At 56.8% G+C, this 110,513-nt stretch overlaps 1 protein-coding gene across 1 annotated transcript; it reads left to right on the top strand.

Annotated features, from left to right (window-relative positions):
• Window positions 1-19,998: 19,998 nt before the first annotated feature.
• JPH3 (junctophilin 3) lies at window positions 19,999-106,754 on the top strand. The gene is made up of 5 exons (XM_081216121.1): window positions 19,999-20,778; window positions 54,628-55,405; window positions 98,423-98,547; window positions 99,691-100,541; window positions 102,189-106,754. Exons 1-5 carry the CDS (start codon window positions 20,397-20,399, stop codon window positions 102,267-102,269), a joined length of 2,217 nt encoding a protein of 738 aa, XP_081072247.1. The 5' UTR covers window positions 19,999-20,396; the 3' UTR covers window positions 102,270-106,754.
• Window positions 106,755-110,513: the final 3,759 nt, after the last annotated feature.

Raw genomic sequence — 110,513 nt, 5'->3', positions numbered from 1 at the left:
TCCTCTTTGTCCGAAAACAATGACTAGAAGCCAAAATCAAGAACCCCCCATATGCTCACCAGGATGTGGGGTAGTTAACTCAGCTGGGGTTCATTCTCACAGTGGAGTCACCTCTATCCTACCTTTAAAATGAACGAGAGCTGCGGGAATCAACAGAGATGAGCCTAAAACATTATATCTGCTGGAGGGAAAAAGAACTGCTGAAGGATTTGAACGGTGTGATAATCTTCGTGGAAATTCTGTGGGACACACGTGATGGCAGATGGTGGGAAGAACACACAGTAACTCTGCAAGAGGTCGCCTCTGGACCTCACCTCACGAGGTTGCCTCTGGGCCTCACCTCTGGGTGAGAGGGGGAGGATAGGGTAGAGCTTCCACTCTGACTTGAACCGCTTAAAAAACTCTCCAGAGCAAATATGAAGAAGATAAACATTTGTTCAGTCTGGGTGGTGGTACATGGGCGTGTGGTACAGGCTGAGCTAGTCATAATTTAAAATCTTGAGTGTGTTTTGACAGTGGAGCTGCCATGAAGATGTTCTGGGGGGAGGTGGGTTGAATGCACCCCCATAGACACTAACGTGCTGGAGACTCACAGGGTCATCACGCTCCCTGTGATGTGTACACATGTTCACGCTTGTACCCACGGGCAGGTCGCACGTGTCACTGAGTTGCGATACAGGAAGCGGTCATGTCAGCGTGTAGTAGAGTCTGACTCCATCTTGGATGTTGGGGTGCTGGCAACTTTTAAGCCTTCACCCACCTCCTCCAGGCTTAGGCCCCGCATCCAGGCAGGCTGGTAGATGGTGGGTGCTCCGTCCTTCGGAGCTGCTGGACACTCCTTTCTGAGAACAGGACCCCCCACCTGGCCCCGCCCCCAACCGCAGCAAGACCAGGCCAGTCTCCTTTCCCAGCCATTTTGGACCAACTTCGGAGGCCGCCCTGCTCTACCCAGAGAGCCTCAGCGTGAGAGCATGTGCTGTTCATCACTCCCAACTTGAGACCCCCACCTGGTGGGGGGCTGTGTCCAACCCCATCCCTCCAGCCTGGCCACAGCGCACTGACACCTGGGAGCCCTCACCTCCTGATTCAGGAAGGTCAGGGCCAGGTGAGTCCCTAATCCATGTACACGCTGACATCTTTCTTTCCCGGGATCAGACAGAGGTTGGCTTCTCCCGCTCGGAGCTCTGTCCCGCCTCCCTCTCCCCTCCCTCCCCACGGCTCTTCCCTGGGACGGACCCTCAGGGTCTTTGTGGGAGAGAAAAGGAGGGCAGCTGCCCCCGGCGTGAAGCAGACGCCAGCCCGTGGGGCCTCTTTCTTCCTCCTCGGCCATCCGTCTTCATGGGTGTGTGGCTCCAGGAAGCTGGAAAGAGAAGGTGGGGGGCACTGACCCTCCAAAGGTCCCCAAAGCACTGACAGTGGAACTCAGCTGTCGGGGATGGAGGAGCCCAGAGCACCGTACGCCTGGCGTCTTAGATTCCGTGAAATATGGTCAGTGTTGGTGGAAACGTGTGTGAAACATGATTGTGTACCTGTCTGTCAGCATCGTGCATCCTGAGAATGGGCCGGGTGTAAAAACGACCCCAAAGGTTTGCTGTGAGGTTAACATTGAACCACATGAAATTGCCCTTTTGGAGGGCAAAAATGGCCCCAAATCTGCACTTTCATGTGGTTCATACAGAAAGCAAAAACACCCGACGTAGTTTGTGCCCTCCCCCTACTTTTATCTGGAGTAGCGTTGTTGGTTTGACCCCTGAGCCCAAGAAATGCCCAGGCTTTTCAGCCCCTTGGGCTGGAGCGGGAACCCAGCAGAGCACACTGCGTCTTACGGGCAGAGCGCAAGGAGGGCTGCATGGACGCTCCCGTCCAGATGGGGTCTCCCTCTGCCCGCCGTGCGCTCCGGGCCTGCCCGCAGTGCGCCGCAGGGACCGAAGCCCGCAGGCCGGAGGCTGCAGGCAAGGCCCTCCCCTCGCAGGGCTGGACCCCAGCCGCCTGGCCTTGATGCACAGAGCTGGTCTCTCTCGGCTTCTCTGGGTGGATTGGATTTGCTGGAATTGGCTGCATAAACAGCCCAGCTGGACTGGCGGCTAATGGCAGAGATTCAGGCCTCATGGGGACACGCAGGCAGCGTGCCAGGACGGCCTTCCAGCCCCGCCACTAACACTGCCTGGGGCTGTGGTCCGCCCTGCCCCACCGAGCACCCAGCTTCCTACAAGAGGGGCTGGCAGAGAACTCGTGAGCGCCTGAGCACCCCCACCACAGGGGCAGGGAGTGGCGGGGGTGTGTGTGTGTCCTGGACCAGGGGCATCATACCACCTGCCTTAGAAATGCAGAGTCTCGGGCCCCGCCCAGTCCTGCCAAGTCAGAATCAGAGCCAGGACATTCTGTGCATGGGAGGTTGGGCAGCGCTGTAACAGCGAGGGCCACCAGGCAGCAGAAGCAGCAGCCACCGGCCCGCAGAATGCACGTGCCCTTTGGCCTGGCCGGTCTGCGTTTTGGAATTTATCCCAAGGAAGCGATCAGAGATGCACACAGGGAAATATTAGACCTGGTACCACAGCACTTACCGTGATGTCCTGCTCCAGGCACGGCGGACACACCATTCATTTCATGTCCTCGGGCGTAACGCTGGGAGGGGGCTGGCTGATAAAGAGGGGACTGAGGCTCACAAAAGTTAAGGAGCCCAGGGTCGCTCCGAGTTTGGGCCGCCCGGCAGCAATCCTGCTGCCTCCCTGGGTGAGCATGGCCATCAAGGTGTCCTTTACAAGTAAGGGAGCATCCCCCCCGCTGGGGTGGCCAAGTGGGAGGTGGTCTGTCTCTATGACCAGGCATCCTCCTCTCTGGTTTGGGGGCGTGGATACCAGCCCGTGGTAGGACCGTCACGTACACTTGAACAACACCCCTCCAAACTGGGCTGATGTCCATGCTTTCCTCCCTTCTTCCTGCTCCTGTAAAACATCCCAGAACCCCACTGGTGTGGCTTCCTGGGGGTGGGGACTCGCCTGTCCTCCCAGCCAAGGCCTGTGACCAGCTCTTGCTGCGGAGGCTGCCAGTGGCCAGTGAAGCCCTTGTCTGCGGTGACTCATGCTGGCATTGCCATGGGCAGCCTAGGCAGCCGTCATTCTAGAACATGGTGCTTAAGACCAAGGGGAGGGGGCGGGAATCAGGGCCGGAAGGGGACCCCCGCCTCCTGTCACCGCAGCTCTGGGAGTTCCACAGTAAGTGGGTTCCCAGGGTTCTCGGTGCTGGCAGATGCACACGTCCACACAGACAGGCACGGTGGCTTCCCCACCATCTGGAGACAGCGTGACGGGGGCACAGACAGCCCAGCATCAGTTACACGCTGGACCCAGAGACACCTCTCTGTCTGTCTTCCAGAGCCCGAGAGAGGAGGAAGCTTGCCCCTTCTCCCCCACCCTCCATCCCCCCACTGCTGTTCCCGTTCCATTTCTGCCCATAATGAGGGCACTTCAGAGGCAGCGTGGACTCTGGATCCAGACTGCCTAGGTTCAAATCCTGGCCCTGCCCCTTAGCAGCTGTGTGACCTTGAGCATGTGGCCGCACCTCTCTGTGCCTCAGCTTCCCCCTCTGTAAAATGGGGTCATAATAGTACACTTAGCTCATGCAGTTGTTGTGAGGATTAAATGACTTAATACTTGGAAAACGTTGAGAACATATGAGCACAGTGTAGCCATTATAAAGTTCTAAAGAGATATAAACTATATTTGCATGTAACGTTTGCTGTTACTGACAGCTATAGACAGATACTAGCAACCATTAGGTTGGGCTGTAGAAGACAATTTAATGAAATGAGAAAATATTCAGGACATGTGCTAAGTGAAAAAAAAAACAAGGAAGTACAAAAGAGCCTCTTCCTAATTTTGTAAAATATATCAGTGTTAACTGTGCACAGAAGAAAAAGGCTGGAAGCAAAGAAATCAGTTGTTAACTGTGTGACCGCTGGGTGTTAGGATGATGGTGACTTCCATTTCTTGTGTGTGCTTTCCTGTATTTTCCAAAGTGTGTACAGTAAGTGTAATTGTTATAACATGGACCAAGTACATTTAAAAAACTGCTCTCAAAGAAGAAAGCTGCAGTTCAGGGGGCCCTGACCCTTGTCATGATGGGGAGCTACCTTTCCTTTCACAAAGCTGTGGCCCTACTGCAGGGTGAAGGTATGGGGGGATGGACCGGTGAGAAGTTATGAGAATCCTGTCTCCTTCCCCAGCTCTCCAGGAAACACAGAGACACTGGGCCAATAGGCTCAGCCCCTCCCCGCTCCTGGCCTTCTGTTTCCTTTCCTGGGTGTGCCTCCCACGTGGGGTTGTTGTATGGATTCAGTGGGTAACACCGAGGCCAGGTCCTGACACACAGATCTTCATAAACAGGGGGAGCATCACCGCCTGCAGCCAGGTCAACACTGACAGTCACACGTGACCTCATTCTCTGCAGGGAGGAGGGGCTGATTCTTCTTCCCATGCGACATGGGATGACTCTGAGGCTCAGAGAGGCTGAGTGACTCGCCCAAGGCCACACAGCTAGCGAGGGGCAGATTCAGGACAGAACACACATCCCCTGAGTGCACTCCAGGCTTCTGGAAGTTCTTTATTCAGTCGGCGATTCCTGAACTGACACTATTTACCAGCCAAGCCTGGCCTCCATGTCATCAGTAACTGTAATTGCCATTTGTCAGCAGAATGCGCTGAGCTTCTACAGACAGCTGTGTGGCCACGTGGGCAAGGGCCACACCTGTCTTGTTCTCTGACATGTGGGTCTCGTGGAGGCTGTGATGGGCTGCGATCATCAGACTCAAGCACGCTCCAGGGTCTTGGCCCCCAGAGGGTGGAGCTTGACTTGTCCTCACGCTCTGTAATTGTCCCCCTCCCTGTGTCTTTCACTTCTCACTGGCCCTTCCTCCAGGAAGGCCTCCCGTGTCAGATCAGCTCTGGCCACGGTGGAGGACAGGAGTGTGTGGCTCAGAACCTGGTCTGTTTGGGCATCTGAGATGCTTTCCACGTTGCTGGGGGGCAGGTGACTCTGACATCATTGGCTCAAACGCCCCCTGCCCCATCCCTAGGGCACGAGGCTCTCTTTGGGAGGAAAGGCTGCCATGCTCTGAGGACATAACCAGGGGTAGATTGATGAGGAGTGACCAGTTGTCTCAAAGAAGTCAGGTGTGTTAGTTACGATCCTTTAGCAGTGACACCAAAAGCGTGAGTGGTAAAAGAAAAAGCAGATACAAAGGACTTCATCAAAATTAAAAACGTTTGTGCTGCAAATGATAGAACCATGAAGAAAGTGAAAAGACAACCCACAGAATGGAAGAAAATATTTGCAAGTCATCTATCTGATAAGGGATTTGTGTCCAGAATACGCAAAGCACTCCTACAACTCAATAATAGAAGTACAAATTTAGAAAAGGGCAAAGGATTTGAATACATATTTCTCCAAAAGAAGACACACGAATGGCCAATAAGCACCTGGAAAGATTCTCAGCATCACTAGTCACCAGGAAAATAGTGCAGGTGGCCTGGAAAACAGTCTGGCATCTCCTCCAAAGGTGAAACAGAGTCACCATATGACTTAGCAATTCCATTCCTAGGTTTATACCCAAGAGAAATGAAAACATATGTGCACAAAACACTTGAAAACAAATGTTCACAGCAGCATTGTTCACAGTTGCCAAAAATAGAAACAACCCAAATGTCCATCAGCTGATGAATGGATAAACCAAATGTGGTCCATCTACATAATGGAATGTCACTCAACCATAAAGAGGCATGAGGTTCTGGTGCTAAAACATGAATGAACCTTAGGACATTATGCTGAGTGAAAGAAGCCAGTCACAAAGGGACCCTATTGTATGATTCCCTCTCTATGCAATGTCCAGAACAGGCAAAGCCATGCAGACAGAAAGCAGATTAGTGCCTGCCAGGGGCTGCGCTGGCGGGGGAGGATAACGAGTGACTGCTAATAGGTATGGGGCTTCTTTTGAGGGGTGATGGAAAGGTAAAGTTACGTTGTAGCGGTACTTTATAACTTCATACTAAAAACATTGAACTATACACTTTTTTTTTTTTTTTTTTTTGTGGTACGTGGGCCTCTCACTGTTGTGGCCTCTCCCGCTGCGGAGCACAGGCTCCGGACGCGCAGGCTCAGCGGCCATGGCTCACGGGCCCAGCCGCTCCGCGGCATGTGGGATCCTCCCGGACCAGGGCACGAACCCGTGTCCCCTGCATCGGCAGGTGGACCCTCGGCCACTGCGCCACCAGGGAAGCCCTGAGTTATACACTTTTAAGTGTATTATATGGTATGTGAATTATATCTCAATAAAGATGTTTTAAAAAGGTCCTTTTGCAAATGCCAGAAAACCCAGCTCAGAGTGATGTACACAAAAAGAGATCTGTTTGCTTCTGTATCAGTAAGTGGGTAAGTTCAGACATACGTCTGCCCTGAGGTACCGCCTCATTCAGGGACTAAATCAGGTCCTCAGCACCTGAGTGAGGTCGCCCAACACATAGGCTGAGAATTGGGGAGAATCTGAGTGCTTTTGCCTGAGCAAAGGGTAGTGGATTCTTAGCAACCCTGTGTCCACTGCAGGCTCAAGCTGGCACAGGACACAGCCGCTCAAGAGGAGGAAAGGGGGGCTACATCCACGTGGAAGGCAAGGTGTGGGGCAGAGCTGGACGAGGGGAGGAGCTGTCCCCAGGCCTGGGTAGCCCTGAGTCACTCCATGGTCCTCGGCAAATACTTGCCCACCTTCTTCATTTCATCACCCCCAAAACGTACTTGTTGAGCACCTACGGTGGATGGACGCTGAGTTGGGTTAGAATAGGAACCCAGCAGCCATGGTCCCTGCTTGTAATCATCTGGCAGAGAATACAGATGAGGAGCAAGCCTGGACCCCACGGTACACCAACTGCCACGATTTGGAGGGTCCAAGGGGCTACGGCAGCACAGGCAGGGCCACCCGTCCTGGCCTTGGAAGTGGTAGGGGGTCAGGCAGACTTCCTGGAAAGAGTTACTAAGCAGAGACGGGACAGGATGCAGCAGGCGGGCGAACAGAACAGGTGAAGGCAGAACCAGCCCAGGCCCGTGCCGTGCCGGGGGACCTAGGAGCAGGAAAGGGAGTAGGAAGGGAGGAGGTGGGAGGGAGAGCCAGGCACTGGTCAGGGAGGCCTTCTAAACCGTGTTAAGAGGGCTGGGTGTAATCCCAAGGCCAGTGGGCACTGACAAGACCCATCGTTGATAGGACAGGCTTGAACTCACCTGGCCTGGCCCGCACACCTAAGGAAGCTGCTCTGCGCTGCTCAGGGCTCCCATCCACTCTCGTGACTTCCCCTCCCCCGGCCTCTGAGCCGGTCTACACTGGCTTTAATCCTTGATACACCCACCACCTATGGCAGCTCAGCCCCTGCCCACAGCCCTCACCCAGACTCCACGACTTTCATCTTCCTCTTTGATGAGCCAGCAAATTCACAAGCCTCTTCAGGCCAGACCCCCAACACACGCACACGCACACGCACACACCCGCACAGCCCTCCAGCTCACCCCTCCGGATACACAGTAAATAAGGGAAAGGCAGGAGAAAGCCACTGGCTGCCTTGTTCTAATGAGGTCTAATCACACTCATTAGCCCTGGGAGGCAGAGAAGGAGGGAATAGAGAAAAGCGATCCGGCTGGGAAGCGTTTTCCTGGATGTGTCTCTGTCTCCGACATCGCACCTGCTGAGCAGGAAGTGTGAGTGAGGCATCCTAATCCTCCCACTCCTCTGCCCAGGGACTGTGTCCCCAGTGCCACCGCCGTGACTTCAGACTGTGTCAAACAAGGTCAAACACAGATCGAAAGCAGCCCCAGCTAACAGCACCTCCGGGCTCCACCGTTCACTTACGTGACACGCTTCGGTTCAACAAATGTTTAGGGAACACCCACCGTTCATTCATTCCTTGGTTTGTTCATTCATCATTGACTCAAAATGCAACGATCGCATTCCTGATGTGTGCCAGACACTGTGCCGGGCGCAGAGGGGGATGAGAGGAATCGGATGGGATCCCACCTTGCAGTGCTCCCCCTGCCATGTGAGTGGGTGAGACCATGAATTAAAAGATAACCACATGGCAGAGTGGCATGTGCTAAAGCCAGAGGAGCACAGGTGCTGACAAAGCTCGGAGAAGAGGCACCTGCCTAACCTGGGATCCCTGGAGAGGGATGCTGATGGTGAGTCCTGTGACTGAATAAGTGTTCCTGGGACAGAGATGTGTGCACACATTCCAGAACACATAGATCAGAAAGCAAAAGTCATTGTTTTTAATAGCCCTAAACTGGAAACAACCAGCCTGAATGTCTAGTTACAGTAGAACAGCTGAGTAACATTTGATGTATTCATACAATGGAATATGATACAGTTAAGAGAATGAATGAATCCCAAAGACATACAACCACATGAATGACCCTCAGCGGAATGTTGGGCAAAAAAAAAATGCATGTAGTTTAATTCTAGTCACATAAAGTTCCAAACAGACAAAACTGAACTACAGGGTTTAGGAATACATATACACAGGTGGCAAACTATAAAGGAAAAATGATATTGATAAATTCAGAGTAATGGTTCTGTTTAGGAGAGGAGGGGTTATGATTGGGGAGGGCCACACTGTGGGTTTTGGGGTGACGTTAACGTTCACCTCCTTGGCCCGGGTGGTTATTCATGTACAACGCTGTATAACCATTCATTAACATGTCTGAATATGTGGCTTGACCACAGATAATAGCTTGTCTTCCCCAGTGAGGGGACGTTTACACACTCGAGACAGAAAAGTGTGGTAGTTGCAAGCCCATTCTTTGCTGTTGGCTGATTGGGTTCATTTCCACCTTGGGCACATGACTTGACCTGTCCGAGCCTCAGGTTTCCTCATCTGTAAAATGGGGATAATAATAGTACCAGCCTCATAAAGTTGTTGTAGGATTAAATGTGATAGCAAATGTCAAGTGCTTGGCACAGAGCCAGGCATACAGATGTGATAATTAATCATGATCACCAGCATCATCACCAACATCACCATCATCTTCCTCGTCATCACCATCATCACCATCACCATCATCATCACCATCACCACCATCATCACTTACACCACCACAGCCTCTCTTTTTCCTTCTTGCTAATCCATCCAAATCACTTCTTCCTTATCCTTCTCTTCCTTCTCTATTCCTCTGGCACTCTCTTCTTCATAATTGTCTTCATCTAGAAATTGAATGACCCGGTGACAGCGCCCTCTGGAGTCATATATAGGTCTAGATCTTGGTAAATAAGGAAGTAAAATTATACCTGCCGTTTTTCAAAGCTCTTTCATTCTCAATTTCAAATCATCTGTCCCATTGACAGAACACACATCCCAATTTATTTTATTTTTTTATTTTATTTATGTGTGGTTCATTTACAATGTCATGTTAGTTTTAGGTGTACAGCAAAGTGATTGAGATTATAAATATATATTCTTTTTCAGATTCTTTTCCCTTATAGGTTATTACAGAATATTATGTAGAGTTCCCTGTGTTATGCAGTAGGTCCTTGTTGGTTATTTTATATGTAGTGGTATGTATGTGTTAATCCCAACCTCCTCACTTATCCCTCTCCACCCCATCCACTTTGGCAACCATAAGCTTGTTTTCTTTTTTAAAAAATATTTATTTATTTAACTGTGCCAGGTCTTAGTTGCAGCATGCGGGATCTTCGTTGCCGCATGCGGGATCTTTAGTTTTGGCACACAGGATCTTTTACTTGTGGTGTGCGGGATCTAGTTCCCTGACCAGGGGTCGAACCTGGGCCTCCTGCATTGGGAGCGCAGAGTCTTAACCACTGGACCACCAGGGAGGTCCCCATAAAGCTTGTTTTCTATGTCTGTGGGTCTGGTTCTGTTTTGTAAATAAGTTCATTTGTATCTTTTTTTTTTGGTTCCATATATAAGTGGTATCATATAATATTTGTCTTTCTCTGTCTGACTTCACTTAGTATGATAATCTCAAGGTCCATCCATGTTGCTGCAAATGGCATCATTTCACTATTTTTTATGGCTGAGCAGTATTCCACTGTATATATGTACCACGTCTTCTTTATACATTCATCTGTCGATGGACATTTAGGTTGCTTCAATGTCTTGGCTATTGTAGATAGTGCTGTAATGGACATTGGGGTAGATGTATCTTTTTGAATTATAGTTCTCTCTGGATATATGCCCAGGGGTGGGAGTATGGGATCAGATGCCAACTCTGCTTTTAGTTTTTTAAGGAACCTCCATACTGTTCTCCATAGTGGCTGTACCAATTTACATTCCTGCCAACAGTGTAGGAGGGTTGCCTTTTCTCCACACCCTCTCCAGCATTTATTATTTGTAGACTTTTTTTTTGGCTGCGCCACTTGTGGGATCTTAGTTGCCCAACTAGGGATTGAACCTGGGCCACCACTGTCCTAACCTAACCACTGGACTGCCAGGGAATTCTCGTATATTTAGGCTTTTTGATGATGGCCATTCTGACAGGAGTGAGATGATTTTGATTTGTATTTTGATTTGATTTGCATTTTGATTTGCATTTCTCTAATAATTAGCGATGTTGAGCATTTTTTTCATGAACACACATCCCAGTTTTTGCCTCAGAATCTGCTTCCTCTAACTTGCACTAGAAATGCCAATCATGTCTTCTTCTTGCTGTCACGAGGCAGGACCCCACTCCCTGACCGCAGCTGATTGGGTCAGGAATGGACACCTGACTCGAGCTGACCTAAGCTGAATCTCTCCAGGGAGTCAGGATCCAGAGAGTCCAGGTTATTGACTGCCAGGGTGTTGGACTGAGAGGGGATGGGAAGAGCACACTGCAGCAGAGAAAGCTGGTCTGTGGGGAGCGGAAGCGCAGGGCAAACAGCAGGAGAGACAGTGGGGCTCAGGACAAGAGAGGGGCAGGTTCTGGTTTCTGTCCAGAGCCTGATTTTGCCTCCGTCTTTAAGATCGGAGAGATCCTCTTCTGTTCCACTAAATTGCACATTCTTATCCCTGATGGCCTGTGGTTTGCATAATATTTTTCTTTAAATAGATCTTCCCCTGACCCCCTTTGAAAAAACATGGATAGATTTATTTTCAAAGAAAACTTTACATTCGCGATCTAAACAGAAAATCGGTAGCATATGATATTCTCAGAAGGAAACTGTAAAAATAGATATAAACAATAAATAATAATAGATATAAACATCAAAAATAAAAATTAAATAGTGAATACAAGGAAAAAATAAGCCCAATTAATTTACAAAGTGTTTATCTGAGAAATGCACATTAAAATCATAATGAGATACCACTACACATTCACTAGAATGGCTAAAATTAAAAAGACTGACATTACCAAGTGTTGGTGATGCTGTGGAGCTACTGGAACTCTCACCTTCTGCTGGGGGCATGCTAACTGATTCAACCACTTTGGGAAACTAAAGACTAAAATTAAATGCATTTGACACTTGAACAACACAGGTTTGAACTGTGTGGGTCCTCTTAAAAATAGACGGATCTTTTTCGATAGTAAATACTACAGTACTAAACGATCTGTGGTAGGTTGAATCCGTGGATGCAGAGAACCTGCGGATACAGAGGCCGATTATAAGTTATATGTGAATTTTTGACCGCACGGAGGGTGGGTGCCCCTGCTCCCCTCGTTGTTCAAGGGTCAACTGTGTACTTCTCCTCTAGTCCCAGTAAGTTCACGCCTAGGTGTATACCCAAGAGAAATGAGTGCCCCCCAGAAGACACACAGGAGTGCTCATACCAGCTGTATTCAGAATAACCCCAAACTGGAAACAACACACCTGTGTATCAACAGGAGCGCAGAGAAATAAACTGTAGTACATTCATGCAATGGAACAGTAACAGCACTGAAAAGAACAAAGTGCAGTTGCACGTAACAAAACAGATGAAGCTGAGACATAACTTTGAGTGAAAGAAGCCATACACACATGTGTGATCCCATTAACATGAAGTTCCAAGGTGAAGCAAAACGAATTTGTGGTGCTACAGTTCAGAATAGCTGTTGCCTGCAGTGGGTGGAGGGGCGATGGGTGGGAGGTGCTCAGGGAAACACCCTGTATCTTGAACCACGTGGTGCATGTATCTTGTTACCGTGAGGGGTGGGTACCGGGCAGAGCAGAGCGGCAACCTCGCATCAGGGTACTATTGCTGCTGCTATTGCTGCCAGCTCCTGATGGTGTGATCCCAGCAATGAGCGGGAGAAGGTAGTTTAGGGAGAAGGATGGCGGGGATGTTGCCGGACAGCAGGGAGGAGGGGGGCCCGCGTGCTTGCTCCGAATCTAGACTCTACCACTCACGGGCAGGTTAGCTCATGTGCCCGAGACTTTCCTTATCTGTAAAGTGGCACCATTTAGGGGCTGATGTGGCTTGGGGGTTTCAGGGCACTGAGCCCAGCTTGCAGCAAGCACCCACTGGCTGTCCTAACGAGGGATGGTCAAGGATGAGGGTTCCTGACACTCCTGGCAGAGAGGATAGTTTGAATGAGTCTGGAAGCACTTGAACTTGGAGTGTCAAGCTTGGAGAACCACCTCCTACAGGATTTACTTGCCTATCTCAGGCAAATTGCTTATCTGCTCTCTGCCTCAGGGCCTTATCTGTGACCTGGGGACCAGCATTTCCTGGGACTAAGATGTGGGCCTTGCAGCCACAGGGTGAAGAGAAGAAGCACTCAGCAGGGTGTCTTAGGGTAGCGTTTCAAAGCTCAGATTAAGTTCTCAACTTTTCTCCTGAGCAGACTTTTGACCCTGGAGCTGGTCAGCAATTAATCAAAAACAAAGGATTCCTTTGTTATCATCTCCACACAGATCAACCCCTGGGGATGGGATGCTTGCCCTGAAGGCTGGGTGCCAGCATCCCAGAGCAGCCCAGGAGTGAGATGCCCCAAAGAGTTCTCCTTGCCTTTCGTTTCTTTAAAAATTATTTATTTATTTATTTATTTATTATTTTTGGCTGTGTTGGATCTTAGTTGCAGCACGCAGGATCTTCGTTGCAGCATGCGGGCTTCTCTCTAGTTGTGGTGTGCGGGTTTTCTCTCTCTAGTTGTGGCTCGCGGGCTCCAGGGCACGTGGGCTCTGTAGTTCGCAGCACACGGGCTCTCTAGTCAAGGCACACGGGCTCAGTAGTTGTGGCGCGCAGGCTTAGTTGCCCCGCGGCATGTGGGATCTTAGTTCCCTGACCAGGGATCGAACGTGGGTCCCCTGAATTGGAAGGCAGATTCTTTACCACTGGGCCACCAGGGAAGTTCCCTCCTTGCCTTTCTGGAGCTGATACTTGCTAGCCATATGTGGCCTCGGGTCACTCACTTTACCTGCTTGAGCCTCAGTTTCCCCATCTTTAAGGAGGAAGTGATGGTCACAGTCTGGACCCCAAAGGATACTGCCAGGAATTAGATGAAATCAGGTGCTCAGGGTCCTGGCAACAGAGAAATCGGCCAAGGACATCCAAGAATCCTGTCTACTCCTCACTGTGCTCCCATCCAGGGCTGACATCTTTCCCTGCCTCTGGTTTGGGGAGAATCAAGAGTCTAGGACAGTCTCAAGGTGTAGACCCTCATGGGCACTTCCAAGCAATTCTCTTCTCTGGGTCCTGAGCAGGGACAGGCGGAGAGTTACAACTGGAAGATGAGTGATAGTGGTTTGGGAGAAGGAGAGAATGGGACGGGGAGGACACGGGGGCCTCCAGCACCTCTCCACCCCCTCGGGGCAGAGGCAGCTCCCGTAACAAGATCATCCTCATTTCTGGGAAAATTATCCCTGGAAAGGGGCAGGAATAATAATAATAACAGTTATGAGTTATTGAGGACCAATGAGGCGGTGGGGACCGTACAAACACCTTACTTACCTGGGTTGAGTCATTTACTCTTTGCCCCAACCCTACAAAATAGGAACAGGTGTTGGTGCCATTTTACAGATGAAGAGAGAGAGGCACAGAGCCATCCCATGATGGCCTCCCAGCGAGGAAACAGCTGAGCTGGTTTTCACACCCCGGCAGCAAAGGGGACTACGCAGATGAGATCACGGATGCCTGTCTTAACAGCTGCTCCTGGAGCTGTAGCCAGGCAGAATTCCCGTGTTTGCATGAGTTTGTGTAGTGGGGCCAGTTTTGGGGTGGAGAGATCAAGCCCTGGAAGCTGGCCTGGGTGACCCTAAAAAGATAAGCCCTTCTGAAGAGGTTTGCTCAATGCTTGCTACAGCCACAGTCCTGATAAGTAATCCATGGCACAGCAGGGCAGGGTCACGCTGAAGTGTAGGAAGAGTAGGCGGGGACTGCTAAGGGAAGTCCTACAGCCTGAGAGCCAAGGGACCAGGGAAATCATCTTGCTCCCCACTTTATAGGTAAAGCCACTCGGCCTCAGGAAGCTCTGGGAGACTTGCCCAGTGTCACACAAGTTAGTGTCAGAACTGAGACCAGAATCCAGGTTCCCCAATACCTGATAGGGTATTTGTCCCTCTCATCACCCTACTTAATACTAACTCTTGGGTCAGCATATTCATGCAACAAAAATGTACTGTACAGTGACTGTGTTCCATCTTGGGGGGCATGAGAGTGAGCGACACAGATGTGGCTCTATCTGCATGAAGCATGCAGTCCATTCTGGTTGCTACTGCTGTGTAACAAATATCCCCCAAATTTAGTGGCATAAAACAGCCTATTATGGACTGAACATTTGTTTCCCCCCAGTTCATATATTGAAGCCCTACCCCCCAGTGTGGCTGTATTTGTAGACAGGGCCTCTAATGAAGTCACTAAAGTTAAATGAGGTCATAAGGGTGGGGCTCTGATCCCTTAGGATTAGTGTTCTTATAAGAAAAGACACCAGAGAGCTCTCTCTCTTTCTCCTTCTTTTTTTTTTTTTTGCGGTACGCGGGCCTCTCACTGTTGCGGCCTCTCCCGTTGCGGAGCACAGGCTCCGGACGCGCAGGCTCAGCGGCCATGGCTCACGGGCCCAGCCGCTCCGCGGCATGTAGGATCTTCCCAGACCGAAGCACGAACCCGTGTCCCCTGCATCGGCAGGCGGACTCTCAACCACTGCGCCACCAGGGAAGCCCCTCTCCTTCTTGCTCTCTCTCTCTCTGCCATGTGAGGACCCATGAGAAGGCAGCCATCTGCAAGTCAGGAAGGGGCCCTCTCTAGAACCTGACCATGCTGGCACCATGGTCTAGGACTTCCAGCCCCCAGAAAATAAATTTTCGTTGTGTAAGCCACTCAGTCTCTGTTATTCTGTAATGGCAGCCTCAACAGACTAATACACAGGGCTTGGCAAACTTTTTCTGTAAAGTGCAAGATGGTAAATATTTTAGGCTTTACGGCCATGTGGTTTCTGTCCAAATTATTCAACTCTACCATTGAGTGTAAAAGCAGCTGTAGCCATGTGTAATAAATGGGCATGGTGTGTTCCAATCAAACTTTGTTTATAAAAACAGGCAGTGGCCCCTGAGCTGTAGTTGACATGACCTCTGCCTGGCTTCACAAAGCAATAATCATCTATTTTGTTCAGAAATTGAAATTATGATGGAAACAACCTAAGTGTCCGTTGCTGGACGAGTGAATAAAGAAAATGAGACAGATATAGAAATAATGGAGTAACATTCAGCCATAAAAATGAATGAAATCCTGCCATTTGCAACAACCTCGATGGATCTTGAGGGCATTATGCTAAGTGAAATAAGTCAGACAGAGAAAGACACATATAATTTCATCTCCCTTACTTGTGGAATCTAAAAAAAAAAAGCCCACAGATACAGAGAACAGATTGGACTGGAGGTTGCAGGGGATGGGGGTAGGCAAAATGGGTGAAGGGGGTCAAAAGGTACAAACTTCCACTTATAAAGTAAATAAGTCACAGGATGTAATGCACAGCGTGGTGACTTTAGTTAACAGAACTGTGTTGCAGATTTCAAAGCTGCTAAGAGAGCAGATCTTTTTTTAAAAAAATAAATTTATTTTATTTTTAGCTGTATTGGGTCTTCGTTGCTGCACACGGGCTTTCTCTAGTTGCGGCGAGTGGGGGCTACTCTTGGTTGCGGTGAGCGGGCTTCTCATTGTGGTGATTTCTCTTGTTGTGGAGCACGGGCTCTAGGCGCGCAGGCTTCAGTAGTTGTGGCACGCGGACTCAGTAGTTGTGGCTCGCGGGCTCGAGGCACTCAGGTTCAGTAGTTGTGGCACGTGGGCTCAGTAGCTGTGGCTCGCAGGCTCTAGAGCGCAGGCTCAGCAGTTGTGGTGCACGGGGTTAGCTGCTCCGTGGCACGTGGGATCTTCCCGGACCAGGGCTTGAACCCATGTCCCCTGCATTGGCAGGTGGCTTCTTAACCACTGTGCCACCAGGGAAGCCCTAAGAGAGTAAATCTTAAATGTTCTCATCACAAGAAAAAAATAATTCTGTAACTCTGTATGGTGATGGCTGTTAATTAGACTTACTGTGGTGATCATCTTGCAATATATACAAATATCAAATCATTGTTGTACATCTGAAACTAGTATAATGTTGTGTGTCAGTTACACCTTAAAAAGGAAAAAGAAAAATTGGAATTATGACAAGGCATGGTGGGGAAAGCCCCGTGGGTGGGGTCTCTGATCCATGTGGCATTTGCTGGGGTGGCCGGACAGGAGCTGGTGCACTGACTTTCAAAATGGTGTGCTTACAGAGCTGTCAACTGGGGCTGGCTGTTGGCTGGGAGTCCAGCTGGGGTTGAGGGCTGGAGGGCCCATTTCCCTCTTGGTGAAGCTCTTCACGGGCTGCTTGGGCTTCCTGACAGCATGGTGAGATGGGCCCATGCTCCCAGATCTCAAGAGCATGAGGCAGAAGCTGTGTCACCATTTACACCCTAACCTTCGAAATCACATTGTGCCACTTCTGCTATACTCACCAGCCGGCCCACCTCCCAGCAGATGGAGCGTCAGTATCACGTTATAAGAGAACATGAAGAAAGGGAGCTCCCGATGCAGATGTCTCACTGTGTAGGGTAAACACAGGCACATTCAAGGAGACAAACGGGAAACTATAGATTGCAGCTCAGGTCTCTGAAGGAAACACATGGGCTTCTGTGGAGGTGAGAGGGAGGCGTTCTTTATATAGGGAAAACAGGAAGCCTTTCTGGAGCTGAAACCGGAAAACTTCCAGGTCCCAGGAAGAGGGAGTGGGCATGGGAAATGGCAATGCACACCCAGGAGGCTGGCAAAGCACACAGCTTGGGCTGGAATCCTGCTCAATCAATATCTTCCCTTTGGCCAGGCACTTCCCAGAGCGGGCTTTAACCTGGTCTTTGTGGAAGCCCAGGTCACCTGAGGAGTTGCCCGTGGAGTCACTAACGTGAGCTGTTCACCCCAGAGCCTGGTGCACAGAACCATGAAATTCCTCATGGTGGTCTGGCTTTTTGTTCTTTCTCCCTGGTTTGTGTTTTGAGATTGCTGGGTGGTACTATGTTTATAGCCTTGGACAGTTTCCTCCAAAATGAAATCAATACCATCAGCCCTACTTTATGGGAGAATGATTTCCAAATTGCACAAAATGAATGCCTCTAATATCTGCATTTCAGGGAAGAGAGTCTGTCACTGTTGGAGCTAATCTGAGAGGAGGGAGGGTCATGGGGGGGGCGAGTTTGGAATTGCCTGGGGGAAGGGTATGCATTAGCCAGAGGTAGAAGGTGCTGACCAGTAATTGCTTATCACCATTTCCCACCGAAATCTCAGTTGCAATCCACTGCTTGTGTGAGGACAGGCTGCTGAATCAGCAAAAGAGAGCTTGGAAATAAAACGAAAGAAAGTGCAGACTGTCCAAGAGAAATGGCAATTTTATGTCAGCAGTGTTGAGGGAAGCAGGCTGAAGGCTGGGCATCCCATGTAGAAGGCCGTGACCTTTGCTGGGGGCTGGGCTTCTAATAACACCACTTCCCACTTCTTGAGCACCTACCAGGCACCTGGCGCTCAGCTGAGCTGAGTTCTCACAGTGACCTGATGGGAATTGCCCAAAGCCACACAGCTGCTGGGCCATGGAGGCAGGATTTGAATCTGAATCTTGAGGAAAGTCTGCAGCCCTTTCCCTTACACATTCATGATACCTAATTTTTCATTTACACCGAACAGCCGTGAGATACTATTTTATATCCATTTAGAGAGACAAAATAAAATAAATGCAGACCTAGCCAGAAAGTGGAGAACCAGAAGTGCAGTGCACTGCAGCGTGAGAAGGAAATTGCTCCAGGTGTTCCGGAGAGCCATTTGGCAACTTCCATTAAGTCCAAGATGTGCTCTACACAAGAATTCCACCCCTAGGAGTTTAGAAAAGCCTTCCAGAGAGCACAGGGAGGCGCCACCTAGAAGGTGCACTGAATCACTGTAACTGCAAAGTCACAAAGCAAAACTGAAAACTCCCTAATTGTCCCCCTGCAGGGGGGTGGTAAAGAGAGGACTGCCCTGCAGGCTGGTGGCCCTTTAGGGACGGGGCTTTGGTGCTCAGGTCAAGACAAGAAGTTGAGCGTGAACTCTGGGAGAAGGAGGAAGGGCTAGTTTTCCAGTGAGAGCCGGTTTGGCCAAAGGTGGGAACAGTGCTGGCAGGCGGTGTGAGCAGGGCCCCTGGCTAGTGGAGACTTCAAAGTGGAGCTCTTTTGGCGTCCTAAATCTCAGCTCCAAGGCCTGTCTTGCAATTCCTGACTCTGCTTGGCCCGAGTCCCCCCCTGCACTCCAATGAGCCCCGACCCTGTGCAGTCTCCATTTGCCCAACACTTTCCGGGAGAGCTGGGAACTCGGGCTCCTGCCTACGGATTTATGGGCCAGGAAATGCATTTCAAATTGGTCCCAGGATACTCGGATCCAGGAATCAGACACCATCTCTTGGGGGTGGGGGGTGGGAGTATGTGTGGAGAGAGACCTAATAACGCCCGAGTGGCGATCCCACTTTGCTCCCCCAAAGCACAACCAATCCTGGGATGGGGGCTACCTGTTGGCCAGGGCGCGGGGGAGGGACGGAATTTGGGTGTCTTTACTCCAAGGTATGTGCGTGTAGCCGGACTTTCTCTTAATTTATGGGGCGGGGCTAATCTCCAAATACCAGTTTTCTAAGGCGAGCATCACCCTTCCCCCAAATGTGGACCCGAACTGCCCCTAAAGAAAAAGGACGGATCATTTGTCGTAGAGAAAACCACCTGTGGTCCGCCAAAAGCCTCTTCAGTCAAGTCAGGGCCAGGCGTCGCAGGCGGGAACCGGGCGCGAGGGGCGAGGCTCGGGGTGGGGGAGCCGAAACATGCGGGGCGCCCGGGCCCGCCCTGGGCCTGCTGTGCAGGGCTTCACCTCGCAGCTCCCGGGAAGGGGCAGAGAGCGCCCTGGGTGCTGGGCGCCTTCCCGTTACGCAGTTCCTGTCCCTTTAAATACAAGTCCCGGGAAAGGGGGGGCTGGGGTGCCCCGGCTGGACCCCTATTTCCAGGCCGTCCGGAGCAAGAGGGGAAGGCGGGCGGGCGGGGCGCCTGGGGCCTCCGCCTGCGCCACGCGCCCTAGACCAGGCGGAGCAGCTCCCCTCTCCAGGCAGCCGGCGCGCCGGGGGCGGGGGGCTGGGCGGGGGCGCGCGGGCGGGCGGGGCGCGGGCTGCGGGCGCGCGCCGCGCCGGCCCGAGCGCGCGAGCCGGCCCCGGAGCGCACGCCGCCGCTGCCGCCCGCCGCCCGCCGCCCGCCGCCCGCCGCCGCCGCCGCCGCCGCCGCCGCCGCCGCCGCCGCCGCCGCCGCCGCCGCCGCCGCCGCCCGACCAGCCGCATTGCTGCTGCCGCCGCCGCCCGGCCCGGCCCGCGGCCCCCAATATGGTGCAGCCGCCCGCGCCGCCGCCCGTGCCGCCGCCGCCCGCGGGCCCCGCCGCCGCCCTCGGGCGCCCGCAGCGCGGCAGCCGCAGGTGGGGGACTGCGCCCCAGGCCTGAGCTCCGCTGTCCCCGCCCGGCCTGCGCGGCCAGCCCGGCGGGCTCGCCTCCGAGGGGCACTTGCAGCTGAGGTGGAGCCGTTTGCACCAGACGCTCCTGCTCCTGCCCCCTCCCTCCCCCTCCCCTCCCCTCCCCTCCCCCGCCCTCCTCCCCTCCGGTCCTGTCTCCAGCGGGAGCGCGAGACGCTGGTCAGGCTCCGCGGCGCAGCTCGAAAATGAATAATCGCCCGCAATTGACTTAAATTCCACCGAAGCCGGCGCCGCAGCCGCCCGCCGACCGGGACCTGCTCGCTGTGTTTTTTGCTTTCTCCATTCTTCCTTTAGAAAAAAAAAAAAAGCAAAACAAAACCAGCCAGCCAGCCAGCCAACCAAGACTCCGGTTTGTTGATCGCCTTTTTTTTTTTTTCACCGTTTGCGGGATTTGCAAACCGAGTTACATGCATGTCCAGTGGGGGTAGGTTTAATTTTGACGATGGAGGGTCCTACTGTGGAGGCTGGGAGGACGGCAAGGCGCACGGCCATGGCGTCTGCACCGGCCCCAAGGGCCAAGGCGAATACACCGGCTCGTGGAGCCACGGCTTCGAGGTACTGGGCGTCTACACCTGGCCCAGCGGCAACACGTACCAAGGCACTTGGGCGCAGGGCAAGCGCCACGGCATCGGCCTGGAGAGCAAGGGGAAGTGGGTGTACAAGGGCGAGTGGACGCACGGATTTAAGGGGCGCTACGGGGTGCGGGAGTGCACGGGCAACGGGGCCAAGTACGAAGGGACCTGGAGCAACGGGCTGCAGGACGGCTACGGCACCGAGACCTACTCCGATGGAGGTAGGTGCGCCGGGCGCGCGGGGGCTGGCGGAGGAGGGACCTTCTTCTCTTGCCTCTTCTGTTTATCTCTAGGGAAGTCCAGCTTTTCCCTCCAGAGGGCCGTGGGCACCTGGGGCATTTCCTGGGGCTCCCTGGAGACCACAGCGGCCTTGGCTACAGGTTGCCCCACTGCCTGGCGGGGGACAGTGCCCCTGTGCTAGCTGAAGGGTGTTGGGGGCTTTGCAGGAGCAGTGCCAGGCCCGGGAGCCGCGGAGATGAGCAGAGTGTCAGTGCATCGTCCAAGAGCAGGCCGGAAAGGCCAGACTGGGCCCGCGGCCTCCTCCGGTACCCAGCAAGGGCGCAGGGGGGCTGAGAGAGGGTCCCCTCCCCTTGTTGGCAAAGCTCCCTGGGTGTCGGCCTCCTGGAGTCAGGCCCCAGCTCTGCTGCTTGTTTTCCTGCGGCGCCGACGGGCCTCCCTTAGTCCTGATCAACCCAAGCCAATGGAAAGAGAGTGGCTGGGAGAGCTAGAGGCGGGGGCTGCGAACCCAAACCATCACAACAAGGCAATAAACTTCTAGGTGGTTGGACGCGGGCTAGTACTGCCGGAGCAGGCTGCTGAGGGGAGGAGGGAGGGAGGCCCATCTGTTTAGCGCGAGCCCAGGAAGCTCGCCTTCCAGCGGCTGAATCGTTTTCACCATTAGTTTAGGGATGCTCTGAGCCTTCATTCTAAGATGCCACCACATTCCCGGCTGGAAGCCAGAGTGCTGCCCGCCTGCCCACCCGCCGCCGCGGCTGTAAGATGGTTTCTGTGCAGGGAGCCCTGGCCAGCTTTGCGGCTGTGCCCCCCTCCCCCGTCCCAGACAGTCCGGTGTCCACTCCTCGGGGCATCTGAGAGGCCTAGAGCACTTACTGTTTCTGGAAGCCAGACCCCCAACAAGCCTGCTGCTCTCCAGAGGCTCCCTCCCCCACCTAGGAGCTCATCCCCAGAAGTGGCTCCATGCCTCCCCGGTAATTTTTCAGGCATGCATGCCTGGGAAAGGAGTGGGGCCCAGCGGGGACTTGGGTGCTTCGGCACAGAAATCACGAGCGTACGTGTGGTCTCCTGCTCGCTGCCTCCAAGTTAAACACCTGCTCCCCAGCCACATACATCCACAAGTGACGGAGGGCTGGAGAGTAATTATTATTTTGGCTTATACAGCCGAGAGGCAGGGTTCGTTATTCCCCCGAGGGGAGGAGGCGTGGGGGGCGGTTACTTATATAACGCTCTTGCCTGTCGAAGCCGTGGCGCCCCGTCCCAGGCGGCCTCTTCTGTGCTGTTGTTGTTTTCCCGGAGTGGGTTGGAGAGCTTCCCTGACCCTGGGGCGCTGGGGCAGGCTGAGCAGACGGCCCTCCCTGGGTTCTAGGCCGCGCGCGCGCGCGTGCGCGCGCAGGCACGGCGAGGCCCAGGCGCAGATGTGGGTGGCTGAGGTGGGCGGCTGAGCAGCTTGGCGCTCCCAGCTAGGCACTTTGGGAACCCGGGGACCGTCGTCACCCAGGGGCTCTGGTCTGGCCATTAGGCAGATCCGTCCCTCCAGAGGTGCTCCCAGCTGTGCCTGCACCTAGAGACTGGAGCCTGGGAGGAGAAGAGCCCCGGTCCCTCTGGAGCTCAGCAGAGTGTCTGAGAGTGAGGTCCAGCACCCCAGTCGGCCCACCTTCCCCAGCAATCTTCAGTGGCCCACAGAATTCCATGCTCCGTTCCACAGGCATCTATGGAGTGCCTACTCTGAGCAGGTGCTCGGGGCTCTGGGAAAACAGCAGACAGAAAGTTGTGCCCTCACGGAACTTCCATTTCAGAGGGAAGGGTGGTAATTGCGCTGCGAAGGCTGGGAGGGGAGGGTGTGATTCTGTGGCTGGGCGTGAGTGTAGGCGCAGATGCGTCGCTGTGAGGAGTGCTGCTGTCTGTCGTTGGGTGGGCATCCTTGGGTGTCTACCCTCCGCCGTTCACCCGGCTACGCCGTGTCCACTCCCTAAAGCACTTCCGTCTTGCACCGTCTTGCTTGAGTCTCACACGTTGGAGGGGCAAGGGTCATATCCATCACAGACAGAGCCAGGGAGGCCCCGGAGCCCCCCGAGACAGGATAGAGCCCCCAGCCTTTGGTGGCAGAGTCGAGGGTTTGAACCCCTGATCTGTCCAGGGTGGGGCCCTCTTTCCTCACGTCACACCACCTGTATGCCAGCTGAGGCAGGCACACAGATGCAGGGCGCCAGGCCGACTGCTGCCTTTTGGTTGGCAACAGGGCATGATGGAAAGTCGAATTGACCTTTCTGGCCTGGAATAATCAGGCCCAGACATCTGGGGCCACTTTTCTGGAACATGGTCCCCTCTCCTCATTAGGAAGGAGGTGACTGTTAAGAATGTTTGCCCTCAAGCAGTGCGTGGGGTGAGCAGAGCCATCATGGGGTGTCATAATCTGCCAGAACAGAACGGTGGGTCTCCATGCCTGCTCCCAAGTCAGCTGGTGGGCGGGGGTGGGCCGTGTTTCGGGAGGGCAGGTAGAGCCCTAGTGAGTTCACAGTCCTGACTGCAATCCTACTTTCCCTTTGCGCAAGGAGTGGGAAAATTGGGCAGGCATCAGCAAAGCTCCCGAACTTCAGCCCAGCTCCCAGTGCTGACTTGGGGAAGTGGTGATTTTCATGAATAATGCACCAACGGAGAATGTAGTCTGCATTTAGCTGGATTTGGTGTGGAATCCATTTCAGCTGGGGACACTTCTGCCAACTCCCCCTCCTCCAGGTTCCTCCTCCCCCGGGCGCAAGGCACGCATTGCTCACTAAAGTGAGCTGAGCGGCCTTCACTGCCTGTCAGGTGACCCCACATTGACGGTGAGGGCTGGGGGCCTAGGGTGGCAAGAGCACATGCCGTGGGGTTGACATCCACTGGGCTTGAATCCCAGGTGTTGCCTTTGCTCTGCTCTGTGACCTTGGGCAAGTTACTTAACTTCTCTGAGCTTCTGTTTCTGAAGCTGTACAGAGGGCTGATAATAACTGTAAAGTAGGTGGAGATTAATTGAGGCGGTGTACACGTCAATGCCAGGAATAGAGTAAGCATTCGTTATTATTTAACACTGTTTTATGATTACAGTTCATATGTGATGAATGTCACTTACAATGAGCATTATTAGAACCAATAGCCAGACATGATGATGATGATAGTGGAAATGATAATAAATGGCCGTGTTCACCACTTACCGTGTGCCGAGCATGTGGCTAGTGTATGTATAATTACAGCACTCAATTCCTGTTCCTCTCCGGGCTTGGTTTTCTCCATCCTCCCATTTCCCACATTGGGAAGCTGAGGCTCAGAGGAGCCAGCTGAGTTGGCTGATGAACGCAGGGCGGCACCAGGATTCACGCTCGGGGCAGCGATTCCAGGTCCCGTGCTTCTGTGTGGAACACCTCTCTCCAAACTCCCTCGTGCAGAACTACCTCCTTGTTCCTTCCTCTTCCTCCACACCCGTTCTTCTCCTCTGGGTGCAGCAGGGGAGTTGTAGGCAGATGCACATGGGCAGACACCACACCCAGGCCCTCTTCTCCGCTCGCTGGACCCCTGCTTTGCTGTACAGGTAAATATTTCCTGCTGGGTGCCATGCACACAGGATCCCTCGGACCCAAAGTTACCCCCCCACACACAAATAAAACCCTCCCACAGCCCGAAAGATATGAGTCATTGCACACACCCGGCCGCTCCCCCTCAGTTACAGATTCCGTTCACCAGCCCAGATCCCTCAGCCCACACGAATCACACACGCCTACAGTCAAAATTCAGATTCCCCGGTGCCTGCGCGCACACACAGTACACCTGTCACCCAGAGTTGGTTTCCACCCTGTCTTCCAAAACACAGCCATGTGCACCCTCCAGCTTTGTTCGATTGCCAGGTACTCCAGATCCCTCCCAGCTCCAGCTCCTGAGAAGCAGCTCTCCCTGTAAAGGGAGGGTGCCAGCCACAGAGCAGGGCTCCAATACAGAAGGCTTGCGGCTTTGTTTCCACTTTAAATACACGTTTAGGCAGTTAAGGCCCCCTTCAAGGGGGAAAAACCCTCATCCAAACAAAGTCAGTGACCACTGGTCGTGTTTTTGGTGCTTGGCCAGGAGTATGTGAAAAGTAAACTGTTTTGTTTTTTTTTAATCCAAATGCTCAATTTAGGAGGAAGCAAGTCCATGGACATGGGTGTTACGCCAGTAGGAACTCATTTCAGAAGCAAAAGGCAATTGGAGATAAAATCATCTCCTCAGAGAGCCTTTCAGCCCCTTTGGGGAGGGAAAAGTCTCCATCAGGTGAAAGGAGAGGGGAAAGCAAATAACTAGTTCTTTGTTGCCAATAATAGCTGAGAAAGGAGTGTAGCTGAAAACTGCCCCCATCCAGCACAGCCCTGGAGCGATCTAACGAGCTTTATATTAGGAACCCTAACTGGGCTGGTGAGGAAGTAAGGATCAGCACCCTCCGAAAATAGCCATCCACCGGCTGGCTAGTGAGTAGCCCTAGCTGACGCTAACAGTTCACGCAGCAAACCCGAGGGAAGGGGGCCGTGGGCCCATCTTTTCTGAGGATCCCATGGAGAGAGGACGCCCCTGGGGGAAAATGGTGATGGTGGCAGCAGGGGAGGGCCAGGAACGTGTGCCCTTTTTCTTCAAGACTTTTTCTTCCTCATCTTCTGCCAGGCCTCCACAGCTCTAAAGACAGCTAGCTATCAACCATGAGCTGATAATTCTATATAAAACATTCCTTAGGTCCTTAAATGTCAGCAAGATATTAGATTTGTGAGCCCTGGAAGAGAGGGTGATGTTTGTTTGAATTTCCTGCAGTGGTCCATCCCTTCTTCGATTAGCCACTCCCCAATCTGTAGTTTCCTGGCTTGTGAAAGGTCACGTGGTCGATGAAGGTGGCACTGCAAGGGGTCCTGGCCTCGCCCAACAGGCTCTGTGGACTGGAGGAAGGGCCGGGCTCTCCCATCAGTCAGGAGAGGAGCTGTCCATTCAGCACCTTGGAGAGCGCCCCCGCCAACTGCCTGGGCTGCCAGGGAGCCCGCCTTGCTCTAATTCCTCCGGGCATCGCTTCCAGCCACACCGCGTCTACCGGCCAGTGACCACCTGGCCCTGACCCCTCCACACTCGGCCACCAGGAGTTTTCCTGCTCCCGCTCTGTCAGTGTGTGGGTTCTGTGCTCCATGAAACACCACTACTGGGGGTGTTTGTTTTTCACCCCAATCCTATCAGTCTTTTCTGAAAAAGTTGAGTGCCTTCTAGATGTCTCCTGGTGAACCAAGAGAGCAGTTCCCAGCTAGGGGAGGCAGCTTTGGGGTGGGGTCCTTTAGTAGGACTCATGGAAATAAAACCTGAGGTTTATTTCTGCCTTGGGTTGTGTGTGCTCAGTTCCTGTGGCTGTACAGGGGTTATAAGTGCACACCAGGGACTTCCCTGGCGGTCCAGTGGTTAAGACATCGTGCTTCCACTGCAGGGGGCATGGGTTCGACCCCTGATCAGAGAACTAAGATCCCACATGCCACGCAGTGTGGCCAAAAAAAAAAAAGGGGGGGGGCACACCAAAGGCAGCAAAAAGAACGATTTTGTCTGTAGCAGCCAATGAAAGACTGTTTTGCTTCTGTTCTCTTTAAATGGGCATCAACGGATTAGTCATCTACACTAACCCTGCCCAATCTGTATGTGGCTATTTGAATTTGAATTTAAACTAATTACAATGAAATGAAACTTAGAGACTCGGTGCTTCCGTCACACTAAGCCACATTGCAAGTGCTCAAGTGCCACCCGTGACTTGTGACCACCACACTGGACAGTGCGGAGACAGAACATTTCTGTCATCACACAAAGTCCTGTTGGACTGCACTGGTGTGGAGTGTAAGAGTCATGCAGGAAGGGCTGTGTGTCTGTGCCGGTCACTGTTGAATGTCCGGTCGCTGAAGTAGTGCCAGCATACAGTGGTCACTCAACACATACTTGTGGAATGAATCAACTGTGCAAATGCAGTAGTGTTTGGTGATTTCATCCACTGTCATCATTTCACACATCCATGTTGTTGCAAGAACTTAGAACTGGATGTAGACAGTTAAAGGGGAATTTTAAAGCTCTTTAAAGCATTTTGCTATTATAATTCTCTGGTCGGTTTTGTTTTGTTTTCAGCTCTGTCATTGCTTATAGAGACTGCCAGTGTGTTACGTGCGTAAGGTGGATGGTGTTGAATATAGTGCATAAGAGAGATAATGTCCTAATGCTGCGAGGCATTCATGGCCAGAAGACATGTTTGGAGCACTGTCTAATGAGCAGCTTTCATTGTAAAGTGCTAGGAAAGACAAGCAGAAAAATAAGTACCCTTTCATCTGCACACTTTCTAATGATCCCGTTTCCTCAGCTTGATTCATTCATTCATTGAGAGGCATTTACTAGTTCCTACAGTGTTCAAGCCATAAAGACCGAAAAGCTCGGGTCCACTTTTGATGAAGTCACCTGGCAATCTTTGCTGAGCCTGACTCTGCGTCTTAGTTCATTTGGGCTGCTGTAACGGAATACCACGGACGGGGCAGGGCTTGGGGGGTTTTAAACAACAACATTCATTTCTCACAGTTCTGGAGGCTGAGAAGTCCCAGATCAAGGCACTGGCAGATTTGGTGTTTGGTGAGGACCTTCTGGGTTGCAGACTGCCACCTTCTCTGTGTCCTTACCTGAGGGGAGGGACAAAGGAGCTCTGTGGGGTCTCTTTCATAAGGGCACTAATCCCATCATAAGGGCTCCACCCTCGTGACCTAATCACCTCCCAAAGCCTGTACCTCCTAACTCCATCACTTTGGGGGTTAGGGTTTCAACGTATGGTTTGGTGGGGGGAGGACACAAAAATGCAGTCTAGGGGCTTCCCTGGTGGCGCGGTGGTTGAGAGTCCGCCTGCCGATGCAGGGGACACGGGTTTGTGCCCCGGTCCGGGAAGATCCCACATGCCGCAGAGCGGCTGGGCCCGTGAGCCATGGCCACTGAGCCTGCGCGTCCAGAGCCTGTGCTCCGCAGCAGGAGAGGCCACAACAGTGAGAGGCCCGCGTGCTGCAAAAAAATAAAAAATAAAATAAAACACAAGAAACAGGAGGACATGACTTTTACCAAGAAGAATACGTAGCCTGTACGCAAAACTAAACGATGTAAAATAATTACGGGTTTCTTATGCCAGACTTTGGGCATCCCGAATGGAAGTACGACAGGTGAGAGTTCTGAGAAAGGGAGGGAGAGACGTGTGTGTCCTTGAGTGAGCAGCAAAGACGTCCCTGGAGGGGCCCCTGAGCTGTGTCTGAATGACGGTGGGCAGTGTGGCCGTTACCCCAGGACTGAAGTTGCTGACTTTGAAGGAGGCTTGTTCTCGGCCTCGGTTTTCTCATCTCTGCAATGGAGTCATAACAGTTTTTTCCATTTCCATCTCCCACCTTCGCGGGAATGTCAGAGGTGTTGACTGGGATGCAGGGAGGGCTCCCTGGTGCTTTTGGAGACCTGAACAAATCGAGAGTCAGTCTCCACTGCTGGTGCTGTCCTGCCACTGTTACTCAGGCCAGTGCGTCCCACAGGTGTGCGTGTGTGAGAGTCGCCTGGGAGGTGTGCTAAAACAGATTGCCGGCCCCCCGCTGAATTTCTGGGTCTGAGGTGTCGCCCAAGAATTTACATTTCTTACAAGTTTCAGTTGATGCTGATGCTGCTGGTCCGAGGACCCCACCTTTAGAACCACAGTGCTGGGCTGTGCCTCTTAACCCTGGCTGCACAGTAGGACCACCAAGGATGGTTATCCCTGGAGACTGTTAGAAATGCAGAATCTCAGGCACCCTGCAGACCTGCAGGGTTAGAATCCACATGCTTGCAAGATGCCCGGGTGGTTCTCATGCGGGTGGCTCCGTTTTAGCACACTTGTCCCGATCTTGGCTGCTCACGGAGTCATCTTGGGTGCTTTCGAAAATGCTAGTGCCTGGGCCCCACCCAGAGATGCTGACAAGGTGGTCTGGGTGTGGCCTGAGTGTTGAGATTCTTTTTCAGAGTGTCCAGGTGATTCTGACATGTGTCTCAGGTTGACGGCCTCTTGTCCAGAGCAGCCTCAGCCACATGTCGGAATCACTGGGACGGTTTCAGGGAGGGACTCGTCTGGGTTCCACCCAGCACTGCTCCAGCCAGGATTTCGGACAGTGGCATCTGGCTTGGGTATGTGATAAAAGTAGGCAGGGCTGAGAATCGCTGCTCTGGACAGAGTTTTTTAAAACTCTGGGCCAAGTGGCTCATGAAAATGAAAGAGACTGTAGTGTTCCCAAGCACCACATGTAAGTGCTGTTACATTTCTGCTCTGTCAGCAGTGGCTTCCTCCTCTGTGTCTGTGTCTCCCCTTTGTTTCTTTTTTTAATATCTATTTGGTTGCACTAGGTCTTAGTTGTGGCAGGCGGGCTCCTTAGTTGCAGCTCTCCAGCTCCCTAGTTGCGGCACATGGGCTCCTCAGTTGTGGCATGCGAACTCCTAGTTGTGGCATGCATGTGGGATCTAGTTCCCTGACCAGGGATCAAACCCGGGACCCCTGCATTGGGAGCACGGAGTCTTATCCACTGCGCCACCAGGGAAGTCCCTCCCCTTCGTTTCTTGTAAGGATGCCTCTCATTGGATTTCGGGCCCAGCTAAAATCCAGCGTGATCTCATCTCAAGAACTTTAAGTTCATTGAATCTGCAGAGATCCTTTTTCTAAATAAGGGTACATTCCCAGATACCAGGGTTTAGGACATGGACATATCTTTTGGGGGACACTCTTCAACCCACTACAGTGCCCTACAGGCTTCAGTTTGAACATGCTCCGAGGTGCATACATGTTAACTAGAATCCTAAAGCCAGGAGATTCCTTTGGAAGAAGGATAATCACTGTTTTTAACATCCACTTTGTCCCAAGTACTGGGCTGTGGTGCACTTACCATAGATGTTACTTCTTTTAGTCCTTAAATCAGTGCTTTGGGGTAAAGCATGTGCTGCCATTTAAGGGATGATGAGAAAGTGAAGCGTAGAGGGTTCCGTGGCTTGACGAGGTTGCATAGCCGGTGGCAGTGGGCCTCGGCTGGCCCAGAGCCGCCCGTGGCACCTAGCGATGGCATTTCCCAATGGAGCAATCATTTCAGCGCCCACCCCCGACCCCACCCCATACCTTACTGTTGAGGAAGCTGAGGCCCAGAGGAGCCCAAGGTCTAACAGTGAAGCAGGGAAAGGGAAAGATGACACAGTCTTCTGAACCTGAGCCTTTGCTGGGCCTTTGCCCAGCCATGCATAAACTTGTGGGGTCTCCCAGAACCCTCTGAGAGCGTTTGGAAGCTGTGATCCTCTCCCAGGTGGCAGGCAAGTCCCTGTACTCATGCGATGTTTTGTGGGCACGTCTCGGGGTCGAAGACACCCTGAGACTTCTCCATGGACCCCGGATAAGAACCTTTCCATCCTCCACAGATGTCCAAACGTGCTGAGATCCCGCAGCCAGTGGGAAGTGGGAGGAGGGCCTACAGAGTCCAAGGCGAAGGCCAGGGGCGGGCAGTGGGCCTCTCCCTGCCCCTCGTCTCCTGTGAGGGTGCCCCATAGCTTCCCGTGGAGGACTCCGGGGTCAGCCGGCGCCTGGCGCCCTGACCTTCCTCCCGTCCCCTCCCCACAGCTCGCCGCTGTCACTGTCAGGCCTGGCGAGTGTCTGGCCTCGAGCTGGGAGCTGCGCAGGCTTCTTTCGTCTGGTCTCCCTGTGAGAGAAGCATGACTCCCCCGTTTTACAGGTGGGGAGCTGAGGCTCAGGCGGGCAGTGGAGATGGGAAATGCGGAAACAGGGCTGACCTTGCAGTCTCTGGGCTGATAGTCTAACCCCGGCCACCTGGACAGGCTCCCAGGGGAGAGCCCAGGGGCCTGCAGTGGGGCCATCTGACGCAGGCAGTCTCGGGGACCACGCCTTGAGGAGCACCTGTCCCTTCCACCCCGCGAGCCAGCCTCTGCATCAGGGCTGAGGACGGCAGATGGGGGGAGAGGAGGCATCTCCAGGTGGGGGTGGGTGGCGGCCACACTGTGGGGAGGTCAGTGGGGGAGGGTTTCAGGAACCAAGGGTGGCCAGGGGACCCCCCCCCCCAGGAGTACCAGGCGGGACCTTACCTGGTAGGCCGCTGTCACAAACCTGGGCAGGCTTTGTTGGAGGCTGGTTGTAGGAGCCAAGCCAAGGGGCTGCGGGCCGTGCAGCCAACCTGTGTGCATAACCTTTTCACAGCCCCACCCCTGGCCATTGGATTGCTTACTGCTCAGTTCAGAGACGTAGCTGCAGTGATTGAAGTCCACTTTGGTGAGGACGGTGTGGGGTCTGTGGCTTTGCCAGGTGTGCCGCCCCTCTGCTGTCCCCTCTGGGCCCTCCGTGTGCACACACGCCTGTGCGCTGGCTCCCGTGGCCTCCACGCTCCAGAGGGCAGAGGCCCGTCTGTCAGGTTCCTAACTGTGGCCCCCAGTATGGCCGCAGCGCCTGCAGCAGGGGGAAGCTCGGGGGACCATGGTTGGACGATGAATGAATGACACACCAGCAGAGAGCTGAGGATGGGAAGGGGCAGTCGTGTGGAGAGTGGGAGAACAAGCAAGTGGGGAGAACAACACGTGCAAAGGCCCAGAGGCAGAGGCGTGGGCTGCAGCAGAGTGAGGGCAGAGGGGAAGGGGTCTGAGCACAGCTTCCGGGCCACGGGAAGGACGTTAGGTTTTGTCCAAAGGCCAGGGAAGGGCTCTGAAAGGTTTAAGCAGGACAGCAATGCGATCTGATGTTGGTCCTTTTGTAATTAAACGTTTTGTTTCCAGATAATTGTAGATTCACGTCCAGTTGTAAGAATAATACAGGGACATCCCCGAGCCCTCCACCGTGTCCACCCCAAGGGTAACATCTTGCAAAACTCTAGTACAGTATTATAGCCCAAATGCCGACATTGATACAGTCCGATGCAGAATATCCCATCACCACAGGGACCCCCGGTCCTCCTTTTATGGCCACACCCACTCCCCCCCTCACCCCCGTGTCTCCTCAGCCTCCGGCAACCACTGATGTGCTCTCCATTTCTCATTTCAAGAGTGTTCTACAAATGTTGCCTTCTGGGAGCAGCCTTTGCCGCGCACCGTGCTTCTCTGGAGCCCATCCAGGCCCTGGTCCCCATCGACAGTCGCTTCCTTTTACGGCTCACCGTGCTCCGCAGCATGGATGGAGCACTGCCCCGTCACCGTCCAGGGGCGTCTGGGGTAGTTCTCGCGTGGGGCTGTTGGGAATACCCGCCGCTGCTAACTTTGACGTAGAGGCTTTGTGTGAACCTGAGTCTTCATTTCTCTGGGATAAATGCCCAGGAGTACGTTTGCTGGGCCGTGTGGCAGTTGTACGGTTGTGTTTGGATAATCACTCTGGCTGCCGGGTGGGGAAGGGAAGGGGGGGCCAGAGAGGAAGCTGGGGGCCCCTGGGAGGTGGTGCAGGTGTCCAGGGAGGAAGGGATGATGGCCTGGGTCCAGGTGGGGACAGTGGACTGGGGAGAACCAGAACTCTGAGAGTTCAGAGGTGAGCAGAGCAGGCGGGCAGGGTCCGGGACGGTCAGCACCCAGGCACCGGGGACAGAGGGGCCCCTGGGGGAGGGGTGGGTGTGGAGCCAGGTGAGGATGGCGAGGCTGCGGTGGAGGTTGTGAGTCTGGATCTCAATGGGGCATCATACTCTGGGAGGTGGTAGCAAAAGGCAGGAGAGAGGTTGTCCCTGGAGGGGCCCCAGGACTCAGAATCGGCTGAGGAGGAGGAGGGCAGGGAAGGGAGGAGGGTGGAGACAGGCCCAGGGGGTGGGGGTGGGTCAGCAGGAGCAGAGGAGGGATGGGGACCCAGCCCTCACTTGTCCCAGCCACGTGGCCACCATTTTCGTCCGTTAGGACATCTGATTGCCCCACACCCCCTGAGGCCAGGCCCACACAGTTACTGTGCCCATTTTACAGACAAGGAAACCAAGGCCAGGGGATAGAGCGACTTGCCAAAGTCATGTGGGAGATTTGGGTTCTGGAAGCCGCAGAATCACACAGGGCTGAGTTCAGACCCCAGATCCTTGGTTACGAGCCTGCGTGGGGTGTCCTGAATGTTGTCTGCGAGCCCAGGCAGAGATTTCTGAGCTGGCGCCTGGTATGCACAGATGCTCCATAAATAAGCTAGTATTACTGTTGTAAACCATTTACAGACACCGGTGGTGGATGATAGTCCTGGTTCTATGCTTCCCGTTTTCCCCACCTTTCCTTATTACAGCCTAGAGGTGGTATCAAGCCTGCACCCTGAGAGAAGACAAATGGTATTGTTTTACTGAGACATAATTTACATAAAATCCATCCTTTTAAAGTGTACGATTCACTGCTTTTAGAAGTTCGCAAGTTTGTGCAGCTATCACCACAACCTAATTTTAGAACTTTATTTTTGTCACCCACAAGAGAAACCTCGTTTTGCATTAAACAGTCACTCCCCATTGCCCCCCCCACACCGCCCTTGACAACCCCTAATTTGCTCTCTGTCTCTGGATTTGTCTGTTCTGGACACGTCAAACAGATGAAATCCTACACTCGGTGGTCTTCTGTGTCTGGCTTCTTTTACTCAATGTCTTCAAGGTTCATCCACGTCCCATGTGTCAGAACTTCATTCGTTTTTTTTTTGTGTGTGTGTGTGTTACGCTGGCCTCTCACTGCTGTGGCCCCTCCCGTTGCGGAGCACAGGCTCCGGACGCGCAGGCTCAGCGGCCATGGCTCACGGGCCCAGCCGCTCCGCGGCATGTGGGATCCTCCCGGACCGGGGCACGAACCCGTGTCCCCTGCATCAGCAGGCGGACTCTCAACCACTGCGCCACCAGGGAAGCCCCCTTCATTTGTTTTTAAGACTGAATAACATTCCACTGTATGGATAGACCTCTGTTTGTTTATCCATCCATTCATTGCTGGACATTTGGGGTGGTTCCACCTTTTGACTCTCGTGAATGGTGCTGCTGTGAACATTTGTGAACGCAGTTTTGTGTGGAAATATGTTTTCCGTTCTCTTGGGTAAATACCCACGAGTGGAATTGCCAGGTCATATTGTGACCCTTGTGTTTCACCTTTTGAGGAGCTGCGACCTCTCTTCCAGAGCAGCTGCACCGATTTACATTCCCATCAACATGGTTTGAGGGCTCCGGTTTCGCCACATCCTCTCCACACCCGTTATTATCTGCCTTTTTGATTATAGCCATCCTGGTGGGTGTGAAGTAGTATCTCACTGTTGGTTTCAATTTGCGTTTCCCTAATAACCAATGATATTGAGCATCTTTTCATGCGCTTCTTGGCCATTTGTGTGCTTTTGGAGAAACGTCTGTTCAGGTCCTTGCCCACTTCAAGATTGTGTTATTTGTCCTCTTACTGTTGAGTCCTTTTTTTTTTTTTTTTTTTTGTGGTGCGCGGGCCTCTCACTGTTGTGGCCTCTCCCGTTGCGGAGCACAGGCTCCAGACGCGCAGGCTCAGCGGCCATGGCTCACGGGCCCAGCCGCTCCGCGGCATGTGGGATCTTCCCGGACCGGGGCATGAACCCGTGTCCCCTGCATCGGCAGGCGGACTCTCAACCACTGTGCCACCAGGGGAGCCCTTACTGTTGAGTTCTGAAGCTTTTTTATGTATTGTAGATAACCACGGTGACTTAAACTGCAGCGCGACTCCTAGCCCCCAGGGTGCCCGTTGGCATGCTGCCCCCCCCTTGGATGGTGGATTCCTTGAAATAAATCGTGGGTGCCTTTCTCTTGCCCCCAGAGTACCTAGCAGAGTGCCAGGCACACAGCAGGGGCTCAGTCAATGTTGGGACCTCAGCCCACCAGCTAAGCGGCCAGGTGGTCCTGTCCAGTTCTCAACGAGGTGGCTTTCTCTCTTTTTTTTTTTTTTTTGCGGTACGCGGGCCTCTCACTGTTGTGGCCTCTCCCGTTGCGGAGCACAGGCTCCGGATGCGCAGGCTCAGCGGCCATGGCTCACGGGCCCAGCCGCTTCGCAGCATGGGGGATCTTCCTGGACCGGGGCACGAACCCGTGTCCCCTGCATCGGCAGGCGGACTCTCAACCACTGCGCCACCAGGGAAGCCCACGATGTGGCTTTGATGCGCTGCATTTAGGGTCTGTTTTACCAGCAGCGAGAGAACAGCAGTGGTATCTGCAGGGAAGCTGGGACCCACACAGGTATTTATTGAGCATGGACTGTGCCGGGCAATGAGCTGGCCCCAGGGAGAGCAGGGCACCAAGAGCCCCAGGGCGGTGTGTGCATTTGCACAGGCTGGGGACCGTGTCAGTGAATCCTTTACATTTAACACTGATGGGATGGAGGAAGCTGGGCCCAGGCTAACAGGGGCGCTGGTGGGTGTCTGGGGCATCCGGGAAAGCCTTCTAGGGGAGCGACTTTCCCGCAGAGACCCGAGGATGGCAGGAGTGAGGCGGGTGTCCGAGGCGCACCAGCAGGAGCATTTTTAAACACCCAGAGGCAGAGGGAACAGGGCCGCCCCGGAAGCACGGGGACACCAGCATGGCTGAGGTCAGAGCACGAGGGGCCATGTCTGGGGACTAGATCCCCCCGGGCCGAGGGGGCCACGGCCTGACCCTTTGGGTCTGCACAGAACCAACCTGATTGTCAGGAGAAGCAAGAGCCAGGAGGTAACCCACCAGGGACCGAGGTCCCAGGCAACAGCTGGGCTGGAGTCTCCCTGGGCCCTGGTGTGCCACGCTGCCTGGACGGCGGCTGTGTCCACGGTGCAGGGCTGAATGTGGAAGAAATTAATCGTGGGTCCCCGAGAGGATGCGGCAGAAATATAGCAGAAGTCAGGGTTTTCTCGGGGCTGGATGCAGGCTGCCATGTTGACAGTGACCGTGAATTGACAGACGCAGAGTGTCCTGCTAGCTCGAGGCCAGGCAGGAGGAGGAAAGGACAGGGGTGTTAGTGGAGAGACGGAGAGCGGGGGAAGGGGGCAGGGACAGAGACAGAGGAGGGAGAGACGGAGACAGGGACCGGGAGAGGCAGGGCTGGGGAGGAGGAGACTGAGTTGGGGGTGGGTTATGGGGGGCTGTCAGGGGCACACGTGTGTTATTTCTCACTCCGCCCCTGGTTTCTAAGCCCAGAGCCCAGCCCCTTCCACACACCTTCCCATAAAGTCCCAGCAGCAGCCCCTGAGGATGGCTGTCCTCTAGCCCAGAGCAGCCCGAACCCACCCAGAGCAGGGCCACCCCGGCTGTTGCTGTGCCCCAGGCAGGAACCCCTGCCTCAGTGGGCAGCCCTGTGCCCCCGTCTCGGGACACTGAGGGGCGCTAAGTAGAACTGGGTCCCCAGGGCGCGGGGATCTCGAGGTGATGCCCAGCAGTGCTGCCCAACCCCCCGGCAGCCCAGGGCTTGATCCCACTTGAGCAGCTTCTCTGTTTGGCCCAAAGTCCTGAGGTGAAAATGCGGGTCTGCCTCAACTGCCCATGGAGCAGGACCCCCAGCTTGGGGACAGCTCTCCATCTGCTCGGAGATGCCCCCTGCGCCATCCTGCAGGAGGGGCCCAGGCCCAAGCCCACTGCCCAGCAAGCCGCGGGAGGGTTGTCAGGGCTGATTTTGAACCGGAGCCAGTCAGGCTGCAGGGTCAGCCCGGGGGCTTCTGAGTCCCCTCAGCACCCCTCCCCCCAAGCCTCCCTGCCCACCCACAGTGGCCAGCAGGGAGGAGTTCCTGTGGAAACGCCCAGAACTCCCTCAGGGCGTAGAGGCCAGCCTGCCCTGGGAGTGGGCTTTGGGCGGGCCGTTTGGGGAGGGTCTGAGGAAGGGGGTTCACCCTGGAGTGGGTGCTGTCGGAAAGGGGGACAGTCCTCTGATGGGGGTCTGACTCATCTCCGGAGGGGGGCGAGGATGGAGCTGAGATGGTGAAGGGTGCTTTGGCCTCCTTGAGGGTTTGTTACTGTGTGGGTGGCCGGGTGACCTGTGTCACTCCGTGGTGGTCAGAGCAGCCTCGTCTGAGGTCCTGTTGACGCCCAACGGAAGGACAGCATAGCCTGGCCGGCCGGGAGCCAGGCCAGTGCCCAGGTGTCCGGGGGCCTTTAGGGGGAGGGATGGGAACCCCTCAGGTCTTCACACCATCGGACCGCCTCTCCCAGCCACCTTCTGCCCTCAGAGCCGCTGTTCTGGCTGCTGTGCCTCAAGGACCCTGGGTGATGGCTGAGGGAAGTTTCCAGAAAACCCACCCTCAGGGGCCTGTCTGCCAGGGGCACAGGCCCTCCTGCCTGTGTGGCCGGGGACCGTGCAGGGCCTAGAAGGAGCGTGGGCCCTGGGCGGGAGCGACGGGGGTGCGGTCTGGCCAGGTTCCCTGAGGCACGGGGTGCTGGGGCCTGAAGGAGCCGGGTGAGGGCTTGCTGGGGGCACCCAGAGAGGGTCAGGGTCCCCACCCTCTCTCAGAGCGCGCCTGGAGATGCCCAACCCAGCTGCAGCCCCGGGGCTGACCAGGAGTCGGGGTGGGACTGGGGGACACGGTTTGGCCAGAGGCCTGCCCCGCCCCAGGCCCCCTGAACGTTGAGTCCTCCCAGGCGGTGGAGGGCTCCTCCCTCTGCGCTCAGGGTCCCTTCTCAGAACCGCTCTCTCCAGAGATGTCTGTGGAGCCCGCGATGTCCCTCCTTACTCTAGGGCAGCGGGGTGTGGGGCCAGCTGTCCCCCCACTGGGCCCAGCACAGCTTGGAGCTGTGTCCGTGGGGGCCGCAGGGGCAGCGTGGGGCCCTGGCACGGTGTGTCCTGGGCCCGGTCCACCCCTTGGCTGGCCGCTCTGGCATCTGTCAGGGTGGGCGTGAGCTTCATCCTCAGCTCTGGGGCCGGCAGGCCTGGGTGTAACGCTGTCCCAGGGCGTTTGCAGCCACCCTCACTGGACGTGCTGTTTCCATGGGTGACAGGGTCACGGGTTTGGCGAACGCCACCGTGGTTTGCTGCCTGCCTCAGTCGCAGGTGGAGGCTGGTGAATATAAGGATGTACTTTCTTCCCTCACGATCCCCAAGTCTGTCCTACCCCTGGGAGTCTGCAGACCCCAGGTTGGGGGGCCCCTGCACCGGCCCCGCCCCTTGGGAGCAAATGTCACGTCTGAAATCAGAGTCTCCTCTTCCATGTCCTGAGTGGAGTCCCGACGGGAGCCTTCTCCACCCCATGGGCCACCAGGGCCTGTGGGTGGACTTGGGGGGTGCCCTGTGCAGGTCCAGGGCACAGCTTGGAAGCACTCCCCAGCTGTGCAGTGCCCCCTGGGCTGCAGAGCAGTCTTTCTGGGAAGTGCTCATCCGTGGGGTCCCCATGGAGCCCAGTAATCAGGGGGATTGTTTCTGGCCTTCGCAGGAAGTGGAGGTATCCCCACTGGGGTGGTCAGGGTAGCTGTGATGTCTGTCAGGAGGGGGCAGAGACCCCCAGACCCCACCCCCAGGGCAAAGGAAGGGTGGACCCGCCTCACCCCCAGGCCCACTCAGACTGCAGGGGCTCCACCAACCCGAGGCTCTTTTTTAATAGTTTGAGGTACAGTTCACACACCATACAATTCACCCATTCAAAGCATACAATTCCATGATTTCTAGTATATTCACAGAGCTGTGCAGCATCATCAGTCAACTTTAGGACATTTTCATCACCTCAGAAAGAAGCCCTGTCACCGCCCCCCCTCCCCCAGCCCCTGGCAACCACGAATCTGGTTTCTGTCTTAACGGATCTGTCCATCGTGGACATTCGTATAGATGGAATCCTGCACTGTCTGGCTTCTTTCATTCCCTGTAATGTTGTCAAGGTTCATCCATGTCGTAGCTTGACTGCGTGCCGTGTGAACATTAAGACAATAATATTCCAGCCTACGGATGGGCCGTATTGGGTTTATCCATCATCCATTGATGGACCTTTGGGTTGTTTCCCCCTTTCGGCTGTGGTGAGCAATACTGCTGTGAACATTCGTGTACAGGTTTGTGTATGGACGTGTGTTTTCATTTCGTTCTTTTCATTTTGGGGTATAAACCGAGGAGTGGGATTGCTGGGTCAGGCGGGACCTCTAGGTTTGTTTGTTTGTTTTCTTTTTAAAGGGCTTCAAATGCTTGGCTTTTTATTTATTTATTTTTGGCTGTGTTGGGTCTTCATTTCTGTGCGAGGGCTTTCTCTAGTTGCGGCAAGCGGGGGCCACTCTTCATCGCGGTGCGTGGGCCTCTCACTATCGCGGCCTCTCTTGTTGTAGAGCACAGGCTCCAGACGCACAGGCTCAGTAGTTGTGGCTCACGGGCCCAGTTGCTCCGCAGCACGTGGGATCCTCCCAGACCGGGGCTCGAACCCCCGTCCCCTGCATTGGCAGGCAGATTCTCAACCACTGCGCCACCAGAGAAGCCCCCTCTAGGTTTAATTGAGGTACTGCTGGACTGTCTTCCAGAATGTCTGCACCATTTTACATTTCCATTCAGCTTCTCTTTAAAGAATCTCCTGGAAGTTGAGATGTCCTTACAGGCCCTCTACCCCTCACCCAAACCTGGGGATCTATTCCTGGACGCGGTGGAGTCTATGTTTGGAGAAACTCCTAATTTCTCAAGCACACCGTCTGTGCAGGGCACAGGACCTGCTCGGTTTCGCCCCCTGCAGGTGGCCCTGCCCACGTTCCTGCCCCTCCCCACCAAGCCCTACTCTAGTTTCTTTCATGGTGGGGTTCACCCAGTGTCTCTCTGCCCCCCTACATCTCAGGTCTGGGAGGTTCTTTGCTCTCTGTACCCTCAGCCCCTGGCACTCGGAAGGTACCTGGTAGATAAACAGTCACTTAGAGTAGGGGGGTGTCCCCACGCCGCAGGAAGCGGGCACTCGGGGGAGGTGGGAGGGGCCCTGAGGAGGTTTTCAGAGCAGAGAGTGACCAGCGATCCTGCTCTCTGCGCTTCAGGGCTTTGGAAAAAGAGACGGTGCAGGACCAGCTGGTCCCCAAGCACGCTGTCATTCTTCTCAGAGAGGGTGGACTGGGAGGGGAAGACGTCCGTGAGGAGATGGCAGAGACCTGAGGATGGATCAGGCACCTGGGAGGGAGCTCCATGGGGATGCATCAGGCACCTGGGCGGCCTCCGTGGAGCTATAACACGCACCTGGGCGGCCTCCGTGGAGCTATAACACACACCTGGGCGGCCTCCTCGGGGATAAAAGAGCTCACAAGCTGCTTCCAGTGCTGGTACCCGGTCGGTTAGGAGCTGCAGCCCAGCACGTTAGGAGCTATTTTATCCCCATTTTAGAAGCGTGGAAGCTGCAGGTAAGTAATTTGCCTGGCCTCACGGCTTAGTGGTGGAGCTAGACTTGAACCCAGGGTCCGGCGGGTGTCCTGCCCACCCCTGTTGCTCCCTCTGCCTGTCCCCCTGCAGCAGGAGCCCCACACGGGCCTCAGCCATCCCCTCCCCGCCCCCGTGGGTCCTGCACTCCAGGAACTGAGGCCTGTGGGGGGGGTCTCACTGGGGCCCAGGTGGGCCGGTGGTGTGGACCCCCTGCATGCTGTTGTGGGTGTTAGTGTTTTCCTACAATAACGGCTCATAGCTCATGTCACATCTCAGAGGGCTCGGTGACCCACCTGAGCCCAAATCCTCCAACTTTTTTTTTTTTTTTTTTTTTTTTTGCGGTACGCGGGCCTCTCACTGCTGTGGCCTCTCCCGTTGCGGAGCACAGGCTCCAGACGCACAGGCTCAGTGGCCATGGCTCACGGGCCGAGCCGCTCCGCGGCATGTGGGATCTTCCCGGACCGGAGCACGAACCCGTGTCCCCTGCATCGGCAGGCGGACTCTCAACCACTGCGCCACCAGGGAAGCCCCCACATCCTCCATCTTAACCTGGATGCTCGGCCTGCGGCCTGGGCCGCCTTCCTGGCGTGTTTGGTGTGTGTGTATAGAACGCCTGCCCTGGGAAGAGCTGGCGGGGCTCCCCGGACAGTGTGAGACAGAGGCTGCTGCCTGGGGTGAAGCTGGGAGCTTGACCATCGGGCAGCTTTTCAGCAACAAGATCGTTGGCCCTCAAAAAACGTAACATAAAAAAGAAAACGATTGCTGGTCCTGAAATAAGAATCACCTGTGAGCTTTTAAAACCCTCTGCTGCTCAGGCCTCGCCTCTGACCCACTGAATCGGTGTCTCTGGGTGGACTGGGTGTCAGTTACTAGTTTTCAAGGTCCTGCAGGTGGTTCTAACAGGACAACCTGGGTTCTTGATCTCGAGTGGCATCTGAGTCACCTGGAGGGCGTTACAGCCCCGGTGGTCCGCCCACCCCCAGAGTTTCTGCTTCAGTGGGCCCGGGGGAGCCCGAGAATCTGCATCTCATCAAGGTCCCAGGTGATGCTGATGCTGCTGGAGAGCTGCAGCACAGAGCAGCCGTGGCCACCCGTGTCCATTGTGGCCCCCCAGGTCCTCCGCCTGCCTGGTCATGGGCTAGACCATTGCGACTTCTGATGTGACATACTTAACGCAGCGCCTGCCGCGTGCCCTGCACCATCCTGAGGTGCTTTGCAAGTGTGCATCCTCTTACTCTCCACGAGCATCCCACGGGGTGGATATTGTCACTGTCACTCTTCACAGCGGGGGACACAGAGACCCAGCAAAGTTAGGTGACTCGGGCCAGCTCTGAAGGCAGTGCAGTGTCGGTCTGACCCCAGTTCCTGGCTCTTCACCCCACGCTATGCTCCTCTTCTGTGGCTCCGAGAGAGAAGTAACTTTGACCCCCATTTTGCAGATAGGGAAGTAGAGGCTCGAGTGAGGTCACCTGTCCAGGATCCGAGCTCAGACCTGCCTGACTTCCGGCCACTCTGGTCAAGGACCCTCTCCCGTGAGGGGGCTCCCTCGAACCTTCCTCCCATCCCTGCCCTACACCCCCTGCTGCCCCACCTCACAGTTATGTCCATGAACCCCTGACCTGTGAGAGGCCAGCCCTGTGGGCCTCGGGCAGCTGAGCCTCAGCGCCCGCTGGGTGACCAGAGAGGGGAGCATGGGTCCGGGAAGGGTGCTCCCCGGATGGCGGAATTGGGAACCCTGCGTTCTATTCCTGTGTCCCCTGTTCAGGCCCAGAGGGAGGGGCATGAAGGGTGAACAAAGGTGGTCCCTGCTCACTGAGGCCCGACGGGATATGGGGCTGGAACTTGGAAGCTGGAGTCAGGGATGCCCAGGTCTCCAGAGCCTGCACCTTGAAACTGTTCACACCAGAGAGAAGACACTGCTTGACATCAGTGGGGTCCGAAGCAGCAGCCGGCCTCCTCTGAGCAAAACCCAGGGTTCTCCTGACGCCCAGGGCCAGCTCCTGAGTGTTGGGTGCAGAGCTGCGTCCTGAAGGGACCCTCCTTCAGGATGAGTCATCCTGCCATTCTGAGTGAGGACCCCCAGGCCAGCGGGACCTGGTGTGGTTGGAACTGCAGGCTGCGTTCTTGGATGCTGACCCCTCTGTTTTTTGGTGGGCAGTGGAGAGGGATAGTCCCAAACGTGGGCCTGAGAATCTGGCACACATGGTGGGGGTCTTAGCTGAGCCGCTTCCGTCAGGACTTTGGGCAAGTGACTTAACCTCATCACGCCTCAGTTTTTTTTTTTTCTGTCTGTAAAATGGGTACAGTGTCTCCCTCATGGGCTCTCTGTGGGAACTGACGGGCTTGGACCTGCTGTGAGCACTTGGCAGCGGGGAGAGGAGCCTCTGCACCCCCCGGGAGGTCAGGGCGACAGGCGAGCAGAGGGGGTCTCCGCAGGGAGTGCAGCTCAGAGGGAACCAGGCTCCCAGGGGAGAGGACGCTGGCTTGGGGTCTACAGACCGGCCACTCTCCGACTCATCTTTGATGTGCATCACCCGACGGTGCCAGGTGTGGGCCTGTCCCCCCCCTCATGGGGACCAGCGGGCATTGGGGCTGTGGCCCCACATCCCCGTGGCTCCTTCCAGGTCTGGGGGCAGCTGAGTGGGGAGGTTCACATCTTCACCCCTTCCTGCTGTGTGGCCTTGGACAAGTCACCCTACCTCTCTGAGCCCCCTGTTGTGATGACAGCTCCTGGCCCTCCGTGGGTGGTGAGAGCTCAGCAGATGTCAGCCGATGGTGTCCCTGGGCACCGTGGCTGTGGTTTCTGACTGGGCTGCCCTGGAAGGTTTTCCGGGTGCCTGCAACTGAGAAGGAAGGCAGCCAGTGTGGGGAAATTCTCAAGGTAAACTTAACAGGGTTCGTTCTTCGGAAGTTAGGTCCATCTCTTTTTTTTTTTTTTTTTTCTGATGTGGAAAAGACCTTCCCTTTATTCATAATCACCAGAACTGAAGCAACACGGATGCTCTTGAGTAGGAGTGGTTGACACAGTATGGTTCAGGTCCACAGGAGACGCGGAGGCCTTAAGTGCGTACTACAAAGTCAAAGAAGCCAACCTGAAAAGGCTTCATACTGTATGAGTCCAACTCTATGACTTTCTGGAAAAAGCAAAACTATGGAGACAGTAAAAGAACACTGGTTGCCAGGGGTTGGGGGAAGGAAGGGTGAACAGGTGGAGCGCAGAGGATTTTTAGGGCCGTGAAACTGTTCTGCGTGACACAGTAATGGTAGGTACAGGTCATTACATTTGTCCAAAATCACAGGACGGGCAGCACCGGGAGTGGTGATGGATCAGCATTGGCTTATCGACTGTAACAAATGCACCGCACTCACGTGTGTCTGTACTTGCATTCAATTTTTCTGTGAACCTAAAGCTAGAACGTCTAATCTTAAAAAAAAAAAACACCCCACTGAACCTTCCCCAGATGAACGGGTGAGGAAAGCAGAAGGAGCAATGCTGGCGTGAAGTCGGCCAGGCGGGCATGGCCTAGGGTGCTGGTTGAGCTTCTTTCTTGAGCCTGGTCCTCCTCCGGCCATGGGGGACCCCCTGCCCGCACCGTGGAGGTGGGCATACCTGGGTGGCTCCCTGGTTTGAGGCCAGCCACGCCTGAATCCCCTACCCTCTGGGCAGCACAAGGATGAACGTGGGGCCCGTGTTTGCTGGTCTCCATGGTGTCTGCTTTTGCTCTCGACCCCTCCCGGGCTTGGGGTGGCTTCCTGGCTGGTGACCTGGTCTCAGCGCGGGAATGGCCAATATCTGCATGCGATGCTCATGGCCTCTCCAGTCACTTTCCTGCCGCCAATCTGACATGTCTGATGCCTTCTCAGGGAAGCTTGCCCCCTCTGTTCCCCCAAGAATGCCACCGACCTGCCACTTGGGGCCCCTTTCTGGCTTTCCCACCAACCTGCTAAATACTCCGGCTGGACACCTACCAGGCCAGTGACCTCTGTGAGGAGCAGGGCTTTTCCCCAACACCTGGGCTCGGATCCTGGCCCCCATGAGGCACAAATCCTGAGTCTTAGTTTCTACAGCTGGAAAAGCAAGCATAACATCACTATTGTGAGAACTTTCTCATGAATGTCTTTCTTCCCATCCCTCTTGAAAAATTTTAATTTTTATCAAGATGATGTGCCCACAGTTTAAGATGTCAATTAATGCTAAAAACAACAGTGTTTAGAACAAAGCCCCCTCCCTCTACTGCTTCCAGAACTACAACTTTAAACTCCTTCAGCTGTGTCTTCAGAGACTTAACTCCAAGTTTCTACATCTGTGCTTACTACTCTCTTGGTTTACGATCACTTTTAGCTGTTATGTACTGACTTCCTACTATGGTAGGTGAAGATTCTCAGTCTTTTAGAACCACCTTTCTCTTCCCTTTCTTAACCATTCCAGCATTGTTAGGTCAATTCTGTTAAATTCATAGCTCTCATTCTTAAAAGACTGGGGTATTGAGGCAAGCAACGCGCTGATTCTGTATACACGCGTGTATTGATACTTTTCACGTGCAGCTTGAGTTAGTAATCGCCTTATTTTTTCAAATACATAGTTTTCTTTAAAACAGTGGTTAGGGAGACGCAAGAGGGAAGGGATATGGGAACAGATGTATATGTGTAACTGATTCACTTTGTTATAAAGCAGAAACTAACACACACACACACACACACACACAAAAGTGGTTAATTCGTTGCCCAACTTCCAAATGCTCAGAAAAATATCTCTCACTGCTGCGTTTTGCATGAAACATCCACCAGATTCTCTCTATTTATACAGTATATACACATTTTTCAGATTTATAGATTTTCCTTCAGTGTTTGCTAGAAGATATATACAGTTGACCCTTGATCGGTGTTGGGATTAGGGGCTCCGACCCTCCACGCATTTGAGAATCCATGTGTAATTGATAGTCAGCCCTGAGTATGTGCAGTTCTGCTGTATCTGTGGATACATCTGTGGATTCAACCATGAGTCATGTAGTACTGTAGTCTTTACTATGGAAAAAATCCATGTGTAAGCGGACCCTCACAGTTCAAATCCGTGGTATTTTTGTGTAAACATATATAAAATTGCTCCTGGAAATTCCCTTCGCCACCCCATGTTTGTTGGACACCCCCCCCCATGTCTTTCCTCTTCTGTGATTTTCTCCCTCATTTTGGTGGAGTACATCCTGCAGTAGCTTCCTGAGAAAGGATGCATAAAAGATAGTTTTTGTGACTCAATGACTTGATAAATTGGTTGTATATGTAATTCTAGATTGAAAATCATTTTTGTTCAGAATATGGGTGGGGGCCATTTCCCACTGAGGTCTAGGTCTCGGTGTTGCTGTCAAGAGGTCTCACGCCCTGCTGACTCTCAGTCCTTCGTGTGAAGTCTGTCTTCTCTGGAAGCATTTGGGATCTTTGCTCACTGAGGTTCTGAAGTTTCTCATGACTTTGTATGAGAATCTTTCCTTCGTCGTGCAGGGTGTCTGTGAGCCCCTTCAGCCTGGACGCTCACATCCTTCAATTCTGGGATGCTTTCCCATTTTATATCTTTGGTAATTTTCCTTCCTTGCTTTCTGGAACTCCTAATTTATAGATTTGGGGCCTTCTGGATGACTCATGAATGACTCTAATTTTCTCCTCACTATTTCTCACTACTTTGCCCACCTCTTTTTGTTCTAGTTTCTGAAAGGTTTCCTTGGATTTATCTTCCAACTCACTTACCAAAATTTTTATTTTAGCCATCACACTTTTAACTTCCAGGAGCTCTTTTTCTCTGTTTTTTTTTTCCTTTTTTATTGCCTTTGATTCTCATTTTGAGGATACAGTACCTTATCTCTATGAGGATTTAATGTTTGGCATCTATGTCTTCCACACCCTGCATTTTTCATGATTCCCTCCAATTTTTTCCACATTTATTTGTATGTTTTGGTCTTTCCTCTTGGAGGCTTTCTCCAAGTGTCTGATGACCCTGGGCTGTTCACTTATTGCAGTAAGGTACCAGAAAGCTGACTGAAAGTTCTGTGCAGGCTTCACTGCTGGCCTGATCCCGTTTCTCCAGAGAAATTCTCCCCATCCTGCCTGGGTGTAGGAATTCCAGCCACCAGCACCTGGGTGGGCCGGGGAAGCGGGCAGGGTCTCTGTTCAGAATGAAGACTTCCTCCTAATAGTCCCGGGTCTGGTCCTGTGCCTCCCCCCATGCTCCTCACCTGCCTGGGTCCCCTGGGGCGTGGTTTCCTGGTTCACGCAGAAACTTCCTGTGTCATGCAGGAGGGGAGAAGTCTCTCTTTTTAATTCACGGTTGATATGTTCTCGGCACCTGGCTTTCTATCTTTTCTCTAGATTTGTTTTCCTAACTTCTAGTTCTTATTTATGTAGTTTGTCGGTCGCCTGGCTAGAGGCTGAGAATCCTGTGTTAGTTTGCTAGGGCTGCCGTAACAGAATGTCACAGACGGGGGTGCTTAACCAGCAGCTACTTATTCTCTAGCAGCTCTGGAGGCTGGGTTCAGGCCCTTCTGAGGCCTCTCTCCTTGGCTTGCAGACGGCCGCCCTCTTGCTGCTTCTGCACATGGCTGTCTCTCTGAGTGCACTCCTGGTGTCACTTAAAGGAACACCAGTCATACTGGATTAAGCCCCCCCTTCCCCCCGCCATGGCCTCATTTTTTTAAATATGGTAAAATACACGTAACATAAAACTTATTGGGGCTTCCCTGGTGGCGCAGTGGTTGAGAGTCCGCCTGCCAATGCAGGGGACACGGGTTCGTGCCCTGGTCCGGGAAGATCCCACATGCCGCAGAGCGGCTGGGCCCATGAGCCATGGCCGCTGAGCCTGCGCATCCAGAGCCTGTGCTCCGCAACAAGAGAGGCCACAACAGTGAGAGGCCCATGTACTGCAAAACAAACAAACAAACAAAAAACTTATTAACTGTTTTTAAGTATGTGGCTCACTGATATTCAATATATTTATAATGTTGTGCCACCACCATCCATCTCCAGAAAGCTTTCATCTTGTAAGACTGTACCTCTCCACACCCGTTAAACAATAACCGCCCTGCCCCCCAGCACCCACCATTGTGCTTTCTGTCCGATTTTTAACTACTCTAAGAATCTCAAATGTAGAATCATACAGTATCTGTCATTTTATGACTGACTTAATCTCACTTAGCATAGGTCTTCAAGTTTCATCCAGGTTGTAGCCTGTGTCAGAATCTCCTCCCTTTTTTATTTTTAAATTTTTATTTATTTATTTTTATTTTTGGCTGCATTGGGTCTTTGTTGCTGCCTGTGGGCTCTCTCTAGTTGTGGCGAGCGGGGGCCACTCTTCGTTGCGGCGTGCGGGCTTCTCATCACGGTGGCTTCTCTTGTTGCGGAGCACAGGCTCTAGGCGCGCGGGCTTCAGTAGTTGTGGCTCACGGGCTCTAGAGCGCAGGCTCAGTAGTTGTGGCGCAAGGGCTTAGTTGCTCCGCGGCTCATGGGATCTTCCCGGACCAGGGCACGAACCCGTGTCCCCTGCGTTGGCAGGTGGATTCTTAACCATTGCACCACCAGGGAAGCCCCCTCCTCCTTTTTTTTTTTTTGCTGTACGTGGGCCTCTCACTGTTGTGGCCTCTCCCGTTGCGGAGCACAGGCTCCGGCTGCGCAGGCTCAGCGGCCATGGCTCACGGGCCCAGCCGCTCCGCAGCATGTGGGATCCTCCCAGACTGGGGCACGAACCCATGTCCCCTGCATCGGCAGGCGGACTCTCAACCACTGCGCCACCAGGGAAGCCCCCCTCCTCCTTTTTAAGGCTGAGTAATATTCCATTGTGTGGATGGACTGCATTTGGTTTATCCATCATCTTTTGATGGACACTTGGGTTGCTTCCACCTCTTGGCTGTTTTGAGTAATGCTGCTGTGAACGTGGGTGTACAAGTATCTTCTTGAGACCCTGCTTTCAGTTCATATGGGTACATACATGCCCAGAAGTAGCCATCAAGTGACAAATGGGTTCAAGGAAGGAGGGAGGGGTGTATCGGGTGCCAGGGGCTGAGGAGCAGCCACCTTGTCCTTGCTCAGAGGGAAGAGGCCCAGCTGCTTCTGTGCGCGGCTCCTGTCTCGTTTCTTTCTCTGCATCTTCGGGCAGGTAGTAGTCATGTGAGTTTTGCCTCCTCCCTCCTGGGAGTCCAGTGGCATCACCTTGTCAGGGTCCCAGCGACCCAGGGGGAGAACATGCTGGGCGGGGCAGAGTCTGACCAGGGCCTAGTCATCTGTGCCCCCAGGCCAAGCCAAGTCAGTCCAGTTGGGTGGGAGGTTTCTGGACGGGAAGACTTGGGCCGTGGCATCAGCACCTGGGCGTGTGAGTGCCGTGGAGGGCCAACTAGGAGAAGCGGTGGTTCAGCCGCCTCCAGGCCTGAGCCCCCATCTGCTGGGGGCTCCAAGCCGCTCCCAGGAAGAGCTCCCCTGTCCAGGGCTTGCCCTCCGGAGGTCACCGCATCTGGCCACACTGACCTGGCCCTCTCCTGGACGTATGGCAGAGGCTGCGTTGTCCCCAGGCTGGTCCCCTGGGCTCTGTGGTGACACGTTGGAATAACTTCAGCGGGCGGGCAGGGGCTTCAGAGGAAGAAAATAAAAGTGTGCGAGAGGCGTGCGGGGCCCTGGGGAGGCACGAGTGACTTGGCCGGAGCCAACTGTCCACATTGCCCAGGATGCCAGCTGCAGGGGTCGAGGCCCAGATCTCTGCTGGCCGAGGGGCGCGGGGTGGAGTCGGCTTTCGGACTTGGACCCGGTGGTGTCCTGAGCCAGACAGCGCCGGTGCCCACAGTGTGCCTGGAGAGATGGTCTCGGTGGCCCTCAGAGTGGGTCCCCGAGCACAGTGTTGGCCTCACCAGGGAGCTTGTCAGGAATGCAGAGGCTCTGGCCGTGCCCACCCAGCTGGGTCAGGAGTTCGGGGGGTGTTAACTCGCCCTGCGATCAGGGACACTGCCACCACCCAAGCCTGAGACCCGCCGGTGGTCACATCTCATCTGCTCTTCCCTACGAGCCTGGGTCACTCCAGCTGGCATCTTACAGGCCATGTTTAGGGAGGTTGGGCCTCCCTAAGGTCCACTCAGCTCTCCTGATTCTGGGTTCCGGGTGATGGGGACAGAGGGGTCGTCCCCCATCTTCATGGAGATGGGCACGTGAGGTGGCAGCGGAAGTGGCAGAGTCCCTGAGAGGCTCACCTGCGTGCAGCCCTGCCCTCCCAAGCTTACCTGGAAAGAAGCAGGGGTGCCCCCTTGACCATCTGTCTGCATCTGGGCGTCTCCCTGAGAGGGGCAGCCACGGCTGCGGGGCCCGGGGTCGGCGGGGTGCAGAGTGCAGACAGGAAGTTGCCCCTGTCCTGGGGGCTGCACCGGCCCAGACAGACCCCACAACACTGCAAGGGGGGTGCCCTGTCGGGGCCGTGTGTAGTCTTCTCTTTGCGCAAGGCTGGCTTCTGTCTTTCCACGTACAAGCTGCTTGGGGTATAAAACAAAACAGTGGATTTAGTCTTTAGTAAATAACCAGCCGGATTCAATGGAACCACCATGGGGAATCAGGGCCTTGAATTCAACCTTTTGTCTGGTGGCCCCAAACAAGAAAGAAAGAGGAGAGGAGAAAAGACTGGCCCAGTGGAGGCCGGCCCAGAGCCTCCCTTTGGGAGAAGCTGTCTCCTCGCTGAGGGCCTGCGTCCTTCCTCCTGCTCTGCGCCAGCCCTTTGCTCTCAAGTGGCGGGGCCCAGCCGCCCCGGCAAGTCACAGCAGAGCTGATCTGGAGCGTATTTCTGTAATATCAAAATCCATTTTTCTTACTGACTTCAGCTCTAAAATCAGAGGTGTGTTCTGACTGGGAGCAAAACTGCAAATACAATAAAACTGCAAGCTGCAAGCAAGGACAGCTCGCTGCCCCGTCATGCCATGTGCAGGAGGCCATGCCCACTGCTTTATGTGCCTGGGGGGTGGGTACAGTTATCACCCCCATTTCACAGGTGAATAAACTGAGATCTGAGAGGTGGAGTGAGGGCCCCCAGGTCGTGGGTGAGTGGAAAGGCCCAGCTCTGGACTCAGGGCTCCTGACTTCTGGCTCACACACTGCAGGCTCTCCTCTCCCGAGGCTCCAGAACTGCCAGGCAGGCTGGCCCATCAAGGCCCCGTTGGCCTCAGGAGTTTGTTTCAAAGCCCTGTGTCCCTCACTCTACTCTCAAACCGCCTAGAACTGGACCAGCTCATCTTCTATCTTTTTTTTTTTTTGCGGTACGCGGGCCTCTCACTGTTGTGGCCTCTCCCGTTGCGGAGCACAGGCTCCGGACGCGCAGGCCCAGCGGCCATGGCTCACGGGCCCAGCTGCTCCACGGCATGTGGGATCTTCCCGGACCGGGGCACGAACCCGTGTCCCCTGCATCGGCAGGCGGACTCTCAACCACTGCGCCACCAGGGAAGCCCCATCTTCTATCTTGCTTTGGGATTTGAAATTATACATTTCTCACTGCTTCCATTCATTTTTGTGTACCAATCATTAACCATCTTGTCTTTTGTAAGTGACCTGAAATTCACATCACATACAACTAGCCATTTTAAAGCGAACAGTTCAGTGGGATATAGCACATTCACAACGTTGTGCAACCACCACTTCTATCTAATTCCAGGCCGTCATCTTCATCACCCCAAAAGGAAACCCCGACCCCGTTAGCAGTCATTCCTGTTCCCCCTCCTCCAGCCCCTGGCAGCCGCCAAGCTGCTTTCTGTCTCCATGGATCTATCTGTTGAGGACATGGAGTGATGTATGTATTTTAAAGCAAAGGCTGGCTGAGTCGCTAGCTCCTTTTCCTCACCATTTGCTCGCGTCTGGGCACACCCTGTGTGCACATTTCTGACCCTCTCCAGCCTCTGCTAATCTGTTCGGGGACCCCTGGAGTCACGGAATTCAGGAATACTATGCCGAGCATTTCTTTTCGCTGATGTAGAAACAGACTCGGAGGCCGTGGTTGGTTCTGGTCACTCAGGTCTGCAGGGGCGCAGTGTCGAGGCTTGTGGAAGGCCAGGGTGGCAGGACCCCGGAGCTCGGAGTGGGAGGGAGGCTCCAGCCCCCACCTGGGACCCTTGTTTTGCCTGCTCCACCTCTCAGAGAAAGTTGATGTTTGCCTTTGTCTCCGTTTATGTGATAGACTCTGCGTCCACATCTGGAAGGTGGGAACGGTGCTGTCCAGCCTGTAGGGACGTGGTGTGGATTCCGTGATTGGGCAGGGTGGCCTGCTTCCCAGCACCTCCCCGTTATCACTCCTTTATCTGAGGGAGGGAACGTGGGCACTCATTTTCTCAGGGGTGGGGTCCGCCGCACCTTGCAGGATGCCAGCTGTTGCTCCCAGCCTGGCACCCTCAGGACGAGGTGGGCAGGAGCTCACTGGGTGCAGAGCCCGGGTACAGGGAGGACCGTGAGCCCTGGGTTTGAATCCCTCCGCTTTGGCTTTCTGGCCCCTCTCTGAGCCTCAGTTTCCTCACCTGGGAGGTAAAATGCTGTTCACCCCTAAGGGCTTTTTTTTTTTTTTTTTTTTTTGGTTTTTTAAAATTATTTATTTTTGGCTGTGTTGGGTCTTCGTTGCTGCACACGGGCTTTCTCTAGTTGCGAGAGCGGGGGCTACTGTTCGTTGCGGTGCACGGGCTTCTCGTTGCAGTGGCTTCTCTTGTTGTGGAGCACAGGCTCTACACGTGCGGGCTTCAGTAGTTGTGGCATGCAGGCTCAGTAGTTGTGGCTCACAGGCTCTAGAGCACAGGCTCAGTAGTGTGGTACATGGGCTTAGTTGCTCCACGGCATGTGGGATCTTCCCGGACCAGGGCTCGAACCCGTGTCCCCTGCATGGGCACGCGGATTCTTAACCACTGCGCCACCAGGGAAGTCCTATCCCTAAGGTTTTGATGATGATGATGAATATTAGTTACCATTAACTGAGCATTAACGACCTTCCAGCACTTTACACGGATGACATGGATTACCACGTTTAAGCAGCACAGCCACCTTCCCTGTTTTACAGTTAAGGAAACAGAGGCACAGAGAGTTAAAGCAGATATTCCCAAGGGCACAGATCCAGAAGGAGTGGAGCTGGGATTTGACCCCATGTCTGCTCCACTCCGAACTCCGCCCTGTGCCCCCATACCCACTGCCTCCACAAGGCTGTCTGTGGAGCTCCTGTGCGTCCTTAGCTGAAAGCCCAGCCTGCCTTGAAGGGATGCAGGGGTGCTGGCAGGGAGGTGGGCTGAGTCTCTTCATGCAGGAGCATCCTCAGCTTTGGTCGTGGGGGAGCACCAGTGAAACCCAGGGTGACATCTTGGGAGGTCCCAGCTGGGGCATCTGGATTCATTCAGCAAATAAACATGGGACACCCAGTTACACTTGAATTTCAGATCATCAGTCAGATCATTTCTAGTATAAGTATGTCCCATGTAATATGTCTTTAAAAATTACTTGTTCATGTGAAATTCAGGTTGAACTGGGCGTCCTGTGTTTTATCTGACAGCCCTGTTGCCAACCCAGGAGAAAGCACAAGTGGGAGTGGCAGTAAGCTGGGGGTGAGAGGTCCCTGCAACAGCAGCCCACGCCCAGCTTGCACTGGCCACAGGGAGACCACTGTCCAGGCAGACGGGTCTGGCCTTAAAGGGCCAGCTTCCCACAGGCCACCCACCCCAGGCAGGGGAGGGGCCGTCCAGGACCAAGAGGCTAGTCTAGGTTCCTTCTCACAACCCCAGGTGCAAGCCCTGGGTCTCTGCCCCAGCGTGGGCAGCTGCACCCTGAGGCAAGAAAAGCTGTAGGTTGGGGCGGGGGGTGGGAGGAGGGAAGACGGTGGGGAGCTCCGCCCTGTGGAGTGTCGTTTCATTTGCATAACTACCTATGGCAGGAGAAATTTAGACCCATCCCATGAGAGTCACACAGCCTATAAGTAGAGCAAGAATATGGGCCCAGTGCTGCTGATTTTATTTTATTATGGTAAAATACATAGATAACTGGACTTCCCTGGTGGCACAGTGGTTAAGAATCCGCCTGCCAATGCAGGGGACATGGGTTCGAGCCCTGGTCTGGGAGGATCCCACATGCTGCGGAGCAACTAAGCCCGTGTGCCACAACTACTGAGCCCGTGTGCCACAACTACTGAAGCCCGTGCGCCTAGAGCCCATGCTCCGCAACAAGAGAAGCCACCGCAGTGAGAAGCCCGCGCACCGTAACGAAGAGTAGTCCTCGCTCGCCGCAACTAGAGAAAGCCACGTACGGCAACAAAGACCCAACACAGCCAAAAATAAAATAAAATAAATAAATTTTATATATTTTTTAAAAGATACATAGATAACATAAAACTAGCCACTTGAACCATTTTTCGGTGCACAGTTCAGTGGCATTAGTCATACTCATAATGTCGTACAACCATCACCTCTGTCTATTTTCAAGACTTTCCCGTCACTGCAGACAGAAACTCTGTATCCATTAAGCAATAATTCCCTGCTCCCCTCCCCCCACCCCAGCCCCACCATCTACTTTCAGTGTCTCTGAGTTTGACTCCTAGGTATCTCATATAAGTGAAATCAAATAGTGTGTGTCCTTTGGTGACTGGTTTATTTCACCTAGCAGAGTGTCCTCAAGGTTCGTCCACATTGTAGCAAATTGCCGAGCTGCCCTCCTTTTGAAGGCTGAATAATGTTTCATTGTTTGGATGGACCATGTTGTCTTTGGCTATTGTGAATAATGCTGCTGTGCACATGGGTGTGCAATGTTGATTCTTCTGGAGATACCAGGCCTGCCAGTTTTCATGCCTTAAGGTGTCCTTGCTGAGTGGTCTTCCCAACTCTTCTTGGATGCCTCCAGCAATGGGGATCTCACTACCTTCCAAGGCAGCCTCGTCAATAGCCAGTTTGTAGCCTGGATCTGTGTCCTTGTAGCTGCCCCTCATGGGCCCCATGAGCCCTGTTTGGAGCTGCTCACCCAGGATGTGTTTCTTCCTTCTTCTCCTCCACGCCCCTCCCTGTCTTCCCAGATTGGGCCTTCTGCCCACATGGCCTGGGGAGCTCTGCAGGTCACTCCTGACTGCATCAGACTCTTACTCCTCCCTTCCCCCTCCCCGACCTCTAAGAGAGAGAGAACAGGGGCTTCCCTGGTGGCGCAGTGGTTGAGGGTCCGCCTGCTGATGCAAGGGACACGGGTTTGTGCCCTGGTCCAGGAAGATTCCACATGCCACGGAGCGGCTGGGTCCGTGGGCCATGGCCGCTGACCCTGCGCGTCCAGAGCCTGTGTTCCACAACGGAAGAGGCCACAGCAGTGAGAGGCCCACGTACCGCAAAAAAAAAAAAAAAAGAGAGAGAGAACGAAATCCAACCGTGGGAAGCAGGAGGGAAGGGTCTTTAAAAACAGTATCAGTGGCAGGAATCATAAAAGCACCCGTGGTCTGATGGTCTGTCTGCCTCGATGTAAACCTCGCCGAGTTGCCCCGAGACAGGGCAGACCGTGGCGGCTGCGTCGCCCTCCCGCACTCAAGCTCACCCTCTCCTGTGTCTCCACAGGGACCTACCAGGGCCAGTGGGTCGGCGGCATGCGTCAGGGCTACGGCGTGCGGCAGAGTGTCCCCTACGGCATGGCAGCAGTCATCCGCTCGCCCCTGAGGACCTCCATCAACTCCCTGCGCAGCGAGCACACCAACGGCGCCGCGCTGCACCCCGACGCCTGCCCTGCCGTGGCCAGTAGCCCAGCCGTGTCCCGGGGGGGCTTCGTGCTCGTGGTGCACAGCGACTCAGAGGTCCTCAAGAGCAAGAAGAAGGGGCTGTTCCGGCGCTCGCTGCTGAGCGGGCTGAAACTGCGCAAGTCGGAGTCCAAGAGCAGCCTGGCCAGCCAGCGCAGCAAACAGAGCTCCTTCCGCAGCGAGGCCGGCATGAGCACCGTCAGCTCCACGGCCAGCGACATCCACTCTACCATCAGCCTGGGTGAGGGCGAGGCCGAGCTGTCAGCCATCGAGGACGACACCGACGCCACCACCACCGAGACCTACGTGGGCGAGTGGAAGAGTGACAAGCGCTCGGGCTTCGGCGTGAGCCAGCGCTCGGACGGGCTCAAGTACGAGGGCGAGTGGGCTGGCAACCGGCGGCACGGCTACGGCTGCCTGACCTTCCCCGACGGCACCAAGGAGGAGGGGAAGTACAAGCAGAACGTCCTCGTGGGCGGGAAGCGCAAGAACCTCCTCCCGCTGCGTGCCAGCAAGGTCCGCGAGAAGGTGGACCGGGCCGTGGAGGCGGCCGAGCGGGCGGCCACCATCGCCAAGCAGAAGGCGGAGATCGCGGCCTCCAGGTAGGAGGGCAGGGGGCCGGCATGGGGAGGCGTGAGGTGGTTCTGCGTCACGGGGACCTGGTTTGGTTGGTTGTGCAGCCCAGGTTGAGGGCTACGCTGGTGTTTCTCAAACTCTGCCCTGTGGAACCCTGGGGTTCCTCAGAGGTTCCCAGAGGTGGAGCAAGGAAATGGTTGACCTGAGGGGGTTCTGGGTCTTACAGCCTCCCCTCAAAGGGAGCAGACCTCCCTTCCTCTCTTTTCCTTGTTTTATATGCTGGTGTTTAATGTAAAACATTGATGGATAAAGATGGTGGCCATTCTGCTTGGTAACATGCATAGGACAGCTGCGGGCTGAGAGAAACATGTGCTGCCTCCACGGCCGCACTCCCAGGTGGGCATGGAGTGCCCAGTGCTGCAGGGACGTGGGAGCAGGGTGGCAGCTGTCTCGGCCACCCCAGCCCGAGGCCCAGATTCTCCATGGGCCCTGGATTTGGCACCAGCTGGACAGACCGGCTGTGGACACTGGCCCAGGGGCTCACTTGAGGCTTGGTGCTGTAGGCCAATAGCTGTTCTGAATGGGATGCAGGACTTACTGCATTTAGGGTTCAGCGGGGCCACCAGGCCCTAAGCGGTGGGTCCAGAGCTGACCATTGGCGGGCTCCGTGTTGGACGTTGAGGTGTCTTTGGTGTTGGTACAGGGGTGGGGGCTTCAGAGCTGGAAGAAGGGGCCCTGGGTCCCCCTGGGAAGCACAGAGGTAAGTGTGTGAGCCTGGGTCTGCCCCACTCGGCTGTGGGCAGCAGGAACCGCCAGCCACAGCTTGAAGGAAGCTGCCCTATTGCAAGCCAAGGCCCCCAGGTGGCCATGCTCCTGGGTTCTAAGGAAACAGTTCCTGACTTGAGTTCATTGAGAGCTTCGCACCGCTGTCCACTTTCCTGGGTCCAGGTGAGGCCCTCGGGTCCGCCCTGAGAGTCGTGGGGCCTGGGACGGGGATCTGGGATTGCTTTAACTGCCTTAGGCTGCCCGGACAGGAGGTGTTCAGGAGAACAGACGCTGAGTCTTTCTGGATGATTATGTATTCCCGGCCAGGGGCAGGCCTGGAGTTATTCCAGGGAGACCCCCAGTTCAGTTACGGCTCAGGCCTTCCCAGCCTTGTCACTAATAAAACTTTAGCTCTTTTGGTTCTGGTTTCCAGTGACCTTTGATCCACACTGAAAGAACAGAAAAGGTGGCTGTGGTTTGTTGGCAGACTTATCTGCGGCCCCCACCTGAGGTCTTGGAAATGAAACCCATTCCAAGAAGCTGAAGGGGAGATGGAATTGCTACCTTGAATGTCGGGGTCCTGCACTGCTCTGTTCACCCCTTCCTACTCCCCCAGAAGTGTTCAGGCCCGCATGAACAGGAGTGGCATTTATGACCCCTCATCTGGTATTTTAAGATCAAATTTGGTTCCATAGTTACTTTTTCCATTATAAATGTAACACTTGCTCCGTATGGAAAAGGCAGGGAGCCGCAGCCTGAGGGCAGGTCTCCCGCGTCACCCAGAGACTCCAGCTGGCGTTTGGCGTATTTCCTTCCTTCCAGTAGTTCCGTCTGTTTGTTACCTTTGTGCTTGGTTACCTCATTGACCTCAGTGGACCCAAGGCACTTTACAGGGCAGGGGGACAGTGTCGTCAGAAATTTGGGTGCTTGTGAGGCAGAAGCACGAGGATTTCACGGACGGTATTCCCCGGAATTGACGAAGTCCGACACCCAGGCGAATTTCTTGGGACTGGGGACATGGGACACATCTGTGGGAGGTGTTTTCTGACACCTCCCACAGAAACTGCGGGGGGCTGGTCTTCATGAAGGAGTCCGTGGAGGTGGTGGTGTGGGCGGAGCTCAGAGCCAGCTCCTTAAGTAGCCCCACCTGGGACAGGCTTCCCACCTCTCACCTGTGAGATGAGAGTGGTGGCTGCCCGCCTGCCGCAGAGGCCTGGGAACTTCCCTGACAACGGCTCCGTGTATTGGGTGCCGGCTCGCTGAGATGTCCAGCCTGGGCCCATCACTGCTGAGCAGCCCAGGGAAGGTGCTCACTCTCTCTGGGCCAGGTTCCTTGTGGAAGGATGGGATGCAGCGACATGCAGTGCCCTCAGCGTATGTGGGGCCTGGCGTGCACCACTGTCACCCTCCCAGGCGTCCCCTGAGCTGGGCCGCCCCTCCCCTCCTGCCCCTGGCCTCGTGGGGAGGTGGGTGTGAATGCACACCCGTGGTGTGATCCCAGCCTTGCGGCTTCGTGGTGCCCGGGGTCACCCCTTGGAGGTGGGAGGGGACAGTGTCCTCGGTCACCACGACAGGGATGAGGACGAGCCTCCGTTCCGGGCTGTGGTGGGAGCTGCACTTGCTGTGTTTTCTCGATGAGCTTAGATTTGAAAAAAAAAAAAAGAAGAAGAAAAAAAGGAGGAGGAGGACCAGAGGCGGCTGACCTGGAGAGTAAAGCCAGTGGATGCAGGCGGGTCGGTGCTCCGGGAGCCCTGAGGCCCACCCTCCACTGGAGTGTGAAAGTGGCCACGGCAGCCGCCTGAGGCTGTGGAGCGGCTGGCCCCGGGTGGGGTGTGGTCACTGTCACAGCCAGTTTCTGGCCAGGCGCAGGGAGCTGCGTCCTCGGGCCCCAGCCGGGGTCGGTCGCTAAGCCGAGTCAGTGAGAAATGATGCCTGGGACCTTCCCTGGAGGGCGGCTGCTGTGAGGACAGGGACGCAGGCTTTCCTGGGAAATGGGGGTGGCACGGAGCTCGGGGTCTGAGAGGGGGTCCCGGTACCTCCGTTTCAGGGCGGACCATACCCGTAGCTTCTAAGGGCCGGGGCCTGGCACCGCCCCTGAGATGGGGAGCCAGGGCTGTTGCCTGGTTCCCAGCATCCCTGCCCCCGGTGTGCGCTGGGATCACCTGGGGGCAGACACACAGGCAGCCCACCCCAGAGATGCTGAGCTCCTTGCTGGGGATGCCACCTGGGCTTCAGAGCCCTTTGAAAGCTCTCCATGTGATTCTCAGGTGCCCTCGGCACCCTCAGGAGGTGTGTAAAATGCAGATGGCCGGGCCCCACCCCCAGAGCTTCTGCCTCAGCAGATCTGGGTGGGGCCTGAGAACCTGCATTCCTGAGGAGCCCCCGGGATGCTGGTCGGGCAGGCCTGCCGCTCTTGTATCTCCCAGGAGGCCCCAGGGAAGAGGAGACGTGCGCAGACATGCCTGTGAGCAAAGGCGGGAGGTGGAGGAGGTCCCTGCCCCGTCAGGGTCAAAAGTGGGAGCCAGGGCTGAGGGGAAGGTGTGCCAGGTGGGTCGGTCTGGGCAAGGCAGATGGCATCAGAGGCCCTGCTGTGCCCCAGCTGTGACTTCTCAACATCGTGTCTGCGCAGGAGCTCGTTTTGAATGAATGAGTGAATAACTGCTTAGGCCCCACCCCCTCGCGTTGTCAGGGGCCCCGGCCGCCTCCTTTGGTTCCGGGTCCTGGAGGCATGGCCCTCGCCACCGCGGGGCAGGGGACCACCAGGCCAGGCTCCCGAGAGGGCTGAGGATCCCTTCTTGCTTCTTGGTGCCCGCAGATCCTCCAGGGTGCGAGGCACACCGCCCTGGGGTCCAGCAAGGCAGCATCTGCTGGCAAAGTTCACGGGAGAGAACTGCGAGTTCCTGCGGGTTTAGTCTGTCTCGGGGCCGGGCCCGACATCCCGCAAAAATGGGCCAGTCCTGACCCGGGCGCGCTGTTGCGCCTCGTGGGTCCCCTGGCTCCACGGAGGGGAGGAGAGGTTAATCCCCCGCCCCAGGGTTCTGTGTTGTGGGGATTATGTGACAACTCGCTGCCCCACCTGGACACCCTGCAGGTACCAGGTTTGCGCCCGAACGTGCCCTTTCAGAGGGGCAGGGGCTGAATGGTGGAACAGACGCTCGTGTCCACCCCCCACCCCGCCTCTTGGCCTGGTGCCCTGTGGCGCTACACCCGCAGCCTGGAGCTGGGAGCCAACTCTGCTTCCCGGGAGTGACCTCTGTGCTTGGGGCTGAGTGGGGAGCAGCTGCAGGCAGGGCGGCCGTGCTGCTCCAGGATCTCTTGCTCCCCGAGGGACGGGCAGCCCTGGATGGGCCGGGGTACCGGGGCAGGAGGTGGGGGCAGCCGAGGCACCCGCTACTGTGCCTTGAGGCTGCTGGGCGGTCGGGGCGCGGTGGACGGCATCGTGGCCTCAGGCCCGCGTGTGGCCGTCGGCTGACGCCCCTGTCTTGTGATGCTTTGCTGAGTGAGCAGAATGGTGGCGGGTGGAGCTGGGAGGGACCTTGACCAGACGTTTAGGTGTGGAAGGTGACAGTTCTTGGCACGTGGGCAGCCGTTCCTCTCTCCCGCACCCACGGCAGACGTGGCTAATTGACGGCTGCACTCAGAATCCTCACGCCAGGCAGTCCAGCCCTTCTGAAGGTCGGAGGTCATCCCTGCCAGCACAGTGGGAGAGTGGACCCCGTGCCGTGCCAGCAAGGCAGCCCCCAGTTCTCAGAACCAGACAGTGGCCCAGGCGGGACTAGAACTCACATCTTGGGCGCTGCCTACTGCCCTTTTCCTGTTCTTGGCCCCTTCAGACCTGTGCCAGATTCTGGGGACCCTAACTGTGAATAGCGGGGTGCTGGCTGGCTTCCTCAAAGTGCTCTCCAGATACAGCCCTGCCCCTGGGACAGGCAGGGTTTGGCGTGTGAAACCTCAGGTGAGGCCTACTCGGGGAAGGGCTTCCAAATCCCCAGGCGCTTTTTTTTTTTCCCTCCAATTATTCCACATAAATGTATTGAATGCCAGGAACTACCTGAAGCGTTAAATACAAAGATAAGTAAGACATGGTTCCAGCCACTGAGGGAACTTACAGTCCACGAGTTTAACATTTATATTAGCAAATATTCTGCTGACTTCAAGAAGGTCTCGTCTTGGTTTTAAAAAAAAAGAAAGAAAAAGGATGTCATTCTTTTTCTTATTGTAATGTTGCTGTGCGCAGTCGCTTTTTTTATGCCCGGCCCTGCGTTGGCATCTGTCTGGGCCTCAGGGCGACCTGTTTGCTTTAAGCTTTCTGCTGTGGCTTCTCTGCTCCTGAGTTATGGATCTTCACCAGGCTGTCCCCAGAGCCCTGGGTGCAGGGGGACAGTGCACAAGACCCCCTGTGGGGTCTCCCAGACTAGGAGGGTGGATTATTGCCTGGAGGTTGCCTGGGGCTCTCTAACTGGGGCATCTTTCCATCTCAAAGGAAACAAAATATTCGAGGATCTGAAAGTGGGGGGTGGGTAGTGGTGTATTATTGTTTTAAAATATATACCTATCATTCCTTGTTAAAACGTGAAGAGTCATATATCCCTGTAAAAAATGTTAACGCAACAAGGCAGACCGGTATCAAGTAACCATGTCCCACCGTGGGCTGTCCATCTCCTTAGAGGGAATCACGGTTTTTTCAGCACGTGTACAGGTAAGTGTCTCACACCTACATGATTCCCGGTTACAGTGATAGAATGGTACTCGACTTGTTTCATAGCTTGTTTTTCTTTTCCCCTCACCTTTATCCGGGACGCTTTCCATGTCAGGTATGTTTCCTTAGCAGCTGCATCATATACCATGGTGTGGATGCACCACAGTGGTCCAACTTATTCTGCTAACAAATGTTTCGGATGCGTCCCATCTCTCAGTCTTACAAACAAGGCTGCAGAGACTGTCCCTGTCCTCTGCGCCCCACCCCCCGAGCTGCTGGCAGGGGTCTTTCTCACCACGATGCCACAGAGCAGGCCTGGCTGAGTGACACGTGCATGTAAAGATCGTAGAAGCCGCTGCCACATTGCCTGGCAAGAGGCTGCACCAGTTTACCTTGGCTGGACGGGAGGGCTCCAGGAGGGGGAGGTGGGGTGGCCTTGAGTGACTGCTGTGTCATAGAGGGGTTTCTCCCTGCAGTAGGCTGATAACAGCCCCCCAAAGCATCTGCATCCTGATCATCCCTGGAACCTGTGGATGTGTGACTGTCTGTGGCAAAGGGGACTTGGCAGATATGATTATATTGGGATCTTTTTTTTTTTTTGCGGTACGCAGGCCTCTCACTGTTGTGGCCTCTCCCGTTGCGGAGCACAGGCTCCGGATGCGCAGGCTCAGCGGCCATGGCTCACGGGCCCAGCCACTTGGCAGCATGTGGGATCCTCCCGGACCGGGGCACGAACCCGTGTCCCCTGCATCGGCAGGCGGACTCTCAACCACTGCGCCACCAGGGAAACCCTACATTGGGATCTTGAGATGAAGAGATTCTGCAGGATTGTCTGGGTGGGGGGCCCAGTATCGTCACTGGGGTCCTTAGTAGCGAGTGGCAGGAGGGCAGAGTCAGAGCTGTGAGGATGGAAGTGGAGGTTGGGGTGATGTGGCCACGGGCCAAGGGCTGCCAGTGCCTCCAGACTCTGGAAGAGGCCAGGAAACAGATTCTCCTCTGGAGCCTCCAGAGGGAACCAGCCCTGCGACACCTTGATTTAGGCCCATAAGACAGGCTCGTTTTGGACTTTTGACCCCCAGATCTATAAGGTAATAAATGCATGGTGTCCTAAGCCACTGTGTATGTGGTGAATTGCTACAGCTCCGTAGGAAACCCATAAGCTCCTGGCTGTAGCCGAGGGTGGGGTATATCCCCGGTGTCCCCCTTCTAGAGCGGGCATGCCTGTCCCCTTCTCGCTCCCACCAGGCAGCCTGCTCTGCAGCCGTGCTTCCAGGTCCTGCAGATTTGGGCTCTCTGCGGCTTCCTGCCTCCGGGGGAGGGCCAGCCATGTGCCAGCAGAGGCCTTCTGGTGGGCGACAGCCATCTGTTCCGGCTCTGCCCTCCCAACATTAAAAAAAAAAAAAAAAGGAACAGGAGAGACTGGGGAGTGGGGTGCTAGGTCCTGAGAAATGCCTGCACTGGAGACCAGCCCGAGGGCTCCCTGGGGGTGAGAGGCTGCTGCCTCTGGGGCCACGTGTGCCCCCAAACTCGGGCTCCGTCCCGGAGATCCAGGAACCCTTGGCCTTGGGCCTGTGTTTCACGTCTGTAAGGTGCTTCCCGGGGCCTGGCAGGTGTCGGCTTGGGGTGCCAGCTTCTGCCCACACCTCTGTCACCTCCGGTCTGCACGCGTGGGCTTGGGGATTCGGGCTGTCAGATGGGATTAGGATCGTTGCCCGCCTTGCTCTGTGCCACTTGTCAGACAGAACGCACGGAGCCTCTCACCTGCAGGCAGCTTTCCCACCTGGCATCAGAAGGGCACCTGGGGTGGCATGCCCTGGCCCTGGCCCGGGGTTCTGGGGCAGTTGAACCTACCTTCCACTGAACTCACCCCTTCACAAGAGAAGCTGTTGTCTCTCACACGGCCCTGGAGAAAGGGGTTCCCAAATGGTCTTGGTGAGCTGTCCCCAGGCTTGGTGACAGCAGGGATTTTTTTCCTCTAAATCTAAACCCAAACCCTCCTGTTACAGCCGGAGCCAGTTTCTTTCCCATCTTTGAGGGAAATGGCAAATGATTCCACTGTTAGTAGTGCTGTGGCCCCAGGCAAGGTGCATAAACTCCCTGGGCCTTCACTTTCAACTCTGTAAAATGGGTTGAAGAGAGCGTGTGCCTGGCAGGGTCATTGTGAAGAGTGACACATCACCAGGAAAGACGGGACACCAGGCTGCCTTTGTTAGAGCAGGCGGGGGTGGGGGATATAGGGAAGACTCCCCTGCCCTTGACTCCTGGGCAGCTGTGGAGCCTCAGTCTCCCCACCTGAGTGAAGGGGCTCCCTAGGTGCGGGGACTGCCATGTCCACACTGGTCAGATCTGAGGAGTTTAATTGGCGGGTTTTTTTTTTTTTTTGGCTGCGTCAGGTCTTAGTTGCGGCACGCGGGATCTTCATTGAGGCATGCGGGGTCTTTCTTTGCGGCATGTGGGCTTCTCTCTAGTTGTGGTGTGCGGGTTTTCTCCTCTCTAGCTGCGGTGCCTGGGCTCCAGGGCGTGTGAGCTCTGTAGTTGTGGTGTGCGGGCTCCAGAACGCGTGGGCTCTGTAGCTGGCGGCACGCGGGCTCTAGTTATCCCGCAGCATGTGAGGTCTTAGTTCCCTGACCAGGGATCGAACCTGCGTCCCCTGCATTGGAAGGCAGATTCTTTACCACTGGACCACCAGGGAAGCCCCTAATTTGAGTTTAAACTGAGGTGTTTCATCAGATGGAAGTTCAGTCTAGCCTGTGGTAGGTTACATGTTTGTTCCGCATTCCCCATGCCCTTGGCCGTGTGACTGTGGTCCCTTCCCACTGGAGGCTTGGCCACGGGCTTTGTTTGGTCCGTGGGACAGGCCTGGAGTGACGGAGGGCCCATCCCAGGCTGAGGCCCTGGGACGCTTGGTGTGTTTCTGCTCACCCCCCTTGTACATCTGCCATTGCCATGACAACACACCCTGGGAGCCCCCATCCCTGGGGGTGAGGGACACTTGGGAAGACCTGATGCACGAGCAAGAATAAGTGATTATTTTAAGCCACCTGCTTTGGGGGCGCGGGGTTGTTAAACAGTGCTGTTTGGCATCCCTGACTGCTACAGCCTTCAGTGGGTGGTTCTGGAGGGAGGAAAGGAGTGTCTCCACTGTGCTTATCTGCACACACCATGGGCTCTGGGCCACACTGGACCATTGGTCGTTTTTGGAAACACTCCTGGTCCTTTATATGAGTGTCCTGGGGCTGCCGTATCAAAGTGCCTGAAACTGGGTGGCCTAAAACCACAGAAATGTTCTCTCCCAGTCCTGGAGCCGGAAGTCCAAAGTCAGGGTGTTGCAGGGTTGCAGTCCCTCTGGAGGCTCTGGGTGGGGGGCTCCTTCCTGCCTCTTCCAGCTCCTGGGGGCTCCAGGTGTCCTTGGCTGGTGTCTGCATCCCTCCAATCCCTGCCTCTGTGTCTGTCCTTCCTTCTTGTAAGGACACGTCATTGGATTTAGGGACACCTTCATCCAGTGTGACCTTATCCTAATTACATCTACCAAGACCCCATTGCAAATAAGGTCACACTCTGAGGTTCCAAGTGGATGGGAACTTGGGGGTCTGCGCTCTGCACAGCTGCACCACGGCCGCTGCTCCCGTGGTCATGAATGCCTTTCTTCCTGCTGCTTCACCTTGACTCCTGTAAATCACACCTCCTGCCTCTGGCGTCAGGCCTGCCCTCTAGAGGGCTTGGAGCAGAACTTACTGCTCTCCTGGGTAGCCCCTCCCCCGCCCCCAGTAGTTGTGTCTTTGGGTCTCAGGGTCTTATATGCTCGTGGGTCGTGCCCCAAGCTCAGAGGCGCTGCTTTTGCTTTCCCAACTTTTTCTAACCATGAACATCTTCCGTGAGAGGCTACCTTATGCATATCTAAGACGTGTGTGTGTGTGTGTGTGTTTGTGTTTGTGTGTGTTTGTGTTTGTGTGTGTTTGTGTTTGTGTATGTGGACTTTGCAGATGGTTTGGCAGAATGGAAGGGGGTTTCTTTGGTCACTGTTTGCTGACCAGGCTGTTTGCACAGTGCCCAGCCTCTGCTCTAACAGGAGCTTCAGGCTTTGTCTGCTGTCAGCTTCCCCCATCCCCGCCGCCACCCCAGACTCTGCCCCGGCCTCCCTTTGCCTCTCCCAAGAGCCATTAATGGGCTCCGCCAGGTGGGGGGTCATCTTCTCGCAGCCTGTCTGGTACCCGGAGAAGTCATACCACGTGAGCATGGAAGTTACGGATTTGATCATAACGGCAGTGAGTCAGGAGGGAGAAACGGAGGGAGGAACGGAACAAGATTGGAAGTGGGAACGTCTCATGCGTAAGCACCTCTCTGAACTTAGTTTCCATTGTTAAAAGACCTATATATTATGCATAATGGAGCCCCTAAATGTATATATTTTAGGGGATTTTGAAGAGTCATCTTGACCACTTGAGGTTTTCTCCAAACCTAAAGTCTGTGTAAATCGTGACTTGGCTCTATTAATCAGGACTCTGCTGCCAGCAATAGAATCTTAGCTCAAATTAGCTCAAGCAGAAGGGGACTGTAGGGGGCTTCCCTGGTGGCCCAGTGATGAAGAATCAGACTGCCAATGCAGTGGACACAGGTTCAAGCCCTGATCCGGAAAGATCCCACATGCCGTGGAGCAACTAAGCCCGTGCGCCACAACTACTGAGCCTGTACTCTAGAGCCCGTGGGCCACAACTACTGAAGCCCATGCGCCTAGAGCCCGTGCTCCACACAAGAGAAGCCACTGCAGTGAGAAGCCCATGCACTGCAACAAAGAGTAGCCCCCGCTGGCCACAACTAGAGAAAGCCCACGTGCAGCAACGAAGACCCAACGCAGCCATACATACATACATACATACATACATACATAAAATAAATTTGTATTAAAAAAAGAAAGAAAGAAAGAAAGGGACTGTATTGGCTCCCATTTCCTGGGTTGGCTTCAGACACAGCTGGATTCAGGAGTCCAGATAATGTCAGGGCTCTCTCTGTCTTTGGTTCCCTCTCTTGGTTCTGCTTTCCTCTGTGTGATAATTTCATTCTCCAGCAGGTTTTCCGCGTGTGGTGGGAAAGGCCACCAGGTCTGCGTTCACATAACCCTTAGAGTTCTCGATCCCGGCGGGAAAGAGAGACTTTTCTCCCAGGGTCCATATAGTGATGATCTGGAATGGCTTGGATTGGCTCTGCTGGAGTCACCTGCCTACTTACTACCCATGAGGGATGGGATTTCCTGCTTGGCCAGGCTGGGTCATGTGCCCACCTCAAAGACAGTGGTCAGAGGATGGATATCCTGATACGCCACCAGGACGTGTAGTGGGGGAGGGATGGTCCCTAATGGGGGGCGCTGGGCAAACAAACCATCCAACTTCAGCAGGGAGCAGTACCGGTTCACATTCTCATGTCCATGTGGAAAGTAGCAGTGCCTCAGCCAGTCTTCTTTCTACGGAGACCTATTCACATACCATAAAAACCCCCCTTTTAAGGTGCACAACTCAGTGGTTTCCAGTGTGTTCAGAGTTGTACAAGCATCCCTGCTGCTTTCAGAACATTTCCATCGCCCCAAAAGAAACCTGCACCCCTGTGCCAGCCTCTCCCCCCGCCCCTGGCAGCCACACATCTACAATCTGTCTGTGCATTTGCCTATTCTGGACACTTCATGTAAGTGGAATCCTACAATATGTGGAATATGTGGTCTTCCATTTCCGACTTCTTCATTCAGTGCAGTGTTGTCAAGGCTCATCCCTGTTGTCGTCTGTGTCTGAGCTTCATTCTTTCTACGGCTGAGTAACATTCATGGTACAGATGGACCCCATTTTGTCGATCCACTCGCAAGTTGATGGACATTTGGGTTGTTTCTGCTTTTGTCTATTATGAATAGTGCTGCTGTGAACGTTTGTGCACAAATTTGGGGGTGGATGTATGTTTTCAGTTCTCGTGGGTGGATACCTGGGAGAGGAATTGCTGGGTCGTAGGGCCATTCTAGGTTTAACTCTCTGAGGAGCTGCCCCACTGCTGTGCACGGTCTGCCCCTCCCACATTCCCGTCAGCCCCGCACGAGGGTTCCCACATCTCAGCGTCCGCGCTGACACTTGTTACCGTGCGTCTCTGATTCTAGCCGTGATTCTGGGTGTGGAGCGGACCTCCTTGTGCTTCTGATTGCATTTCGAGCATCTTTCCCTGCGCTTGTCAGCCATCTGTGCATCTTCCTGGGAGAACTGTCAGCAGCTTGGATTTTTAATAAATATTTGTGTTGTCTTCCCTGTGGGCTGTGTTTGTTAGCTGGAGGCACCCACCCCATGGGGCTGAGCTGCCCTGTGCTCTGGTGGGGCCTCTGCAGGGCGGTGCTCGGGAGAGCTCTGGGTCGGGTTCGGCCGGCACTGAGGGAGGGCCCCCTTCCCCAGCACTGACCCGGGAGCCCTTGGCCAGCAGTGCTGTCCTGGGGGAGCAGCGGGGCCCCCCTGGGGACAGACCTGATTCTTCTGCAGTTGTCACCAGGGAGACCAGGTCCCTCCTGCCCCGAGGCCCTGGTGAGCTCATCTTCTAGAAGAAGCAGGGCCCTACCCCCATCCCCGCCCTGCTTGGGTCCCTCCGGGAGGAGACTGAAGCTGCTCAAGACCCTGCCCCCTCCCTGAACCTCAGGTGCCGCCCAGCTCCTGGGACCTCGCAGGAGCATCAGGGACCTGGAGGGTGTTTGTCGCTTGGCCTCTTTGGCTCCCACACCCTCTCCCTTGAGCCCCCATCCCTGCCCTGGGCTCCTGGGCTGGGGGAAGGGGAGGTGGAGGCGGTAGAGCGCCAGCTCTGCGTCTCAGGCCCCAGTGCCACACCCCAACCCCAGGGACTGGTGAGAGGCCACATATATGAAAAGTGTAGCACAGCACCTATTGTGGGGGACTTGCGCTGGGGTGAACAGTGCCCCCCCCAGAATCCATGTCCACCCAGAACCTCAGATGTGAGCTTGTCTGGAAATAGGGTCTTTGCAGGTGTAGTTTAAGATAAGGTCACACTGGATAAGGGTGGGCCCTAAATCCAATGGCACGTGTCCTTATAGGAGGCCATGTGAGGACAGAGGCAGAGATGGAGGGACACAGCCACAAACCAAGTGTCACCTGGACCCCCAGGAGCTGGAGGGGCAGGAAGGACCCTCCCCCATAGCCTCCGGAGGGAGGGTGGCCTTGTGACCCCTGGGTTTCAGATTCTGGCCTCCAGACTGCGAGAGATTAAGTCCTGTTGTTTTGACCCACCCGGCGTGTGCAGCAGCCCAGGACACTGTACCTGCCCGTACGACCTGTGTGTCGTCTCCTCGGCTGTAAGGGGAGCTGTCACACCTTCACAGCGACCCAGGGGCTCCCCGGCAGCCTTTCCCTTTTGCTTGGGCACATTCATCACTTCTCCGTTTGGAAAACTGCCTTGAGTAGGAATTTTCCTGAGGAAATGAGGAAACTTAAGCAAAACAGGGCTTTGTTCCCTCCCCATCCTACTGCTGCTCGTCCAGCCTGACTGTGCAGGGCTGGCTCTCGGCCCTCCACCCAGGTCCCCTCCTTCCTGGGTGCACAGCTGGGGGCGTCTCTGGGCTCCCCCTGCAGTGGGGTGGCCGCAAGCCAGGCAGGAGCCGGAGAGCAGGTGCAAATGACCCTCCGTTCCGGGCGCGTGGCTCCTTCCCTATCACTTGGCTTCACCACAGTGTGGCCCAGAGCCGGTGTTGACCTGAACTCTGGCCCACTCCTCCCCGAAGGTTACTTTTTTTTTTTTGCGGTACGTGGGCCTCTCACTGTTGTGGCCCCTCCCATTGTGGAGCACAGGCTCTGGACGCGCAGGCTCAGTGGCCATGGCTCACGGGCCCAGCCGCTCCGCGGCACATGGGACCCTCCCGGACCGGGGCATGAACACGTGTCCCCTGCATCGGCAGGCGGACTCTCAACCACTGCACCACCAGGGAAGCCCCCAAGGTTACTTTTGAAGAGAATTCCAGGCATCGTACCCTTTCATCTATGAAAATTAAAATAATTTTAAAAAATCATAACCTCAATATCATCCCCCCCAAAATAACACCAATATCTAATATTAAAATCCAGCCGCGGTTCTCATTCTACTGGCTGCCTCATTCTTAATCAGTTTATTTATTTAAAACAGGACTGAAATAATACCATGCGTTGTAATTGGCTGATATGTCCCTGGTCTCTTAAGCTGCAGATTCCCTCGCTGCCTTTTCTTTTTTAAATTTGTAATTTTTATTGGAGTAAAGTTGATTTATAATGTTGTGTTAGTCCTCGCTGCATTTTTTCCCTTGCAGTTTGTTTGTTGAGAAAACCAAGTTGTTTGTCCTGTAGAATTTCCTACAGTCTGGGCTTTGCTGAGCGCCTCTGGGGGTGGGCTTAATAGGTCCCTCCGTCCCGAGGATTTCTGAAACCAGTAGTTAGACCGAGGGGTGTGATCTGGTTCTGCTTGCTTGTTTGTGTAAGAATATTTGCTGGGTGCTCTGAGCAGCTCTGAAGATAGCAGGACATAAAGGCTGTCCTGCCTCTGGGTGAGGTCACTGGTCAGTTGTGGCCATTGCTAGGTCATGTTTCAGGAACACCTGGTTTTGGCTTTAAATGAACAAGAAATAAGCATGGGTTGCATCTGAGCTGTTACCCATCCTTGGGCCTGTTTGTTACAGCACTTAGCCCAGCCTGACTGATACATTGACTGCTGAGCTGATGCCTCTCCTGCTGCAGCATGTGTGTGTGGGAGGGTGGTTCTGGCCCTGCCCAGGCAGCTGGCTGGACTCCAGAGCCCCAGGCAATGAGGGCCCCTCCCCGTGTGGCTCATCTCCAGGCAAGCCCGGTGCTGGTCCGTCTGCAGCCCTGTAGCCCTGCGCGTGGGTGAAGTGGTGATTGCCCGGCTTCCGCCTGCCCAGAGAGGCAGCTGCTGGGAGGAGGGAGGCGGGGCTCTGTGCCCCCAGACTCTGAGACAAGACTCTCCTCCCACGCCGGCGTGGGGGAGCCTTCCCTCACTCTTCCCTCAGCCACTCGTGATGTTTCGATACACTTTCTTCTTCTTTTTACGCAACTAAAGAGTCAGATCATAACACTGCCTCTAAACCCCACCACCCACAGGGGCCACTGCCCAGGGTCTTTTTTCCCATTCGCACAATGCACGTGTGTGCGTAGAGGAGGCATGTCATGTCGCTTCTGTAATTCACAGACCCTTTTTGAACATTTCTGTGTGATACACACACCAGCTAGAGGTACTTCTTCCCCGGAACAAGCTGCCTTCTAGGGTGTTCTTGATTTGAGGCTTTACAATCACGTGTGGATAGTGTCCTATCTTTACAAAGAAAAAAAGACTGAAAGTATACATTCATACACAAATACTGAGAGTATACATTTAGATGCTTGTCTCTTGGCCGTGTGGCTCGATGCCTCTAACTTTGACAAGCCTCTTACCGCCCCTGGGACTCCCCTGAGATGGGGGTGGGGCTGAGATCTGCCGGCTGATGGGGTCCCTGCAGCAGGGGTCACGGGCCCTGCTGTCCTCCCCTATCCTCCGGGCACGGGTAGGGATCCAGGAAGCCCGTAGGGAGGGCTCAAGTCTGCAGCCACAAGCCCCCTTGAGTTGGCCACCCGTCCCCTCCCGGGACCTCGAGGCTGTGACGCTGGCACCAGCTCCCCAGTGAGGCTTTGATGTGAGGTCTGTGGGGCCTGCCCTTCTCAAAGGGAATCGGGGGGAGCGGAGGGGTCTGGCAGTCGGGTCCAAGCCTCTGCGGTGTTCTCTGTAACCTCAGGCTTGCTTGTCAGACGGGCCCCCCCGATACCCACAGAGGTCCCGCTCGACCAGCCAGGAGGCTAGTCTTGTGGGACCAAGTGTGGTGGCCAGTGTCGCCTGCGTGGAGACTGACCCAGCTCCATGGAAGGTCTCCACCAGTGCAGAGAGGGGATATCGGGACGGGGGCGCAGGACCCCTGCCTCTGGGACTGGGCACAGCGGCCTGTCCCTAGTGCCTCGTGTTGGGTCATCTCTGCAGTGGACAGAGGGGTACGTCAGCAGCCTGCTCTCTCTGTCCCAGTGCTTCCAAGCCTCGGGATGCAGTCCAGATCCCCAGCTGGATGGCAGCCCTCCTTGTATTCTGGCCCTGTGACCCACCACCCGGGCTGCAGTCCTGCACTGCAGCCCCACCACCCTCTGGGCAGCCTTCCTCTTTGCACACGCTGTTCCTTCTGCTTGAAATGCCTTAGCTCCACCCAGCCACCTCCTATGCGTTCCTCAAGACCCAGTTCAGACACACCTTTCTGAACCCATCTCCAACTCTGATAGGAGTTCTTATCTATTTGTTGGAATTGTGAGTTCCCTGAAGTTATGACCATCTCCTTCTCAGTACCCAGTAGGTACAGGAGCGAGGAGGGGAAGCAGGGGATCTCTCTAATAAAGAGGAACGCTTCTGAGTAATACACGTTGGGGGCTGTAGGGTTGGACCGGCCATGGTAGTCTGACCTCATGTGAGCCTTCCCTCTGAGCTTGTTTACCCATCTGTACATCAGGCATGATGATAGACCCATTCCTGGGGCAGCTGGGATGGACCGGGAGGATGCCTGTGGAATGCTCAGCACATCCTTGCCCCCAGAAAGCCCTCAGGGATTGCATTTCCACCTTGGGATCCTCGGGGCAGTGGGAACTCACAACAAGCTCGCTGAACACTAACTCAGGAATCAGAGGAATTCTCCTGCCAGGCTCTGGTCCTCTCACCGCCCACAGACACTGTTCCTCAGGTCCTGGTCACTGCCCCGCCCTCTCCTTGTGGAAGGGTGACCACACACGTGGACTGGTCACCTGGGACATTCCAGCGAGGATTTCAGATAAATCCCTGCCCTGGTTTGGCTCCAGGAAAACACTGTCGCTGCAGGCGAGCTGTTCTTTGTTGCCGAGCACCCAAAGGGCGTGGCGAGCGGGTTCCTGTTGCCCACCTTGGACAAAGGCTATGTGCCACCAGTTTGCCTCGGGGGTCAGAGGGGCGGCGCCTTGGGGCTAGAAAGGGCTTGTGGCCTCGTGTCTCCGGCCTCGTTGTGGCCCTGCTCTTTCTCCTTCAGTCTCACTGTTTTGTACGAGGCAGGAGGTGGGGACCCCCGTCGCAACATCCCCTGCCCATCACCCCTGCCGGGCATGTGAGCTTCAACACAAACCCATCATGCACAGGTGCAGACCTGGCCTCAGGCCCGCCAGCCACCTTGGCAGTGTTGTCTCTCCTTGCTGAGCTAGTTTCTCTGTCTGTAGGACAGGAATCATTTGCTATTTTTGTTTTGATTTTCATTTCCCATTTCTCTTCAACAGTCATAACTATTCCCAGGGGTGATAGTCAAAATACTTGTCAACCAATCAGCACAGCACCAGCCAGCATCCCGACAGCTGCATGGAGGACCAGGCACCTGTCCCTGTCCACGCTCCTACTCGGCCCACCTCTGAGGCAGTTCTGGGTTAAGTGAGGAGGGAGGCAAGTGCACACAGTACGCTGGCCCAGGCGCCCCTGGAATCTCGGCTGCTCTGCTGCCGTCACCGCCCCCCACACATTTCCTTCTACTACCGCCTGGCCAACCTCTGCACGTTGACTTGCATAGGGGCCGCCAAGGTCGGGGCATCTCCCCCATGACAGTGGAGCCTGGATAGTGGGTCTCTCCAGGGTTGCCAGCAATACCGAGTTAACCTGTCAGGGTGCCCTGACCATGAACTTGCTTCCCCGAGCTGGTCAGCTGAGCGGGACACAGCCGGGTGCCCTGGGGTCTCTATGCCCCATCCTCACAGGCCCTCAGGGTAGCACGGGAGCCCATGTGCCTGTTTCACAGCTGAGGAAACCGAGCACCTTCCGTGCTGTGTGCTTCTCCCCACTCCTGGCATCTTTGTCCTCCTCTTTGCCTGGTGTCTGAGCTCAGAATGCGTGACAGAATCTCACAGACTGAGGTTTTACACAAGACGCAGTTTCTCCCAGTTCTGGAGTCTGCAGAGTGCAAGGTCAAGATGCCTGCGGGGTTGGCTCTGAGCCTCTCTCCTTGGGGCAGGCGGTACCGTCTCACTGTGTCCTTACGTGGCCCGCCCTCCATGCATGCAGAGAGCTGTCTCTCTTCTCCTTCTCATAAGGACACCAGTCCTATTGGATTGGGGCCCCACCCTTAGGACCTCATTTATCCTTAGGTACCTCCTATAAGTCCTGTTTCCAAATATAGTCACATTTGGGGGGTAGGGCTTCACATTTAAATTTCAGGGGGTACAAAGTTCCATCCATGGCACCTGGTGTGTTAGGAAGGAGGCCAGATAGATAAGACCCCAAATAACAGTAATTTAAGGTCTAATACAGGCTGCAACATGGATGAACCCCGAGGACATGGTGCTGAGTGACGGAAGCCAGACACGAAGGGACAAATCCTGTCTGACTCCATTCATGCGAAATACCTAGAAGAGGCGAATTCATAGAGACAGAAAGGAAAGTAGAGGTTCCCAGGGGCCGTGCAGCGGGGTGGGCAGTGACTGCCTGTTACTGGTACAGGGTTTCCGTTTGGGGCGGTGAAAAGGGGTTTGAAATAGATCGTGGGGGCAGTCGCACGACACTGCGGATGACACCACTGCCGCTGAGCTGCACACTCCAGACGGTTGACGTAGCAGATGGTACGTATAGTTTGCTACAATAAGGAAGCTCACAGCGGCGCAAAGATGCTTATTTCTTCCGAGATCAGGCGAGATCGGGTGCATTCAGGGTGGTATGGCTGTAGACGAGATGCTTATTTCTTACGTGTAACATCCATGCTGTCCCCTCCAAGGTGCACGTGGCACTGTGCTCACACCCCATTGGCCAGAATGTAGTCACATGGCCACCCAGCTGCAAGGGAGGCTGGGAAATGTAGTCCTTATTCCAGGTGGCCATGCACTGCTATAGGGGAGTGGGGCCAGTGGTCACTGGAAGGGCAGCAGCTGCTCCTGCCACACCTGGCCACAGAATGGCCATTCTTGACGACCTAGGTGAGCCCTGGGGGCCAGGGTCCTGCGGCGTGGCCTGTGCTGCCCTGTCTTGGGGCTGTGGGACCTGGCTTTGTCCACCCCACCTGCCCTAGACCCCTCACTCTTTGGGTGCAGGGTGCTGCCCGTTTGTTGACTGGTGTCTCCGGGGCCAGACAAGAACCTGGCACCTTGGAGACGCTCAGCAAATACTTTACGAATGAGTGAGAGCAAGTGCAAGTCCGTTCCTGGGGTCATAGCCGTTCAATAGCCGAGCCAGGATTTGAACCCCAAATGCAGCATCCGGGTGGAGACTTCTGTGTTTGCCTTTTGGGAAGAGCATTAGGACAAGGGTTCCATCTCTATGTCTCCCTCTCTCCACCTGTGGACTCTGACACAGACCCAGGGCATAACGGGCAAGGGAGGACAGTGAGAAGGAAGACTTGCAGCTGACCCCACGTGTGGGCAGTGGTGGCGGGGAGGTGGGGTGCGGGGCTGTGCTCCCGCCCTGGGAAAGCTGAACAAGCAGCCGGCCTTCCCGACTGTCTTCCTTCTCAGGCCCTCTGCATGGGGCCTGCTGGCGGGGTTTATGTAAGGGAGTCTGAACCCCAGCCTGGTGGGCAGGGGGCGGGCGGGTGGCTGGGAGCCGGGCTGGGTGAGGGCCTGGAGCGAGAGCGTCTGCCCCCTCAGCCCGGCTCCTGCCTTTCCGACTGAATGCGCCCTTATTAGCTGTTCCCGGCAGGAGGCTTGACTGCAGAATAATTACGTGAAGTGGCTGAACAAGGGCGCGATCACCGGCAGGGTGCCACCGTGTCTGCGACCTCGGGCAGCACTGGTGCTGGCGGAGACTCCCGGCCAGTCAGGGGGCCCCAGCCCAGGCCGGAGACAGCCCGCCCTGCGTCTGGGGCCTGGCGCTGGTTTGCAGGGCCCCCAGGCCCCCTCCTCCCCCTCCCCTTCCATCCCCCTCCCCCAACACCCCTCCTCCCCCTCTTCCAGCCCCTCCTCCTCCCCTCTTCCAGCCCCTCCTCCCCTCCCCCTCCTCCTCCCCCTCCCCCAGCCCCTCCTCCTCCCACTCTTCTAGCCCCTCCTCTCCTTCCCCCAGCCCCTCCTCCTCCCCTTCCCTCAGCCCCTCCTCCTCTCCCTCCCCCAGCCCCTCCTCCCCCTCTTCCAGCCCCTCCTCCTCCCCTCTTCCAGCCCCTCCTCCCCTCCCCCTCCTCCTCCCCTTCCCCCAGCCCCTCCTCCTCCCCCTCTTCTAGCCCCTCCTCTCCTTTCCCCAGCCCCTCCTCCTCTCCCTCCCCCAGCCCCTCCTCCTCCCCCTCTTCCAGCCCCTCCTCCCCTTCCCCCAGCCCCTCCTCCTCCCCCCAGCCCCTCCCCCTCCCCAAGCCCCTCCTCCTCCCCCTCCCCAAGCCCCTCCTCCTCCCCAAGCCCCTCCTCCCTGGGTCCCGGTCCCAAAGGTGGCAGCCCCATCCGGCTCTCCAAGGTCTCTTCTCTTGACAACCCCTTCCCCACCCTGCAGCCACACTGGCCCCTGCAGCCAGACTCTCGGGTTCTGTGCCTCCACCTGCAGGGCCCCTGCCTGCTGTCCTTTACCTGAGCTCCAGCGCCCCTTCTCCAGAGCCTTCTGGACCCTCTCCAGGCCGAATGAGGTGCCCCCTCTCAGAGTCGCCACTGCCCGTCCCTCCTGGTGTGTGAATGGCCTTGGGTGGGGATCAAGTCTTGGCGTCTTGGGTAGGACAGGGTCCCCCATACTTCACACTATAGGGAGTCAGCCAGGCTGGCCTGGTGAGAGGTCACGGGTGTGCCGTGGCCCCTGTGGAGGAGAGGCCTTCCCGAGACCCCCAGGGGTGTGTGGGCGCCCAGGCCCCAGTCCTGCACTCACTGTTCTGAGACACGGGGCAAGCGCCCGCACATCTCTGAGCCTCGGTTTCCCCATCTGTGAAGTGAAGCTGCCACAGGACCCGTCCAGAGGCAGTGGTAGGGACCGAGGGGGTGGTGCCACATTGCTGGCTGAGCCCTCAGCTCCCAGGAGGTGGGGGCTGAGTTGTTAGTGTTTCCCGGGAGAACTTTCTAGACCAGTGAGTTCCCTCCTAGACGGGCTCTCCCTGCAGCCTGATTCGGGGGACTGAGCCTTTCCCCAGAGCAGACCTGGGTGCCTTCTCGGGTGGATGGAGGTCTTCAGGGTCGGTAGTTAAGGGGGCCCCGGGAGTCGCTCCCAGGACTCTGCTCTGGAGGTGGCTGGATGACTGTCCACTCACCCGCCCCCGGGCTCCCTGCAGAACTGGCCCCTCAGCCCTGCACTTGTCCTCCTGTTTCCCTGCAGCCCTCAGTCTCCCTGGGTCCTGGAGGGGAGACCACCAGCTCCCAGGAGGGTCTCCACGCCCCCTGCAGACACCTCTTCCTGGATACGCCCATGATCACATGTCAGGTCACCTCTCTGAGCCTCTGAGCTGTCCTCGCCCGCAAGATCGGACGGCGGAACCCCCCCATGGGGTGTCCTGGGCACTCAGTGGCGAGTCCTCATAAAGCTGGAGGGAGACGTCTGGTCTGGGGCCGCCCAGCTGGAAGTCAGCTTTGGGGGAACCCCACGTCCTCCTGGGACACGCCCAATGGATCTCCTGGAACTCACCGTGGTTCCTCTGAGCCTAGTTTTCCCATCTGTCGAATGGGATGATAACAGTACCTGCCTTTCAGAGCTTAGAACAGTGCCGGGCACAGAGCGGACTGACACAAATGCTGCCTCATCCCCCCGCCCCCCATCAGCACAGCGGCTCAGAGTGCGATGGGATGGGGACAGTTACATCTGCGTTGCGCTGGCTTCTAGAGAAGATGAGTGTTTCCCCATTTCCCCACGTGTGAACGTAGGCTTCTGGCCCCCGAGGCGGCAGAGCCTGGACTTTGCTGCCAGGGGAGCCTCAGATGGTTCATCGTGTGTGGGGGTTTCAGATGCCTAAATTCTGGTGGTTTTAGGCCTTGATCTGTCACGTGCTCACCAAGGAGCTGGCGGGACATGTGACTGTCACAAACGTAACACAAATAACTTTACACCTCAGAACAGTCCGTTTCTTCGTAACATCACGTCTTGAATTTTGTGTTTAAAACCATCTTGAAACAGGCCGTGGGCTTCCCCTGCCCACCGCTGGCCCAGAGGAGTTGCAGACGGCCACCCCGTGTCACTGGGAGGTGCCTGGCCTTGAAGTGCTCCGTCCACCTTCGAGGACCCCGGGGGCCAGTGGGTTTTGTGGGCAGTGGACTCTGCATCCCCGTGAAACAGAAACCAGGGGAAGAGTCAGATTTTTGCTCCACTGCTTGATTTTTGCCAGGCTCGTGTCTGATTTCTGAGACTGTCGGCTAACAGGCCTGGGTTAATTTTACGGCTGTTGGTGGTGGAATTGGGCACTGGCGTCTTTGGGGGTTTGTTTTAGGGCTGAGCTCCTGTGGGGTGGGTACAGCAGGAGACTCGGGGGCCTCAGACCCTCCTTTGCTGACCCCCCAGTGGCCTCTCTGTGGTCCACCTGGGGCTGGCCCAGGGTGCGCCGAGCCCACTGAGAGTTGAGCCGTGCACAGCTGTCTCCAGGGTCAAGGTTGGCTAGTGGGTGAAGAGTATTTGTACATTCAGCCCTGCCCCCAGCGTTTGCTATGAAAACATGAATTTGCTTAACATGATTGATATATTCGGGAACAGTCTGAACATGAGACAAATCACCTGTTTTCTCACAGTTTCATCCGCTAGAAGCCCTGGTGAATGCGGACATTCCCGCTGAACCGAGCCACAAGGGAACGCAAACGCGTAGACACCCCAAGCCCACCGTGTCGGTGCTCCTGGGTGTGAGGCCCCCGGCCCCGCATCAGGCACACCCATCCCACCCGCGCCCCGTCCAGACTCCCGTGTCTGTCAAGTGCACAGGCACTGTAGTGGGTATGTGTTTGCCCACCCAACGTGGGAAGTGGTGCCGTGCATACTGCTCCCATCTTACATGCTCCCCCAGTCGGCTCTGGCAGAAGCCCCTCCCCCATCCTCACTCTGTGGCCCCGGGCATCTGGGTATAATTGCCTCGGTCTCACCGAGCCTGGCTGTGTCCCAGGGCCTCGTGTGGGTGACTCACCTACCCGGTAACCGTCCCACTTCACAGATGGGAGGATGGTGGGCGGTGCTCAGTGGCTGAAGCCAAGCCTGAGTCTCCTTCACCGTCTGTCCCCAGGTGTCTGGCTCGGTGCCACCACCTGAAGACACAACAAGGTTGGACCAGCAGGTCCTTCCTGAGGGCCCCGGGTAGGGCTGGAGACAGGTCACTGGAGCCAGTGGTTCAGAGCTGCCAGTGCAGCAGGATGAGACTCTCTCGCCTCTGGGGCCGCCTAGTGGACAGACGGCCGTCACTGAATAAGTGACCTCGGCGGAGGCTGGTGGCAGGCGGAGAGGAAACGCCAGACTCAAACCCCCTAAGCGAGGGCCGCCCGCCCTTGCTGTCCTCACGATGCCTTGGTGACAAGGGTGTCATGGGCCGTGCTTCACACGTGGGGAAACTGAGGCCCCGGGGGCCCTGTGGGTTGTCCAGGGTCCCACCTAGTAGCCAGCATAGCTCTGTGAGGCCCAGGTCATGGCAGGGTCAGCCTCGCCCCCTGCCCAGCTCGGATGTCTGTCCCCAAGCCTTCACTGCTCAGAATCTGGGCATCTCATGAGCAGGAACTGTCCCATCTCTGCTCACCTAGCTCCCTCCTGCAAACAGCACGCAGTGGTTGTTTCTTGCAAGATAAACCTGGGAGCTGTCGCCCCAAGCTCATCCCTTTGACGTGTGGGCACGTGAGGGACCGACAGGAAGTAACGGGCTCACTGCAACTGGCTGGACTGGAACCTTCTTCCCTGGGGAGCACTCAGGGACCCCTGCCCTGGACCCTGGGCCAGCGCTGCCTGGGACCTCCTGTCTCATCTTGGGGGCTGGTCCCGCAGGCCAGGGCCGGCAGGGGCTCTGGTGTCTCCCACCTGCCCGTCTGTGTGGAGACCCCGCTCTCCCTGCAGGCTGTAGGAATGGTGTCCTGTGAGCCCGTGGCATGGAGCCTTCACCATGCCTTCCCTTGTGGCCTCAGGGCAGGAAGCTGGGGGTGGAGGGGAGGGGCGGGCGAGGCTCACCGGGCGGGACTCGGGGCCCCTGCAGCTCGCTGACCTCTAAAACTGTCCCCTGCCCAAGTCCAGCTTGTGCACATGTCCCACCCAGCCGGCGCCTGCCCACCACGTCCACGTTCCTCCCTTTGATGAGGCCATTTAGACAAAGTGCCTCGTCTGTTCTCCAGAATGTCCTGTCCCCAGTTGGCATGTTGGTCATCATCGGCTCCGTCCTCGGCTTTGAAGTCGGATCTAACGGTTGACCCTGACCCCAGGCAGCCTGTGCAGCACCAGTGTCCCGACACCTGCGTGGAGAACCGGGTCCTAGTCCTTGGTGGTGACAGCTGGGGATCTAGGACAAGGTACCCCATCTCAGGGCCTCGGGGATAAAGGGGTGAGACTTTGACCCACAGAGTTCCCCTAGATCAGTGTCAGCACGCTTTTCCTGTAAAGAACAAGACAGTAAGTGTCTTGGGCTTTGCCGGCCCTGTGGTCTCTGTCATAGAATCTTCTCTTTTTTGTAAAATCCTTAAAAATGCAAACTTCAAAAAAAAAAAAAATGCAAACTCCACTCTCAGCTCCAGGCGTCAGCCATGTTTGGTGTTGGGCTGTAGCTGGCAGCCCCCTGCTCTAGGCCAGCCCTCTGACTCCGTCTGTAGGCGTCGTGCTGTACTCCAGCTCAACAGGCACTGGGCCACAAGTGGAGTTTTCGGGCTCCATCCATACTGCTTTGGGGGTTTCTTTTCTTTGGCTGTGCATCAGCGAGCAGAGCATGCGGCCCCGTTTGCTCCGACACTGGTTCCTTGTCCTTCCTCCGTCTGCTCCGGGCCCCTCTGCCTTCAGCTGCACTTCCTCCGGGAAGTCCTCCTGATCTCCGTCCCAGCCTCAGCACATTTGCTGCCTGAACACTTGAGAGCTTGGCCTCGGGTGGAGCTGACCTGGCACTTGGAGCTGGCCTTGCTTCTGCAGTGTTGCCTTCTCCGGTGTGGAACTGACCTGGACCTGCTGTTCCACTGAGGCCTCTCCCTCGTACAAGCACTTGAAGGCGGGTCCCACGCTCACACACTTCAGGAACACCCTTTCCGGTTCTTCTCAAATGGTGGGTGAGCACGGCTGAGCCTTAATCCCACTCGGGTCCACAGAGGAGGCGATACCATCTCCCATCTGTCGTGCGAGGGTCGGGAGAGCTTGACTCCGTGCAGAGCGGCCCATCAGGCTGGCCCTGCCCAGTGTCCAGGGACAGTCAGAGGAGTGGATCGAGGCGGGCGATGCTCCAGACTGGACGGGTCCCGTCCTCTCCCTCCCTGGCGTGATGGATGCTCAGTCTCAACAGAGGTCCTAGCGTGGCTGGCGCTGAGCCCCTCGTGCCCTCAACATTACTGACCAAGCAGCTGGACTCCAGTGCCGCCACCTGGCCCTCCTCCGCAGGGAACGCCGGCTGGGACCGGGACCTCTTCGCCGCCAGCCGGCTCCTTGCACCCGCCCAGATCTGGCCTCCAGGGAGCTCCAGACACCTTACAAACATCTCATTAATCCTCTCTGAGGTCCCGTGAGGTTAAGCTCATGCAGCCCTGCCTTCGGAGAACTGAAGGAAGTTAGCAAGGACATCTCCCCCAGCTTCTCCAGCTGGACGCAGGAGTGTTGAGACGCTGCTGGCCTCTGCCGTCTCGTGCCAGATGGGACAAGGGGTATCTGTAGTCGGGGGAGGTCTGCTCTGGGCCCTCCCAGGGGTGCCATCGTCTGCAGCGGGGGGTGCAGGAAGCAGAAGGTGCAGAGGTGGAGTCGGCTGAAAGCCCCTGGTCTCCCCTCCGCACCTGCGGGAAACCTGGTCAGGTCAGTGGGTAGAGGATTCCTGATCCAGGATGCCCCCCTGCAGAGTGGGGCTCAACGCCCAGAGCGGGTGTTTCATCTCCCCAACACCTGACTCGGGAGAGGCTGAGAAAAGGAGAGACTGGTTACCTGAAGGCTAAAGCTGGTGCCCAGACTGGTGCCGTATCCGAGTGGGAAGGCGGGCACCTGAGCTGGACGGGCAGAATCTCTTCCAAACCGCCCCCCCCACTGCCCAGCTGCTTGTGTGTCACCTGAGGCAGGTTGTTGAACCTCCCCTGTACCTCGGTGTCCTCTTCTGTAAAGTGGGTCATCCTAGCAGCAGGCGCTGCGATGGGGAAGAGCAGGGCGTTGGGCTGCTGGCACAGGTAGGCAGGAGGTGTGAGAGCCACCAGCCCGTGTGGAGGGGGAGCCAAGCTGGATCAGGCAGAGGGAAAGGAACAGCAGCAACAGCAGTTAGTCCAGGGCACGGCTCTGGTGCCTGGCCCTGCGGAGAGCCTGCGTGTGCGCCCTCTCTGGATGAGGACCTTACGTTTAGGGGCTCTGGGGCTCGGAGAGGCTGGAGCCACGTGCCGGCGTCCCACAGCAAGGGTCCAGCTGCATGCGGAACCCAGCCCCGTGTCCTCTGGCCCAAGCGCCCGTGTCCAGGAGGCCATGGGAGTTGTGCCTTTAGCCCATCTCAGCCCTTCCGGGGTGGAGATGTGGAGGCTTTCTGCAGCAGGTCAGGGATGGAGAGAGGCCCATCCCATGGCCGGCAGCTGGTTCCTAGGAGCCCGAGGCCCTGAGCGAGCTCGCTGTCACCCTGCAGGGGCAGGAGGAATGACAGGACAGGGCTGTGAGGAGGGTCTGGACGGGCACGGGTGGATGACTGCTGCACCTACGGTACTCAGCTGCAGGGTGGCGGCCTCAGGGGATCTGCCAGGAAGATGGCACCGCCTCTGAGTGGCCTTTGTCTCCACTGCTCCCGTCACTGAGACCCTGGCAGGAGTGAGCCCACATCCGCGGGGTGTCGGCAGTGCAGGGCCCTCCCCGCAGGCCTGGGGGCATGGAGCACGGCCCCTGACTCACATCCTGCCGCTCTCCAAGACCCCCCAGGGCCCGGCCTGGCCTGATTTTGTTTATTCTATCAATCAGCGCCTGTTGCTTCTGCTGTGGGAACAGCCAGGTGCTGGGATCCGCGAGTGGACCCCGGGTGAGGGTCCGTCCCCCACCCACGGTGCCGTCTGGCCTCGCCCCCCACCCCCGCCACACTCCTCCTGTGGCTCCCGCCGGTCCATCTTCCTTCCCATCCACTCATTCATCAGGCGAGTGTCTCCTGAGCAGCCTCTGCACCCTGGGCACCGGGGGACGGTTGCAGGCCATTCTCAAGGAGCCAGGGTGGGGTGGGGGGAGACGGGCATTCCCGGAGAGCCCCATAAACACACTGATTTGTCCATATTCACCAGTTGCCTTTATGGGACCCATCCTGCCCCCTGCTGCTGTCCCTGGTACTTGGGAGGAAGATGCTGCTCAGGGGCTTCTGCTCTAAGGCGGGAACAGGAACTGGGATGAATCCTGGGGTTCTGGGCGCTGAGGGGGAAGGGCAGATGGAGGGGTCAGGAAGGACTTCCCGGAGAAGTGACCTTGGTCAGAGGTCCAGGGGCCGGCGGGAATGGGTCCTGGAGCCTGGAGGCAGCGCTGTCATCACCAGAGGGCGCAGTGGGGGCTGCGGGCAGAGGGGTTGCCCGTGTCCCCTGCCCCAAGGGGCCCCGATACTCGGCGTCACCATCTTGAAATGCCTGACCCTTTGCGTCTGTGTCCAGGGAGGTGCAGTGGGGCAGCGAGCAGGGCCTTGGCCTTGACCACAAGGAGCGGGTCCGCAGCCGCCCGCCCCTGACTTCTCCTGGCCCCCCCCGCCACCTGCAGCGTGGCTGGTCTCGTCGGTGAGGGCACCCTCGTCCCACCACTGCCCTCTGCTCCATGGGGCCTGGTGCGTCAGGCCGGGGGCACAGGGCTGCCCTGAGCCGGCCGGGTCACGGTGGTTTGGTGGGAGATGGGGGGCAGGCCACCTCGAGGATCCTGGAGAGCCTAGGAGGCCGGCAGTCCTGGGCCCAGTCCACACGTCGTGGACAGACTGGTGCCTTGTTAAACTGAATACAACTGAGTTATTTCAAAGTCCAGGTTTCAAGCAGGGCATTAAGTAGGCAAACCAGAGGACAGGGACACACTTGCAGCTGGCTTCTAAGTAACATGGACTCGATGGGGAGGGGCCTTACATGCCGCCCCGGCCCCTCCCGACACCCACCCTGTCTGGGCGCGCAGACAACCCCTGGGAAACGCGGTGCTGGGATCGGCCGTCTCCCACTCGCTCAGTGGGTATATAGGCTACTAGCGGGGCGGCAGCTCGCCTGCTATTCCTGGTGTGCGGGGGCTCGGGGTGTGGGGTGTGGGGTGAGGGGGGGTGCTCGGTCTAAACATAGACCACAGCCTTGGGGGAGGCGGCGGGAGGGAGGGAGGAGTGATGTTGGAAAGTCAACCCTTTAAGAGACCTGTGTTTCTAATGAGCGGGAGCCTGTGGGTTGCCTTGGCAACTGGGGTGTGCCTCCCCCCATGCCCACACCCACGCCACCCCCCTGATCACAGGCCCTTTTCTGTGGGCTCGCCCGGCTCAGACTGTGGCTGGGCTTCTGGCTGGAGGTGGTCAACACACCAGCCGTGCCCCTGGCAGGGCCCTGCCTGCAGAGGCCTCAGTGTTCTCACCTGCAAAATGGGGTGGGGGATGGCTGTGGCAGCCTCAGAGTTTCTTTATGAGCAGTGCTACAGATCAACAAGGAAACCCACTCCCACAGTGCAAATTAAAGCTACAAGGATATATATATATATTTTTTTTAAAATATTTTCTTCTTAATAAGTGTATTTATTTATTTGTTTATGGCTGTGTTGGCTCTTCGTTGCTGCGCGCGGGCTTTCTCTAGTTGCGGCAAGCAGGGGCTACTCTTTGTTGCGGTGCGCGGGCTTCTCATTGCGGTGGCTTCTCTTGTTGCAGAGCGCGGGCTCTAGGCTTGCGGGCTTCAGTAGTTGTGGCTCGTGGGCTCAGTAGTTGTGGTGCGCGGGCTCAGGAATTGTGGCTCGCGGGCTCTAGAGCGCAGGCTCAGTAGTTGTGGTGCACGGGCTTCGTTGCTCTGAGGCATATGGGATCTTCCCGGACCAGGGCTTGAACCTGTGTCCCCTGCATTGGCAGGCAGATTCCTAACCACTACACCACCAGGGAAGTCCCAAAACTACAAGGATATTTAACGAAAGAGAGAGAAAACTACACGGATATAATACTGTTTCACCTGTCAGCTTGGGAAGGAACAAAAAAAGGATTCCCGCTGAATTGGAGATGTGGGGAAACGGGCACCCGCAATCCTGGAAACGTGTCCTGAAGATGGATTTGTGTGCGAGATACCAAACGCACAAGGATGTCATTGGACCTTGATTTGTAAAAGCAGAAAATGGAGAACAGCCTACATGTCTGTCAGCAGGGCAGGCTCAATGTATTTTGGCACAACATCCATTAAAAAGAACAAGAAGGGCCTGTTTGCTGGTGTGGCACAATCTCCACGGTACAGTGTTGGGTGAAAACAAGAGAACGCAAGAGGCGGAGCTGAGAGGGCTGAGCGGACGTCCGCGCCCAGACTTCCCGGCGCGTGTGAGTGTGTGAGGGCCGGTGTCGCACACGCAGTGCAGGTCCATGCAGGCATCGGAAGCAGTGTGGAAAACAGTGGGGGAGTCATAAGCAGAGGTGTTCAGGACATATTGAAGGCAAAAACGAGCCACAGGAAGAAGTATGTAGAGTATGACCCCGTTCGTACTTCAGAAATCAGATGAGCATGCCTGTCAGGACAAGCCTCCCCCGCTCTCCGAAAGCAGAGCGCTTCTGTGAGCCAGAATGGCATAAGGCGAAGAAGCAATGACCTCAGGACACATCTGGCTGTTGGATGACCAAAAAAGTCCAGACGCAGCACAGATACCGACACACTTCACAGCTCTGGCGGCCTGAGGCTGAGGTGCTGACCGTGGTCCCTGGGACTCGCTGCAAAACAAACACTGAACGCTGTTTTCCATTGTCTCTTCTTCTCGTAAGCACGAAAATCTTCTTTCAGTTATGGAAAACAGGGATGAGTGTAGATCTTTTGTAAAAGCAAAGTGGCGTAAAGTGAACTTTTGAGAAGCGAGGGATTCCCGTATGTAGAAAAAGAGCTGGAAGGGCGTGGACCAGAATTAAGAGTAGCTACTGTGGGGTGTTGAGTAGATGAGGGAAAGGTTGGAAGGGGAATTTACATTCATTCTCCACAGGTTTTATTTAAACCTTTCTTTAAAAAAAATAAATTTATTTATTTATTTTTGGTTGTGTTGGGTCTTTATTGCTGCACGCGGGCTTTCTCTAGTTGTGACGAGTGGGGGCTGCTCTTCGTTGCGGTGCGTGGGCTTCTCATTGTGGTGGCTTCTTGTCACGGAGCATGGGCTCTAGGCATGTGGGCTCAGTAGTTGTGGCACGTGGGCTCTAGAGCGCAGGCTCAGTAGTTGGGGCACGTGGGCTTTAGAGCGCAGGCTCAGTAGTTGTGGCTCACGGGCTCTAGAGTGCAGGCTCAGTAGTTGTGGTGCACGGGCTTGGTTGCTCCACCGCATGTGGGATCTTCCCGGAACAGGGCTCAAACCCATGTCCCCTGCATTGGAAGGCAGATTCTGAACCAATGGACCACCAGGGAAGTCCCCATCATATCTATTTTTAATGGTCCATTTAGCTGGGTATATATCTCTCTCCTTCCTTCCTCCCTTCCTCTTTCTTTCTTTATGACTGCGTTGGGTCTTCGTTGCTGCACATGAGCTTTCTCTAGTTGCGGCAAGCTGGGGCTACTCTTCATTGCGGTGCGCGGGCTTCTCATTGCGGTGGCTTCTCTTGTTGGGAGCACAGGCTCTAGGCGCGTGGGCTTCGGTAGTTGTGGCACATGGGCTCAGTAGTTGTGGCTCGCGGGCTCTAGAGCTCAGGCTCAGTAGTTGTGGCACACGGGCTTAGTTGCTCCGTGGCATGTGGGATCTTCCCAGAACAGGGCTCAAACCCGTGTGCCCTGCATCAGCAGGCAGATTCTCAACCACTGCGCCACTGGAGAAGCCCCTAAACCTATTTTTAAAGAACACACGTGTACACACACACAACACACGTGTATATATATATAATATATGTATATATATAATATATATTTTAAAAGCCACGCTAGCCGGACAGTGGAAGGTTTTAAGCCCACCTCTTCAGGGTCGTCCCCACCGCCGCCCCAGGGCCCCTGCATGCTGCTCCCCGCCCGGCCCTGGGCCTTGGCGCTCGCTGCCTCTTCATCCGAGGACTCTTGGCCGGGCCAGCTCCTCCTCGCCTCTCAGGCCTCGGGGAGGCCCGCGTCCCCTCCAGAGCGTGGCCAGTGCTCACTGCTCCGGGTCGTGTCCAAACCAGCCTCCTCATCAGGACTTCCGCCCGGTCGGAGCAGGACCTGCCCCTGTGCAGGAGCATGGGCTCCTGTGAGTCCGTGGTCTCCCCACGTGTCCAGCTCATGGTCGCACCAGGTCAGGACACCAGGAGCAAGTGGACAAGTGAGCCCAACAGACCTGCTCTCCCAGCGGGTGTCGGTGGTGACTGAGCCCTGCTGTGGGAAGGCGTTTCCGTGTCTGGGTTGAGTTTTCTACCCTCCTCTGTGTCGTTTTCTGTTTTGTTCCAGGAGGGTGGTTTTCTAGACTTTTATGTATTTTCATGGCAAAGGGTTTCTTTTAACTCGGAAAAGAACAGCACGACACAGGAAGTTCAGAGATGACCAGGGCAGCGCGGAGAGCAGGGAGGGGGCTGCGGTGCTGGCCTGCCCCCAGGTCACCCGTCCCACCTTTCCCAGCACCACCCCCGCTGCACCCGATTCAAATGCAGCTGCGTCTCCCCTGCCAGCCCTTGGCCCTTAATTCCTCCCTGAGAGAAATACTTCCATCAGAACAGCAACGAAACAGAAAGCAGGCTGGCAGCAGGCTGGCAGTTGCCGGGAGCCGGGGAACAGGGAGGGAGTGACGCTAATGGATATGAGGTGTCTTAAAGGTGATGAAAATGTAAAACGAGAGTCATGCAGCCATCGCCATAACCTAAATATACTAAATACCACCGCACCCTTCAATAGGAGAATGTGATGGGATGTGAATTACACCTCAGTAAAGCTGCTTTTTAAAAAACCTCATCTACAGAGTATCCACTAATACGGAAAACTGGGCTGTGTGCCGTCTGTGCCTCATCTCAGGAATCTTTACCAAGACCCCAAGGGGATCCTTGTTACTATAGCTTCTTCAGTTGAGGAGACTAAGGCCCAAAGAGGCATGACCTGCCCCAGACGAAGCAGCCAGTGAGCAGGAGGCTGGATGTCAACACTCACCCCTTCACCCCCATCGCACCTTCCTGGGCAGTGACACCAGTCCTGGGAAGCCCGGAATGCTGCTGGGGGTGGGAGGGGGTCAGGACTGCTTCCTGAGAGTGACATTTGGCCTGGGATCAAAGGTCCCAAAGAAATGGAGCATTAATACCCCATAGTAGGTTAAATGGTGGACCCCAAAAGATCTGTCCAGCCGGAACCTCAGACTATGCCCTTATCTGGAGTAAGAGCCTTTGCAGATGTAATTAAAGCTCTTGACATGAGATCATCCTGGATCAGGGTGCCCTAAATGCAGTGATGAGTGTCCTTATAAGAGACAGAAGAGGAAAGACGAAGAGACACAGGGAGAGGCCACAGGAAGACGGCGGCAGAGGCTGGCTGCAGCCCCACAAGGAACGCCAAGGACTGCCAGCCCCACCGGAGCCGGGAGGCAGGCCCGGGACAGAGTCTCCCCTGGGCCTTCGGGGCGGGGGGAGGGTTGGGCTTCCCACCTCCAGAGCAGGGAGCGAATAAGTTTCTCTTTTAAGCCCCCAGTTTGCGGTCATTCGTTACGGCAGCCCCAGGACCCTTCTGCAGATCCCGAGGCTGCTCCCGGCCGGGGTCTCGGTGTCGGGCACAGGTGCCTCCTGGCCTCAGATCCTGCCCCACGTGCCTGGCAGCCGGGGCGTTGCTCACCTCCAGCTGGTGTGCGGAGCCCTGGAGGCTGCACGTCCCTCTGTGACGGCCTTTTGACCCCCGTCTGTTTCTGTGCTTGTGAGTCAGTCTCACTGGACCCGCCGGGACACTGGACACCATTTCCTTCTTTACTTTGAGTTTTTCTTCCTCTGTCTTTGAAGATGTTTTAGTAGGAAAAGAAAAGGAGGGAGGAGGTGGGGGAGACTTGGCAGGAGGCAGAGAGGCTGGCTGTCGTGGTTTGATCCAGAATGTTCTCCGGCTCTCTGGGCTGCTCCAGTCTTTGATGTTCAAACTGGGTCTGACCAGATGAAATACCCTTTTCAGGGACTCAGGTGGGGTTCAGGCACTACAGACCCCTTCCCCCTGACCCCAAGTTTCCTGGCTCCGGTAGAAAACCCCATTGAAATGGTTGCAACAAGGGACTTGTTTTGTATTATACTGTTGTTTTTTGACTTTAATCATTTTGGAAGACATTGCCAGTCGCCTGCCTTACTTGTGTGGATCGGCTGAGGCAGTGGACGGGGGCGCGGACATCAGATTTATTTCCTCCCAGCCCTGGAGGCTTGGACGCCTGACATCAAGGTGTCGCCGGCTTGGTTTCAGACTCTCTCACCGGCACGTAGACGGCTGTGTCCTCATGGGGTCGCCCCCCTGTGGGTCTGTGTCCTGGTCTGTCTTCTTCCGAGGTCACTGGTCATAGTGGATCGGGGCCCACCCAAGTGACCTCATTTTAACTTGATTCCCTCCGTGAAGGGACTCTACTTCCAAACAGGTCACGTTCAGGGGTACCGGGGTCAGAACTCGAACGTGTGTATTTGGGGGAACACAAATCAGCCTGTAACATACATATATTCTCGGTAATCTTAAAGATCTTCCCAGGATTGAGAAAGAAAAAACCACACTTTTCAGGCAGGAAGAGAGCCCACCTGCCTTGGGGGCCGAAAGCCCCGCATTCCCTGGGGCGATGCCGGATCAGTCCCTTCGTTTCCTTGGGCCTTGGTTCTCTCACCTGTGAATTGGATCATGTGGCGATTTGACAACCCCCCCCCCCCCCCCGCTGGCTCTGGTGCTCACCGCAGCCCCCTCCTGTCCTGCGTCATCAACGTCCCCATCGGTCAGCGGGCTCTGGTCGGCATGTCTCCTAATGAAAAAGCCTCGATTCCACAGCTGCCCATTTCCTGCCCCGTCTCTGCTCTCCTCCAGGGCCCGAAGGTGTAGACAGGGAGAGATGACATGGCGGTGGGAGGGGGTGGTAGGGGTGGGAGGGGACATGAGGTCCTAAATGGGGAACCCAGGGAGCAGCTGACAGGGCCACACGAGGCCCTGGGATGCAGCTCCTGCTCGGTGGTGTCAGGAGTCTGTGTCCTCCCCCCGACCTGCCCCTGCCCCGGGCTCTGCCACCACCTCCAGGGCCCCGGGCAACTCGCTCCGCCCCTTGGGCCCCAAGTTGTCTTGTCTGCAAGATGGGGCCCTTGTCCACCTCGTGGGGCCCTGGGGCTGAAGGGAGGGTGCACGTGAGGCCGATCTCCGGTGGCCACAGTGTGCGGTGGCTTGAAGTGGGGTCTTAGTTCCCTGACCGGGAACTGAACCCAGGCTACTGTGGTGGGAGCACCAAGTCCTACTCATTAGATAACCAGGGGCTAGTGGCTGCAAGTGGGACCCCAGTTCTTGTCTTCTTTGAAGAAAGGAGTCAGCAAAGAGACAGAAAATTTGTGAAACAGAATGTTTATTAGAAGCAAAGTACACGCAGAAATACACAAGGGTGGGCTCGGAGAGAGAGTCGCGTGCTTTGGGGGCAGTTCAAATTGCTCATATGGGGGCAGCTTTCCGTGTTTTCTCTGGCCAATCATCTTGCTTTGTCTGGCTTCGTGTCTATATTTGGTCTGACCAAGGGCCCTGCCACATGTGCACCCATCTTTTACCCACAACGGATTCCAGCGTGAGGGTTTCTGGGAGGTTGGCAGGACATGTTATGGGCTGGCAACCCCCCCTCCTCTGACCCCTGAGGAACGTCTCTGCGCATGTGCAGTGTGGGAGGTCTCCTTGACCCTAGGCATGAGCCCACCTCCTCCCTCCTGCCCGCCGTGCCACTATCTTGCAGTGTCAACAGGAGACAGCCCGGCTGCTCACCTGGGGCCCAACCCTCTCCTGTCTCAAGGCGAGACAGTGCAGGGGTCCCACTCTGCCACTCCAGCCCGCGTGCGGGGCTCAGGGCTGACCGGGTTGCCTTGAGCCCTGTCACCTTGGGGGAGCCGCCGTGACCACGACCGTACTCTCGCTCCCTCACACGGTGGCCTCGCGCATTTCCACTTATGCACCGTTTGTGGGGACGTGGCTGGAAGGCAGCCCCTAGCGAGGATCTAACGATGAAAGGGCTAACGCATGAGCCCTGCCTGCGGAAGGGAGGCTTGTGTGCTGCTCCCGCCTGTTTCCCCTCAGTCCTGGCTCTGATTCCTCAGCTTCTCTTCAAGGGAGGTGCAGCCCTCGAGTCTGCCCTGGAGACGCGTGCCCTTCACGAGCCCCGTGCGGGGTCCAGGACAGTAACAGGTCGGGCGCTGCCCTCGAGGCAGCCTTGCAAACGACAGTTAGAATGAAAGGACCCTTCAGCAGGGGTGGGCGGGGCGGGGCGGGGCTGCCCCTCAGCCCGAACAGTGCCAGCCTCCATGCCCCCTCCAGTGGGCTCAACGGTACCCCCTAGACGACACGATCACCCGGAAACTGAGAGCAGCCCTCCTGGGAAGACAGTCTTTGCAGATGGAAGTGAATGAAGGATCGTCCTGGATGAGGGTGGCCCTGAGTCCAACGACTGGTGCCCTTACAGAGGTCAGGGGACCACTGTACCAGAGAAGATGGCCGTGTGAAGACAAGGTCTTAGAGCAGTGTGGATCAGCCTCAATTAAGCTGTTATAAAAACAGAGGGAACAGGCGGTGGTTACGAGGTCCAGACACCATATCTCCAGCATGACCTGCCAGGAAGACAGCATGAGCTCCGGAGGACAGGGGCCGGTGTCCCCTTTGTCCAGGGGCTGTGGGGACGAGAGATGGACGTGGAGCCGGGTCATGGCCTAGGGCAGCAGGGGCAGGGCCACGGGCTGTCGGGCAGACTGGGCCTCGTCCCTCCTTCCTTGGGGCCCCAAGAACCTCTGGGCCTGTCGAGGAGACCTTGGCACTGAGGGCTTCACGCCCAGCCTGACGGCCCCAGCTGGAACCACACGTGGGGTTCCTGGGCTGCTGCGGGATCCTGCAGGGCCGTCGGGAGGAGGAGCAGGGCAGGTGGGACCCCGTAACACCTGACTTCCTTTTGGAGCCTTTCCCCCTGAATGTGCCCAAGGCACATCTGCACCTCTGAAAGACGGTCGTTCACGTGGCCAGAGAAACGTGTGTACCTGTCCCATCCTCAGCCCCAGCCCTGGCCCTACAGCGCCACCCAGGCAGGTGTGCAAAGCCGCTGCTTCCCGAGCAGAGGAAACCTCCCCAGCTGTGCCTGTACCTCCCGCTCCCTGGGAGCCCCATCCCCGTCCCCGCAGCGCAAGCACAACCCCTCGCTGCCTGCGGTAGTGACCTGAGGCTGCTGTAACTAACAGCCGCAAGCCGGGGGCCGCAGTCTGGAGGTTCAGAGTCTGAGGCACGGGTGTGGGCGGGGCCGTGCTCCCTGCAGAGGCCCCGGGGGAGGGTCCCTCCTGCCTCTTCCAGCTCCTGGGCGCCCCGGCGTATCCCCCCAATCTCTGCCTCTGCCTTCATATGGCCTCTTCGCCACGGAAGGACGTGTGTCATTGGATTCAGGGCCACTCTTATCCAGCGTGACCCCATCTTAACTAATTACATCTGCACAGACCCTATTTCCAGATAAGGCCACGTTCGCAGGCTCTGGGTGGACGTGGATTTGCTGGGGATGCTATTCACCCCAGTACAGGCCCTTCCCAGGCAGATGCACACGACAGCCTGTCTCTCTCACCCTCTGGATCGATCACTTGTTGTGGACTCGGGACACCTTTTTGAGCTGGAAGAGAACTTGGATCCTCGATTGGGCCGAACCAGTGAAGGGACGTGGATGCCCAGACCTTGTGCCTCGGTTTCCTCACTTGTCAGTGAGAAGCGATCCCCACACGGACCTCAGGGTCGTCACAGACGTGGAAACGAGCCGGACTGCTGGCTGCCATCAGGTGTCACGACGCAGCACGTGGACAACTCCTAACCCCGGGCGTCCCAGCACGCACACAGTAGGCGCTCAACAAGTGCTGAATTGAACCTGGACGTGCATGGGCGGGAAGGGGGCCTCTCTTCGGAGATCCCCAGGCCTGTTTTAGCCCCTTGGTGACCAGCACTGGTGACAGCTGCCTGGAGGCTGCGTCCCCTGAAAACCAGGATGGGGATCACAGACCCGGCTGGAGGAGTTGGGGCTCAGGTTGGAGGAGAAGCAAGGAACAGGGCGAGTGGAGAACGTCAGGTGTGGATTGGGTCGGGGAAGGTGGCAGCCACGAGTGGGACGGCACGCCCCACTGGGGCGGAGGAGAGCTGGAGGGCCCGGGGCGGCACTGGGGGCAGGCACACCTCGACCTGGGCACAGGAGCGTGTCGAGTGGGTTCACGGCGAGTCGGCAGAGTGCAGAGGGCTATGGCTTCAGACGGGCAGCAGCCGCTGGGCAGGAGCGGTCAGGGCAGACCTAGGCTCCCACTTTCCTGCAGTGGTTCTCAGAGTGGGACCCCCAGACCACCAGCAGCTTCACCCGGGGGTGCTAGGAATGCAGGTTCCCAGGCCCCGCCCCAGACCTGCCGAGTCAGACACTTGGAGGGGCCACAGGCCATCGAGGGTTTTATCACTCCCTTTGCCAAATAAGGTCACATTGCCAGGTTCCCAGATGGACAAAGTTTGGGAGGGACACAGGCAGGTCACCGCACACCCCGCCCGTCCACCCATCTGACACGCCTGTGGCTTTGTCTCGTGCAGCCCTGTGGTTGGCTATCCGTCCCCTGCGCCGTCTATGGGAGATGGTGTCCCACGTTGGAGGGGGCCCCACCCGCCTTGCCCCCTGGTCGGCAGGAACGCAGGGCCCTCCTCTCGGGGAGCCGGGGGTGCAGGCGCTGCCGGGCACGCGGGTAGAGCTGCCGTCAGGAGGTGGGGGCCCGGGGGCTCGCAGGCCGGCTCACAACGCTGGCCCGACCCTCCTCGGTGTCCCCGGAGGGACCAGTGCCCACGGGAGCCGTTACCTGGCTGCCGGCCGAGTCCTGCAAGTCTCACTTCAGGGGAGCCTTCGTGATGCCTTGGGAGGTTTCTTCTCTATTAAATGCAGTCGCCTTGATTTAATTTTATTTTAGGGTTGCTGCAGCATGTTCTTTTTATATACGTGTGAACGTATATGTGTAAATATACGTATGATGTTGGGGAATTAACGTCCGTGTGTTTTTACTAAGCAAAGCTGCAGGAACCAGATCGTGGCCCCTTCGATCCCTCTGGCTGTGCGTGTGTGCACACGTGTGTGTTTGAGGGGGCGTCCCGAGCAGGCGGGCGCAGCGGGCCCTCTTCTCTGGGAGCCGACTGTCGAGGGTCATCCAAATGGGGACCAGATCTGGGGGTTGGGGCTCGGCCACACCCACCACGCTGGCTTTGAGGCCCGGGCCCAAGTCAGGCGTCCACGCAGCCATCTGAGGGCGGCGACCCGGCTCTCACTGTCCAGCAGGGCCTCCCTAGGAGCAGACCAGCCCCACCCACAGCAGTCAACTGGGCAGGAGGCACTTCTGTTTTTATTTCCAAGGGTTCAGGACAAACGGGGAAGCACATACTGTGAAAGCTGGGCCTCTGTCGGCCTTTTGGACGAACCCGTCCCTGGAGAGGCTGTTGTGTCTGAGCCACGTGTCCATCAGGGACATAGAGGATGGCACACGTGTGTTTCCATGCGTGCCATTGGGACGTGTGTGCAGAAGTGCGCTGGAATGATGCCTGTTAGCCTGACCTTTGAAGGGACTTAAGCTGGGTTCTTCGAGGTGGGTGCTTATTTAGGGAACATGCATGTCACTCCTCTGAGCCAAGAGCCGTCAAACCCACTCCTTCAAAACACACAGACCCTCGCTCACGTCCCCGTCACTCCGTCTGGTGTGCTGCACGTGGCCGTCACTCTGAAGGCTCTGACCACCCGCCGGCCCCCCAGCGGCCCCGCCTCTGCCTGTCGCGTTCCTGCCACCCCATCCCTCTGGGGGGGTCGGTCCTACCTCTTGGTCCAGAGCCCCATCTGGGCTCCACACCCATCAGCACTTGCGCTTTCAGGACAGTAAGTGTCAGGTTAGGGACCTGCTGTTAGCAGGCGCCAGGGGACGCTCCGGGGGGGGGGGGGCAGTATCGGCCCCAAGCCACCCAACCTACATGGATCGGCGCTGGCCCCTCCCAGGCCCACAGTGCTGGTCTCTGGGTCGTTCCAGCCTTTTGCATTTGGCACTGAACTCACCCTGCAGGGCCCCACGACCTGCACTGGGGGTCTTTATGGGAAGCCCCCCCACACCCCCAAAACCTTGAGGCCCAGAAACTTCCTCCAGGCCCAGAGCCCGGCCCGGCCACCTCTCTCCTGAGCCAAGGGTTTGACTTTGTCTGGCAAGTGCCCTGAATGGCATCAACGCTGTTCTGTGCTCGCCTTGGCCCCTGGGGAGCTCAGAGCCCTCCTGGTGCCCCGGGCCCTGCAGCGCCCACTCTGTACTCACTCCCGGCTTCCATTCTCCCCCCTGACCTTAAGATAGTCCACTGTCTGTGCGCGCGTCGGCAGGCTCTTGAAACCGCTGGGTGGTGTTTCCGAGGGGGCTCTCAGCGGCTCCTGCCTTTTATGTCTCAGGGCAGAAAGAATTCAGTGAGAGGCAAAGCGATAGATAGGAAGTGATTTATTAGAACAAGACACTTGTGAGGCTTACAAGCGGGCGGGCAAGAGGGTGCTGTACGCAGAACTCAGTGGGGCTAGTTTTAGACTCAAAGGAAAAGGGGGGAGGGAGGCGGCAGGGAGGGTGAAGGCCACCTTCCTCCTCAGTCTTGAGTCGACGACGTCACAGTTGAATCCTCGTCCACGTCCGGCGGGGGAGTTCCCTCGTCTCTACGTGGTCAAGCCGGGATTGTCACGGCACAGTGAAAATGAGCAGAAAGGTGGTAACGTATGCTAAAAATGGTAAATCATCTCAGGTTGTAGTATCATGTCGCCTTTTCCTTATATTTTTGTTTCTAGGGCACACAGAGGAGCGTGTCCTAGGAATCATTAACTTACCGAGCTCACTGGGCAGGATGTGGGTCTCGTGGCGCCATTGTTGTATCGTCTGGGGACGTGTCTCGGGCTCCTGTTGCGTGGTTTTGTGGTTAGGCAGGCCTGCTTTCCTGAGTGACCGTGGACTCACAGGGTCCCCCCATTTATACGTTTTTCTTTACTTACAATCCCCAGTGGGATCAACGATCTCATCACCTACTTTGTCCCTTTACTCTGTCCCTGTCGCTCCTAGGGCTACGAGACAACTGCTCTGGTGACGGGTATGCCTGGGGCCGTGACAGCCCTGTCCCCCTCAGCCTCCCCGGACCTCCCATCCTCACAGCCTCCTCACTCGGGGCGCCTCCACCACTAGGTGCACGGCCCCGACACGTTTACTTCTCGGGGTTCCATTCTCTGTGATGGAAGCACACTGCATCCCGAGGGCTGGGCCCGTCCCAGACACGGTCTCCCAGGGCCTGCTGGAGGCTCAGGGTGGGTGTCACCAGCTTTGGGGACGCCCTGTCTGGTCAGCCATGATGCTCATTTGCCAGCCAACGACTCTGGGTCCCCGGGATCGGGCAACACAGCGTGGCGGGGCGCTCGGGTCAGACCCCAGGAGCAGCCCCAGGACGGGCCCCGCCACGTGGCTGGGAAGCCGGGTGGGCGCCGTCTCCGTGCAGCAATGGGAGGGGCTTTGTCAGTGCTGAATTGTTGCTCAGACCCCTGGTGCTGGGGGTGCAGGAGGGAGTGACTGCCCTGGGGATGGGGCTCTTTCTGGGGTGGTGGGAAGGTGCGGGAACTAGACAGAGGTGGTGGCTGCGTGGCCTGTGGACGTGCTGGACGCCCCTGACCCGGGACCTCCCAGGTGGTGCACCTTGTGATGTGCATTTCACCCGTCAACTCAGTCGTGCGTGCAATGTCCACAACAGGCAGCTCTACTGATTGCCTAGGGCTGGTGGGGAGGCTTTGGGGGAAATGGGGGTGATTAATAAAGGTAATGGGGTCCTTTGGGGGTGATGGCTGTACAGCTCCGCAAACAGACTAAAAACCACTGAATTGTATGCTTGAGAGGGTGAGCTGTATGCTCTGTGAGTTATATCTCAATAAACCGTTACTACCAAAGCCAAACCCACGGCACGTTCTGGAGAGGCCACGTCATCCAGCAGAGGCGAGCTCGGGCCCACGAGCTGGTTCTGGGCCGAGCTGGGGCCGTGCCGTGTCAGAGCACCTCTCGGCTGCGGAAGCCGCCCTGCGGGAAGGGAAACGGGTCGACCCGTCCGGGACTGGCCACGTCCAGACCAGTGTGTTTAGGCTTTGGGGCCTCATGGGATCTGATGAAAGCCGTGGACCCCCTGCTTGCGGGGGAAGGAGAAAAGCACGCAGAGCACCTTGGGTACAATTTCAGGGGACGCCCTGGGTCTCCGAGTCGGGGTGTCTGTGCTGGGGCTGCTCACCGGGGTCCCAGCCCAGCAGGTGGGGCAGGAGTGGGAGAAGTGGTGGGGAGTAGGCTCACCCGATGGGACCCCCACGCAGCCGGACACCCTGCCATCTGTCCTTTCCTCTCTGTCCCCAATGTTCTGGCCCCCAGATGGGCCTTGGATGACCGTGGCCTCACACTGGCCGTCAGCAGGTCTGACCTGCACCCTCACTTCTGACGTGACACTGCCGGTTCCTGAGATACGTACACGCCTCTACCAGCCTCCAACTCAGGGCTGGACACAGGAAAGGCCGTCTGTGCCGTTAGGGACGCAGCAGAATGCACTGGCCACAGGTGGGGGGCACCGCATGGGAGCTGTGGGCTGCAGCCACGGTTTATCAACTGACGTGATAACTGATAAACTAAGTGTTCACAATTTGTCTTTTATTCCTGGTTTGCCCCCGAGGTTCCTGCCCCTCTTCTGCTGGAATTATAACCGCGGAGTTCCCTAGGAATCTTCTACAAGGCGGTGCTGCCCAGCTTTCACTCCGAGGGGCATGGGACGCAGCCGCAACGAGTGACAGTTGTCTTTCCCTATCCCTAGGAAACCACGCAAAGGATAGAATTTTCTCAACGCTGCGCTTTTGCACATAGGTTTCTTCCGTCTGTGGGTCCTGCTCCCGGGCGATGCGGCAGGTGGCAGAAGCCTGGAGGCCACTTGCTGCTCCGCGTCCTGGACTCAGGTTCCACACGATGACGTACATGTTGTACGTGTGTGTACGTCACACGTTGGTTTTCTTCTTGTCAACTCTTCCTGGTTAGCACAGAACCCAGGGGCTCACGAGGAGTGAGGGGTCTCCAGGTTAAGCCCATGGAGGGCATAACGGGGGCAGGCTGTCCTCGTCTCGGGGGGTCAGTCGTTGTTGCCTCGGCTTCCCCGGTGGGGAGCAGGGCCTCTGGAGCCAGGACACCAGGCAGGAAGAAATGGAAACTGCAGGCAGGTGAGACCCCCAGAAGCTGGGTGCTGTCCTGCTTCAGGCACCCAGTCCTGCCCCCTGAAGGGTCTCACACGGACTCAGCTGGGGAGGGGCAGCTGAGCGCCGGGCGGGAGGTTGTGCTGCTGGAAGGGTCAGGGCGGTGTCATCGGCTCATTTGGATTCGCGGCCCCGTGTCCACCCTGGGGTGTGCCCCACCCGAGGGCAGTGCCGTCACTGGCTCTGTCCATCGCCCCCCCCCCAGCTGCTAAGGGGCGTCAGGCCTCATCGCGAGCCACAGACTTGCCTTCTCTTGGCACCTGCAGACCAGGGCTCAGACTCCTCGGTGCACACAGGGCTGGTGATGCCAGCTTCCAGGGGACAGGGTTTGGGCAGAAGAACTGCTTGGCTGGGGGCCAGGTGCAGGGCGCTGGGACAAGCGAGGCCCCTTCACGCAGGACGGGGGGAGGCTAGGCAGGCACCAGGGGCGGGCCAGGGTGGGCCGTGCGGGCCGTGCTCCTCGTGCCCTCTCCTGAGCGCGGGCTGGTCCTGCCCGAGGCTGGCCAGGTGCTCACCCTGGAGGGTGGCCCGCTCTGCCCACGGGTGGGGTGGGGCACAGCCGCCCCCAGACCGTCATCTCTGGTCGTGTGCACACGGAGCACCTGCCCGCCCCCGGAGGTTCAGAGATGAGTCAGTCCCAGGCTGCGGTCTCTAGCCTGTAGCCAGACCAGGGGAAGGAGGGAGCCTCCTCGCGGCAGGACCCGGGCTCACCCCAGATGAAGACCGCCCAGGCTGGGTAGGTCCTGCTCTCGCTTGGGTGCAGTCTGCTCCGTGCCCAGAACGGCTGGCGGGCACCGTGGCCTGGGTGGGGCCCGGGGACGTTTGCCGAGTGAGTGAGGTCTCGGGCATCCTGTCCCGGCCCCTCTGCTGCAGCCGCCCCCCACCCCGTGCCTTCACCGCCCTCCCTGTCTCTCCTGCCCAGGACCTCCCACTCCCGGGCCAAGGCCGAGGCGGCCCTCACCGCAGCTCAGAAGGCCCAGGAGGAAGCGCGCATCGCCAGGATCACTGCCAAAGAGTTCTCCCCGTCCTTCCAGCACAGGGAAAACGGTGAGTCCCGGTGCCGCTGGGGGCAGGGCCGCCGGCGGGTGGGTCCCAAGGCACATCCGACGGTTCTGCCCTGCAGCCATCAGCCCACTGCATCCCCCCATCTGCTTCTCCCCCGAGACTGGGTGTGCAGTCCTCCCTCTAGGGTTATGCTAGAACCTTGTGTGACTGCTCTGTCTGACAAGGCTGCTGCCCGCCAGGCAGGGACTGCGGCCACGGGTCTGCATCTTCAGCTTCACCTCGTCTCACCTAATCCATCAGTAGCCACGTGTGACTGGCACTGGCCGAGCTGGTCAGCACAGCTCTGGGACTCGGGGAGGGGGGGCTGGGGGGGCGCTGGAAAGAAGCTAGAAGCCTCTGCGAGTCAGCCAGATCCGAGACCCTCGTCCCCCCTTGGGGGACGGGCCTGAGGGAGGCTGGAGCAGGGGCGTTATTGATCGGAGAGGCCCGCTGAGGCCGCGATCCTCCCAGCCCGATGCGACGCCCCACCTGGGTCAGGCTCACTCCTCTCAGACTCACGCGTCCCAGAGCGAGTGGAAGCCTCTCGAGGTTCTGGGATGGAATGTGTTCTGGGACCACACCCTGAGCTCTCCTCCCAGAGCCTGCGGTTCTTGGCCCTGCTGGTAGGATTCCTGGGCTTTGGCGCAGCCTTGAGAACCACAGGACCCAAGATAGGGGACAGAAGCATTGGAATCCAGCCACGAACACTCCACGTCCTGCCTTGTAGAAGGTCACCTAGCACGTCCTGCCTTGTAGAAGGTCACCTAGCACGAGATGTTTCTTTTATCAGGAGGGGTCCGCGGGGATGGGACCTCAGAATCCCCAAGCAGCCCAGGCCAGCACGCTCTCGGGCCTCGGGTCACCCCTGCAGCCGGGGGCCTAGACCAGAACAACTGTCCACCCCACCCGTCCTAATCTGGTCATCCTTGAAGTGCCCACAGAGGGGAGCTGGAGGGTCTATCAGGGGCTTTGGGAACACTGTCCTCCCACTTTCTTCGCCCCACAGCCCGCTGGTGGCAGTGAGGGCCCTGGCGACCTGCCACCATAGCCTGGTCCTGGTCCCCTGCCATCCTCAGGTGAGACTGGGCCTCCACACAGAACATCCAAGTAACCCACCTCTGTGCTCCCCATCTCCCCCCGATCCAGGGCTCGAGTACCAGCGGCCGAAGCGTCAGCGTTCCAGTGACGACATCGAGGTCATCTCCACCGGGACACCCTTACAGCAGGAGAGCCCAGAGCTGTACCGCAAGGGCACCACCCCCGACGACAGCCCCCTGCAGAGCTTCCCCGCCAGCCCCACGGCCACCCCTCCACCGGCCCCCGCCTCGAGGAACAAGGTGGCCCACTTCTCCCGGCAGGTCTCAGTGGACGAGGAGCGGGGTGAGGACATCCAGATGCTCCTGGAGGGCCGGGGAGGGGACTGCGCCCGGAACAGCTGGGGAGAGGAGAAGGCTGGGGGCTCCAGAGGCGTCCGCAGCAGCGCCCTCCACAGCGGCCAGCCCGCGGAAGCCTTCCGGGCCCGGGGCCCAGGCCACAGGCAGCCCAGCAACTCCAAGCCCCGGGAGCGGCGGACGGGGTCCCCTACCACGTTCTGGACTTCCCACCACCGGGCCGGCAACCCCGGCCCGGGGAGCACCAAGCTGCTGGAGCTGGACGAGGAGAAGTTGAGCAACTACGAGATGGAGATGAAGCCCCTGCTGAGGATGGACTCATACACGCAGGAGGTGCACCCCCCGAAAAGACGCTACAGCAAGGGGGGCACCGAGGACCGGGGCTTCGGGGCCCAGAGACTGCGGTCCAAGTACCAGAACAAGGAGCACGCCAGGCCGGCCTCGTGCGCGGAGCCCGCGGTTCAGAGGCTGGAGAGCCTGCGGCTGGGGGACCGGGCAGAGCCCCGGCTGCTGCGCTGGGACTTGACCTTCTCTCCGCCCCAGAGGTCCTCACCGGTGGCGCTGGAATCGGACGAGGAGAATGGAGATGAGCTTAAGGCCAGCACGGTGAGTGGACGCCAGCGGTCTGGGGCCTGAGAGCCTGGCCCCCTCGGTCTTCCCCGACCCTCCAGCTCTCAGGACCCTCCCCTGTAGGAAGCCCACACGGGTGCGGGCTGCACTGCCTTGGAAGGGTCCCTGTGAGGGCTACTCCCAGGCACCATCCTTTCAGCAAAGGCACTTGGGTGGTTTTGGAAGCTCCCCAAAAGAAACGGGGCAGCATGGGGCCCCACCCTTACCCCCAGACCTCCCCGTGCTGCCCAGGACGGTCCTCACCTTGGAGGAAGGTCCTGCATCCTGGAGGGAAACACAGAGGCCAGAGCTCCCACGTGGGTGAGAGGGACAGAGTCCCCCAGGCCTGTGGGATCAGATGCGCCGGGTGGGGCCGTGACTCCGGTTCCTCAGGCCCCGTGGTGGCGCTGGGTCTCATGGGTGAGGACCACGCCTCGTGGGTGAGACCCGCCCTTGGCGCACTCCTCCCATGGAGGGCAGGCTGTGTTGAGGAAGGAATGGAGATCCTGAGCCAGGCTGAGGGCTGGGGCTCTTGTACCCAGGGGACACCTCCTGACCCCTGGCCCACCGGCTCCCACCCATAAGCAGACACTCCCTGGTGCCTGGACCGAATGGCGGCAGGAATGGCCCGTGAAACGCCTTCTCAGCCCCACGGCCAGCGCTGACGCCCTGTGCCAACGGCCCTCAGGCCCCTCACCCGCTGGTGGGGCTCAGCATGCTCAGCCCCCTCTGAACACGAGGAAAGCAGAGGGCCTGCCTTGCGGGGCATCCCCACGGGGCCCTCTGAGACCCCGGGGCCGAGAAGCTTTGTTGGAAGGCGGCCCTGGAGGCCACTGTGAGCAGCCGTCTGGGCAGTGGGCTAGCTCCTGGGACGCACCTGCCCTCTCTGAACCCAGGTGCTCCCGCTGGGACCTAGATACCAGCTCTATTCCAGAAACGCGTGTGGTGTGTGCGCGCGTGTGGGTATTTTAGGAAGCCAAATGACGGGCAGGGTGGGAGATGCAGGAAGGGGTTCTATATTTAGCCCACTGAACCGTGTTGTGGCTTTAAAACCTCTTCAGGAGCTTCTTGGGTGCTTTAAAACAACACTGCTTCGGGCAGCGGCGCGAGCACGTGGCCACCTCCAGCCGGGCATGTACTCACCGCTGAGTGGTTCCACGGGAGGGGGCTTCCAGCAGAGGCCCGGGGTGGTCGGGGCAGCTGGCGCCCCTCATCCTTGTCCAGCACCGTGGCCTCGGCACCGTCACCGCAGAGGCTCAAGGACGGCGGGTCCAGGGGGGAGAGGCTGTGGTCCAAGGGCCAGGTGGGCTTGTGCCCCAGGAGAGCGAGGGGCTCCTCGCGGCTGCGCAGCTCCTGGGCAGTTGTTCACTGAACTGAGAGGGCTCTCCCGTCACCAGGTCTGGGACCACGCTGGGTGGGCTGCACCTGGCATCCCAGGTGTGCAGAGCTCGGGTGGTTATGCTGGGACCCAGGTGCGCAGGTCTGAAGGGCTCAGAGCCCCAAGGACTCCACACTGAGAAGCTCGTGGGAGCCTCTGACTGCTGCCTGAGGCTTCCATTCCCCCGACCCTCTGGGAAGCCACAGTTTCGCTCAGGAGGAGGGGGTGTGGCCTTGGGCTCACCTCCTCTTCTGCTTCTGTTCCAGGGCTCGGCGCCTATCCTGGTGGCCATGGTGATCTTGCTAAACATCGGAGTCGCCATTTTGTTTATTAACTTTTTCATCTGAGGAGATTGTCGCATTAGCAAAAGCAGCTGGTGTACAAACGGGGGACGTTAAAAGCAGAATGACAGAAGGGAAGGCTCATAGCTTGGACACCCAACGACAACTTCCTGGTCTTCTCACAGAACCACGTGATTGGGTATTACTCACAGTTTGCCTTTTTTTCTGGGTCATGTTTTTTGGATTTTAGCCAAAATTCTTTGCTTGTGTAACACTCTGCTGTGTGGCATGGCAGAGGGAGGCCAGCACGCCGACCCTCCAGCTTGACGTGGAAAGAGAAGGGATCCCGGCAAGTCAACGGCAAAAAATACAGTCACCACCGTCATCACACCCCGTCTGGGACGTGGAAAAGGAGGCAACCAGAGGCAGAGCCCCTGGAGCGTCCGGCGGCTCGCAAGGCGGCTAGCGGGTGGCAAGCCCGGGCGTGAGGCACGGGAGAGGGCGCCCGCTCCAGCTGGCAGTGGCCTGGGCCTTTTTCTATTTTAAATCTGTGCTGCACACTTACTTAGGAAAGCAGAGACCTGCTTTCTCTTCTGCCCACGAAACGATCACAACCCGGCCCTCCTGCGCTGCCCCGACACTGAGTCTTAAGGCAAAGTCCTTCTTTTCCCCACTGTCTCCCCACCCCCCACCCCAGACCCCAGGGCTGCTGTGCTGTGGGCATCCAGGGGGCTGGCACCAGGGCCAGGGGGACAGGGAGCAGTGCGGGCGTGGGGGAAGGCCTCACTTGGACAGCCTGCCGTTGGGCCTGGGCTCAGAGCCCGTGGCGTTTCTGCGCTGAGGACGCAGGATATGCGTCCAGGCTGTCGGATGCCCGCGGCCCTGAGGGCCCTCACACGATGTCGTCCTCTCAGTGTCACCGAGCCCACGGGTTTTCACATTCTTGTCCTGTGCCTGCCTCGACTTCCCTCACAGATATGCATATTTCTTCCAGATGCCTCATCCATACTCTGGAGCTGGTCGGGTCCCAGGACAGGAATGTGTTTGAAACCCAGTGGCTTGACAATTCCTGAGAAATCATGACATATCCATCTCCAAAATATGCAACGTACCTTGTTTCAATCCAACAAAACCAGGTTCCTGGTGTGTCTGCCCCTCCGGCCAGTGTTGTCCCACCGTCCAAACAAAAGAATAAGGTCCTGGACTGTCTGGATGCCCCGTGGGCCCAGCCATGGAGCAGCCCCGGCCACGTGCATGGATGTGTCTGTGGGGCCCGGGCACGTCCAGACGGGGCCCCTGCACCCACGCCTGGGAAGGTCCTGGGCATGGCCGTCTGTGGACCCTGCCTTGCTTTGCTTATGTTCAGCTGTTTCTCTGCTACCTTTCAAGCAGATTTCTTTACTACACTGCACTGGATTGCTATATTTTTAACCAGAAATAAACTAAAGATTAGAGCATGTTCCCGTTAAATTCAGTTTTTTTTTCTGTTACATACTCACCCCCCCGTCCCTTCTCACAGTTTGGTTGCGTTTGGGGGGTCTTCTTTCAGGCAGTGGGGACACAGGAGAGGGAGGGAGGAGCCACAGGAAATACATTTCTGATGATGTCACTTTTTAAAGGGATATTTCACGTTTTTGTACATCTTACTTCCCGTTCCTTTTTTACGACTGCGTGGTTGCCACAGCCCTGGAGTGAACCAAATAAACATGCCTGCTCCTCGCGGCTCTCTGCGTCGTCCGTGCTGGGGTGTGTGGCTTGTGATTCTGTCTGCAACGCTTTGTAAAGATTAGAAAGACTTTTGTGCATTCGAGTAACTGCACGACACAAAATGGTACCTACACAGGCAGGTTCATCCTCACATGCACACACCCTGAGGTAACGTAGCTACGTAGAAAAGCAACAGCACAAATGCCCATCATTCGAGGCAAGCGGTGGTTTCAGGGCTGGGGGCTCGCAGGAGGCTGGCCAGCATCCCATCATTTGCCCAGCTGCCAGTAACACACCTGAAAACCAGAGCAGCACCCACGTTACTGCCACTCCCCTACACCCGGGTGAATTCCACTGAGACCACGATGTACTGGGTCTGAGAGGCCCTAAAAGCTAGTTTTTACCTGGTTTCCAGACCAGGCTGCCCTGCAGACAGGCCTAAAGCTTTCGCTCAGCCTGGCCAGCCTTTCCTACCTGCCGGAGGCCTGCGTTTACTGACAGGTGCACCCGTGAGCTCCCTCTGGGCCAGGCTGGCTGACCCCGCTCCTGCCGGGCGCGTTCCTGGCGGACACGCGGGACGGGGCAAGAACAGATGCTGCTGCGAGGCCCTAGTGGCGCGGAGCGCTGACAGGTTTTAATTAATCCCAGAGCAACCTCGTGAGAGTCATCTCCCCTAACAGCTGCTTCCGTGCTCGAGATGTGAAAACCAGAGGCAGAGAAACTGAGTTACCTGAGCTGAGCCGGGGAGGCGGGGGACAGGCCGCCCCCACCCCCAGGCTGGGAAGCTGCACCCGCACCTCACCTGCGAGAGCGGGAGAGGACGCTGCACAGGGTATGCGACACCTGCACCCAAACGACTGACGAGGAAGATGGTGTCCATGCGGAAAAGCTCAGCATGGCCACGAAAACACAGTGCCCGCGGCTGAAGCCATCCCGGGGGGTGCTGAGAGGGCTCCAAATACAAGCACTTTCCACACCCCGTCTGACAACCCTAAGCCCATTTCTCTGTTAGACGCCCTCCAGGTGGGGCTTGGGAGGATGACAGGCGCTTTCCTACACGCACGAAGCCCACGGCTCCCCCGGGGTGCACGGAGAACGCAGTGCAGGTCCCACAGACTCCCGCCGGGCCCGGCAAACATCCAACATCCGCCTGGTCATCACAGTGCTCCCTTTCATCTCAAGAGTCCCACTTTGGACAGGAAGTTATACGGCCGCCCCACTTAAAAACCGAGGGGCGTTCCCGAGAGCCCAGGGGAGAGACCCAGGTAACAAGCCCAAGACGCTATGGACCGCCGGAGCAGGCGAATATTCGGGAGAGTGAATGAAATGAACCGTTTCTGATTTTCACCCTTCGTTTAGCTTGGGTACCATGCCCCTGGGTCCTCCAGGCGTCCTGGGTGGAGGCCCACCCCCTCTGGACTGAGCTCAGCTCAGCCTGACAGGTCTCGTCTCCAACGCTCCGTGCCTTTCGTCTCGGGAACTTACCGCAAAGGTGCCTCCCAGACGTCACGACCTCTTCTCACTGGCACGCGGCCGCCCACCCACCGATGCATCCAGCTTGTCCTGTCATGACGTCGAGTCAGCACCACGACAGAGTCACTGTTAATCTTTCCAGGGAAGAGGATCTGCTGCTGGTCAGCAAAGGAGGAGGATCGAGAGTCCAGACGAGGGCGCAGGACTGGGGGGTGGGGGGGGAGGCGCCGGGCTCGGGCCTGGTCAGTCTCGCTCTCCTGCCCAGGGCTGTCCAGGTCAGGAAACGGGCAGGAAGCCAACACTGAAAAACCACCGGCCCCAAGTGCCGACTAGTGTCACTAACTCAGCCTTAAAAGAAGAAAAAGTGCAGCCGCCTTTGTGTAAAACCAGAGGACGAAGCTGCTCTTGTACAGCCTGTCCACGAGCCCGGACAACATGACCTCAAGGACGTGGACCACCCTCGAGGGTGGGTACCAGGCACCGGGCACCGAGATGCTGGGGCCCATCCTCCAGCAGGGGCTGCCAGGCACCCAGGGGAACAGCAGGAAGGAGACGGCCACACAGAGGGGGGCCCAAAGCAGGTGGACACCCCTGAGCGCGATGGAAGCAATGCCAAACGCTCCCCAGAAACGGCGCATGCGTTAGCACAGACGGAGCTTCTGGAGTCGGCTTCCACCCCAACGTGGAAGAGCCTGGGATGCAAATGGGCAACACATTTTGTTCCAGATCGTCCCACACCTCAGGGAAGCAGGCACCCCTGGGGGTGGATCACAGTGTGGACGCAGCCAGCCCCGGGTGAGCCTGGGTGAGCAGGCAGGCCTGGATCTGGGGCAGCACCCCTCTCGCGCCCACCTCGCTGCCCCCAGCACACACCTCTCATGGTACGCTGGGGCTCACACGGCTATCACATGTGCACACCCTTCCCGTCCTGTCACAGGTTGAGTGCAGGTCTCCAGCTGTGCAGCCGCTGCCTGGCAACACGGTGACAGCACAATCCTAACCCCGGAGGCCCCAAGGGAGGCCGAGACGGGTCCGCGAGGCTGGACCCTGCCCTCCACCCGCTGGCGGTTCCTCATTCAGCCCATTTCAGTAAGTCACTCCACGCCTGCCAGGACGGTCAGACAGGCCCCAGGCTCCTCCCGAGAGGTCAGCGCTTGACACACCCAAGGCAGGCGTGAGAATTCCTGGTCCCTTCAGAGCACAGCACACTGGTATCCCAGGGCCTCCTGCGAGTGGACCACAGAACAGACCGAGGGTTTTCCAGCAGGTATTGTGTTCAACCGTGACCAGGAGACGGGCCTGGCCCAAGGGCGCCCCCCCCTGAGCGCCATCAACAGGACCACCAGGCAGCCGACTGCTGCTCAGTGGGTGACTCCCACCCCACAGCAGGCCCGCAGAGGGCAGGGACGGGGCAGGAGGGGCCGCGCCCCACCAGGGCTTCCCAACACCGGGAGCTGGGACGGCGAGGAGACGGGAATGGATGCAGGGGGGCAGGGGCCCGCCTCCCCGTGCTGCTCCTGCAACCCTGGGACCCCCAGCTCTTCCCACTGGGCCTCTCGGGGAGCCAGGCTCCAGTGACAGCCACGTGGCCTGCACTCACCGCCGGGCCTGCTGCGTGGCGGTCTGCCCCGCGCTGCAGAGCCGTGGCTCACGTGTGGGCAGATGTGCCCCTGATGCTGATCTGGTGCCTCCCTGACAATGTCCTCCAGCGGGACCCTGCTTATGGGTACCACCCGCCATCTCCAAAGAAATGCCACCTGCCGCAGCCTGACTGCAGTGAACCCACATGCTCCGCTCCATGCAGGTGAGCCCTCACTGCAGAGGTGAGGCCGCTCACCTGACGCAGACGCCCTCCTGTGGATTCTCTCACACATCGGTCCCAACCTGCACTTTCTTTTCTCCCTCCTTCTGTCCTGGGGCATGTAAACTGTCTGTTAATACAGGCAGTCGTTTTGCACATTGACAAAAAGGCAGTGTCGACTGTGTTCTGATTTTCTTATTGATGAAGCGGTTAAAACGTTACCCTTTGCCTTTCTTCTCTTCTTTTAGCTGGAAAAATGGCTTGGTTACTTACGAAATGAAAGTAACTTTCCTTAACGAACGTAACTTTAAATCACACCACTACTACACTCTTCACCATCCGCAAGTGAGGGGCGCTGTCGGGAGTAAAGAAAACTTCCCTCCTCTTCATAATAAGCGTCACCATCTGAAAGTTTGGTAACTCGCATCATCTCGTTGTAAGTCAGTGTCTTCACTGCAAATTCCTTCTATTGCCCACGTTTTGAGATGCACACACACAAATGCCTTCTCACGGAACCAGGTTTATGTTACCTGACGGCGTCCGTCTATAGTGTTTGGAGGGTCTCGGAACCCTGAGCAGCAGAGCTCCGAGAGCAGGGATCTGAAATGTGCCCCTTCCCTCGCCAGCCAGCGCTGCCCCACTGGGCGCCGGCCCCTCACCGACCCGGGAGCCCACCTCGCGCCTGCTCCCCTCCGCCAGTGAACGGAGGACACAGAGGGGACTCGCAGAGGCACGCTCCGCCGCGGGACGGCCCACCAGCGTTGTTCCAAACCTATCTTAACTTTCTTAAACTTCGACAGACACGTGTCTCTTGGGGTGGTTACGCTTTCTTCCCGACTGGAGTCTCTCTGACCTCCACACCCTCCCGACACACGGTGGTCTTTCCAGGCCCAGCTCTGCAGACGAGAGCCCCCTCCCCGCACCCCCATCCCTGCCCCAAGGCCGGGAGGAGCCCGCCTCTCCTGGGTTCTCAGCTCAGGGCCCCTGCGCTCCACAAGCTGCCCTGGTCCCGGTCCTGATCCAGGTCCAGGAACAGAGAGAACCCCCGCTCTGCCCCCACACCGCCTGCCGACCAGGCTTGGCCCTGGCTGCACCCGCGAGGTTCCTCGGCCCCAGACGGCACACGTCCAGGGGGCTCCGAGGTGAATGGCTGGGCCAGCCAGAGCCTAGGTCACCTTGGCCCTGGCCCCGTGGCCACCAGCTGCGCCAGTTGGTTCCTCAGCTTCCACTGGAGCCCGTGTTCAGAGCCCTGATGACCAGGCCTGGCCTCGGACGGATCTTCCACAGAAGCGCAGGTGACCGTGGTCTACACTCTGGACCAACGGACTCCACACAGCTTTGCTTTCTGACCTAAGACACCTGGGAAGACAGTAGTGAGCATAGGCATCGCACGCTCACCCAAGCTGCAGCCACCACACTCCTCCCAGGCAGGACCCACTATCCCTCCCTGGCCACACTCCTCCAGTGGAAACTCCAGGCACACTGTCACATTCTCATCCCCACGCACGGGGGTGTGTTTGGGGGGGTTCCCTAAGCACAGGTCTCTCTCGTGTCACCTGGCCAGTGCCTGAGCGAGGCCTCAGGAGGGCCTCCTCTACCCCGCGTGGACAGCGAAGCGGCCGTCTCCCCGGCAGCCCCGCCCAGCGTGTGGTCCCCCAGCGCGTTTCTACTGTCCCGGAGCACTAACTTCCCGCCTGCACCGACTTGGTACAAAAACCGGATGTCACGCTGCAATAAACACCACTATCACAAGCTAACAAACACGCCACAGACGACTCTGAACGACAAGGATCTCCGAGCTCGCCGGGTGTTTCCCTTGATTTCTGCTCAATTCAGTCCAACCCCAAGGAATCCACCGCCTTAGACCAACCCTCTCAAATTATCTAAGCCTGACGCCGTCAGCCAGCTGAGCTGCTCCTGGGAAGCTGGGAGAAAGCACAGCTATTCACACTCAAACCCCACAAAGCCCTCCAGGGGTTCTGGTGTGGTGTCCGCAGGAGTGACGGGGCCAGCTGGTGGGCACCAGCGAGAGACGGGCAGAACCCGTCCAAAGGGGGGCAGTGAGGGGATCTTACCAACAGGTCAGCAAACCAAGGAGCAGGCAAGACGGACGTCCACTCAGGGCCCTCACTGACCCTGAATATAGCTGTCATCCTGCTGTTTTGGCTCCAGCAATGCAGGGAACAGAGGCCTAGGGCTCTGTACTGGCCGTCCAGGCGCCAGGAGCATTCGGTTCAGCAAACCAGCTGCCGGCAGGCAGAAGGGGGGACGGTGCACTGGCCGCTGCCCTCCCTGGGGACCCCGCAGTCCTGCACCGTACGCCCACCTCTCCCTGCCACTGTCCCACTGAAGGGATGCTTTAACCATGGGGGTAACACAGCAGAGGCAGCTCCTTGTGTGGAGCTTGTGCTTTTCTTCCTCTGTCACTCCAACGGTGTCCTCAGCAATAACCCCGTGGACAGGACAGCAAAGCAGAAAGCAAAACAGAAGTTTCTTCCAGGGGTTCTTTCTTTTCCAACTTGTTTGACTCCAAACTACCTTCCCTGGAGTCTCACCTGCTTGCAGCCTCCTCTGTAATAACAACAGCCCCGGGAACAGAAGCCTGCGTTGGGGCCGACGCTCTCCCAGCCACCTCCTCCCAAGGCAGCAGCCAAGAGAGCGGGAGCTCTACGCCTGGGCCTCGCATCGCGAGCACGCAGGGCAGGTACCGGGAGGGCCTCTGTGGCCGCCGCAGGCCTGCCGTGGCATCCAGCCTGGCTTTGAGCCCTGCCCGCCTGCCCCAGCCCCCCCGAGGAGCCACGTGAGACACTGAAGCCGGAGCGCCTGCCCTTCCCCCCCACACAGCTGCGTCTGCCCAAGGCCTGTGACCGGGACCCCCGTGGGCTCTGCCAGGCCCCGTACCAGAGGGAGGCTCTGGTGGGCAGAGGCGAGGAGAGAGCTTCCTATTTCTGATCCGCGTGCAGTCAAGCGGGAGAAGTCTGACGAGTGAGGTCACACGGCCAGAGGTGCGGGGGCCGAGCACGGCGAGAAAATAAGTGCGGCTTGGGGGCGAGGGGCTGCTTCTAGGCAAGTTGGCCTCAACCTTCCCCTGAAGCCTGCCCGGGCCCGGGCCCGCTCTGCTGGGGTGGGTGCGCCCACGCTCCACTTTTAACTTCCAAGTAATGAGCAGGATGACCCGTTCAAGGTAATGATGGGTTGTTCGGCCTGTCACTGAAAACTAAGAATCCTGCCTTCTCGTTATTGATGGTATTTTAGATGAAGATGAATTCCCCTGGTGTGAGTTCAAAGCCCAAGCTGTGCCCCAATTACATAAATGAAGAGCGGCCTCC

This window comes from Mesoplodon bidens (genome assembly GCF_964165515.1).
Source record: "Mesoplodon bidens genome assembly, chromosome: 18".
Taxonomy (NCBI): Eukaryota; Metazoa; Chordata; class Mammalia; order Artiodactyla; family Ziphiidae; genus Mesoplodon; species Mesoplodon bidens.
Note: the sequence above shows the minus strand (reverse complement) of the source record. Positions and strands in the feature narration are given on the sequence as shown.

Bases quoted from the DNA above. Each gene is read 5' to 3' on its own strand.
- JPH3 (XM_081216121.1), top strand. From the start codon at position 20,397: ATGTCCAGTGGGGGTAGGTTTAATTTTGACGATGGAGGGTCCTACTGT. The intron at 20,779-54,627 runs GTAGGTGCGCCG...GTGTCTCCACAG, and splicing joins CGAGACCTACTCCGATGGAG to GGACCTACCAGGGCCAGTGG. The intron at 98,548-99,690 runs GTGAGTCCCGGT...CCCCCGATCCAG, and splicing joins CTTCCAGCACAGGGAAAACG to GGCTCGAGTACCAGCGGCCG.